Consider the following 125,524-nt stretch of genomic DNA (forward strand, 5'->3'; position numbering starts at 1 on the left):
TAAAAATGTTCAATAAATGATAATGAATGTATTACATTAGTTAAGGTGAGTATTAGATTTAATTATTTAGTGCCTATCTGCCAAGCGTACCAACCAAAGCGCATTACCAAAGAAAAATTAGACATAAAACATATCTTTAAATTGCTAACAACTTGGTTACTATAAATGAGAAGTACTGGGATTTTCCCTCAACATTATCTTTGACTTGTCATGGAACTAAGACAGACCTGATTTTTAACCTTCACTCGACTCCTTAGTGCTATGTAGCCATGTTTTTCTTGCAATGTGTTTCATCTAAATCAGAATTTACCAAGCTGTTTGTTTAAAACACAGATTTCCTGGGTCCTCTCTGGGAACTACTGGATCAAAATCTCTGCCAGTTCAGCTGAGAAATTTGCATTTTACATACCAAAGCTTGAGAAGCACGACTGTACAGCATTGTTTAGTAAGCCAGAAATGTAGCTAAGGGGCAATGCGGTTTGTTTTCATCTTCGGCGGCCCCTGTAGCACAACTAAATTGCAAATAGTCAAGTCGTTTGTTCAGCAATGTGAGCTTCTGCTTCGCACAAAGGGCTGAAGCTCCCAGCAATGGGAACGCAGGATAAGGATAGCCCCGAGCACCCAGCTACTACCCGGGGTCACAGCCACAGAAACAAGCAGCAGAGAGTTTGCTGGTTGAGATAAGGGTTGTAATCAGCAGCAGCAGGTAAGGTGACTGACAGTCTGAAAGAACACACTGCGCCTTGATGTCTAACACACCCGGCGGCAACAGAGTCTCCTCAGAATGGATGGACAAGAAGCAGGCCAACTTGACAGAAGCAAATCAGCCGAGAATATTCACAGCTATTTCAGTCGAAACAGAGTGGCCTGGTCAATAATGCAAACAACCCCTGTCTCAGGCTAACCACCTCTGTCACTGGAACCCTCAGAGAGAGAAGGAGACTGATGGTACAATTATGCATAACCCTCCTCTGACCTGAAATGTCCAAAAGGCTGGGCAAATAATGCTGGGAAGAAAGGGAGGAAAACCTCACGGGTGAAGGTATTCGGTTTAACATTTTCCCATCTCTTCTTACTTTGCTCATATCTCCTCCCACTTCTGTTTCAGAAAGCTTTCAGCGATGGGCTCTCAAGGAAAGCCTTCAGAGGAGAAGTGGGGTTTGTGCAAGAATCAAAAGAGAAACAATTGTATTGATAGAGTGCTTCAGCTATATTTATAGTGCAGTGTGGGAGGGGTAGAGATGAAGCCCAAAAGACCTTCCTACCCTAATTCTGCAGGGGTAGTCTTGGGGGGCATTAGATATCATCTGGGCTTGTCTAAAGCACCCCTATCCTAAAGGGCATGGCAATTTTGCCGTGAGAGGGAAGGGTGCTGCATTCAGAAAACCCTGTGCAGTTTCCTTCTCATGTGTATGAATGGCCATGGGCCACTTTAGAGACAGTGAAGAACGTGGAAGGAGGGAATCAGACTCAGTTTTATTAAGGACAGGAGCTTCCCTTTGGATGACGTAGGTCACAGGAATCCATAGCTCCTACGAGAAGGAGGAGCCAGCAGTACCAGTCGTCTGGTCTAAAATCTTCACTGCCATTCAATGAAAAAACGTTTAAGGGGAAAGATGGAGATATTGTCAGAAACATTATCCCAACACCCTTTCCCCACATACCCAACTACCCCTACCCCCAAGCTCTGGCTGCATTGGAGGGTGGAAGGATTCTGTCTAATCTCGGCCTCTAAATGCTGCCCAAGTCTCATCTGAGCTGTGAAGGCCCAGTCACTGTTCAGACAATGGGATACTCTGCTGTTCCCAAAGATGCCTCCATATTTCTCCAGCGTGTCTGAGGCAGTATGAATGAGCCATTACCCACCAAGCCCTCTCTGCACCATACACTTCCCACATCTCCAGGATAAATGTACCCTCTGAGATCTGGGGAGGGAACAGGAATAGGGAGTAGAGGTTGGCCTCGCTTCCTTCATCACTATGCCTGAGCAGATTTCATGGGAGCTGTTTTAACTTGAGTCACTCTGTGAAACATTTAAGCTGGGTTCCAGGAAAAGGGAGAAAAATTAATAAAGAAAAGGAAGAGAAAGAGTGAGATATAAAGAATTCCTATATACCTGAAAATTGCCAGTAGAATAGAATATCATAAAACATAGCATAAGAGTTGTTGATAAAAAGACAGAAAAAGACCAGTGTGGAAGTGGACTCCTAAAGTTCAGAGAATTGAGATAACATAATCATTAATTGAGTATGTGGCCCTCTCTTCCTACACCCAAAATGCTGTGTTTTTTAAAATTAATTTTGTTTTGTTAGTTATATTCCTTGAGATACAGACATTCTGGATTTGGTCCCAGAAATAGGGTTGGAAGCTCTGGTCTCAAGCACAAAGTATGCAAAACTCATCCTCTCTCATAGTTTGATGTGAAATCTGTTCCAGACCTTTCAGCTCCCTTGAGCTTCATGCTGGTATCTTAGTTCAGTGTGCTATCTATTGCTGTGTAGCCAATTACCCCAAACTTAGCATCTTAAAACAACAAACATTATCTCACATAGTTTCTGAGGGGAGAAATCTGGAAGTATCTTAACGCAGTGATTCTGCATCAAGATCTCTCATGAGATTGCATTCAAGCTATCATCAGATGGGGCTGCTATCATCTTAAGGCTCAATTAGGACAGAGAATCAACCTCTGAACTCATTCACGTGGTTACTAGGAAAGCTCAGTTCCTCACTGGCTATTGGGCAGAGACAGGCTGGTTACCACGTGGGCCTCTCCCTCCATAGGACTGCTGGATTCCCCCAGAGAGAGAGAAAAGGCACCCAAAACAGCCACTGCTCGCAAGAATACAGAATAACTGGAAGTCTCATACATTATTGGTTGGGATATAAATAATGTTGTTAGATGAGTAAACAGTTTGGCAATGTCTTAAAACATTAAGTATATATTTATATTATAATCCAGAAATCTCTTTCCTAGGTATTTATCCAAAAGAAATTAAAGCATATGTTCATGCAACTGTATATGAAATTGTATACTAGCTTTAAGCATAATAGCCAAACACTAAAAATAATTCAATTGTTCTTCAGCTGGTGAATGTATATACCGTTAAAGAGAAAATCATAGGCCCAATGTGGTGTCACCTGTGCTAAAACCCATGCTACCAAACCTAGATTTAATACCTGACCCAATTGCTGTTTCAACCTCTCCCAAAAACATAATTTTAATCAGTCTGGAATGTTCTGGTCAATACCAATGAGTTAATCTGTCACATGAGCCCTCCCCATCTCCTTGTCCCCAATAGATCAGATTAGTGTTTTAGGGATAAGGTGATGGGATTGACTCAAAACCACACAAAAGAAACTTCTAAATATTTCTATATTTTTGTTGATACTTAAACCATACATCTAGAAAAGGTGAATTTTACTGTATGTAGATTATACATCACTAAACCTGACTTTAAAAAATAACCAAATACAGGTGGAAGGGCATTCCCATCAGGGATAAAAACAAGAGAAAAGGCATGGAAGTATGAGTGTGGTGCATGCAAGAAAGAGACTACACTGTTCAATATTATAAGTACATAGCATTCAAAGCAAGGAGTGGCAAGCAACGGAATCCTGAGCTTTTCACCTGCATCTCCAGCTTTCACCTCAAATTCAATATATCCAACACTAAAGGCTGCATCCCTCTCTCCTGGAAAATTACCATTTTGCCTGGTAATGATGTCATTTTCCTAGTCACCGAAACTGTAAAGCTAGAGTCATTCTTAACTGCTCCCTTTATCTGCCCTACCAAATCCATGCAACTCTCTTGCAATACCACAGTTTTTGTGGTTTTGGTGGTGGCAGGTGGCGGTAAAATGATAACGAATGGTTTTCCATTTCTCGCACGTACCATTCTTTCTTACCCCAATGCTCTCATGCAGTTCAGGCTTTTATTTCTTTTCACCAGGATTGGCATGACAGCCCTCTAACTGGTCTTAGAGAATTTGGTCGCTCTCTTTTTTTGCCAGATACGTCTTCTGAAAATACCAACCTCATCCTACCACTTCCCAAACAAAAATTGATATGAGGTCCTTGTCAATGCAAAGGCCCCCTCAACCTGATCCTAATCTACTTTTTGAATGTATTTCTTAATACGCCCAGGGCAACAACCTGCTTCAGAGCCAGCCAGCTTGAGTGTTCACTGCAACCTGTGTACATTTTCCTCAAGGCAGACCTTACAGTCCTGCTGAGGCGCCCTCCCCTTTCCTGTCCCCGTATTTAAATTCTCCTCTTCCAACAAGACTTCGCACAAGTCCTACCTCCCCATTCTCACCTCTCGCTCTCAGCGAGATTCTTCAAGTCACACTTTCCTCCTCTGAACTCTGCAGCACTTATTGTTTTACCCATTTGGGGTCTGAGTGGTTATGTTAATAATGGTAGCTCATAATTCTACAGCCCTTTAAAGATTGCAAAGAACTTTCCTACTCATCATCTGGCTTGAAGTCTTCTCAACAAGCCTATGAGACTGTTCTTATTTTAAAGGTAAAAAAGCCAAGGCTCTATAATGCACAGTGATTTGTCTAAATCCACACAGCTAAGTAGGAGATTTTTGATACTCTACATTTTTTAAATAAACAAATAAAACCTGAGCCAGATTATTGGTTTGGTTTCAAGAGGAAGAGGTATGGCTATTTTTAATGGACAAGAAACTATTTAAAGTCAGAAAAAGGCTATGTAAAGTCCGAATTGAACCACAATGACATTCATACAGACCACACTGTGTGTTTGGCTTTTTTTATTCTGGTAAGATACTGGAAAGGGCAGAATTTAATCTAAACAGTTCAACAGGTGAATTTTTTAAAAGCTCAAAACTGGGAAAGTATCTTCGGCAAGCATTTATTTCTGCTTTAGTGACTGTTGGAGAGGACTGTGTGGGAGAGTTAACTGCTGCATAAAATGTGGAATTAAAATTAAAAAGCTCTGGTGTATATTTTTAGAGAACAGAAAGAATTAAAATTAAATGTAACTCAAAATCCAGTTAGTAGAGTTGGCACTTAAATTGGCTGTTTAATTAGCAAAAGTTCTATATGATGAAAGTAATCACTTGAACATGACTTTCAAAGTAAAGCATTTTAATATGCTCCAGTTCTTAGAGGATCGACCTCACTTTATCTCTGTGTTCCCCGCTGGAACTGACTCACTCTGCAGTCTGATTTAAGGAGCTCCTGGACTAATGCTTTAGAAAAGAGCTTATCAGAATGAGAGCAGAAAGTGAATCTTATTTGACAATAAAATATACCAGGCCTTGAAAGTGTTAGCTGCTTTCAGTATAGGAGTATAGGGAGAAATCTTTTTCTTCATAGAGGAGTTTTAGACCTCTACCTTACATTCCATCTGTGTCATTCGGTGGGTGACTACCTCTGAGGATGAATCAGTGAATTCCTGAGGTTGACTTCTGACCTAAAACATTGTTATAAACAAAAGACACATTTTTAAAAACTTCTTACACTTACAGGAAGGTCTTTAACGAAGGATATCTAGTTCATTCCATCTTTTTCATTTAGAACTAGACCAAAACCATGACCAACAAGTAAAAATCCAAACAGTTTTTAATACCTCATGGCAAAGATTAGCTAGATGTTCACCAAGTACGTTTCTTCTTCCTGTGTGCCCAGATATTTCCCAACTGCTTTGCACTTAGAAATGGAACCACATGATCAGTTCTTATGAATGAAATGTAAGAAGGGATGTCCCAGTGCCTAATCAAGGCACTTAAGAGGGATGTGCCTCCCCCATGTGCTCTCTCTTTTTCCCTGAGTGCTACCTTGATAATGCCAGAGTACCTTTGAGGTGACATGTTGAAGATGGCAAAACCACAGCCTGGAAGGAACTTGATCATTAAAGGACTGTGTACAGAAGACCCTCCCTCACCGATTGCATATGTCTTCAAGGAGAACAAGAAATAAAGTGTTATTATAATAAGGCACTGGGTTAATGGGATTGTTTATTAGGCCATTGTGTGTTGGCCTACCTGCTAACTCTACACTCCACCCAAAAGAATTTTTGCCACTATAACCCAACATGCAATATCTATAACAGAGTTGTCTTGTTCAAGTTGTCTTTTTGTTCTAGTTGCCTATGCTAGAAGCCAGTGGATCTTAAACTTTTTTTAATCTGTTAAAAATTCATAACCCTTATTGATAGGGAAATAAACAAATGCACATATGCTCAAAATTTTGCCAAAAATTTCAAGATGTTTTCAGAACCCCAAGAAGATCATCATGAACAGACCTCAGGCTAAGATCCCTGCTTTAGTAATTAGTGTATTAAGAATGTAGGGGAGTCCTAAGTATTAAACGTATATTATTTCCAAGCTTTCCAATTTTACTCATCATGCCCTTCATCTATAGTTGCCCAATCATATTTATGTCTTTGATCTTTGGATTTTAAAAATGCAAAAAAATCTAGGTCTTCAACTGATTTTCCTCTCCCAAAGAAAAGATGTCAGTGTAATAGTTGCAATGCCAAACATCAATTCTGTGACCATGTCTTTTGATTTCTGTATCGATTGTGAGCAGTCCCTGCATCAGAACCATCAGCCATGTGATGGTCAATATTCTATGCCAGACATCGTGTGATTGCTTTTGGAAATAGAATCTTAACTCCCTAGCATGACCCTTGAGACCTTTTCAATTTTGCCCTTGTCAAGCTCCCTAACCTCATTTCTCATCACTCTCCTACACAAACTTTTTGTTCTTATAGTATCACACACCTAATGGTGCACTGAATCTACTATGTTCTTTCATGCCTCTGTGACTTTGCCTGGAATGTCTTTTTCCCTGACTTTCTAAAAACTCCTATTATCCTCTAAGATTCAGCTCAAGCCTCATCTTTCTAGTAATCATCCCTGGCCCACACACTCCTGAGTAAAGTGTCCCCAAGAGTGCTCCCATGATATTGTCAATGCCCCTGCCATAGTGCTTTTCATACACAATGAGGATTTTACTGCTCTGCCTCCATTACACTATTAGCTCTTTGGGGGTAAAAACTGTCTTTTATTGCATATTTTTTTCATAGCATACTACCTGACATACATTGAAGAGTGCCATGTTCTCAAGGAACTCACCTTCAGGGCAGGTAGTTAGGGGTACATGAAGAAAAACAACCAAATGTAACATACCATGTTTTAAAGACACCAGCAGCAGAAAAATGCTCAAAATACCATAGGGACACACAGGATGGAAGAGTTGGTTCTGGAAGAGTGGGAGGTGGCAGAGAAGAAGAAAGGGGGTGAAATAGACACACAGGGAAGGTTTCACCTGGAGAAGAGGCTTTTGAGTTGGGTTTTGAGAAATGAGTTAGAGCTTGCCAGAGAGAAGAAAGAAGGATTTGTCCAGGGGCCCCTCAAGGGGAAGAGGTCTGCCCCTTTATTGTATACCTTGACTGGCAGAAGCTTCAGATTTTCTCTAGACTTCCCTGTCTGAGAGAGCCGCTCTTAGTCACTTCACTCCTTTGTCAGCTCCACTCTCCCCCGGGCTTGATCTTGAGTACCTTCCTGGTTTATCTGAATCACTGACCACCCTGGCCCAGGAATGTGGTTCAGGAGGTCTGTCTTGTCTGTCAACTAGTCAGACATGGGCAAGTCTGAGTTTCAGGACCTTGGCTTGGAATAACCGGAGTGAGTTATCCCACCTGTCGTTCAGAACTTAACTGAATTAGTTGGCAGTGTTAGAAAGTTATCTCAAATTAGTTTAAGCAAAAGGTGGAAAAGTAGGGAGACTGCGGTGACTCGTGAGGTAAAAGTGCACCTGGGCCCCAGCCCTTCCATTTTCCATTTTTGTCTCTCTTCCAGGGAACTCTGTTCTTTTTCTTTTATACCAGCTTTTTCCGTACCTCAAGAAATATGACTGCTGGTGGATTCTAAACCTCTTATGCCAGAGCTCCCATCACCATGGGGAATTTTTCTCATGTGCCAGGACAAAAAATTCAGGGCTCTGGCCTGACTTCAGTCAGGTTGTACCCCTGGATCAATTTCGGCAGGCTAAATAATGTCCCTTTGCCAAGGATAGCTGCATCCTAGTCCCCAGAACCCGTGACTATGTTACTTCACATGGTGAAAGGAGCTTTGCCCGTGTGACTAAATTAAGGATTTTGAGATGGAGAGATTATCCTGGATTATATGGATGGGCACAATATAATCAAAAGGGTTCTTATAATAGGGAGGCTAGAGGATCAGAGAGAGAGAAATATAAGAATAGAAACAGAGAGATCAGAGAGGAGATAATATGCCATGTGGCTGGCTTTGAAGACGGAGGAATAGGCCATAAACCAAGAAATGTAAGCAGCCTCTAGAAGCTAGAAAAGGCAGGAAATACATTTTCCCCTACAGCCTCCAGACGGAAGGCAAGCCTGCCTTCACCAATTTTATCCCAGTGAAACGGGTTTAGATTCAGACCTCCAGAACTGTAAGATAATACATTTGCATTGTTTGGAGCCAGTAAATTTGTGGGACTGTGTTACAGCAGCAATAGGAAATTAATACACCAATCAATTATGACCAGGGAACCAGCTAAGATTTATCCAGCCTGAGTCAGATTCTGCCTTAGATTGATTTCCTGTGACCAATACCACCCACAGATGGTGTCTATGTTCCAGGCTTATTAGAGGATAGACTGTTGTGGAGTTATTTTTATTTATTTAAGCTATTAAACTCCCTTGAATATCCTCAAAATTTAACATTTATTTACTGTAATATGGCCACTTGTTAAATTAAAGGTAAAGATTCTAATATCTTGATTTATGGGTGATTTTAATATGTATTCTGAAAAATAACTAAGTTTTATAGCATATTATAAAATAATATAACATTACAAGATGTAATTTTCTATTAAGCTGCTTTCATTGAACATCTCCCATGTACCAGACACTGGTGATGGGTAAACAAAAGTTTATTTGTGAACGAAATATATATGTTCCCTGTCTTCAGTGCTTATGGTTGAGTAGGACACGTAAATAATAAACAAACTTGTGTAAATATATAATTATAAATTGTAATAATGTCCTGATGGAAAATAGGAGACAAAATATGAAATAAAACTGAACAAAATTTAACTGGGGAAAAAGGATAGGGAACGTTTAGAATTTTTATCTCCAGTTTTCAAGGGGGGAAAATTTGATCAGAAATAAAGAGGAATTAGCCAAGCTCACCTCTTTTATCCTTAGATAATTTAATACTAACATTTCTCTAGTAGAGGTCCAATCTGAAATTTGGATATGTCACTTCTCTTTTATGGTCTTCTGTGTTTTATTTATTCTAAGTAGCCCATGAAGGATTGGTGGAAACTTCTCGGGGAGCCCTATCGTAAACTCTTCATTGAGCCAGACTTTAAGATAGGAACATATTTACCTAAAAGGAAACATTCTTCCTAAATGTATTTAAGCACAGAATCTGTGTGTTCTGAAAAGCAGTAAATAAGATTAATTTAGAAAAAGCTTTGGCTGTATTTCTACATTAAGTATAGTTATAGAAAATATCGTGTTTATTTCCTCCCTGCTTTCTCACAAACTGAGTACTTAGGCTTGGATAAAGTAATCCCCCCACCCCCATCTTTTTCATCCTTTCACATCGTTTACCCAGAAGCCATTTGTGCTTGGGATTGAATGGTAAAAATTAAGGCCCTGGAAAGAGTAAAGGCGTCAGGAATCTTCCAGATTTTTGTGGGTGGCTTCTTGCTATACAGTGACTTCTAAAACTCAGCACTGCCCATTCAAAGGTGAGACTGCTCTTCTCACCTATCAATGGATTGCTGATCACAAATATGCTGTTCTCTCTCAGCAAACTGATGATGCTCCCAGCAAGCTGTTTGATAAAGACTGCGAGAGTCCCAATTAGAACATGCTGTTGGCTTATTCCCTACAAATGGTTTATTCTCCTTAATTCTCTTATTTTATTTTATTTTTTTAAGATATCTTTATTGCTTTCAGAGAGAGGAAAGAAGAGGGAGAGAGAGAGATAGAAACATCAATGATGAGAGAGTCATTGATCGAGCCCGCAACCCGGGCATGTGCGCTGACGGGGAATCGAACCCCGATCGCCCGGATCCTAGGTCGACGCTCAACAGCTGAGCCACCCCCAGACGGTCAATTCTCTTTATTTAAAAAGGAGGAAAGAAATCATGCATGCACACACACACACATCTCAGGTTACCATAGGATCTGAGTTGATCTATCAGATCCGATCGTATAACGAGGGCAAGTTCTGGAGCCAAGTGATTCAGGGTATGAATTTGTGATTTAGGTTGTGAAGTCTCTGATCTTGGTTGATGAAACCATCATCATTATCGTCACAGCAATAAGGGCCAGAACCCAGACTAAGCGGATATACTTTATATTATCATAATTATTCCTCATAACAACTCTGAAAGATAGAAAATTTTACCTCCATTTTACAAATGAATGAAAAAGCCCTTAGAAAACTAAGAAGCAGTAGAGCTAACCTTCAAACCCAAACCCTAACTTTCCACACCCCAAGATGCTCTCTGACTGCGTGTTAGTATTGTTTTCATCTGTTGTATATTAACTTTAAAAGTTCAACCTAAATGAATAAAAAATAGTACAAGATTCTGACTCAAGAATTGTTAAGCCTTAAGTACTGTTTTGAATGTATGCTAATTTGTTTACCTTCATTAACTCTACACATAAATCTATCAGTTTATTTATTATTATTTTTTTTTTAATCCTTACCTGAGGATATTTTTTCCATTACTTTTCAGAGAGCGTGGAAGGGAGAGAGAGACACACACACACCCCGATCAGTTGCCTCGGACAGTCACCCTGACCAGGGCCTGGGATTGAGCCTGCAACTGAGGTACATGTTGTTGGCCAGAATCAAACCTGGGACCCTTCAGTCCCCAGGCCAATGCTCTAACCACTGAGCCAGACCGGCTAGGGCTAAACCTGTCAGTTTAATCCCAATCCTAACAATACTTTAATTTCATTTTTCAGAGGACAAGTCTTTAACCTACAAATTTACTACATCATCCCTCTAATGGGTATGCCAGTTCCATGTTTTTTAAACTAATGCTGGCTTTCTCAAACCAATGTTCATCGTGAAGAACAGGGATTCTTTAGAGAAAGCCATTTCCCTATTAACATTATTAAACTCTCCCAATAGCTTGTGGAGAAATCTATGACAAAAATGTATTAGTTGAGATATACTGGATTATACTATGGTAACATTAACCCTGAATTTCTGGTGACTTAACATAATGGAGATTTATTTCTTCTTCACATTACATGCCCATCGTAGGACAGCAAGAGTCTCTGCTCCACAGGGGAACTAAGGCTGAACAACTTGTAGATGTTCCATGTGGAACACATGGTTTCCTCAATTGGAAAAAAAAAAAAAAAAAGAGAGAGAGAGACTAGAAAGTTGTACATGGGCTTTTTACTGCCTCAGGCTAAAGATCAGTTTTGTTCCCATTTCATTGGCCAAAACTAGTCACATGGGCTCACAAACTACAAAGAGGGTAAAAAATGCAGGTGATTAAATGGAATGTTTGGTAAGCATTCCTGTCTCTGCCACAAGTAATATCATATATTTCTTACCTTTTATTTATCTTTCCTGTCTTTTGAAAACAGAATGACAGCTCCAATAAGGTAGCTTCCTTATTGGACTCCTAAACTGCCATCCCAGCCAGTTTAGTGTTAAAAGCTAAGGCCTGTGGCACTACACATTGAATAAATGCTGCTTTTCAGACACATGTCAGGGAGTATAACCTCGCATTTACCCTTGTTTTTCATTCCTATCAAAACTCCCAGAAAGAAAAACAATACTTGAATGATTGACCATAGAATGTGCAGACTATCCCTTCTCTCACCACTCAGAGTATGATCTACAGTCCAGAAACATCTGCATCACTTGAGAGCTTCTTAGATTTGCAGAAACTAATTTGCCCTGAGACCTAGAAAATCACAATTTCATTTTAACAAGATTTATACGTACAGTAAAATTTGACAAGCACTACTCTGAAGCACATTCCTAATTGTGAAATATAAGGAAGCAGAAAACAATCAGGATAGCAAAAGAAAAAAAGACTTTTTAAAAATGAGGATAATGTCTGGCCAGCGTGGCTCAGAGGTTGAGCATTGACCTAGGATCCAGGAGAAAGCAGTTCAATTCCCAGTCAGGGCACACGCGGGTTTCGGGCTGGATCCCCAGTAGGGGGCATGCAGGAGGCAGCCAATCAATGACTCATCATTGATGTTTCTGTCTCTCTCTCCCTCTGCCTCCCTCTCTCTGAAATCAATAAAGACTTTTTTTTTTTTAATGAAGATTGTTTAAGGGACCTTTGGGGAAACATCAAGCTTAACATCTGCCTCAGAAGGGTACCAGAAGAAGAGAGAGAGCAAGGGATTTGAAGAAATAATACCTGAAAACTTCCTGAACCTAGTGAAGGAAAAAGAGACACAAGTCCAGGAAGCACAGAGAATTCCAAACAAGAGGGACCCAAAGAGGCCCAGGCCAAAACACATCATAATTTAAATGCCAAAGGGATAAAGATAAAGGGAGAATCTTAAGAGGAGCAAGAGAAAGATAGTTAGTTACCTACAAGAGAGCACCCATAAGACTGTCAGCTGATTTCTCAACAGGAACTTTGCAGGCCAGAGGGATTGGCACAAAATATTCAAGGTGATGAAAAGCAAGGACCTACAACCAAGATTACTCTACTCAGGAAAGTTATCCTTTAGAACTGAAAGACAGATGAAGAGCTTCCCAGGCAAGAAAAAGCTAAAGGAGTTCACCACCACCAAACCAGTACTACATGAAATGTTGAAGGGTCTTCTTTAAGAAGGAAAGAAAAAGATCAAAAATATGAATAATAAAATGACAATAAATGTAACTCTATCAATAATTACTTTAAATACAAATGGATTCAATGCTCCCATCAAAAGACATAGGATAGCTGAGCAAATAAGAAAACAGGACCCTTACATATGCTGTCCACAGGAGACTCACTTCAGATGGAAAGATACACACAGACTGAAAGTAAAGGGATGGAAAAAGATATTTTATGAAAAGGAAAGAAAACAAAATAAAGCCGGGGTACCAATACTTATACCAGACAAAATAGATTTTAAAACAAAGGCTATAATAAGATACAAAGAAAGGCTCAGCAATTCCACTTCTGGGCATTTAAACAAAGAAACCCAAAACACCAAATTGAAAGGCATATACATTTATATGTTCATTTCAGCATTATTTACAATAGCCAAGATATGGGAGCAACTTAAGTGTTGATCAATAGGTTAATGCATAAAGAAGTAGTGCACATATACAACAGAATATGACTCACCATAAGAAAGAATGAAATCTTGCTATCTGCAACAACATGGATGGACCTAGAGGATATTATGATCAGTGAAATAAATCAAACAAAGACAAATGCCAGGTGATTTCACTTATATGTGGAATGTAAAAAAAATAAATGACAAACAAGTAAAATAGAAACAGACTCAGATACAGAGAACATTTTGACAGTTGCTAGATGGGAGGGAGGTTGGGGGATGGTTGAAGGGGATTAGGAAGTACAAATTAGCCCTGGCCAGGTGGCTCAGTTGGTTAGAGCATTGTCCCATACACCAAAAAGTTGCAGGTTCAATTCCTGGCAGGGGCACGTACGGGAGGCAACTGATCACTGCTCTCTCTCTCCCCCACACCCTCCCTTTCTCTCTAAAATCAATAAACATATCCTCAGGTGAGGATTTAAAAAAGAAATACCGATTAGTAGTTACAGAATAGTCATGGGGCTATAAAGTACAGCATAGGGAATATAGTCAATAATATTGTAATAACTATGTAGGATGTCAGGTGGGTACTAGATTCATTGGGGTGATCACTTTGTAAGTTATATAAATGTATAATCACTGGGTTGTACACCTGAAACTAACACGATATTGTACATATAATTGAAATGTAAAAGATTGTTTTAAAAAGTAAATCAGGAAAGATAAAATATTACATTCAAAAAGGCTAATCAACATTAACAGTTTTCCAATTTTCCCCAGCCCTTTCTGCATATATCAAGATGCCTCTAAGTGAACAAGAGTACCTGATGCTTGTTTGATAGCTGTTAGTAGAGCCTCTTTGGGAGATTTCCCCGAAATGAAGAACTCTAATGACTAGGTAACAAATACTACACAAGTCAGGTGGTTTCTAATTCTGTGCTTTCAACCAAATTGAAGAAGCACCTAATTGAGTTGTCAGTTGCAGTATTTTTAGGCCGTAACTTGAAAGTTTTAAAATTGAATAATATTGCCATAATAAAATTTCTCCCATTCCCATTACTCATGGGAATAATGATTTCTCAGAGCTAACACAATTAAAACAAATAAAAAGTAGAATAGAATTGAAGCTGAAAGTCTCATCTTCCAGTCATAAGTAATGATAAATAATAGTTCCCCGTAGACACATGGAAAAGGTGAAAGTTGCCGCATTATAGGATTGCCTTGAAAAGCAAACTAACACAAAAAGGACTTGGACAACGAGTGGCACAAAATGAATGGCCATACACACAACCTACTATTATTATGTAAAAATTTATGACAGAGACTTTAACCTAGACAAGAATCAGGAGGGCCTAGAGGGGAAGCTCTCTAGTGGTGCCATTGGCTTCTCTAGAGATAACGCACATCCTAAAAATTATCCCTTCTGTGGCCTGTTTCTTCACCCAAATGTTCAAGCCTTTCTGGTCTTTGCCTTAGCCTCTTCATGTGTAAAGTGTGGGCTTTTACTGTTGCCCCAGAATCCCACTGTAGGCCTGAAGGGCCCCTGATTCACCTGCCCTTCAGAGGCATCTCTGTGTCCTTCATTCTAATAGACGTAGCAGGCTGGTTCCAACATTTGGATTTTTTTTTCTCCATCTTTGTTTCTATAGCTCAAGATTTCTAAAATCCCGTTCTCCTAATCTTCCATCAATATTTTTGTCATTTCCCTCTTTTCTGTTTCCAATTCTCTCTTTCTCTAATTGTCCCCAAAATAATCATTCACCTGTTTTGGAAATAAAAGTTTCAACTTACTAAAATGCATACAAAAATAAAATTAAGTATACTAGAATTTCATATAAAGGGAACTTGCATTTAGGGGAGGATTGCTGGACTTACAAGCCTTTAAACATAATTTCTAGTCACTAGTTTCATGCAGATAGCCCAAGATTCTGTATATACAACACAGTCACAATAATTTATGGAATAATGCAACCTTCCCCAAAAGGTGAGACTGATAACTCGTGTTCCTGGCTTATGAGCAGCTTAAATAACTCAAGCAGTTTCTCTCCTGCACATGTCCTCACACTTAGTTCAAGCCTTTAACCAGTCTAGAATTAGTTTATTCATTCAGTCTGATGATCCTGAAGGCTCACAACACCACCCTTTCCATCCAAGAAGGTATTATTACAGAGTTTAGCATTTGCTGTGGTAGGTGATTCAAATCATAAGCAGTAGGGGTTTTTTTTTTAGGTTTATACTTGTTCAGCTAAATGTACCCAGTAAGAAAAAAAAAAATCTTGAGCTCTTTGTATGTGATAATAGAGGCACAGGATTATTTTTCCATAAGACTCTCAGAGAAAGTTTGTGATCTATACAAATTGTAAAAATATGGCCCTAACAGAGGAAGGCTGAGACTTCTAATCCCTAAGATAGTAACATTAAGGGCTCCTCTGTCACTTGTGCATTTGTGCATAGTTCTGTTCTCTAAGTGATACTCTCTTAAGTAATAATTGGTGTCTCTTTGCTACTGGCATTTTATGAGTAGCCAACTTCAGCACTGGCATGATGATCTGTAAGTGGTAAGAAGCAGTAGTTTGTGTTCATTATAATGCATTCCTGGAGACTAAAAGTCAATAACCACTTGAAACTGAGAAAACATTCTCATGCTGGCAAGCCCAATGCTTCTGCCTTAGTTTGCTCAGGCTACCATAACAAAATACTATAGACTCTGGGGTTTAAACAACAGAAATCTATTTTTTTACAGTTCTGGAAGCTGGAAGTTTGAGATCAGATGCCAGCACGGTCAGGTTCTGGTGAGGATCCTCTTTCTGCATTGCAGATGGCTGCCCTCTGGCTGAGTCTCCACATGGTAGAGAGAAAGGGCAAGCTTTGGCATCTTTTCTTAAATTGGCACTAAACTCATGTGAGGCCCCACCCTGATGATCTCATCTCAACCTAATTATCTCTCAAGGGCCCTGCCTTTAAATAACGAGACATTGGGAGTTATGGCTTAAGCATATTAATGGGAGGGGGCACAATTTAGTCCATAGCATCTTTATAATACCTTTTCCAAGTAAGCAATTAAATAGTTATGCAGAAACTGTGCTTTGTGGGGAAAGCACCTGGAGGGAGTGATGTAGCAATAGAGATACAGGTGTAAGGGTTTTATCATGAACCACACACACACACACACACACACACCATGTCACAACATGGCCTCTGAGAAATTCCCCCAAACTGCAGTGCTTGGACTTTAATGTAAGCAAAGCACTTTCCAGTCTGTTGATCCTATTAAGGAAATTTTCATTGCAAAATAATTTGGAGTGGGGTTTTGGGGGGGATTGTGGGGTTTTTGTTTGCTTGCTTTGTTTTTGATAATTCTACCTGAAGACCAGCAGGAGAAACAAAAATGAGCAATAGTTCTCCTCTGGTCCTTTTGCCTGCTGAAGTGAAGTCACCTCATATATCTGTATCCGCAACAGAGCCTCACAGAGGGGAAAAGGAGTTGTGATTGGGTTTTGTCTAGAGGGGATTCCAGGAATAAAAAAAATTATCCTTTTGAGGACCTATTCCTTCCTGGCCCGGTTTTGTGCTTTTGGTTTGTTTTATTTTTACTAATAACCACTATGTCTTCACCTCCCACCCAAGACCTGTCTCCTCCATGAATCTGATTTTTCCTTTCTCTGGCTCTTAAAGCATGTATTGTATGGGCTGTATAATAACTTTCTCAAGTAGTCTCATAATGATTGGAGAACTTATTAAAATAATATTTTTGAGAAACAGGATTTAGAGAACCCTAGTACACTGCTGGTGGGCATGCAGACTGGTGTAGCCACTGTGGAAAACAGTATGGAGTTTCTTCAAAAAATTAAAAATGGAACTGGCTTTTGACCCAGTGATCCCATGTCTACGTATATATCCTAAAAATCCCCAAACACCAATCAGAAAGAATATATGCACCCCTATGTTCATAGCAGCATTATTTACAATAGCTAAGATCTGGAGACAGACCAAGTGCCCATCAGTAGATGAGTGGATACAAAAGCTGAGGTTGCCCGGCTGGCATGGCTCAGCAGTTCAGCTTGGCTCTATGATCCAGGAGACGGTGGTTCGATTCCCAGTCAGGGCACATGCCCAGGTTGTGGGCTTGCTTCTCAACAGGGGGCGTGCAGGAGGCAGCCAATCAAGGACTCTCTCATCATTGATGTTTCTCTCTCGCTCGCTCTCTCCCTCCCTCCTCCTTCCTCTCTCTGAAATCAATAAAGATGTATATATTTTTTAAAAAGCTGTGGTACACTTACATAATGGAATACTATGCAGCTATAAATAAAAAAGGATTTCCTACCCTTTCCAACAGCATGAACGGACTGGAGAGTATTATGCTGAGTGAAATAAGTGAATCAGAGAAAGACAAATATCACATGATCTGACTTACATGTGGAATCTAATGAACAAAATAAACTAGTGAACAAAATAGGTCCAGAGGCATGGATACATGGAACAGACTGACAGATGACAGAGGGGAGAGGGGAGGGGTCAGGAAGAGATTAACCAAGGAACATATATGCATAACCCATGGACACAGACAATAATGCGGTGAAGGCCTGGGTTGGGTTGGGGTCTGGTGGAGGGGGTCAAAGGCTGGGAAACGGGGGACGTCTGTAATACTGTCAACAATAATTTTAAAAAAGTGATACCTGGCATGAGCTTAATAAACATTAGCTAAAAACAAAACAAAACAGCCTTGCTGACATGGCTCAGTGGTTGAGCATCAACCCATGAACCAGGAGGTCACAGCTTGTTTCCCTGTCAGGGCACATGCCCAGGTTGCAGGCTCGATCCCTGGTAGGGGGTGTGCAGGAGGCAGCTGATTGATGACTCTCTCTCATCATTGATGTTTCTCTCTCTCTCCCTTCCTCTCTCCGAAATCAATAAAAACATATTTTTTTTAAAAAAAACAGACAAACAGGATTTAGTAATAAATTTAAATAATTATTTTTCAATGAATTATAAAATTGTTTGTCTTAGATTCCTTCAGGTTTCCCCAGTTCTTAGCTCATGCAACAACATTTTTTTTCTATGAAAATTCATCAACAATTTTTATCTGTAAAATGAAATTTTGATCATTTGATTGCTGTGAAAAGCAGTGGTTTGCTTTTAGCAAAGGTGACATTTTGTCCCTAATCAAGCAAGAAAATAGCTGTGTAAAGAGCTGCTATCATGGTGTTAAAAAAAAAAAAAAATGGAGACTATATATCCCTAATAAAGAATGTATTTGCAAGTCATTGATCTCAGGGGAGCTATCAAGGAGGAAGTTAATACTTTCTTGTTAAATTTTCACTCACCATAATATTATGAATTAATTGTAAATAGGGCAAATGTTTGTATGAGTGAAAATTATTTCTATTCAAAGAGCTGTAAGAAGATATATATAGGTGTGAAGATATGTTCAAGGCCTTTTATTAAGAAGTGGTTAATATTACATTCTTCTCTCAATATTTTGCACATTCTTATTACTTCTAGGCAACTGTGTTACAGAGGAATTTATTACATTTATTGTATCCTCATTAATCTTTTAAAAAATAAATATTATATTGCTTTTCATTTTATCATTTTACAGCTATTGTTTTTCCACTAAGCAATGATTTTTACCATGAGGCTGAAATCAATAGACATTTAACAAGTCATATACATAGGTTTATCATCAATCAGAAACCCCACGGACCTAACACAGCACTTACTAAAGTTGAGTTTGAATTTGTCTTTACTGTTATTATGTTATGCGACCTCTTTTAGAGGCTCTGGTTTGTTTTACTGAGAAAACTGGCAATTCTCAATACTAATTGACAGAAAATTTAAGGAAATATAATTCAAAAGAATTATTTACTGCACATAGCTGGGACGTGAAAGTGTGGAACCCCTTTTTCCCCCACATTTCTCTGCTTCTGGCAATGTAGGACAGCAGAATGTTTTTAGGCTACTTTGATTTTGTGTAATTTTTACATAGAAAACCTTCACTTGGGAAAAAGGTTGAAGATAGAATGTTTGCTTTCCAGGAAGGCAAAACCAAACTAATACCTTTAGGAAAAGCTACTTGAAACATGAAGTTGCCTTTGGTTATCTAATTGTACTACTTGGCTCAAGTCAAGAAACTAAAATGAGACAAGCTAAAAACTTAAAGGTCAAATTATTAAAGTGATGTAGTACCTAAATTAGAATATGACACTAATTAAAATAGGGACCAGAAAGGAAAATATATAGTTAAAAATAAGGAAAGTTGAAAATATGCCCATAGAGGAGCCCACAGAGCAAAAGAATCCAGCCAGCAATTGGAGGTCTGGAAAACCAGCCAACTCCAGGTAGAGAATATACAGAGATGGTAGAAGTGAGCTGCTATGCCAGGGCCTCACATTTTTCATCTGTCAGTTTCTTTGTCTAGCCCCCCTTAATATGGGTACCTACTCCTTCATCACAGCACATCATAGTCCAACCTGCACTTCCTTGAGTTCTGGAAGCCACCTGCATGTTTCTCCAACCTGCCAGGAGGAAATTTATGGTTGTGTGTTTATCAAAAAATAATTCTCTCTTATACTAACATGGCACAGCATCAACAGTGCTAGAAACACTGCCCCTAGACTTAAAGAAACTTGCAGCAATTATTTTTGCACGTTACCCTCATTAAATTGACTCGGTGTTTGAAGTAGCAATGCTGCATGTGTATGCATGTCTGTGAGGGTACAGAGGAAACGTTGTCAGGGAAGGTTTTGATAGGAAAGGAAAAGAAGAGAAGGGAGTAAACACTTTGTACGGAATAAGGCTTAATAATTGGAAGTAAATCTCTGCAAGAAATTGGGGATTTATAATACCAACCATAACATTTCTGGGCCCATGAATCCTTCTGTAGTCTTTCTGACCTCTCCACAGAAGCTCTCAGAGAGCTGCTCTTCCCCCTTCTCCTGCCTTTTGGTTTATAAATTAGAGCCAGAGATATTTTATTGAAAAGCACCAACAAACCAAAAGGAGGTAAGGCTCATTTAAAAATTGCAGTTCATGAAAAGTTAGGGCCTCTAGCCCCGGCCAGAGACTTCTTGACTTCTCTATAGCTAATATTATTTTTCCAAATACAACACAACTTGAATATACAGCAATCTGTAAAATATTGGAAGCAAAATGAGGGTAACAGGCATCACGTCAAGTTTTAGTTACCACTCCTTTAGAAGAGGATGGTTTTTCAGAGTCTTAAATGCTTGCCACGGAAAAGAGATTTTATGAATACGAATAAGGTAGGTTCTTACCAGATCAATACCTTGTTTTAAGGGGCCAGGTTCTCATTCTATGTAGCTATGGAAATTAGATTACACAGGAAGGCAATCTTCCCAGAGGGAGCTGGTTACAGGTGAACTTTCTGATACTGCTAGTGAAATTGAAATTCTAAATCCAGCTATGTTGATTGAATTCGACACACTCTAGCGGTCACACACATCATTTTAGTAAGTTTTATTTTGGTAAAGGGAAACAAAGCACAAATAATGTGATTGAAAGTCTTTCTTGGCTTCTAAATGTATGCCACTGAACAAATGTGGAAGCATTCTCTGCATCAAGAATCTTGTCAATTTAATGTGGCAGACTTTACCTCCAGTAGTAACATTTTAGCTGTTTATTTTGATAAATTATTATATGAGCCAAATTACTGTTATTTTTTCAAATGACTACCTTAAATATTTCTATTTTAAAGTTTTAAGTTGTTGTTCCCAATTACACTAAATTTAACCAGTTTCAGACTATGTTCCTTTTTTAAAAAATAACATTAGGTTCTTGTTATAAATTAGCACAAACTTAGTGACTTAGCACAATACAAATTTGTTGACTTATAGTCCTGGAGGTCAGAAGTCCTAAGTGGGCCTTACTGTGCTAAAATCAAGGTTTGGGCAGGGCTGCGTTCCTTCCGGGGGCTCTGGGAGATAATCTGTTTTCTTGCCTTTTCCAGTTTCTAGAGGCTGCTGCATCCTTGCCTAGTAGCCCCCTTTCATCAGCCAAGCCAGCAATGACTGCTCAAGTCTTTCTCACATCAGATCCTTCTGACCTCCTCTTCTGCATCAATCTTTCACACTTAAAGGACACTTCTGATTACATTGGGCCTACTCTGCAAGTGACCACCTTATCTTAAAGTCAGATTAGCAACTATAATTCTATCTGCAACCCTAATTTTCCCTTGCCAGGTAACCTAACATATTCACAGGTTCTGGGGATTAGGACATAAATATTTATTGGGGGACAGGGGACATTATCCTGACTAACACAGCACTCTAGTATTTAATGTGATTTATCATATCCTCACAGACTCATTTTTGTATGTCATAATCTGTCATGGGTTGTCCCCAAAAGATATGTTGAAGTCCTAACCCTGGGACCTGTGAGTGTGACCTTATTTGGAAATAGGGTCTTTGCATATGCAATTGAGTTAAGATGAAGGGTGGGCCCTAATCCAATATGACTGGTGTCCTTAAAAGAAGTGGAAAACACCATATGACACATAGATAGGTAGACAAAACACCACATAGACACACAGGGAGAAGTGATAACAGAGGTAGAGATTGGAGTGATATAGCTGACAACCAAGGAATGTCAAGGACTGACAGTCACCACCACCAGAAGCTAGGAAGAGGCAAGGAAGAATTTCTCCTTGCAGGTTTCAGAGTAAATGTGGCCCTGCCAGCATCTTGATTTTGGACCTTTAGCCTCCAGATACAATGCATTTCTGTTATTTTAAGTCATATATTTTGTGCTACTTTTGTTACAGCAGCCCTAAGAAACTGATACATACTCTCTCTTTTTCTTATCACCTCTTTCACCCCGTATGAATACTGTCTAGTCTGTAAGCACTTTTTTTCTTAATTGGCTCCAAATTAGGAAAAAATTATGATGCTTTACATAAAATGGAGTTTTACCAAAGATGAGTTGAGATGACATCCTGCATTTCTTCAAAGTTCCTGTGTTTAAACATGTTCAAGTATTTCCTTCACTTTTTAGCAAAATTTTCCACTGCATTGTGAGATCTTGTAACTTCCAATCATTTTCTGCAGGCAAAGTAAATTATAAATTTAACTGCACTTTAAATACCAGTATTGTTTTTAGCAACTTCACAATAAAAAATTTCAGATATATGTGTGTGTGTATGTGTGTTCTGAAGCACAGTTGCAAAAACAATGAGAAAACAAAGATAATAAAACATTACTGCTGCTTTAATGAACTTATTTTCTGATATATTAAACTCTGAATGAGCTTTTCCTGAGAACTGGCCAGCTCACATAGGGTGGGCCCTGGCAGCCAGGTTTGTCTGAGATGATCTGCCCTGCTGGTGTGACTGACTGGATTGGAATAGACACTGACTTGATTCTCTCTCCCAGAAATTTGGGTTGGGATGCAGGGTTATTTGAGTGAATGGAAACAACAAAGTGTAAACCTGAGAGGTGTGTTGCCACTTGGTACATTCTCTGCATCAAGAATCTTGTCAGGTCATAATCTGTCAGAAGCAGAGAAAGCCAATGTGCATGGGCACAAAATGAAGCTGATTTACAAAAAGAAGTGGAGCTCATGTGGCCCTCAAAGGAGAGTGACTGAGGGAGTACCTTCCATGGTTCCTGGCAGCTTTCTAGACCCTGGCCAGCCCACACATGTGACTTAAAATTTTCCCTCCTTCCTACCTAACTTACCATGAAAGGAGTATAGGTCAGATGCAACTAACTTATTGTTGATGAAGATGGGAAAATAAATAACAATAAGTCAAACTTGAAAGTAAGCAACATTTTTGATAAACAAATTGTTTATAGAGAACAGTTCCATATGTGTGACTGCAAAAAAGTTTGTGAAGGTCAGTAAGCAAGTGGAACCTGATGCTAGAGAGGTAGGTTAGAGCTGCAGCACTTTTCGGGCATTATGGCACCACTGGCAGTTTTGAGCAGTAAACTGATTGACAATAATAACTGCTAACATTTACTGGGTGCTAATTAAGTGCCAGGGGTGAGTATTTTGTGTGCATATTTTCATTTTCATTCAGTTGCAACAGTTATAGTATAGAAATTATTATTATCCAAAATACAAATATAGAAATAGGGAATGAAAAATAAAGTGGCTCAACCAATCCCCCACACTTAGCTCACTCCAGATTTGAGTGTTCAACTCTTCTAGATTGAGTTGCCTTAAAGTCAGAGTAGTCCTTTAGAAGGATGGCTGTAGCTGGAAATCCTTAGCACAAAAGGCAGAAGGTAAGGAGACAAGTTAAGAAGCCTTTCCTTAAGAGAGCCACTGGGGGACAGCACTGTGCATGGAGAAGAGAAGCGATACAAAGACTTCTTTGGTAAGTCTGCACAGCTGATATGGCCACGTTATATCACGGGAAGTAAAAACAAAAGAAACGGAGAGCAAAGAGTCAAAGCTGAACTCAAGGTTGGGAATCTAAAACTTGGAAGGGCAGTAATGCCCTGTAGAGAATTAGGAGAACAAGAGAAAGCTTAGCCTGGGTGTGAGCAAGGGCGGGAGGGGGCTTGATGAGTTTATTTGGGATTGAGATGCCAGCAAAACATCTATCTAGTGGAGCTGTCCAGCAGGCAGGTGGCTGTGTGAAACTGAAGCTCAGGGGAAAGTTCAGATTGTAGATATTGATTTGGGAGTCACGTTCATAAAAATAAAAATTAAAGCCATAAAAATGGAGGAGATTGCCAAAGGAAAGAATATAATGAGAAGGCTGATGGGAGAAACTTAGAAAAACGTTTAGCAGCCCGAAGGGGTTTCTAGTGAAATCAAAGATCCAATGTAATAGAACCACGTTATATCACTGGAGGCAAAAACAAAGAAAATAATTAATCACTGAACATCTTGAGCAACTAAGACAGAGGTTCAGGTCTTAAGAGTCTTAGAAGATATGCCCCCAAAATAGAAACTAAACAGTGTATAGGTGTGACAAGGAAGTTCTTTTCCAAAATAATTGTACAGAAAATGGCCTTATGAGGCCAAAGGTGAAAGTGAGAAACTTGCGCTTCGATTCATAAAGGCCTTCCCTGCAGATTTTCTGGGCATCCTACACTGCACACTTCAAGGCACATGTGCTAACCTGCAACCGTCTCTATCACAACAAGGTGCTTTACTTTCACTATGCTTCAAGGGGAAAGTATTTGGAGTAACTGTGAAAATTCTTTGTGCAAAAAACTTATACAGGGAAGTAATGATGATGTTACCTTTTTAAAAATAATTTTTTGTTTCCCATATAAATAGTTCAAGTACATGAAAGATGCAAAATACTCCAAAAGATTGAATTTGTCATAAAACTAGGTTTCATAGCTACAGCCTTATGACAACAAACAAATATGTACAGAGTGGTTTCTAATAATTCTGGAGGAGCAACATGTACTGATCACTTGGAAGTTAAAAAATAATGTTTTGACTTTCATCTTGAAAGTTCATTTGAAGTCTACTTGGTTCGTTTTTAAGTCCTGGTCTTATGCATTTGACAGGAAACCCAAGCAGAAAGAAAATATACGTTTCTCGTGGTTTCTCCTTTCAGCTTTACTCCCCTGCTGTGTTGTGTCAGTGGTGAGAAATGAGTCTTGCTTTCTAAATGATGCACCAAGGCTGCAGACGGTTGAGTGTTTGTGTTTTGCTACTTTCTACACTTGAAATAGGGCAGAGCACCAAAGAAGGAAATCCTACAGTGGCATGGAAATGAGAGCAAGACATAGTATACTGAAGCAAAGGTAAAGGAAGGTGCCTCCTTGCTTAACTGAATATTTTGTGTCCTAAATAAGTCACTCCTCTTGGAATCACGTCATTTCCCTTTTGCCACTAATTCAAAAGGGGTATAACATACCAGAAAGCTATTCTATTAGCAGAAATAAAAAACAAGAAATAAACATTAGCTCCATCTTTTTCAAAGAATATATATTTATTGATTTTTTTAGGGAGAGAGAAAAGAAGAGGGAGAGAGAGAGAAACATCAGTTGGCTGCCTCTTGTGCACCCTCAGCCTGGGCATGTGCCTTGACCAGGAATCAAACTGGCATACTTTCCAACCAAATGAGACACACTGGTCAGGGCCATTAACTCCATCTTAATATTCCTCTGTTGACTTAAGAGACTAAGTTCTTGTCCCCTTAAGGGTATATTTTAATATCTAAGTTAATAACCAATCTCAAGCACAGTATATCATGAAATTTCATATTAATATTAAACAGTTAGCAATTGATCAAAATAATGTCTAATTTTAATTGATTATGTCCTTCAGAAATTAATAGCAATAAACAAGTCAAAAGATGCTCAATTTGACCCCAAATTTAAGAAATGCTCATCAAAATTAAATATTATTTTTAAACTATAAAATTGTTTTAAAAGATTGACAAAACATAGCACTACTAAAAATTTCTGGAAAACAGGCTCCTTTCTACACTGTTTACAGGAATATAACATTTTGGAAAGGCAATTTGGCAACATCTGACTGAATTAGAATCATATATTGCTTTGATTTAACAATTCCTCATTGGTGGATTTATACCATGGCTATTTACTTACTCAAATGATCTTATATATGAACAAGAAAGGTCATTGCAGCATTTTTATAGTGGGGAAAAAAGGAAATAACCTAATTGTTCATCAGTTTATTAATTAATTTGCCTCATTTATACTGTGGAATACCATGTGGCTATTAGAAATAATGCTGATAAGACAAATTTCTAAAAATTATCAAGGGAAAAAAGCAAAGTGGAAAACCACCCAGATGAGTGGTATGAGTAAATTTAAGAAAGTGGAGTGGTGACATACACACAAATACCTGTATACAAAGAAGAAAAAATTCTTAAGAATAAATAAACAGGGACTAGGGGTTAGGAATAGAGGATTTGTTTGTTTGTGTCTTGTGGCTGCTAATCCTCACCTGAGGAATTTTTCCCCATTGATTTTTAGAGAGAGTGGAAGGGAGAGAGAAACATCGATGTGAGAGAGACACATCAATTGGTTGTCTCCTGCATGCATCCCAACCAAGGCCGGCGATCAAACCTGCAACCCAGCCCTTGACCAGGAATTGAACCCAAGACCATTCGGTGCTTGGGCTGACGCTCTGAACTGCACCAGCCAGGGCCAGAAATCAAATTTTAAATTAAGCCTTTCTTTTCTCTCCACTTACCCTTACACGTATAAAAAATGCATTTTACTAAGGCAGATAAATGTGGGAAAAGTTTCAAAGTCTCTTCCTCTTGTTCCTGCACACACTTTCTGATAGGGCCCTATCTTAAGAGAGTCTGCCCTTCAGTCAATTTGTCTAAGTGACCGAAAGTTTGAGAGGGTCTCCTCTAAGATAATTCAGATCCTGAAGAATAAGTCCTATCTGGAGTCAGAGATAATCTCCTTACATTTATTTTCTCCTTAGATTTCTAGGAAGGTGGAAGGTCCCATATTAAGCCGTGCACTAGATATTAGTGGGTAAACTCATGTTGAAGAAATTGAGAAAAGGTTCAGTCATGTTAAGAAAATAATTGGCTTGGAGATTTAGAATCTCTTGAGAAGATGATTAAAAAAATCAATATTGTGACAAAACATAAGAGCAAAGACAAAATTAAATTAGACCTAAAGCACAGATTAAGTTTGTGAAAAAGGAAGGAAACTAGAGCCCACATTTTTACAGTTCACCTGTTACAGTGAAACAGCTGAGCATAACTCTTGTCTCCTTTTGATTATACTATTACAACTTCTTATTACAGAAAATTTTATTAATAAAACATAGATCTTTGAAATATTTAAAAGACAGTTGTAAATAAGCTCCTAAAGTTTGGAGAGCATCTGATCTCCCTGTGTAATCTAGGATATTTTAAAATAATGAGAATAGGTATAAATACATACCAGTGACTGCCAGACATAAGCTGAATTGAATTTAGTTCAATGGGCTTTTGCTGACGACTTATCACCATTACCTTGCAACGTGCCAAAGGGTATTAGTGAAGGGAGGCTGGATATAAGACCCAGTCTCTACCCTCAAAGGGCTTACAGGCTTGTGAGTGAGGCTTCTCTGTAGACTATGATAAAAGGCATGATGGCAGATTCCAGATCAAAATACAGTGAGTAAGAAATCAAAGATACCAGAGTTTTAAAGAGTGGCTCTTTCTGTATGGGAAGAGGGGGCTGCAGGAAAGCACACCAAATCAGTGCAATCTACTCCTCTACTGACAGACGTATCCAGACCTCACTCCACCCAAGCAAAGGAAGGCTTCACAGAGGAGCTCTGGTTAGAGAGGACTCTCGGGGGACGGGGGCGGGGCTGTGGGGAGAGGAGCAGTGAGGAAGGACATTTCTGGAAAGGTGTGGTAGAGGGTTCTTGGTGGGACTGACCCTGCTCCAGTATACGAATAGATACTAAATTCTCAAATTGATACTGTTGAATAATTATTATCACTTTTATTGCTATGTTGAAGAATATCTGTAGGAATCACTGCAATCAGCAAAACCTCTAAGGAGTTGATGTCCTAAAGTGTGGAGAGAGAGAGACCGGTGCATTTCCAAGCCCATCACACTTCGACAGCTCTGTTTCTTAAAATCCAGATGTCACAAAAGTGCTACTTTCTGATGGATTTCCAATAAGATGCAGTGGCCGAAACTTAAAACTCTCCGTAAAGAAAGACACTTTCTATATTCCTTTCTTTGCTTCTTTGGAGAGATGCTGTGAACCAGCTCGAAGATTTTCTATAGAGGCGGGATATACCACAGTTACGCCTGCAAGATTCTATTTTGCTTCATTTCTCAATTATTTTCACCTTGGTTAATTTATATGTTTCAGTGATTGAGGCTCTATTAAAAGCATTTTTTTAAAAAATGTTACTACTCTTACCCTGGCCAGCTGGCTCAGTTGGCTGGAGCCTCCTCTGGTGCACCAAAGGCTGCAGAGTCTGCTCCTGTCCCAGGACGCACCTAGGTGGCAGGTTTGATCCCTGGGGGGAGGGGGGGTTTGAGTTGAGCAGGCAGCCCATCGATGTTCCTCCCTCCCTCTCTCTCTCTCTTTCAAAATCAATGAAAACATACCCTTGGGTGAGGGATTAAAAATAATAATGTTACTTTCTCGTTCACACTGGCTTTTCCTCAGATGGAAAGAAAATAAAATACCCAAATAGGCAATACAAATATCGTTCCTCATTTAATTACCTGACCATTTACACCTATATGCTCTCATCTTTCTGAGATGAATTTAAGGACTAAAGTTAATCCTCTGAAGTGTGGGTCCAACGTTTCCGGTGCCTTCGGAGTCATTTCAGTTCTGGGCGCAGCACCTGTCCTATGTTCTCAACATTTCATGTGACTCAGCTTCGCTGTTCCCAAGGAAAAATGTGTTCCTTGGGAGAGGGTGGTGTTTTTCAGCGATCCCGCCAGAGCTTCCCACCCGGGCTCCCTCTTTGTGCCTGCGAGCCCGGCGCTGCTCCCAGACCCTGGGGAGGACTTTCTTCCGGACCAAGCCCCAGACCGACTCCAGCCCTCTCTTCTGGGATCAAGGAGCGGCCTGTCCGGGGCGGGACCTCGGCCCGCTGGGAGCGAGCAGATGGAGCCTGCGAGCCCCGGCAGCCGCGCCCGCGGGCCGGGTTCACAGGCCCTGCGCCCCGCGCGCCCTGGAGAGGCTGCAGCGTCTCTGGGCCCGGAGGCCCCGAGCGGCCGCCGCACCCGGGCCGGGAGCCGCAGCCGGCCTCCGGGCTCGACTCGCAGCTCTGGGTGGAAAAGCCGCGGCTGCAAATGCGGGGCTGAGGCTGCGAGGCGCCCGCGGCCGGAGACCGAGGACTCGAGCACCCACGCGTCTGCTGGGCGGGCGAGCGCCGGGCCGCGGCCCGAGGAGCCAGGCTGGCCTCGGGCGAGGGGGGCCCGCGGGCAGGGCCGGCGGAGCGGAGCGGGGCCCGCCTCAGACCCGCGCCAGGCCCGCGGACCTGCTCGGTGGCCGGGCCCGCCAGGGAGAGACCAGCAGCAGCCCGAGGGCGGCGCCGCTCCCGCCGCCTCCTCGCCTCTCGCTGCCGCCCCGGGCCCGGCCGCAGGGTCTCTCTGGGCCCGGGGTCCGAGGGAGCTGCAGGGTCTTAGTCTTGAACGACGCGTCATCTGCAAACGCCCCTCTGGCGGCATCCCCGGCGCTCTCCCCTGGCTCTGTTAGCAGGCGCGACCCAGCTACCTTCCTGCCCCTGGGCCCTGCTATTCAGGAATTCTGGGGGGAATGCGCACCGGCGCGTCCCGGGGTGCGCAGCCCCGGAGCTCCCGAGGCCAGGCGGCGCGAGGCCGGCGCGCGGACACGCTTGCCCCCTCGGGGTCTCCGCAGGGGTGGAGTAGAGGTCGGTTTCTCCCAGCTTCACTCTGAAATCCAGTCTTGAGAACGAAGGTCCATATGGTTATATCCCGTCTGTGCAATGTGTCCAAAATGGGCACCAGCCCTAGCCTCACCGAGTTTCCCCCAGACGAGGAGTCTCTTGGCCCTGGAGTTTATTCTTGTTTTCTCGATGGAATGGGCCTCCGAATTCCCCCAGGAACGTCTCAGTAAGTACATATATAATGATCCCCATTACCTGGCAGCTTGGGACTTAGATACAATTAGTCATGTGCACTTGTTGATACAACTTTTCTATGAATAAGAATACTTCTGAGATCTCCAAGACAAGGTCCTCCTGTCCAGGGATAGCATATCCAATCCTTCTCATTTAGTTAAAAACCTGCGCCTCTCTAGAGATCTGGTTGACATTCCAGTTAGCACCTTAGACTGCTTTGATGTTCTGCGCTGAATCTACATACATTTTCATAAAACAACACTTATATTGTATGTATTGCCATTGCATGTCACTCTTCCACAAACTGTGCATTTCCTTGAGGAAGGGATGCTTTTTACTCACCTTTGATTTTCCCGCCAAGCAATGCCTGCACTCAATAAGTACTCAATAAATAATTATTAAATAATGACACAACTCACTCTTAGTCCTTACATTTCTACAGTCTGAAACAGAGGAATGAAGGGGAAGATAGGTCCTGAAGATACCAAGTAAAAGTAAAGGACATAGTCATCCATGCTGAGTGACATTTGCAAGACAGTATAGTGCTCAGAATCAATTTGCTAATCAAATCTCCTTGGTTCTAGGACTGTCACGGGCAGGAGGTGGGAATGACCTACATTCTCAGGCAATTAAAAAAATTAATATTTCAATATATTTTCCTTTCTTCTTTCTTTCATAAACTAGATGTGGTGTAAGCCACTATACTTGAAGTGAAAATGTATTTTGCTAACCTTTGATACCTTATCTGTCCCTGGATTTACTGATACATTTGGCTAATCCCATATTCTCACTTTTTATATTTTCACTGGCATCCTTAGATAACATAAATTGGAGAAACCTGACTTGGATATCTACTTAACTTGGGAAAGTGAGCTACAAATACTAAAATCCATTAGCTGCCTTAATTGTTGCTTTTTCCATTCTCAGTGTTACTTTTATATCCTCGTGCCTTAGCCTTTGAATGTACTCCCCAACTTTTTCCATGAGTAGATATGTGAAGAACCTATCTTGTTAATATGTATCAGCACACATATACTAATATTTTAGCTGATACTATTTTTCATAAAGGGTTCAGTTGTGCCCACTCACCTTACATAATAGCACTTCAAGAACATCACCACCACTGGTGCATACAAAACATTCATTCTGGACAACATACTATCTAGAACACTTTCTAATAATATTACAAATCTCTCACAATAGAATTCTCTTTATTTTAAATGCTTGTACTAGAAAAATATAATTCATTTGGAACGTGATAGCAAAAAGAGTAGATGTCTTAAAATCATTGTTTCTGAAATTCTGTAGACCATTCAGTTGTAAGAAGTATCTTATTTTCTGCTACTAACAAAATATTTGTTTTATTCTGAACTTTAGGGTTAACTACTTGAATTTTTATAGTACCTCTTCTACTGTTCTGTTCAAGTGCCAAGTATGTATTCTTTCCAGATTGTAAGTAAAATGTGTTTCAGAATGCTCTCTATTTGCAGCACCAGGAAAAAATGCCATTGAATTTATAATTCTCAGTATTACCGTATTTTTATTTTAACATCAATTTCTCCTCCTCAGTTGTGATTTTTAATGGAGTCCTTATTGCTGTTTTGTTTTTTTGTTTTTTTTCTTGACCTACTTTCTTTTTAAATTCTTTCACATATAGCGTGTTTTCAGTGATGGTGATTTCTGTAGGGTGTAGGAGAAAGAATCTTAAATCGCAGTGAAAAGGATTAGTTGACCATCACTTAAATTCTACAATACTTTGGTGGTTTAAAAATCATCTTGCTACAGTGTCCACAATTTCATAGCCTGCAGTCTTTCAAGCTTTATTGCATTTGCTCCGCTCTCCCGAGGAGGATTTGAGTTTCATTCTGTTCTGGTTCAATGGTTATTTTTCTCCGTTGCCTCCACCTCCTAGAGATTGTGTCTCCAGGGGAGCAGCGCTCTCCCGGCTGCAGAGGACCGTGCAGCGAGAGCTGGTACCCGGGCGCTCGGTCCCGCCCCCGAGCCCGTGAGAAGTCACACTTTTGACAGTTCCTAGTCCCGCTCTGGCTCGCACGCCTGTGGTCCATGGGTAGGTGTGATCTTCTCTCTCTTTCCCTGCCTCTGGCCTGCCTACAGGCCAACCGCAAATGCAGCCCTTGCCCCAGCCCACCTAGAGCTCCCCCACACCCGTCCTCTCGGGGAAGTGGGGCGTAAATCCGCATAAGACTCCGGGGATTGGGACAGCGAAGCCGCGATCCGGACGCTCTGGAGGGCAGCCCCTCCCCAAGATTTGCCCTCAGTCCAGGCGCCCACGTGACCGAGGACAGGCCAGAACCGGCCCGCCCCTTTTGGCCGCAGCAGCCCACTTCCCGCCGGGGGAAAGTAAACCGCGGGTTTTCCACACCGCCCCAACCCCGCCCTCCCCCTTTCCCCTTCCCTTCACCGCCCCCCAGCTCCCTCGCGCCATTCTCCTGGCCCCGCCGTCCTCCCCACAGGGCCCTTTGTACGTGCTCGGCGGCGTGCGAGCGCGCTCGGCACGTGACCCCTCCGAACGTGGCATTGTGTTATCACGTGACCCAGGTGCGTACGCGACGGAGCGGGGTGTGAAGATGGCGGACGAAGAGGCCGAGCAGGAGAGGTTGAGTCGCGGCGAAGGCGGCTGCGTCGCGGAGCTGCAGCGCCTGGGCGAGCGGCTGCAGGAGCTCGAGCGCCAGCTGCGGGAGAGCCGGGTGCCGGCCGTAGAAGCGGCCACGGAATACTGTCAGCAGCTGTGCCAGGTGAGAGCGCCTGGGGGTCCCCTCCCCCTTTTCCCCAGCTAGACGGGGAAGAGGGCGAGCGAGCGCCCGGGGGCCGAGCGGTGGTCGTCCGTGCCTTGGCGTCTTTGGAGCCGCCGCCCGGAGGGAGCGGGGAGTACGAGGAAGGCGCCTTTGTGTGGCTGCCGTTGTGGCGGCTGTTGTCGGCGGCTCCTGGCTGGGGGAAGGGAGTTGTGGTCTGGGCGGAAAATCCCCCTCCCCTTTCCTTCCCCGAACTCGGGCTGCGCGGTCCCCGAGGCCGAGGAGATGTAGACGGCGAGAACTGGCGCCCTCTCCGCCCCGGGGAGAGGGTAACGGGGGAATTGGAGGCCAGGTCCCCTTCTTCCTCCTCTTCTCATTGTGCGCTGGGGATTACCGCGCCCCCCGCCTCTGCGCTTCTGTTTCCCACTCCGACGGGCCTCCGCCCCCTCTGGTTTGATTCCTTTGCCTTCCCCGCTTTCATCCGTCCCGCCCCCGGCCCCGTCCTCGCTGTCTGCGGGCCTTTGTTGTTCGAGTTTCGCCTTGGGACTGAAGGGGCCTTTGTTGATGTTCGGAGAAGCGGTCCCTGCCGACCCGGTCGAGCGGGGCGAGAGGTTGGGATGGGGGCGCGGAGGTTGTCCCTTTCCACCTCTGCGTGCCTGGTGCACCACTTCCATGGTAAAGGTTGCTCTCGTGGGTAGAGCGGAGCTGACTCCGTGTGTGTATCCTGAGCTCGAATGTCCCTCCGGGGCCGCTTTTCCAGAGTCGCTTCTCGTTTGCTTCCACCCGTCTTGGAGTGCGGTTGACTCTGCCCTAACCTCCCCATCTCCCCACGCCCCCAGCACTTGGAGCCTTCCCTGTTTGGCCTCCTGGTGAAACCCGGAGGACTGAGGTTCTGGTGGACCTGTGTGCGCTCTTGTCAGTTTCAGACCCTCCCTTCCTTTTCTCGCACAAGGGCACTGCTTTCCAGTAATTGCGTTCTAACCAGGATTTAGAAAATTAGTAACACTTGGATACAAATCGGAGGTTTTGGGTCTACGTTTGGACTTGATTACAAAACCTCCAGTTATGTCTGAAATGCCAAGGAGCTACTACTGCTGGCTGTGGTGGAGATTTTGGTTAGCTTGTCTTCTTGAGATGGAAAAAGACCCACGGTTTGTACAGGTCACATTTAGAGTTGGCTTTGTGAATGTATCATAGAGAAATTGTTCTGGAAAGATACTGAATTTAAGGTGGAACAATGGTGGCCCATGTTAGCATTTCAGAGTAGATTACATTTTCACTCGATTCTTAGTCTCCAAGTTCTGAAATCTTTCCCTTTGTAATTTATAAGATCAGAGATACTTGATACCATACAAAAAAATTCTCCATTGCTGTATGTACATTATTGTCACTAATTGGTGATTATTCATTATCTTAAAAAAAAACAACTTTGTGAGATCAAGTGGTGATTTGTGTAGGAGGATGTATAGGCAATGTGAAAGCTCCCTAAGGTAACATAGGTCTGGTGAATTTAAAGAATTCTTGGAATTTGCCAATTTCACTACCCTGGTAGTACCCACTCATTCTTAATTGGTCTTTTAGACATAAAGACTTATTTTAGATATAAAAATATACTTCAGTAAGATGCCCATAAAAGGAAGTCTTTCATTTATAAGTTAGGTCAGCTTTTTAATCAGTGAAAAGTATTAAAGTCTCTCTTTGCTGAAAGACATTTTTTTCAGATAACAGTGTCCTGATGGGTTTAAGGCTAATTATTGTAAATTCTTGGCCAGCACTATTTATAAACAGGATTAATAATTCTAGGAAAATGGAATCTCATGCAAGTTGGACTTTTTTGAGGGTGTGCAACATCATGAAATTATCACTGAAAATATTTTAAATGATTGAAACAGCATTCTTTTTTTTTTTTTATCAGTATGAAAGTAATTTCATGTATTAGTTTTAAGTGATTCGTCTTATAACACATTGTTTTTACTGACCAGTGCTACATGAAACAGAAATAAAAAAAAATGCTGGGTTTGTGGATTTCAAAAATAATGAAAGATTTCATGCACTGAAATCCCACTATAATTTAAATGCATTTGAAGGCGATCTCCATTACTTTAATAAGTATAGAGTGTATCTGACGCTTGATCCCCTCTAGAACATTTTCTGTAATTTGTTTTTTAAAGTAACCTATTTGTGTTAGTGATTTTGTCATGTGGGAGTAACTTGAAGTTTCGTTTCTTTAAAATTGTATCCTAGCCATTATTACCTAACCTCTTGATATGAGTTGAGCAAAGCAGTGGTTAACAATTATAGCATTTATTGAAGCAATCTAAAAGCAGTGCTAGAAATACTAGGAGCTAGAAATTGTCTTTGTTCCTAACCTTAAGGTTATCATTTAATATTTTTCTAATCTTTTCCTGGAAAGCTGAGATATTCACAATGCTTCAAGAAGGCAAAGGTGAATGAAGTACATGTTTGTCAGAGTTAGTGGGCTTCAGAGTTAATATTCTATGTGTTTATGCTTAGTGCTTGTGTAATCCTCATTTGTTGCATTTATTTGGAAATGAATTAGTGTATATTCTAAATTTTTACCTCAGCAAAAGGTGAGTTTCTGGAGAATACAGTGAAACCTACAGTATTGTTTTGCTCTTTATATTGGGTTGCTTCCTGAAAGCACGCCCCACTTATTTACATCAACATTTGCTTAAAGCTTAATTGGGAGGAGGGGAAGGTGGTAGAGGATGGGCATATTTGAAGTGGCAGTCAAAAATCTTAAGTTTCCTTATATCTTTACAAGCCAGCTTTAATCTGGGTGATATAGTTGACTTAGTAGTTTTCTTAAAATAATTTCTCATATTTGTTTCAGGATATTACTATATATAAAAATTGAACTTCTTGGACTATTTATTGTGTTAGACTGGGCCCATTATTCACTCACTCATTCAGCCTTGTTATTGAGTACTTACACTGTGGGCCAGGCAAGCGTGATCATGGTGTCCCTGGCTTCAAGGAGCCTATACTCCCTGGAGGAAGGTAGACAAATAATGATAGTAAACTGTGATTTATATCTTTTATTTCTGAGATGAGTGCAGTACAGTGGATGGAAGGTTATTTTGGGGGAAAATTTAAACAGAAGCAGTTCAACAGAAGAATTGTTCTAAAATGATTTTGAAATAAATATTCATTAAAAAAATTCAACCATTGTAATAGTTGAAGAAGGATTTTTTGGGACACATGATGTTTGTTGATAGTATTTTATACTGGCCTGGATGACTAATACATGAGTTATGACTTTTACTGGTCATTTATCTCTTGTAGCTGATCATTGTTTTAAAAAGTTGAATTGCAGTTGTGGAAATATGTCTCGCACACACTTTTTATACCTTAGTTCATATAAGCAGTGTTTCTCAACTGGGTATAGGACTTTCCTCCCTGCATTTCTCTCTTCGAGGGCATTTGGAAATTGTGGGGTCAGTTGTTGGTCATTTCAGGGACTGGGGATGTGATACTGACATTTAGTGCCTGTGGATCATGGATGCTCAATTTTCTGAAGTGAACAGGACAGTCCCACCCTATTGAAATTTATTCCTCTCACTAATTACCCACACTGCCCTTTTAAGAAACTCCAAAAAGAATGAAAAAGAATATATTAAGATTTTAAAAAATCATTATGCTCTTTTCATGTCAAGATAATGTAGTTAAACTAAGAAATGTAGTTAATCTGGAATAGGTCCAGGTAAATGCTCTTCAACCATATTCAAATTCACACTGAGCTTGCAAGGTCAAGAAAATTTCCACTTCCTTAGCAGGAATTACAAGCAATTAATAAAACAATTCACTTTTACTGTGTTAAAGAGGGTAGCAAATTCAACATACTTAATGGTTTTGATTAAAACAGATTTGACCTTTTGAAATAATTTAATTCTGTACTTTTAAAAAGCATTTAATGCAAGGACTAGGTTTAGATGTTAGCAGGGGATATAAGATACTGGAGAAGCTAGTAGGATATAAAATAATATAGAAAGATTTAAATATCATTTCAGGGTGACAGTTGAAAAGATGTCAAAAGGTAGTGTGTCATTAACTAATACATTTTATTTTCTGTTCTCTGTTTTTAAAATTGAAAATGTAGTACATTGAAATGGTTTTTAAAAATTCAAACACCAAGAAAGAGGGTGTACAACAAAAACTTGATCTTCCCACCCTAGACCTCCAGTCACCTTCCACAAAGATAGTCACCTAATAGTTTTGTATGCATATTTCCAGAAATAGTTTGTTCTTTTTTAAAAAACATTAAAGATGAGGACATACTATACACTGCATCTTGTTTTTTCACTCCCAAAAAGTGTCTTGGACGTCATTCCATAACTGCTTATGTAAAATCTATGGCTTTCTGTTTCAGATTGTATAATTCCAGTCTGTGCTTGTGTCTAATTAATTAGTTAATTATTGGTGACTATTTAGAGGAATAAGTTAATTTTATGTGTAGTAATTTCAGTAAAGAGTTCAAGGTAGGTAAGCACTTCAGGCTAGGGTATCAAAAGGCTTTACTGAGGAAGTAGGATTTTTGCTAGACCTTAGTACCTTATTAACTATTCTTAGTGCCTTATTGGTATAAGAAACAAAAATCAAATTCAAACTATTAGGGAGCCACTGAGTATTTAAATTATGTAGTTAAAATATTTCTTTGTATATTTGTTTTATCTATTTGGTACATGTTGATTCCTTTGTTTATCTGCATGTTTTGCTTAGCTTTATTTATAGTGGCAAAAATTTTGAAAATGCTTGAGCATTTTCCCTAAAAAACTAGACATTTTCCTTTTGATTATTAGAGGATATCTTAAGTTAATTTGTAGGACACTTCAAATCACCAGAAAAGATGGCTTGCTTGTTAATTAGTGATAATTACTTTAGGTATTAAGGGAGTAATAAGTCATTTAAATTTTAAAAGTTTAGGTAATGCTCAGGGGAAATAATTTTTTTTTCAACCCTCACCCGAGAATATTTTTTCCATTGCTTTTCAGAGAGAGTGGGAAGGAGGGAGGAAGGGAGAGAGAGTGAGGGAAAGAAAGAGAGAGAAGGAGAGAAACATCAATTGGTTGCCTCCCGCCTTGACTGTGGCCGGGATTAAGCCTACAATTTAGGTACATGCCCTTGACCAGAATCGAACCCAGGCCCTTCAGTCCAAGGGCTGACACTCTGAAGACTGAGCCAAACTGGATAGGGTGGGAAATAATTTTTAAAGTGTTCATAATTAGTATGACTACATGTTGGAGATAGTAAAATTCACATTTCTACCAATTTTAGCAAAGGAAAAATTTTTACCAAATTTTGCTTGCCCCTTTTTGGTTTTAAATTAAAATGGGAAAGAGAAGATGTTATTCTGCAATTGCCCTTCATAATATCTTATATGACTGACCTGCAAAGCCAAGGATTTTTGAAAATATATGTTCATAATACTATATGAAACAGCTTCTGTACATACTTTCCTTGAGATTCAGTCAGAGTAATTATTTTCCTCAACTCCCACACGTACATCTAGTTCTTAAAATTAACCAATCAGTATGTGAGCAGCCTCATGTATAAAATGGAAAGTTCGCTTTTCATTAATGTTTGTCACACACCCCCCATGTAACTTTTAACTATGTATTGTTTTCCAAGAGAGCCTCTTGATTCATTGTTTCTCTTTTGGTGTTGAGAGTTGCAAAGTGCGCCCCAGGGAGGGGGGTAGAAAAGATACCTTCTCCACCCTTAACTTCACATTACAAAAATTTAGTGGTCTCTATGTTCACATACTGTTTACCAAGAAGATTTGTTAAAATTCAATGACATATCTTAATTTATTTTAACCAGATATTTAAATTCCTCTATGTGAGAGCACTAAGGGAGTTATAGAGAATTATTAAGTAGATCTCTGCCTTCAAAGAGTTTACAAAATCTTGTGCACATATTAATAGTTAAGCAACAGTATAAGGTAGTAAAGTATCTAGTAATAAGAGTGTGATTTAAGAGAACTGGAACATTTTGAAATTACTTAATTTAGCTGAAAAATTGAACAGGAAAGGAAAACGCTTTACATAGAGCCTTGAATGAATTTGTATAACCAAAGGGAAGTGGGAAGGATGGGAATAAACAGAGAAATGAAACAACTGTTTAGACCGGCATCTTGCAAAAAAATATCAGGGCTCAGGATGAAAAATCATATAGAAAAAAACAAAGGGTTTAGGATCCAAACCAAGGACTTTTAATTAATCTTGTAAGTATAAATATATGGTTACATTGCCTAATAGTTTGGGATATTGAAATAAAATTAAATTCAGAATGTTAGAAGCTTTGTTTTGTTTTGAAGTATTTTATAACAGTTATTGCCATGTAACAAACTATCCCAAAACTTAGTGGCTTTAAAAGAACAGATTTTTTTTTTATTATGATTCTCAATTCTGTGGGTCTTTTGGGTGGTTTTACAGTCAGCTGGTAGGTTGTTTGGGGCTCTGTGGTCCCAGAGGGTCTAACTCGTATGTCTTATGGTTGTCGAGTGTTTTGGTAGAGGGGCCTCATTTAGGTTGGTTCATCTCTACTCCATTCTTACCCTCTTGTAAAGGTAGCCTGGGTTTTTTTACATGACATCAAAAGAGCAAGTTAGAGGGCACAACTGCTTTTCAAGGCTCTGCTTGTGTCGTGTTTGCCGTTGTCCCATTGGCTACATCAAGAGGTCAAACCCAGCCTCTTTGTGGGCACAGGGAGATGTGATTCTTTAGGGACCATTGCTATTATAGTCTTCTACATATCCCCTTTCCTTTTATTCCCCAATGTAATTCTGGCACTTTTATAGACCAACTTTAAATTTTCCCTCTCTATAGCCTCTGTTTTCTTTTTTGTTACCCACATTCTTTTATCAAAGTACATCAAACTTTCCCTTTTCCCTTAAGTGGGCAAAAGGCATTTCCATTCCTACTTTCTAATCTCAATCTAAATAGAAGGGCATCCCACTCCATTGCTGTAACTTTGGAAATTTTGTGGAACAATATCTTTATTTACTTGGCTCTTTACCTTAATGTTAAATCTGGTCGGAATTTGGAGTTTTGTGTTGTCTCTACCTTTTAAAGTCTAATAATAGCATCCTAGTTCTCCTAATCTTTGGCCTTCTTTTTTCTTAACTGATGAATTTGCTTTTAGCCTTCCTTTCAATTTGTGAAATTCCCCAGCATTTTGCTTTTATCCTTCCACCTCAGTGTGCATCCTATACTTGTAACTGTATTTCAAATTTGAGTTTGCAGAAACCCAAAAAAGTGAGTCTGTAAATCTTAGAGTTACAAATTTTTGACCTCAGCTCATAGTAAGATGTAACTTTTTTCACTTCACTACTTAGTTGTCACACTAGAACAAAATTATCACTGAACATTACTTATCCTTATTATGTGTGATACATTCCGTTTTTATTTATTATTTTTTAAAGGTGCTCTTGATCTTATGGTTATTACCAACAGTTTAAAAAATACTACTTTTAGGGGGTTGTTGGTTCAATTTAGTAGTAAGCCCAAAGGCAGGCAGTCTAAGTTAACATGTGGCCTTCTAAGATTGTAGTTGATTCAGAGCATTCTTACATTTATTTAGGAAGAGCATCAAAATTAACATACAATTTTAAATTCTTACAGTAAATGCTAGAAATCCAGCATTATGTCCAGGGAACCCAATTTGAGAAATACTGGTACGTAGGATAAAGTACAAAATGAAGCTTGAGCCCAGAGCAAACGTTTTGCCTAATAACACCTTTAAGGCAGATAATATACCTCCAGTTGATAGATGAAGACTCAGGCACAAAGCCAACCCTTAAGACCCACAGAAAGTAATATATTTGGAATCAAAACCATAGTTCAAAAATCTATACTTTTAGTTACTATGTAATACTAGCTTCTCTCATCCCCAGACTCTCAAATCCCAGGTTTAAAATTTTGGGAAAATGATGTGTTTTAGGAAAATAATTAAAGATGTGCATAAAATCTAAAGATAAGTAAATAAAATTTTGGAAAAAGAAAAGGTTTCAGTTGTAAAGCCAGTAATCTGACACACTTGTCACACCAAGTAATCTGTCCTCCACCCCCAAAATAAAAAGATCTTTTATAATAAAATCTAATCCTGCCTTCTCTAAAACGTGGACTTCAATCAAGTTGTTAAATAATCTAATGTTATTTTTCAAAGTAATGACAACGGATGACTTGAAAATTACACAATTATTAATGCTTTAAAATTATATTGGCCATTATCATCAAACATGTTTCTAAAGTAGTCTCTAAGTGTAAATGAAAATGTCCCTTTATATTACAACAGTCATTTAAAATAACTATGCCTTTGATCAATTCTTAAAACAACAAAGGTCTATGTCATCTCCATTTCAAGGATAAAGGAACAAAAGTTATAAGGAGCATGCCATGGGTCACAATAGACAATTTTGTTCAAATTAAAACCAGTGTCAGAATCCTAAGCCTTTAATTCACAGTATCTAATGGGCTGTCAGGCAAAGTACATATGAAAGAATCTGGAGTGTAGGTTTTTTTCATCAAGTAAAACAAAATCTATAAAAAGAGATTCTTGGGAAGGGGGGAGTAAAACACCACGAAGTGCTGAGCACTTTTGGAAGTACACGTTAAATGTTAGCTGTTAATGCGTTTAAGAGGACTTGATCCAAAATTTTCCTTCATAAAAGAACATTAATCTTAGTGTCAGTAAAATACTCTTTAGTTTCTTATCATCTAGGTAGAAGTTTTCAAAGTTGAAAAAAATTAGGGAAACTTCCTTCCCCCCAAAATCTTACCGGATAGCTTAATGTATACAGCGGAAGAGTTACCTCTGCAGAACAGTGTGACGAGCCCTAATCTAGAATGTAGCAGCATCATTGCTAGAGGGTGTAAAGGGAGTTCAAGCATACCCTGTACTTGTCTTCTGACATTTTCTTCTTACAGGGGTTTTTCTTTTTTTCCTCATTCTCCTGCTTTCTTCTCTGTACTTTCTTAAAGAAAATGTTTTTGTTTGTGAGATGTAATAAAGCCATCACTGAAGACTTGCATATATTTTAATTTTGACTTTTAATTGTGCTGCTTATTCTCGTCTTACTAAGGCACATTAAATAAGCTTACTTTATTGTACCTCAGATTTAGAATAAATTTGTTTCTCTGGAAGCATGGCACTGGATGTGCATATGGTATGAATAGAGAAACTGTACCTGTGAGGGGAACAGCAAGTATTCAGCCCTAATGAAACTTACCCAGACACGTTCCACAGATACGCCCAGCGCTAATGTTTATTCTTTCTGAAAATTTATTGAGAAGACCTAGGCATATGCTTTCCTTCTTTCACCATCATCTTCTATTTTCTCTACATCTTTGACTTTCTTCCTTGGGTTTCCGGAGAAGCGGCAGTTCTCTGGAAAGTGGGACTTTTTCTCTGTGCGCGTGACCCTCATCCCCTCGGAGACCTGTCCACTTCCCTGTCTTCCGTTTTCTTCCCATCACTCGTGTTCTTTAGCCTGTAGATATGTGTGTGCGCGTATGTCTCTCTCTCTTTTTTTTTTGCTTTGTTTGATCATGTCTTCAGATTTCTCCCTTTTCTCTAATCCCTTCTCTCCGAATACGAGACTTGCCCTAAAAGAGATTTTCTTTAGCTCTTGTTTTCTAATCTTTATTACCAAATTTTTTGGAAAGGTATCATATTTATTGCCTTCATTTCTTACCTTCCATTGCAGTTTGGACTCTATCTCTCACCACACTTAAGAAAATGTTCTTTTAAAGATCCCTTGCTTGGCATATCTATAATACTTTATTAACTGTAGGCCTGAGTAGCAATTCAGCAACTCTGACCACTTCATGTGCCTACATAATGTTTTTAAGAAAATTTAATTGTCAGCATTTAAAAAAAAATCATGTTTTCATGTTGAAATGAGGATGTTTGGCCTCTCTTGGAAAATCAGAAGATCTGGTAATATTGGACTCACGGCTACAGGCTGAAGTTGCTGCCAGCTCAGACGCTGTTGGCATTTTAAAATGTTTGTGACCCCATCTTAGTTTGTCTCCAATTTATTTACACTGCTCTCCTGATTTTGTTACCTTTGTGACTGCTCCATAGTTGTCTTCTGTAAAGGAAAAACTCAGTTTTTTCTTTCTTATGTAGGGGAAAACCCAGTTTTTTCCTACTGTGAATTTCTTCCCTGTGAGTCTCCTTTCCTACTCACAAAACACTTCTGGTCACCAAATGTATGAGGGATTTTTCCTGCAACAGGCAAGTCTCCAACACCAGCTGGGTGCCCTACAATTTTAATTCAGTTCTGACACTGTTGCCCAAAGTGTCAGATCTCACAGGTTAAGGGCTCAGTCCCATGTGACTGTCCCTCCCCATCCTCACTTCAGAGGCCATCACAAGCTCAAGTTATCACCAGTGCTTCTGACCATATCGGCTATAAATCTGAGGTTCTCACATGCTCAGCCTCAGTTTGATTAATTTGCTCAAGTGGCCCACAGAACTTGGGGAAAGATTTACTGTGCTTGTGTTTACCAGTTTATTAAAGGATGCAATAGAGAGCCCTGGCCAGTGTGGCTCTTTTGGTTGCAGCAGCATCCCATACACCAAAAGGTGGTGGTTTTGATTCCTGGTCAAGGCACATGCCCAGGTTGCTGCCCTGGAGCGTAGAGGCAGCCGATTAATGTTGCACTGTCACAGCAGTGGTTTTCTCTCTCTCTCCTTCCCTCCCTCTCTAAAAACCAATAAACTGAAAAAAAAGAAAGAAAGAGAAAAAGAACAACCAGATAAAGAGATACATAGAGCGAGGCAATGTTTGGGAGCGTCCCAAGGGCAGCAGCTTCTCTGTACTTGCGGAGTTAAGGTGCATACCCTCTCCCTCTGAACGTATTCACCCACCTGGAAGCTCTGAACCCCACACAGTTGGTATTTTTATGGAGGCTTCCTCATGTAATATGATTAGTTATTAACTCCTTTCTAGCCCTTCTTCCCTCCCTGGAGGATTGAGGATGGGGCTGAAACTTCCAAGCTGTTAATGACTTAGTGGTCTGGTAACTAGCACTCCCTCTCCAGAGCCTTCCTGTCCACAGGAAACAAAAATACTTTTATGTCTTATCACTTAGGAATTTACAAGGGTTTTAGGGGTCCTGTGTCAGTAATGGAGTCAAAGACAAATATTAGAACAAGAGATGCTCCTAGTGTGCTTGTCACTTAGGAAATTACAAGGATTTTAGGAACTCTGTGCCAGGAACCAGGGGCAGAGACCAATATATATGTTCTATTATCTCATGTCTTCACTAACTCTTCCTTTCACCTGCTGGAAGCACACAGTAATTATTAGGTAGCATTAATATGTTTAAGAGGACTAATTCAGAATTTCAGAGTGTGTGTGTGTGTGTGTGTGTGTGAGTGAGAGAGAGAGAGAGAGAGAGAGAGAGAGAGAGAGAGAGATTTCCTCAATATTCTTTTCTTTCTTTCATTCTTCATTGGTGAACCTCAACAGTTTTCCCCTCCTCATTATGGCATCTGACAGAGGACTGACTCCCTCAAGTTGCTCATAATATCCTGGTTGATAATCCATGCTTTACCTACTAATCTTCAGCAGTCAGCCACTCTCAGCATCCCTCATCACGCACTCTGGATAGGACTTCCAGGTGTCCATTGTTTTAGACATTACTACTTTTCTTAACTCTTGGCTTTTATTTGCAACCACTTGTGAAACTCTTCCTCTCAGATGTTCGGTAGGTATTTCTAATTAAACATGTCTGAATTGAACTCATCCACTCTCCTTTCTACGCCCCCACCCTACACCAAAAAGAAGCATGTTGGTATTGGTGACAGCCCCTCCTCCTCTAAATTGAGGTTTTTGAAATCTTGAGTCATTTTAGCTCCCCCTTCTTTCATCTCCGCAGTCACTGGGTCCTGTCAATTTCATTCATGCAGTTTACTGTATCCTTCTTCGGTTAGATCTGTTATTAATGGCCATTTAGTTTCTTTCAACAAGAAAATTCAACAAAAACTTTTTTTAAGGTACTTTTCTGTCCTCTATTCTCTTCAGTTTGTCTTCTTCTGTATTGTCACTAAGATTATCAGTTATCTTTTCAAAAATCAAATATCACGTTCTGTCCTTAAAGACTTTAAAAGGCAGTACAGTGTTGAAGAGTTCAGATTCTGGGTTGGACACCATGAGTTGAAATCCCGGAGCTACCATTTGCTAGCTATGGGCTCAGTTTCTTAAGCTATTAAATGATAATACCTACTTCATTGGGTTGTGGGGATTAAATGAGACAGCAGCATGGTGCCCATCACATAAGTAAACACCACATAAAATGCTATTCTGTGAAAAATAAAGTTTGAGCTCACTAGTAGGACTCCCAGTGCGCCAGCATGGCTGATTTCAAGGACTCCCAGTGTGCCAGCATGGCTGATTGGCAGCCATCTCTCTTATTTTCTTTGTAGCTTTTGACCTTTATAGTCTGTTTTTATAGTATAGTTTACACATCTTCCCACACCTCTGCTTTGGTGTTAGCTTTCTCCTTTAGTGTTTCCTTTTTTTAATCCCCATTTCTGCACATTTCTTTCCCTCAACCTATGATAAGATTATTAGGTATTACATTTTTCATGAGGCTTTTCTATAGTAGTCCTAAATGGATTTAATGACATATTCCACATGCTTTTTTATTGGACTCTGTGTGTTTTTCTGGCTTTTATTGTTTCTATATTATGATTGTGTCTGTCTCCTTACTCCTTACCCCCAAATTGAAGCTCTTTAAAAGAAGGGGCCATACCTTATTTTACTGAATGATAAGTAATTAAATTTTGTTGAATGATTGTCTCCTCTTTTTTCCTTGAATAAGTGGTTTTTAATTGTTTGGAGGGAGGAGTGAATTTTATGGTCATAAGAGGCCATTACTTACTGAAATTAGGTTTCTTAGGACAACTCTTGTTTCATCTCAATTCTGACATTGGGTACCTATGTTCAGAGCAGGCAAGGATTCAATTTGATCAAATATGTATAGTTTTTATAAAGCAAACGTGTGTATGAGAGAGGAGGAGGAGGGAGAGAGAAAAATCCATTTAATCTTCAACAACCCTCTTCGATAGGTAGTTACTAGCCCTGTTTATATAGAGAGACTGCTGAGACACAGAGAAGTATAATAACTTGCCCAAGTCAAGTAACTAAGATTTAATTTTCCAAAAAATAGCAAACCCCAAATTGGTAAAACACTGGTTTTTGTAAGTTGCTGATTATTAAAATTTGTTTTACAGGTTACTGAGGGGATTTACAATAGTAAATTTTAATCATTTGAAACTAAACTTCAGAAAGCAGAACAATGCATATGAGCATTGTAGTGGAGTTTGAGTAATAGCCTTACTAAAGAATGTGTTAATTAGGGTTCTTTGTTTAGCTGTAGTGGCAATTAGTTTTTGTTGTTGTTTTAGTAGTATGTGGATCTTTTAAGGGCAATCAATACATATTTGTGAGCTACAGTGATATTAACTTGAAGAAATTGGTTTCTAATCTCCAAATATAACTAAGTACAGTTCTTTATTTTATTGGACTAATTTTTTAAAATCGGCATTTGTTAAGTGTTTGGCCTCTTTGTATGGTGCAAAGATGTACCTAAAATCCGGAGGGGAAAGTAGGGTCATTGTCTACATATATATACACACATATATGCATACACATGTACTGTTTTGGTTTATATAGTTATTTCAGTCTGTTTATTAAATAATAAAGATTGTTTTAAGGGCAGAGAGTGGGGGAAGATAGAAAAGGGGGATAAATGGTGATAGAAGGAGACTTGGCTTGGGATGGTAAACACAATACAAATATACAGATGATGTAGAATTGTATACCTGAAACCTATGTAATTTTATTAACCAATGTCACCTCCAATAAATTCAATAAATAAGAGTTTGTTTTAGATAAATTTAATGGAAAAAGACATTTCCCCCCATCTGTACCTCATTCCAGCTCTCTTTGGAAACCACAGTTTATAGTGCTGTGAGTAGCTCAAGTTTCTGAGATACATTGTTAAATAACTGACCTATTTCCCCCATTTTCAGAGTGCAGTGGATAAGTGACAGCAGTGACCCAACCAGATTTTTTGAAACTGTCTTTTAGTCAAATTTAATGTTCAACTAAACATTATGTATATATTTACAGTTTATTGCTTCTGTCATGCTTTATCCTTTATGAACATCCCTGAGGAGTATGGAGTGTGGCAGTTAACAGATTCTCTTCCAGCTCTAAGTCAATTCTTTATTATTTTGCTCTGCGATATTGGCTTGACCATTTAGGTGTTTCGGTTGTATGAAGTTAAGCTTTTTCAGTAGAGGATGCCTAGAGAACTTGACATAAGTTAGGGGATTCTGTTTTTGTTTCTTACTCCTAATGCATGGCTGTAGGTGGCACGGATATGTGGCCATCCAGTGGTCCTTTGCCCCAGCTGAGTGCAGAGTGGACAGACTTTGTGAACTCAGAGCTCCAACTTAGTGACCACAGTTCTTCTCACATGGACATTGCATACCCCAACTCCTCATGCATGTCTGTGGTGTTGCAGATGATTGTTTCCCCTCACCCTTCCTATGCAAGTGCTGCTGGCAGTCAGGTTCTCAGTGTCCTAACTACCATTGTGTGCTCACTCACCAGCCTCTTTGGCCCAATCCAACCTGGAGAACAACTTTGCACTCCAGTAGGCTGCAACCACACCTTCTCCAACAAGGTCCAAACCCTAGCTTTGCGGAAGGGCACTCTTCCAAGTTTGTTCCTTGGGTACTGACACTCAGCTCTTGGGCATCATTTAGAGTTCTCTTCACATGTTTATATATGTTACTCCTCTATTGCAGTGATTTTTAACCTTTTTCATCTCATGCCACACATTAAACTAATTACTAAAATTCCGCAGCACACCAAATAATATGTTTTTTGCCAATCTGACAAAAAAATAGGTATAATTTTGATTCATTCACACCAGACTGATAGCTATTGTTGTGTTGGCTGTTGTCATTTTTTTATTTGACAATCTAAGGGAAAAGAGGTCAGTGTCCCCGACTAAATAGTCAGGTATTGTGTGTACTAAAAATTCTTGCAGCACACTACTTGAAAATCGCTGTCCCATTGTAATTACTCTTTATGTGAAACTTTCCCTGATCAAATTACTGTGTGGTCCCATTTCTTGGTTGGACCCTATGTGATACCATGGGGCTAAAACAAGATAAATTACATACTATGATTATGCATAAAAGTTTTAGATTTGTACCAATACTTTTCCCCCTATACACATGGTATATTTGGATCATCTGCTATTCCATGGAAACCAGCTTTGGTATTTTTTTTTTAAAAAATACAATGACTGTAAATTCAGTTATTTGTTCTAGTGGGATTTTAATGGTGCAGGAGTCATTGGTCCCAAAAATCGTTGAGATGAGGCAATGGAATAATTGTGTAAGCATGTTTTCATAATTAAATAACCTATGTTAATTTAAGTGATCAGGAAATATCAAGTGAGAACTTTTCAATTCTCTTATGTTACTAGCATATTTGATAGCTCAAAAAATTTTCACCTGGTCATTTTTTTTAATAAATTAGCAAACTACAGTCACGTGAATTATCTTTTTAAAATTTCCCCGGGTAGGAGGTTGGATTAAAAGAAAAGCATATCCCCACCCCCAGAGGATATGGGGCTGGTGAGGCAAGAAGACACAGAAGTGGTATTGTTACTAATTCGTTAGTAGTGCTACCTTGTTAAGTGGTTTATTTGTAGACATCTAAATTTGATTCTGTTTATAATTTTCATATTTGAATTTTTTGTAGATATTTAAAATCACTAGCTTTGTTAATTTTAAGATTCTCCTCATGTTTAATAATAACCACGTATCTACAGTTATTTCTATATAGCATATAGTTCTAATACTACCTCATTCCTAGGAATTTTTCTCAATTCAGTGATTAATGGATTTCCAACTTTTTTGGCTTTTGTATATCCTTGTTCTAGCTTTTTCTTTGAAACTGTGATACACTGTATTTAAAGTGAATAATGATAATGTTTCCGGAAATTGAAGGAAGAAAGATTAAAAGTAAATTAATAATCAGATAATTGACTATAGAGCAAACTTTGCTTAATTTGCTATATCTAGTAGGCTTTACATTGGTACAAAAGTAATGAATCTGCATATTGTACTGAATAAATTATATATTTTTAAAAAATAATAAAATTAGTAGGGCACCAGAATCTTATTTGAGGGGTTTTCTGCCTCCTGGTCCCACTGCTTTAGCTTCATTATTTGTGACAACTTTGAATAGAGATATTGTTGAAGATAATACTAATAGCCCTGGCTCTGTAGATGACAATCTTCCCAATGGAACATTTATCCAGTTAGTATTTAAAATAAATTTTTAAAAGCAAATGATATTTTCTATAGAGGAGCCAATTGTATTTTTTAAACTTAGCTTATAATTACTATGTATACAGGAAAAAAATGCTTTTCAATAATGTTAAGAATAGGATTTTTTCCCCTTGCAGTGGTAAAAATAGTACTTTATTCAAGTCCTTGACATATGAGATTCAGCAAGGGTGTGAGGTGCTATCGAGAGATTATAATTACAAGGAGATGAATCCAATCATTAGTCATCTTATTGGAAAATATAATTTTTTGCAACGGTAAATAATAGGGAGGAAAATATTTATATTTTGCTATCAAGTATACATTTTTTTCTTGCAGGCTGGACCATTCAAGAAAATATAATATGAAATTCAAGTATATTGTATATATTGTATCTTACTAAAAAGTTACTGTTTTGCTTTTAAAGCCCCTTTAATTGACACAGTGTGACAGTTTAACACAGTAATAATTTTTATTTTGTTGGTGTTCTGTCTGTATTCTTTTAGAACTTCAAGCATACTTTTTCTGTTATTAATGGAGATATAATTTCCAGACTAATAACACAAGTCTTTTTTTATTCACAATGCATGCTTTAATGTTATTTTGTATTCTGGGAACAGGATGCCAGGCAGAAAAAGAAGGGTTTTCCACCATTTCTGAGTATTAGGCAAGCTTACTGTCCAATTTAGAAATAAGAGTTGTGTTCTTTTGCAGGGAGCGTTTCTTATCACTTCATTTATATTCCCCTCTCTCTTCCCTACCTCTTTTCCCTAGGTTGCCACTGTTCTCATACTTCTGTGAGCCCCACTTTGTATCCTCACTCAAACTTCCTGTTCCATCAGTATTGGAAAATCCAGCTAGCCGTTAAGGAACATCTAGAGTAATTTATGATAATGTGTGGATGTGTCATAAGTAGATAAGATTTCAAATTGATAATAAAAATGGGAAAATACAGATAATTTGAGGAAGGATAATTTGGAATAGAAGGGTCTCTAAAAAGACAAGCCACCCTGTTGCTGCTGCCTGAGTCCAGTCTTTTTAAAGTTGTTCCTATACTCCTGAACTCATGGTTTCTCTGAAAACTTGAACTTAAAACTTTCTTTTAGCTACTCCCATTACATTAGCATCAAGGATTCATGGGGTGGATGAGTAGGGTAAGACTGCAGTCTTTGGTATGTATAGTTTTGTAAATTCAGAATTCCAGTTGTGTTAATCATCACTCTGGTCTTTCTTGGTTATTAGGTGAGCAAATAAATTGTTTTTTTTATTAAATAACATTGTGTTGAATTTCTAATCCTAATAAAAATAATCCAAAAATTTAGGGAGGAAAATATAACAAGTTGTCAGCCCTTTCTGTCTTAAATACATAAAAAGTACTGTTAATTATGGGTCCAGATCAATCATGATAAATATCCAGGAACTTTTAAAAATCATCTTGTCCAATATCTTACTTGACTAAATCTCTGGATTCCAAGGCCTGAACATTTAGTACTGAAAAATAGACATATCCACAGCCAGATATTAGCTGAAGAGCTATTGGATGAACTTGTTCTGTGGATAACATTTTGGTATTTACTGATAACTTAATGTAGTTTGGTTCTCTTGGATTAAAAACTACTTTCACCACTTAACCTTTGCCTATGCCAGCAGTGACAGTATTAAATGCCTGTAAACTCCAGGAATGTAAAGTAACAAACAAAAAACTTAGGAAAAGAGCATTGCGGAATTAGAAAGCTCCCACTGATTCACCCGAGTGCTGCCTACCTGCTTATTACTGCTGTGTGGGATAGGATTTAACTGGCCCAGTGTTGCTAGATTTTCTGATTTTTTAAGAAAAAAAAACTAGAAATCCAGATTCTTGTGTGTAATGTCCCAATTTTGAAATATTGGCAGCTAATTCAAAATGTCTGGGGGGCGGGGAACCCCAGAACAGTGTGTGAGCCAAATAAAACATGTCTGGGGAATTTATTCCTGGATATTTTGAGCAGTTTGTAGTTTGCCAGAAACAGTACATGAAAAACAACTCCTCCCCTAGAGTGAGTTTTGATTCTTTAAGATAACATCACAGTCTGTGTGCTTCCCTCCTTCATTTGCATCCCTGGAAATTGTAGTCTTCTGAATGCATCTGGAAAGAGGGGTGTGTGTACAATTGGCCAATATGGTAAGGGGAGGGAAACAACTCAGGTTGTTTTGACACCCTTAGAGAGCCCTTTAAGGTAAAGATACCCATTGGCAAATAGGTAAAAGTCTCTTACCATTTTCCTGTTCTTCTATTCCTCTATAGAACTCTGTGCTTTAATTTATCCTGAGGCCTGACAGATTTGTGTGCATGTATGCTTCAAAAAATTATTTCATAATTGAGATTTTATTGGTTGGTCTGAGGATATGTACACAGACGTTTCAGTTTGTACACAATTTTTAACGTGCACACCAAAAACCTAAAAAGTTCATGTAGTTGTGATTCTTTTCTACATAGTATTCTAGTGACATTGCAGCTTAAAATTTGGAGGCAAATTTTTCCCTTAATAGAATATCAATATCTTTAAATGTTGATATGCTGTTACATCAAAGTCCCACTAATTCACAATTTAATATCATGTACATTACATAATCAAATTTTCAATCTTTCACAGCACGTTAACAAAGTTACTAGGAAAACTAGACAGACTACCACACCAAACATGTTAGAGTGCACAAAATTCTTACAGGGGGAGCCAAAATCAGGGAGTATGATTTTCTTTAGGAAACAGTTCTACCAAAAACATGGGAATAGAAGTAATTTAAAATGTTCAAGATATATTAAATGCATAACTGACTCCAATTGCCATTTAGTATACTTTGTATTATAGGATATAAAAACTATCCCTACCTATGGAATGTTAAGCTAACATCCAAGACAATCAAAGCTGTCATATTCAGCATTCCACAATTTTCTGGTTGCACCAACAACTAACATCCAGCAAATGATTTCACCTCTTTAAAAAAGTAAAAACATTTACACTTGAAAAATGGGATGAGGTGGAATTTCCTACTAAGAAAGGTTCCTAGAGCTACTAAAAAATTTGCATTTACAAAATAGTTGATAAAAGTATTTCTCTGGATTGTACAAGAAAGAAGACAGGGACCACTGATAAGACATGGTATATGAGATTAATCAGACTTGGCTTTCTCTCCTGCTTTTTTATCAGAGGCTGGACTCACCTCGTTTTTAGTTTCTCCCTTTACTGCAGGTAATCTTCCTTAGTTTCTTAGTCACTTTGGTCCGTTTTCCCTTTGCTTCCCTTTTCCCTTTTGTTTGCAATTTTTTGTCTGCAGATTTATCCTCTCTTGCCGAATTTTTGGCTTTGTTTCCACTTTTGTGGGAGCAGGTATAGTTAAAAACCTCACAGATTTCCTCTTGAATTCCTTTGCTAACCCCTGGGCAGAGCTGACCTTGCTCTTGGGAATCCTGGCACCTGGGCAGCACAGTGCTGCAGGGTGCCTCAGGGCCATGGTGCACTGAGCACCTTCATGAAGCTGAACTGCCTGGCTGCTGCCACTTCTCCTGCCTCCGAGCTGCTGGGACCTGCCATCTGACAGATTTTAAACCAATATTCTGAGTTTTCAGAAATATTTAAACATTGTATATATCCAAGGGTTATTTAATGAGCTTTGAGTGCAATGATAGAGGAGAGCAAATCAGATAACACTAGCTTGCAACCATGTTAACTTGAAACTTAGGTGATTAAAGTTGTAAAAACAAACATGTTAAAATTAGTTTTGAGAATATTAGTATTCTTGCTTAACTTGTTTTCATTATGTAAGAAAAATTCTTAAGTTTAGATTAATACGTGGCCAGCTGTATTGTATTACCTTTTGATTATTTTAGAAAATTTAGTTCAGTTGTCTTTCAAGTAAAAATAGCCAAATATCAAGTTTGAAAATGAACATCATAATGAGGGATTTAAAAAACTACAAATCATTTTTAAAATAAATTTTTATTAGAATCGTTTTGGATTTACAGAAACATTGTGAAGGCAATACAGCGGATTCTCATCACTCCATAGCCGATTTCCCACATTAGTTGCATCTTGAATTTGTATGCTACATTTGCCACAATTAATGAACCAGTATTGAAATATTATCATTAACTGGTCTATCCTTTGTTCAGATGTCCTTAGTAATTTTTTGTATTTATTTTTATTTATTTGTTTATGTTAATTAATCCTCACCTGGGGGTATTTTTTCTGTTGCTTTTCAGAGAGAGTGGCAGGGCGGCAGGGAGAGAGAAACATGCATCAATATGAGAGAGACCCATTGACTGGTTGCCTACTGGTTGCCTCCAGCACGTGCCCTGAATGGGGGCAGGGAGTTCACCTGCAACCCAGGGACCTGCCCTTGACCAGGACTTGAACCCACTACCCTTAGGTGCTTGGGCTGATGCTCTAACCACTTAGGAAAGCCAGGGCTCCTTAGTAGTTCTCTTAATTTTTTTTCTGTTACCTGTTACAGGATCCCATCAAGGATACGATATTACATATAGTTGTCTTATATCTCCTTTAAGCCCCTCTAAACTATGATGATTTCTAAGACTTCTTGTGTTTGAGTTTTGAGGAGTACTGGTCAGGTTTTGTATAGAATGCCCCTTAATTGAAATTTGTTTAATGTTTTTCTCTTGATTAGACTGGGGCTGTTGTTTTTGGCAGGGAGACCATACAGGTAAAGTGCCATTGTCATTGTAGTCATATTAAGGGTACATGTTAACATGACCTAACACTGTTGATGTTAACTTTGATCACCTGGCTTAGTAGTAGTGTTAGTTAGGTTTCTTCAGTGTTAAGTTATTCTTTTTTCACCCTTGCATACTGTACTCTATGTACAGCCCACACTTAAGAAGTGGGAAGTTATGCTCTACCTCCTTGAGGGTGGAGTCTAGATAAATTATTTGGAATTCTTCTAAATGGGAGGTTTGTCTCTTTTCCTAAATTTACTTATTTGTTCAGTCATTTATATTATTTCAGACTTGTGGATAATTTATTTTGTACTTTAGGTTATAGTCTAATACTATTATATTTTGTTGCTCAAATTGTTCTAGCTTTGGCCATTGGGAGCTCTTTCAGTTACTTGTGTTCCTTTGACACGCAGCCCCCCAATCTGTGTGTGTGTGCGCGTGCATGCATGTTGTGTGTTTTAGCACAATATGACTTGATTTAGAAGAAAAATTTTTAAATAGAGGTTAAGGTTTATATATAGATAATCCTTCCAGTTTTACACCCTTGCTAACCTTAAAACTCCATAAATAACAAAATTCTAACTATTATGGCTGTGCCCTACTCTCAGCATTCTTATTCAAGTATATTTAGAGACATTGGTAAACATTATCTTGGAAGTGAACATTGTCAACATAGAAGACTTGAGAAGAATTTGAAGTTCTTGAAAGAGTGAAAAAGTCCCTTGCTTGTTACAGGGAAATTTACCAAGCAATAGAGTTCTTAGGCCAGTGGATATATATTTTTTAAAAGACTGCAGAAAATTTCTTTTAAAGAAATATTTAAATGGCAAGTAAACATCTTTGAGACATATGGTTGTTTTTCCTTGGATCAACTCTAGTTTTTTTAGTGATTAAAATTCCTTTCTAGAAATTGAACTCGTATATAATCTGCCTGGAGAGGTTGATTTACCAGGAGTCAGTGAAGTCATTGGGGTGGGGTGGGGTGGTAATATATCCCTAGAAATGTAACTTAGTCATTAGCATCTTTTGAAATTCAATTTTAACAGTTTTCTAGATAGAAGTATCCTTTAAATCAGATAAAATATTTGTGTGTGATTAGTTTTTCTTAACTCTCCAGTACATAGTATTAATAGTTTTTCCATTTTTTTTACTATTTCCTTTTTTTGTTATAAAAATAACATTTTTTTATTTAAAAATCCAAGCAGTACAAAGGTGTTACCCTCTCTATCTGTTCTATTCTTTGCTCCAGAGGTAACTAGTTACAAAATTAAGTATCTTTCTAGACATGCACCTATGGATTCACATAAATTTAATTCATTTATATGTTCATACAGTAGTGGGATCATATAATACATATTGTACTGTACAATTTTTTCACCTGATAATATATCCTGGTCATTATTCCATATCAATAAATTAAAATATATATGTGTGTGTATATGTATATAATAAACCTTTTATAGTATGAACATACCATAATTTATTAAACAATCTTCTATGAGTGACATTTAGGGTGTTTCCAATATTTGGGGTTACAGAAAGTGTAAAAATATTCTTTCAATATCTTTGTACGTATGTGACAGTATTTGGTTAGGATTGTTTTGTGGAACCAGAATTTTTGGTTTAGTGGTATGTGCATGTTAAAATGTTTCTATTGCCACATTGACCTCCAAAAGACTGTACTGATAAACATTCTACAACACTGGTTGTTTTTAAAGCTTTGTGTGTTTTTTTCCACTTTGGTGAAATGGTGTCTCTTTGCTGCTTTTAATTTTTGTTTTTTATATTCCTGACAGCTGAGGAGTTTTGAAATTTCTTTTTTATAGATATATGCTTTGTGATGGAGAAGCCTTTTGGAAGTTTTTGTTTTTCATCTCTGATTCTGGGTTACAAGGGTGCTACAGTTCAAGTGGTTTTCATATAATTTCTATTTTAGGAATATTTGTAAGTCCTTTATATAAGTACCTCTGATTTGTAGTTAATGTTTTCTGGGGGGGAAAGATTTTAAATGTTAATGTTTTAAGCAGTGTTTAATATATATTGATTGATATTTTCTTTTTCCTTAGTTTTGTATTGTTTCTATACATTTCATGAGTTAAACCAGTAGAAAATTCACATAGCCAGGGACCTGTGTATTAAATAACACTAATTTGCTTAAAATTTAAATCATGAAATAACCAGGTCACTACTACATACTGTGTGCTTCATGTTCAGCCATTTTTAAAATATTAAAACAAGGACAAATTTGTAGCTGGGAAATGGATTTTGGTTAATATAGGTTCTCGTAAGCTATAAAATATTTAAATGTGTTAGATGGGCTTAGTAAAGTTATTAATTCTCTGTAAATTCCACAATCCTTTTCTGAAACCATTGAGGCCAGATGTGATTCAGAATTCCTAATTTTATAGTTTTCAAAGTACTATGATACATATACTGTATGTTACACAGTATCTTCAGAGGAACTTTGGGTTGCATCCCATAAACATACAGCAAAGTATATGAATGTTCTCACTAAATGGTATAAAAGCTTTTTTATTCTTTTTATTGTTGAATAATATTCAGCGATATGGATATATTACCTTTTATTTATTCATCTATACCATTTGATTTGTTCCCAGTTAGTGTTCTGTGAACATTCACATACTTTTTTTTTTTAATCCTTACCGGAGGATTTTTTCTTCATTGATTTTTCTTTTTCTTTTTTTTTTTTTTTAGAGAGTAGAGGGGAGGGAGAGAAAGAGAAAGAGAAAGAGAAAGAGAAAGAGAAAGAGAAAGAGAAAGAGAAAGAGAAAGAGAAAGAGAAAACATCAATGGGAGAGAGACACCTCAACTGGTTGCCTCCCACTTGTGCCCTGACCTGGACAGGGATCAAGCCTGCAACCAAGTACATGCCCTGGACTGGAATTGAACCTGAGATCCTTCAGTCCATGGGCTGACACTTAGCCGAACTGGCTGGGGCAATATAATGTCTTTAAATTACAGCCTTTCTAGTGGATGTATATTGATTTTATGTGGTTTAATTTGCATTTGACTAATGATATTGAGCATCTTTTCATGTGCTTTTTAGCCATTTGTTATATTTGGAGAACTGTCCATTTAAACTTTTGCTGATTTTTAGGGGGAGGGGTTGTCTTTTTATTACACAGTTGTAGTAGTTCTTTATTCTGGATACAAGTTCTTTATTATATATATCCTTTGCAAACATTTTCTCCCAGCCAATGTCTTGTCTTTTCATTTTGTTATCTTTTTTTAGTGAGAAATACTCTTTTCCCCAGCTTTATTAAGATAAAATTGATAAATAAAACTGTATATATTTAAGGTATACAAGATGATGATTTCATAAGCATTATGAAATGATTATAATCAAGCTAATTATATCCATTACCTCACATAGTTTCCATTTTGTGTGTGCATGTGTGTGAGAACACTTGAGATTTACTCTCTCAGTAAATTTGAAATATACAATGCAGTATTATCTCTAGTCATGATATGCTGTACATTAGATCCCCAGAACCTATTCATCTAATAACTGAAAGTTTGTACCCTTAGGCCAACATATCACCAAATCTCCCAATCCCCAGTCCCTGGTAACCACCATTCTACTCTCTGTTTCTCTGAGTTCGACTTTCTTTCTTTTTAAGATTACATATATGAGTGAAATCATACAGTATTTGTATTTCTCTCTCTGTCTAGCTTATATCACTTAATCACTTAGTATAATATCCTCCACGTTCATCCATGTTGTAGCAAATGGGATTTGCTTCTTGTATTACTGAATAATTCTGTTGTATATATGTACCATATTTTCCTTATTCATTTAATCATTAGTTGACAGGTTGTTTCTATGTCTTGGCTATTGTGAATACTGCTACAGTGAACGTGGGATTACAGACACCTTTTCGAGATACTGATTTCATCTCCTTCAAATGTATATCCAGAAGTGGGATTGCTGGATCATATGGTAGTTCCATTTTTAAGTTTTTGAGGAACCTCCATACTGTTTTCCATAATGGCTGTATCAGTGTACATTCCCACTAACTGTGTACGTGGGTTCCCTTTTCTCCACACCCACACCAACACCAACACTTACATCTTGTCTTTTTTACAATAGCCATCTTAATGTGTAAGGTGATATATCTCATTAATTTTTTTAATAAGACTTTTTTTTTTTAATCCTCACTTGGGGATATGGGTTTTTGTTGTATGTTTATTATTATTGATTTGAGAGAGAGAGAGAGAAAGAAAAAGACATAGAAAAAATCTATTGGTTGCCTTCTGTATGTACCCCAGCCAGGAATCGAATCTGCAACTTAAGTATGTGCCCTGACTAGGAATTGAACCTGCAACCTTTTTGTGTATGGGATGATGCTCCCCAGCAAACTGAGCCACCTGATCAGGGCTCATTAATTTTTTCATTTGTATTTCTCTGATGGCTAGTGATATTGAGCACCTTCTCATATACTTGTTTGGGCATTTGTATGTCTTTGGAAAAATGTCTATCTAGTTCCATTGCCCATTTTTTAATTGGGTTCTTTTTGCTATTATAAATATGATTGTTATGTTAATTCCTTTCGTATAATTTGTTGTTAGTACATAGGAACGCAGCTGATTTTTGTATGTTGATTTTGCATCTTGCAACTTTACTAAATTTATGTCTGTTCATTTTCTTAATGGAATCTTTTGAGCAGCAAAAAGTTTTAATTTTGATAAATCTAGTTTATAAACTTTTTATACATGATACCTTTCATTGTTGTATCTAAGAACTGTTTCCCTAAATAGTAGGTTTAGCTCTTTATTTAAGTATTGTCCATTTTGAGTTAAATTTTGTATATGATGTTAAGTGTCTCATTTCATTTTTTTCCATGTGGATATCCAGTTGTCTTGGTACCATTTGTTATGGTGAGAATGGATCACAATCTTTCATAGTGCAGCTCGTGTTGATTAACATTTTTCCCAGGAAAAGGAAGTAATTTTTAAATTTGTTTTAAGTCAGAAAGTTCTTTGTGGGTTAGTGAATATAAGTGACTAAATAAAAACTGGTTTCTGCTGTATTTTATTACCACCCAGGATAGTTATTATAGATTATAGAAATGAAAGGAATTGAGCACCTTTTAAACTGAGCTTTCTGCCATTGTATTTCATGTTCTAAAGTTAGGTGTACCTATTAGTTGGTTTGGGCTGCTATAACAAAAACATCATAAGCTGGTTGGCTTTTAAACAACAGAAAGTCATTTCTCACAGTTCTGGAGCGTGAGGGTCTAAAATCAAGGCATAGCAGATTCAGTATCTGGTGAAATCCCGCTTCCTGGTTTACAGTGTTTTCTCACTGTGGCTCACACGATGGAAGAGGCAAGGGAGCTTTCTTGGGCATCTTGTTTGAGGACCATCATCCCATTCAAGAGGGCTCCACCCTTAAGAACGAATCACCACCCAAAGGCCCCACCTCCTAATGTCATCATCTTTGGGGTTAGTATTTAAACATATTCTGTTCATAGCAGTAGGGATGTCATATAATTGGCAGTTAATTGGCTCATGATAGATATAGCCAGTAGACTATGGTACTCTGTTTGAGCCCTAGCAAGTTGAGATTGAAACTCATGCTGTTACTGCTTATGGCAGTTTGACTCTGCTTCTTCGAATGTGATTATGTACATATTTGAGCTTGTAGGTCCCTGGAGATATTAGGGTTACATTCTGGGTAGAGGATTTCCTCTCTAGGATTTTGGATCTGCCATATGGTGTTAAGCTGTTTGATGGAATGAAATCATCACTCTAGACTTGAGCCATGTATTTACCTACACTGTTACTACTAGACTGTTGGAGTCATGATGTAACGGTACAGGTCAACTAGACACGCTGTCGTGATGTTTGGAATATATGTACAGAGTCAGACATATTGTGGAGACTAAATTGAAGTCAGAATTGTCATTTTTAGAGCATCCTATATGGAAAGAGTTATTTAGCATTGTGAGAATTAATTTAATGGATGGACTCCACAAACATTTCCTCTCTAGGTCATGTTCTAGACATTTTTTTTTTTAATCTCTACTTCCATTACATCATGTTTCTTAAGAAATTAGAGTCACTTGTGAGCATTACAAATAGATAAGTGTCAAACATGCATTGTGTTGAAAGAATGTGAAATGTCTGATATTAACTCTTATTTCTTGTAAACTGTCTCTGTGGCCTAGTTTGTAGTCAGTTTTTGTTAAGTGTTTCATTTGTGTTTGTAAAGAATGTGCATTCTCTTAATTGTTGAGGGCAGGTTTCTGTAGACTTAAATTATCTTATTTCCTTAATTGAGTATTTGTGTGTGTGTGTGTGTGTGTGTGTGTGTGTATTTATAATCACTAATTCAATCCAAATTCTCTTAGTTGTATAAATTTCCTCTCAGCTTATTCAGGCACATTAAATAGTCTTTTAAGTTCATATTGAAGAAATTTCTCCTAGATCCATACTCTATTTATACTCTGAGTTATACTCATATTCTAGTTATTCTTCAGGGTCAGTACATAGCTATCTTTGGGGGATCTTTATCGCTTCTCCCTTGTGTTAGTTTCCCTTTTTCCCCAGATACCATTCTCATTCCTTTCTTGGTTTATCCCCTTGTTTTGGTGAAATTTCCCCTTCAGTAGCATCCTAAAAAAATGTGCCTAAAAGGTGACATTTTCGAGTACTTGCATATCTGAAAATGACTTTTCTGTCTTAATATTTATGATAGGTGGAAATAACTTCCTCTCCGTTTATAATGCATTGCTTCATGTTCCTTTGATCTCCAGTGTTGCTGTTGAGAAGTCTGCTGTTCTCTGCTTCTCCCAACTTTATTTTGATCCTCTCTTTGTCCTGGAGCTCTGAAATTTTGTGAAAAGGTGCTTATTTTGTTCTTTCATCTGTTAATGTCTAGCAGTCCTTAGCTATCCACATTCAAAGGTATACTTATTGAAAACTGATTGAGAGGTATAAGGCCACAAATTATTATAGTCTTCACAATAAGGGAACTTAGTTGGTTTCTTTCCTGGGAAACACCTGGTGCCAGAATCTTTGAGTCTTTTCTCTTGAGTTCCCAGAGGGAGACTCAGCTAAGGACTCTTGAGGGTCTGGCCATGATTTGGGGGAAAGGATTTGAGAAGGGAGCTGTCTCTATGTAGTCGGTATGTGTAGGTTACTTACTGCCCTGTTAAAGGTAAGATACCGCTCCTCAATTGTGTACAGATACTTTTTAAAAAATACATGTTTTTACTGATTTCAGAGAGAGGAAAAGGGAGGGAGGGAGGGAGGGAGGGAGGGAGGGAGGGAGGGAGGGGGAGAAGGGGGGAGAGAGAGAGAGAGAGAGAGAGAAACATCAATAATGAGAAAGTCATTGATCGGCTGCATGCACCCTGCTGGGGTTGAGCCCGAAACCCAGGCCTGTGCCCTGACTGGGAATTGAACCTTGATTTCCTGGTTCATGAGTCTATGCTCAACCACTGAGCCAAGCCGGCTGGACACCATTTTTTTAAAAATTTCTGTACAAAATAAACTTCTGCTGGGGATAGAGAGAAGTAGTGCTAGTTTAGGTCACCAGGCTATGGGGAGGAATGGGGAAATCTGGGAGGCTTAACTGCTGAAATAGACTTTCAGCCAATCCTCATTCTTATCTCCACCTTTACCCTATTTTCAGAGGCACCTAATGCTCTCCATTCTTGAGCCCTTTGGTGATTTCTGCAGAGTTAGTATCTTTATGTAAAGCCTAGAGTGCCAATCTTCATATGCTTATCCAGTGTTTAAAATTATGTTTCTTTTTCCTCCATTACTATTGTCTTAGTGTAATTTATTCCACTTATAAAACAATTACTGTGTTAATGCAGTTTGGAGAGAGCAAGGTGCAAAATATGTGTCTTAATTTTTCCACAAAAACCTTAAAATAAATTTTAATAACTTTGAAGTTTTAAAGAGTATTATTACACATTCACCAAAAGTTTAGGGGGTCCAAAAGATCAAAACTATAAGATATTTTCCTTCTTTACTTCATGTACAATGGAGTGTTTCAGAGGCTACACGACGTGTGATATATTAACAGATTAAATGCAGAAATAGATGACGCCTGCTCTTTTCAACTAAGTCAAACATTGAAGAGATCTGAAAAATGTAAAACAATGCCACTGTTCTAATTTTTTTAAAATGTTTCTTTTCATTAAAAATACCTTATAGTAACATGTGATGGGTTTATTATTTTAATTCCATTCATAAATACTTTGAAAATCTTAGTTTTCATTTCTAATATGGTGAATATCAGTAGTTGTAACCTACATACACAAAAATTCTTTGTGATTCTTAGTAATTTTTAAGAGAATAAAGTGTCATGAGACCAAAACTTTTGAGAACTTCTAGAGAATCCTAGATATAAATTGGAGCCCGGCCGGGCGTGGCTCAGCGGTTGAGCATCGACCTAGGATCCAGGAGATCGAGGTTCGATTCCCGATCAGGGCACATGCCCGGGTTGCGGGCTAGGCAGCCAATCAATGACTCTCTCATCATTGATGTTTCTATCTCTCTCTCCCCCTCCTTTCCTCTCTCTGAAATCAATAAAGATAGATTTTTTTTTAAAAAAATTGGAACTGAAACATGAGTATAACCGTATAAACATACTCAGTACTCCACTATATTTATCTTTACATACAACAATAATGTAATTAATCCTCATGTTCACTAAATTTAACACTGTGGTTTTATTCCTCTTCTGTTTTTTCTCCTAATAATCCTTAGAGGAACTAAGGGAAATTTAGATGAGAAATCACCTTAAGAGCCAAATGTTGAAACATGCAGTTTCTTTCCTAAGGGGGCAAAAGTTGGCTCTTGGGGAGCAAAAAAATATGTATGTACATCTTAGATACTTTGTTGCCTATAAACAGATATACTACAGTATATCTGTAGTATTAAATGTCACTGGGGATGGGGGACAGTTAGGGAAAAAAGTCAAAAGGCTTCTTGGGAGAGGATGATAATGAAGACGAGGTTAAGAAATACTGTGTTGGAGATCTTAGAGCATGATCCTTTAACCTTTCTTTTGTTTGTATTTTTTCTCCTGTCTCAGGCTTGTCCATAATACACACTAGAGAATAGAGGGTGTCACCACAAATACCAGTAGGGGTCCAGTAGGTACCTTATAGAGGGAGGCAGCTAGGTGAAGCTTTAGCAATCAGAGAGCCCATACCTGGTCTCAGTCAGGGAGCTTGGCTCATCTATCACTCACTCCAGCCATTTGTTGCCATGCTGGAATATGGGTTGCCTGATTTTCCAAAAATCTAAGTCTTATGTTATACTTATTCTTTTTAAATATTACAAAACTAATTAAAATTATTTTTAAGCAACATATACATCAATCAAAACCTGTATGAGGCCACCCTCCCCCGCACACTCACATTACACACTGGTGTAGTTTCTTCTGGTATGATGGAATGTGTTTCCAAAATGTGACTCCTCTGCAGCTTTCTGAACTTAGAGTCATCTTGCTCCTGCTTGAATAGCTTCAGTGCTAGGACCTTCTGTCCCAGGAGGCTAACCTGTTCTATTTTTGGCTAACTCTAATTGTTTGAGGTTTCTGCCTCGTGGGAAGCAGAAATGTATATCTTTTTCAAACTTTAACCTAGAGCTCCTGGTTTGCCCTGAGACCACACAGAATAAAACTAACTCTTCTCTTATGTGACAAGTTTAATATTTGTGATGTGGGCTGTGAATTAAATTTCCATTTGTCCAGAAATGTAGAGCGTATTAGTCAAAAATTTAAAATTTGGAGTTGGACTACTGGGGTTTGAATCTTCTCTCCTCCTCTTAACTAGCTCTGTGGTCTTGGGGCTTGTTACTTTAACCTGGTTATGCCTCAGTTTGTCCATTTTTAAAAGAACCATATTACTGCCCTGGCCGAGTGGCTCAGTTGGTTGGAGTATTGTCCCATACACCACAAGGTTTGGGAGTTCGATTCCTGGTCAGGGCACATGCCTAGGTTGCAGGTTCAACCCCTGGTTGGAGATGTATGGGAGGCAACCGATTGATGTTTCTCATCAATGTTTCTGTCTCTCTTTCTCCCTTCTCTGTAAAATCAATGGAAACATATCCTCTGGTGAGAATAAAATTTTTAAAAAAGCATATTACTATAATTTACCTAATTACTAGTGGGTAATACATGCAAAGCTCTCAGAACAGTGCCTAGTATATAGGAAATATTCAGTAAATGTTATTTGTTACCCAGATTAGGCATCCTGATTCCCATCAGTCGTTCTCCATATAACTAACACAGTTTTAAATTTTCTTACCATACGTAGTTTCTAGTTTATCCATTAATGGAAGCAATGTGGTGCCTTGTAGGAATACCTGGGTTTCTTTCTCTTATCTCTTGTTCTCTGTACCATCCCTCAAACTGGATCACAAGGACTTTTATCTTTATTTGTGTATGTGTATATAAATATAAACATACATATACACACATTTACTTATTCATTCTTGAGGAGATGATAGATTAAAAACCATTGGTGAGACAATCGGTGCGAGAGTTTGCCCCTCTCCCCCACTTCCCTAATAAAACCCTGATTTTATTCACACATTTTCAAAGCAGGCCCTATCTCTAACCATGGAGAGTGGGATCTCATAGGTTTAAAAGTCAGCCTTGGGGCCCTGGCCAGGTGGTTCAGTTGGTTAAACATCGTTCCATACACCAACATGTTTTGGGTTTGATCAGCCCAGTCAGGGAATAACTAGGATTCAGCTTAAATTCCTGGTTGGAGCACGTATGGGAGGCAACTGATCGATGTTTCTCTTTCACATTGATGTCTCTCTCTCTTAAAAAAAAAAAATCAATAAAAACATATGCTCCGGTGTGGATTTTTTTTTTTTTTAAAGTCAGCCATAGGATTTTAGTATGGCTGTGTGACTTTTGACATAGGTATGTGATGCAGTTCTGGCCATTGAGACCCGATGAGAAATCTACTGATGGGAATTGGGTGGGTTGGGAGTTTCTGGGAAATGTTTCCTTGTTCCTAAAAGAGATGCACATGAAGAGATGGCCTCATCTTTTCTCCTGGTTATTGCTGAGTCTGGGTAAGAAGCTTGTTTCACTTTCTTCCTAGAGACCTGGGTGTTGGGTGGAGGCATCATCTGTTGATGGTGGACCCTTGAAGATATTGTTGAGCTACTGCACTAATCCTGGAACTGGCCTTTTTTCCTAATTTCCTGTTATGTGGTAAACCTTTCTTATTTATGCTGCTTTGAGTTGGATTTTCTTTCTTTAAGCTAAAATAATCTTAACAGATAATGAAGTCAAGTTATTTAATTCTGTTGTGGCTGGCAAATTGGATAATTTGTATTTATTTAACCTCATGGAGTTATGAGGAATAATTGAAATAATATAAGTAAAAGGCATTTTGTAATTCCACAGATTTATAGTTCTGTTCATTACCACAATCAGTATTTGTTGCGGATAGAACGTTTCACAGAGAGTGAGGCTTTGCCTGGCTTTGCTAATTACCAATTGTATTAATATTGTGCAGGTCACTGGACCCTTTAATTAGTCCTCTGTAAAACAGAATTATAATCCTGTGAAAGGAACGAGTCTGATCATTGTGGGATTACCACCTGAAAGCCCTTGTATAGATTAAGTCAGTAGGTACAAATAGATAACTCTTTTTGTTTTGAAATATCTATGTGAGAGAGAAATATTGATTGGTTGCCTCCCATATGCGTCGTGACCAGGGACCAAACTCCACCCTTTGGTATAAAGAATGAAGGTCCAACCAACTGAGCCACACTGGCCAGGGAAATAAGTAACTCTTTTCATTGAGGGAAGCATAATTTATTAACCGGTCATGTTGGGGATGCTTCCAGTTTCACAGTCGTTCTACTGATCTTTAGTGTCTTGAGAAACTAGGTAAGCTCTACCATCAGTATACTGTACTTATTGGCTATGAATATCAACTCTCATAGCTTTATACAGATAATTGCTTTTAACCCAACCTTTTAACTTCTCCTGTATATGTAATCAGTATGAGCATGTCATCAGTTTTCTTTTTGATACCATTTCTCATATCTGCTCTCATTCTTTTCTTCTACCCTCTCCTTAGTTATATTATTCCAAGACTATTCAACGGCCACCTAAATGGTCTCCTTTTCAGCAGAAACTGTTTTCTCTCCCTCTTTACTCATTATAAAATAAAGTCGAAGGAGATGCTTTCTGGACCTAGCATTCTGTAATTTGTCAATTATTCTTTTCATCAATTCGGACTCTGTTATGCCCAAAAGAACTCATCTTTGATTACATATTAGAATTAAGTTAAAAAACTCTCATCTGAGGACAGTAGAATTCAATTACATAAAGCAAAGAAGTTATGTATGAGTACCCTTGCAGAGCTAGACATGTCAAGAAATGTAGATATATATAGCTGTATATGATTTTTTTTTTTTTTTTAAGTTTTCCTGAGGTTTGGGAAATAAAAGGAAGAAGCTTATTCTTTTAAAGCTTTTGGGGAAATCTGTTTCATGTATTTTCTTTTCTCTTCCAGCAGAAGTTAAAGCGACAGGGTGGAGCATAAGTAGGTTTGCAGTTTTTCATATGGAAAAATAATACAATAATTAATAAATAATAATACAAGAATAAAGTTCACGTACTCACAACTGTAAACCTACTTTTGCCCCACCCTGTACTATGGAAATCGATTCATTACTCTTAGAGAACTAATAGGTAAAACGTAAGTTTTCAATTTAATCCATATTAGGTTGGGAGTGTTTGCCAGCCATGAAGTTCCCTAGACATCTAAACTTGTTTTTCTAGAAAAGAAAAATATTATTTAATAACTTTGTATAGAAAGATGGATGAAAGCCAAAGTAAGAATTCTATGCATAGTTGGTGTTAATTTGGAAATCTTTAAAGATATAAGTGAGGTCATCTTCTGTCACATCATCATAAAATGCCCACGGAAAATACTAAAACCAACCATGCCAAAATTTGCCCATGTAACATTTTTAGACACAAAACATCATACTCAGTTTTAGTCCTAGAAGTAGAGGAATAATCACAGAAGAATCCCAGAATGCAGGGTTGTGTTGTGTGTGTTTTTCATTAATTTGGCAATTTTAGATTTTCTGAGTCCTGATGAGAGATTGTTTTTATTGCCAACACCAAATACCACTTCTCCAACATTCCAACACCAAATAGGTGTGCTACAGTTCAGTCCAGTTCTGACACTAGCTGGAGTTAGTGTCAGACTCCACAGGTTAAAGGGCTCAGTCCCACAAGGTTGCCCTAACTTCAGATGCCAGTTTCAAGTATTGGCTCTTCCGTTACCTGCACTTCTGTCCAAGTTGGAGGGGGTCAGGGTCTATGAATATATGATTACTCAGAAAGTGAGTTTTTATTATGTTGCTCTTTAATTTGCCAGATTACCTTTTCTGTTTTTCCTTTCATCCTTATGCTCTGTGATCACTTACTACTTCTGCTAGTTAGAGGTTAGTAGACAGAGGACAAGGCAGTATGTGTTTTCTTTTGAATGTTTGGTATTAGAATATAATTCCTCTTTCCTTCCTTCTTACTGTCTTTTCTTCCTTCCTAGCTACCTACACTTTTTTTTAAAGCTGCTTCTGTATGCCAGAGGATACAAGCCCTCATGGAGTTTTCCTTCAAAATAACCTCTTTTCTAGGAAATGACATCTGAATTTTCACTTGATGAGTCTTAAACCTTGAAATGTGAAGAGGACCAATGGTGGCTGTCTTTTATATTATAAAAATAACATTTAATTAGCATAATTGTAGAACCTTTTAGATAGTTTTTAGTAACTCATGATTTTAGTAGTTATAGAGTCTTAACATGTGGGTGTTTAATTACTGTAGCCAATTTCTTCCATCTCTTTATTCTGTAGGATAAACAGCATAAAAGTGCTGTAGTTCTAATAAGGTGAATTTTTGGTAGTTCTAATAAGGTGAATTTGAAATATGTGCTTCATTAAGGAATGAGAAGTGTTTTTAATTTAATAAATAAGCACTTTATTACAAAAATCACTTGACCTTATAATCATTCTTTAATATTGATTACATGTGAAAGGTTGTTAGATGATTTTTAAATGATAAAACTTGTCATAAAAGACAGTAATAGGTTATGCACTATAATTTTTATTAACTGAAAAATTACATGTTTTTCCGATCATATGTGATTCCTTTATTGTTATGTGTTGAATTTTATGCTCCTTATACAAAAACTAGAAAACAAATATTTTTTTAAATTTTTCACTGCCTGTCTTGTCCAGTATTATTACTTGCCCAGGTGTTTGCTATTTAAAATAACTTAAATCTTAGAAATTTTGGGTGACAGGTGGCATTTTGACTAGAGTAGAGAGGAGATGATGCTTACATTATTTAAAACCAGCCATTATGAAATAATGCTATTGTTGGATGCATTATGACTCTTTTTTTTTTTTCCTGTAGAGAGCTGGAAATAAGACTGTTGTTTTATAAGTTTGAATATTTTATTTTTTAAATCTCTCAGGGAGGAAAGGAAAAGAGTTATTCAGTGTAAATTTTGATTTACATTGACTGCTTTTTATTATTCCTTCCCAAACAGACACTCCTTGAATATGCAGAGAAATGGAAAACTTCAGAAGATCCCTTACCTTTATTGGAGGTATACACAGTGGCTATCCAAAGTTATGTTAAAGCCCGACCTTATCTTACCTCTGAATGTGAAAATGTAGCATTGGTTCTGGAACGCTTGGCATTGTGAGTAGACCTTTGAGTAAATAAAAAATTAGATGTAGCTTTTTTGTTTTAACTTTATATCTTAGCCCTTATGATAGTTTAATTTTAAATAGATTAGTTGTGGGACATCTAATAATGTTAGAATTATTCATGTTAGAATTATTCATTTTATTTATTTTAAATTTTAATTATTTTACCAATTTTCTATTTTTTAGAAGCTGTGTTGAACTTCTACTGTGTCTGCCTGTTGAGTTATCAAACAAACAGTGGGAACAATTTCAGACACTGGTGCAGGTGAGAATATTTACCTATAAGTTTTAATATAGGTACATTTTAAGTTAGTTTTCTTTATTCTTAATAAATTATTGGGTTAAACTTTAAAACATCTAAGTAGCGACAAACTTTAATTGCTGTTACTAACACTAGTGTCTTGCATGTAGTAGATGCTCAATAAATATTTCCTAAGTGAATATATGCATTTAGATAGTTCGGCTGAATGATGCACTGTTACCTTAAGATCAGAGAACTAAAGGACTTTCCCAGAGCAGTAAGGGAACACAAAACAAAATGTCCTCATTTGTATTTAGAAAATTTAACTAATGTTGAAAATCTGCAGTATGCTTTGTCATAATTTAGCATATCTCACTTAATTCTTATGAAAACTTTGTGGGGGTAGGAATGTTTTTCCCGTTTTAAAGGTGAGGAAACTGAGGCTCATACTCTAAAATATTTATTTGCCCATACTTATGCAGCTAATGTCACAGATAGTTATTTGAACCCAGGTTCTTCATTCCAAAGCACATGCTTTTTTTCCTAGAGTTGAAAGCACATGCTTTATCTCTTTTATTTCATGATTTTTATTCTACTTAGACGAATATTGCACAGTTTTGCACTTTGTTATTTTGGAGCATTTTCAAGAATGTTAAATTTTGTTTCAGGCACTAGATTGTGCTGGATACATTATAACTTCAAGTAAATTTTGATTAATTAGTTAAAAAGATTGTTCCTGCTAGCTAGTTTTAAAAAGTGTAGTTATTTTTCTGTAGCCAGAGTTCTTAAAATATCCATTGGCCTTATGTTTTTCTGTAGGAGGTATATAAAAGACAATTAGCCTCAAATTTTAGAAACATGTGAAATACATTATAGAGAAATCAATTTTCCTATGTAATATTAAGCATTAAGCTCTACATCAAATGCAAAATTCTTGAAGGTAGGATTCATATCTTAATACCATAGAATTCTATTATGTCTTACACATAATAGATACTTAAAAACTGTTTGTTGAAATGAAAGTGTCTTGTCCTATTTGTCACATTGCAGCTAACTTTTTGATCATGCAATTTTTACTTCAGCATATCATTCCTTGTGTCTTAGGTTTTTTCCTAGCATGTTTATTTTTAGGTAAATAATTCAGAACTTCTCACTGTTTGGCATTCAGAGACACTCTATCACAGAATTAAATAAGTTGTTTATAGACAAATATAATACTGAATCCTTCATGCTACTTTATTTTTTTTTCTTTGTCAGCATAAGATAAATTTCTAAACTTTCCTTTTTGAAACAATAGCACTTAGTCGATACTTTTAAAAATGAGTTAATGAGAAGGAAATAACTGTTTAAATTGTTCTATGGTAGTTTTCTGCAGTTGCTCAAAGAAAATTTCTTAAAGCACTTGAAATTGTTGCAATGGGAACCTTTTTATGGTGTAGAGGAATAGATGTTTTGTATAAACATAGCATGCTGTTTTAAGAGTTTCCATGACACTTTTATTTTAGAGCTTCCTCAGGGTTATTTTATATCTGCTTAACAGCATTTGTTTTCATTTTGCTGTGTGTTAACTGTTTAACATTTCTTTACCCCACTAGAGGATAAGCCCAGTAAACGCAGGGACTAGTTGTTCTCCTCCCCAGTACTTTGTCCATAGAAATTTTCAGTAAACATTTTCTGAATTGAATAAAAATCATTGGTCTTTTGTGGCCTGAAGAATATGCCAATTGTATGAACATTTGGAGAAAACTAATAAGCAAGGTTCATGTCAGCTTTAATAAGATTTTGCCAAGGCTATATAGTGAATGAACAAATGAAATTAGTTGTTTTCAACTAATGCATTTAGTTGTTTTCTTTTCCTAAGTCTCTTATTGAGATACGTGTAAGTTGTCACTTAGGCCTTGATGCAGATCTGTCACTTATTAATGGTAGAAATTTTGGGGAAAATTTTTTTATTATCACAGAGGATGTAAAATGTGTAAGGCCTTTTATGCTATAAATATTTCGATAGCTTCCTTGAGAAATAACTTTGCTCTTGATTTAGATTTTGGGGGGAAAATAATATAGACTTACTTATAAAAATACATTGTTTTTATTTAAAATTTATAATTGATATAATGCCTATCCTTGAGATTTGACTTTAAAAATCAGAAGTAAAGGAATTTAGTATTTTGTAATATGACATGAAAATTTTAAGATAAAAGTCTTATTTTTCAAAAGTTTAGTATTATATTTAAAGCCTGATAAGCTTGCTTTTAAAAATCTGTTGTAATTCTTTGGATGTTTATTTAATATTTATAGGTAGCTCATGAAAAGCTGATGGAGAATGGCAGCTGTGAATTGCATTTTTTAGCTACTCTAGCTCAAGAGACTGGGGTGTGGAAAAACCCGGTACTGTGCACTATTCTTTCCCAGGAACCATTGGATAAGGATAAAGGTAAATTTTCTAGAGAGAGAGAAAAAAAAGAATCATTAGACCAAAAAAAAATAAGTACTTAAAATTGTTTTGATATAATTCATATCGATATTCCAAACAAGGACCGTTTAATTACATTTTATTTAAGGTGCTTGAGGCCCTTCATTTTTATTTTATTTGGGGGAAGGATGTATATCTAGGACTTTATAATCTTATCATTACAGAAAAACTAAATTTTTTTCAACATCTTTTCAATAGAGGAATTCCCTTTACAGCATCCTGACAGGTGGCAATCTGGCTTATATTTGATAACTAACTTACTTGACAGATGGAGATGCAGAAATAGGGTAGTTAAATGATTTTCTGTAAAAAAGAATACAAAATTAATGCTAGAACTCTCAAGTCTTCTGTCTCTAAGATTAGTACTGTTTCTCAAGCAGCTTATTGCTCAGTCTTATTTGTATCCAACTATGTTGTTATTATATGAGCTTGGCAGTAAAGATCCCAGTTAAACTCAAACTGGCTGGTATCCTTTTGGAAGTAGATGGCTAAATCGCTAATACGTATAACGATGTTCAGAGTTCAAAAATTGCATATACCACAAACAAGGGCACATTTGTTGTCTTTAGTACTTTTCTTGAGATTATTTTGGAAAGTGCCCAGCTTTTACCCTAACCTTTCCCAAGGTATTTAATTAGAGAATTAAATAAGCTGCTTCCATTGTTTACTGCAGCTTTTCCTGTTGGTTGATCACAAGCTCTTAACTATTTTGTAGTGTGTTAGCAAATTATGAATGCTCTGAGAAGGGAGTATAGAGCCCTTGTGAACTCTTCTGGAAGGCTTCCCTACTAATCTGCAAACTTGTCTTCAAGTTGGTTGTTCCTACATGACCTCCCTTCTTACCATTTCTCCACTGTTTTTCTGATAGTTCATAGCATTGTTATCTGTCTTCTTAATTTTCACAAGAAGTTTATTTTTAGTACCCCTTTCCTTTGTGGATATCCACAGATTAGCTACAGTGTTCTGAAGACCATAGAGAAATGGAGAGTAGACATTCATTATTTAAAATAAGAAGAAGAACATTTAAAAGCTTAGAATCTTAGATTTTTTTTGCCATTGGCATATTAGTTTTCTTTCCATTATATTAATACCACTATGTTTTTACTCCTATAATCAAATTATACTTTCTAATGTTCTCAGCTTTTAAAAATATTGGATGTAATACATTAATAATATCAAATTACATTGTATAGTTCCTGACAATTTGAAATGTGCTTTTGTATGCATGGTTTTATTTAACCCTCACAATGATCCTATGAAAAAGGTAGACTCTTTATTGTTCTATTTTACATATCAGAAAATAGAGGCTCAGAAAGGTTACTTGTGTTTTCTGCATCACATTGCCAGTGATGTGAGGCCAAGGCAGGAATTGAAATCAGATCCTTAACGTCTGTCCTCTTTATAATATAAACCTAATAAAATAAAATTGCATCTAGGTTAAATACAGAATTAACTCCTTGCCCTGGCTGGGTGGCTCAGTTGGAGCGTTGTCCCCTGCACCGAAAGGTTACGGTTTGATTCGCAGTCCGGGCACATATGGGAGGCAACCAATCAATATTCCTCCCTCCCCCCCCTTCCCTCCCCCCTCTAAAACATCAATAAAAATATACCCTCATGTGAGGATTAAAAAAAGGAATTAACTCCATTTTTCTGTTGTCAATTTCTGAAGAGTGTTTTGGCAAACTCACACATTACGCTAAAGTATGAAAATGAAACTTCTATCTTAGCAGAGATTTAAAATTTATTTTAAAAGAAAGGGTGCTCAGTTTCCTTACTTGTTTAAATGTGCCTAACATGTCTGTGTTAACAAATGTCTGCCCATCTCTGTGCTGCTTTATTTCTTGGTCTTCACCTGACATAGCCACTGGAATAATTTGGACTGTGCGACCAAGAGGAGTTTCTACAATGGCAGATGGATTGTAGGTAGCCAGACTCATACAACTCATGAAGCAACTGGAGAAATATTATATGACTAAGGAATTTTGCAACCATAATCTTTACTTTGTTCTGTTACTTAGAATGCATCTTTGATGGGAGTTATTTTATGTATAATCACAAACTATTCATTTCCTCCTTTGAAAAAGTCAAAGAAATTAACATTTTACACATACATAATAATTTATTTACATTTCAAACTTGATGATTCAAAAGGATGGGAGCTTTTTATATTATATATTCAGCCCCTTGGTTTAACTTAATCTCATCTACAGCAACTTTGAAGAGGAGCTAGAGCTCAGAGAACAATGAGTACATGTCAGTAGGCATTGCTCATTAGTTTGTTTATAGTGAAGCCTTTAAGTTTTGATGTAGTATTTCAGTGATTTTTATCTGCTGTGCCGTGAGGCATACCAGTGTGCTGCAAGAATTTTTAAAACAAAATGACAACAGCCAACACAACAGTTGCCATCCATTGTGAATGAATCAAAATTAGACCTTTTTTTTGGTCAGATGGGCAAAAAAACGTATTTTTTGGTGTTCCACAAAATTTCAGTAATTAAACTGTGTGTGCCATGACGTGAAAAAGGTTGCAAATCGCTGTAGTATTTCAACAGTAGATAATCCATGTAATCCTAAATTGTTTTCATTTTTTGTTTTGTTTTAACTAATTTCGGACCTACAAAAACCCAGAAATGCTCTTTGGTTTTAAGGGTTTGGGGGTGGGAGGACTCGAAATTTAAAATGCTGGTTTCACTTTAAGATGTTGGCCTCTTAGAATAAGGTTAACTCTAATAACTAAACCAACATAATTCAAATAGATGGCCTTGGAATATAACAGGAACTTCAGGCTTGTGTCTTTCTTTAGTCATAATCTCAAGATTGGAAAGGCATTGAATGGTCATTTATTTTTTACTCAATTTTTACTCCCTTCTAAAACATCACTGATAAATAAATCAGCCTTTGTTTGAATACTTTTAGAGAATGGTAGCTATGTAGTTCAGTCCATTCTTAGCCCTCTATTGGAAAATATTCATTGTGAAAACTATATTATTAGAATTTACATCTTTCGAATCTAGTGTTACCCCTAAAGCTGTACTGAACAAGACTATAAATCCCTCTGAGCCATATCAATTGAGATATTTAAAGATTGCCATCATGTCAACACTTAGTCATCTTCTGTAGACTAAAAGCCTTCCTCGTGTGGCATGCTTTTAAATCTGCAATCATGATACCTAATTTTTCAGTGCATTTTGTTGATAGTGGTTCTCGTTAATATGTAATTCTCAGAACTTAATGTGTACCCTAAATATGAGCTGTCCGGCTTTGAGGTCATTGGTACTCTCTCCCCTCATCCGAACAATTTATACTTAACCTAGTATGACTTAAGGTGACATTGCCTTTTAGGGTAGCCAGATCTTTCTCACAACTTGGCAAGGTCACTAAAACCACCGAAAAAATTTTTTTTTTAAGTAAATGCTATGATTAAATTCTTTATGTATTTTTACTTTGTCTTTTGGCACATAAGGTATTACTTTTTTCTCTCTCTAATTTCACTCTAATAAGATTTATTCTGTCTCTGTAACTTGTCTAAATCCTTTTAAATCTTGATTTTGTTTTTCAAGGTATTTTCCTTCCCAGTTTCCTCTAATTAGCAGACTTAGTATTAATGCACATTCTGTTAGCATCCAAGTCCTTAATAATCATGAAAAGATCCTGTCCAGAAAACCTAGCCCCTAGGATACTTATAGAAATCTTCCTGCTTGCCTTCAGCCCCTCAGTCAGTATTTTTTAATTATTATTGCTTCATCAAACACAACTTTTTTTCCTTACGTCTGGCCCATGGTTCTCATTTTTGTCTGTAAGGATTTGATGAAAAACTATAATATTTGGCTAGAGTTCTATTAAGTTAGACTGTTTAATATTGAGGTTAGTCTGACCTAATTTATTATTTTTAAATGAATTATTTTAGATTTATAGAAAAATTATGAAGAGTAACCACAAGTTTCCCTACTATTAATATTTTACATTATTATGATACATTTGTCACAATAAACCAATATTGATACTTTGTTATTAATTAAAGTCCATACTTCATTCAGAGTTCCTTAGTTTTACCTGTTGTCCCTTTTCTGTTCCAGGATCCCATCCAGGATTCCACATTACATTTAGTCATCATGTCTCCTTAGGCTCCTCTTGGCTGTGACAGTTTTTCAGACTTTCCTTGTTTTTGATGACCTTGACAGTTTTGAGGAATACTGGTCAGGTATTTTGTAGACTGGCCCTCAATTGGGATTGGTCTGATGTTGCTCTCATGATTAGAACTGGGCTTGTGGGAGGAATATCACAGAGGTAAAGTGCCATTGTCACTACATTATATCAAGAATGCATACTGTTCACATTACTTTTTACTGTTGATGTTAACCTTGATCACTTGGCTTAGGTAGTGTGTTTTTCAGGTTTCTCCACTGTAAAGTTACTCTTTTCCGCCCCTTTCCATGCTGTACTCTTTGGAAAGAGGTTACACTTAAAAGGTGGAGAATTAAGCTCCACCTCCCTGAGGAGGGCAAGATCTACACAGATTATTTGGAATTCTACACAGATTTGTCTTTTCATCCCCATTTATTTATTTAGTCATTTATATTAGTGTGGACTCATTGGATGCTTATTTTATACTTGGTCATAATCCAATACTACTTTATTTTGTCACTCAGATTGTTCCAGCTTTGGCCATTGGGAACTCTGAGTTAACTTCTGTGCTCCTTTGACATAGCCCCATCATTGTGAGTTATATTTTTTTGTTTGCATACATCCTTGCTTTCTGGCACTACAAGATGCTTCAGGTTTATCTTACATATTTCCTGCCCCAGTCCTAAAATCAGCTGTTTCTCCAAGGAACCCTGGTTTCTTTTATTGAAAATAGTATTAGAAACCAAGACCTCGTAACTGGGTGTGCTCATTGATACTAGGATGACATTGCTTCTAGGACCTCTCAGTGGACAAGGCAATATATGTTGGTATACTAATCTTTGTATATACACATATCTATAAATATTTCTATATGTAACTAGCTGAATCTATCTTAAACTAAATATGAGACTTCATACTGATGTCTCTAACTCTACTCCATACCACATTGATCATTCTAGCATACTCCTCTTGCTTACATATAACCTTCACTTCAACAAAGTGTCATATAATTGGAATCATACAATATGTATTTTCAGCTTATCTACTTCTACCATTGACCATCTGTATACTTAATGAGTCCTAGTATAATGGTTTCAGAATTAAGAGTGCTATGTATACTTTCTTTTGTCGTTATAATAGACTTCACCTATCCAAAGTTAGTTAGGTAAGCACCTTACTTCCCCATCTCTTTCAGTGAAGTTCTTTGATAACATTTGAAATACAGTTAGATTCTTTTGCCATATTTTGCATTCCATCCTGGGCTCCCCAAACCTCCTAAATATATATTTTTTTCATTTCCATACCTTAGGATTCCATCTGTACTGCAAAGTTCTATAGGTTTTGACAAACTCATGGTGTCATGTATCCACCATTATGGTATCATACAGAATAGTTTCACTGCCCTAAAAAAATCAACTGCTTCACTTAGCTCTCTCCTGAGCACCTGACAGCTCCTGACCTATTTACCATCTTTTCTTTCAAGATTGTCATAATTATAGCCTTTCCAATCTAGTTTTTTTTACTTAGCAATATGCATATGGCTTAATAGCTCATTCCTTTTTATTGCTGAATAATATTCTATTGGATGAATGTACCACAGTTTATTAGTTCACCTAGTAAAGGACATCTTGTACTTACCTATAGCAGTTGTCTTAGTCCTGGCTGTGCTTAAGTCACCTGGAGAGTTTTTACACACTAGTGCTGGAGGCCTACCTCGGGCCAATTATATTAGAGTCTCTGCATGTGAGCCCCAAGCATTAGTACTTTTTAGATGTTTGAGATAATTGTACACCTGGGGTTAAGAACCTCTGCTACAGAGTTTGAAGGGTTGTGTTTTTATTAAATTTCAAAATTTAGATTTTTTAAAAATAATCTTCACCCAAGGACATGCCCATTGATTGAGAGGGGGAGGAAGAAAAGAGAGAGAGAGACAGAGACACACAGGCATCTATTGGTTGCCTCCCTTATGTGCCCTAATCAGGGGTTGACCCCAAAACCTAATTATGTACCCTGACCAGGAATGGAACCCGTGAACTTTGGGTGTAAGGGATGACACTCCAACCAACTGAGCCATGCTGGCCAGGGCTGGACTTTTTTGACTAACGTTGCTGAATTGATTTTTTTTTTTAATGCATAAAAAAACACATTACATAAAGCATACCATTTATTCATTTTTAAGTGTACAGTTCAGTAGTGTTAAGTATGTTCATATTGGTGTTAAGTAGATCTCCAGAACTTTTTTATATTGCAAAAGTAAAACTATAACAAAACAACTCCCTTTTCCCCCACCCTCCACTTCCAACCCCTGGTTAACCAGCATTCTATTTTTTGTTTCTATGACTTTGCCTACTTTTTATACCTCACATAAGTGGAATCATCATATTTACTCTTTTGTGTGACTAGCTTATTTAACTTAGCCAAATGTCCATGTTGAAGCATGTGACAGGATTTCCTTCCTTTTTAATGGTGACTAATACTCCATTGTATGTATATACCACATTTTGTTTATTCATCCTTTGTTGATGGACATTTGAGTTGCTTCCACCTCTAGCCTATTGTGAGTAGTGCTGCTGTGATCATGGGCATGCAAATATCTCTTCAAGAGCCTCCTTTCAATTCTTTTGTGTATATACCCAGAAGTGGGATAGTTGGACCATTCTGTAGTTCTTTTTTAACTTTTTGAGGAACTTCCAGACTCTTTCATTGAGGTTGCACCATTTTACAGTCCCATCAGTAATGCAAAAATGTTCCAATTTCTCCACATCCTTACAAACACTTTGTTTTTTTTATAGTAGCCATTCCAGTGAGTGTGGGGTGATAGCTCATTATGGTTTTGATTTGCATTTCTCTGATGATTAGTGATGTTGAGTATATTTTTATATGCTTATTGGTTATTTGTATATCATTTTTGGAGAAATATCTATTCAAGTCCTTTGTTCACTTTTTAATAGGATTTGATTTTTTGTTGTTGAGTTGTAGGAATCTATATATATTTTGGATATTAACCTCTTATCAGATATATGATTTTTAAGTATTTTCTCCCATTCTGTACATTGCCTTTTCTCTCTGTTGATTCTGTCCTCTGATGCACCAAAGTTAAATTTGATGTAGTTCCATTTGTCTATTTTGTTTTTGTTGCCTGTACTTTGATGTTATATCCAAAAAATCATTGCCAAGTCCAGTGTCTTGAAATTTTTCCCCTTTGTTTTCTTCTAGGAGCTTTATATTTTTGAGTTTTACATTTAGGTCTTCAATCCATTTTGAATTAATTTTTTATATGGTGTAAGATAAGAGCGCAACTTTATTCTTTTGCATATGGATATCCAGTTTTCCCAGCACCATTTATTGAAAAGACTGTCCTTTTTCCATTGTGTGGTCTTGGTATCCTTGTTGAACATCATTTGACCATATATGTAAGGGTTTATTTCTGAGCTTTCTACTTTATTGCATTACGTATATGTCTATCTTTATGCCAGTACCACACTGTTTTGATTACTGTAGCTTTAAGTATGAGACTTCCAACTTTGCTCTTTTTCAAAACTGTTTTGGCTCTTTAAGGTCCCTTGAGATTACAGTTGAAGGATAAATTTTTCTATCTCTGCAAAAATTGCCATTGTGATTTTGATAGGATTATATTGAATCTGTAGATTGCTTTGGTTAGTTGTACATCTTAACATTATTAAGTCTTCTAATCCATGAACTTGGGATCTTTCCGTATATTGTGTCTGCTTTAATTTCTCTTTAGCAGCATTTTATAGGATCCAGTGTATGAGTCTTTCATTCTTGGTTAGGTTTATTCCTAAGATTTTATTCTCTCTTTTGCTATTGTAAATGTAATTTTTTTTTCTTAATTTTCTTTTTAGATTGATATTTTTGTGTTTTGCTTTTTGTGTTCTGCAATTTTGCTGAATTTGTTTATTCTAATAGTTTTTTTGTGTGGAATCTTTAGAATTTTCTACATAGAAGATCATGTCATCTGCAATAAGATGACTTTATTCTTTCCAATTTGGATGTATTTTATTTCTTGCCTAAATACTGTGAATTTTTTAAGAAAAAATGAAAATTATATTTTTTAAAAAAGGAATTTGTGGTGCAGATTCATGTAGGCCAAGATGAGAATTTTGAGGAATTTACCCTTTGAAGGCAAAGGGAAACCATTGGAGGGTTTTAAAGTGGGGGAAGACGATCAAGTATTAGCTTTAAAAACAAAACAAAAAAAAACATCCTATGATGGAGAGAGTAAGAGTGGATGCCCAAGACTAGTAGATTGCTACAGAGTGGTTTGATTTGGGCTAGGAGGAGGGCAAATGGTAAGAGTAGAGACAGAGAAAAGTGAAATGGGATTTGGTACTATATTTGGAGTTAGCAGTGACAGAATCAAATGGTGGTTTGCACATATGGCTGAGAACAAGGCAGGAGAGCATTTTTAAGGCCAATTCGTTTCTGGCTTGAGCACAACTAATTGGACTGAGATTACACAGTGTGGTTTAGAGATTTTTGTATGCAGAGTTTGAGGTGCTTGCGAAACAGCTGGTCAGAGATGCTGCAAAGCAAATTGTGTGTGAATCTGGGCATGGAAATAATACAGTGGATCAGTAAATAAGTTGACTCCACTTTGGGGGCAATCCAGGACCTAATCTAATATTTGCTGCATAGTACATGTTCAGTTACTGTTTGTGTAATGATTTCTTACAAAAATTCAACTCATTGTAGTACATTTAATTATCTGTAGTGTAAGAACTAATATTTTCTTTTTAGTATTATGTAAGTGGCATTTTATGGAAAGAAAGCCATTATTTCTTAATCAAACTGACTGTGTCATTTTTTTTTTTTTTTAAATATATCTTTATTGATTTCAGAGAGAGGAAAGGAGAGGGAGAGAGAGAGACAGAAACATCAATGATGAGAGAGTCATTGATCGGCTGCAGCCCGCAACCCGGACATGTGCCCTGACCGGGAATCAAACCCCGATCGCCTGGATCCTAGGTCGACGCTCAACCGCTGAGCCATGCCCAGCCGGGCTGTGTCATTTGTTTATATTGCCATTTTATGTCATCCAGCTCTCTTTAAAGGCTTGAATGTAGTAAATTCTGCTTTTTCCCCCCCAAATCCATAAATATAGAGAAAATTGATTAAAAGGTTACACACAAGTAAAATTCAAGATATTTTTATTTTTCTGGGATGGCAGTGGGAAAAGCAGGGAACGGAATAAAATTTGATGTGACTAGCTACTGAAGGATAAAAATCATAGTACTTTTTTCATAGGCCTGGCAAACTTTAAAAGAGGTGGTCTTTGATGTGATATTATAACTATAAGGAAAAACATGTTCTGGATTGGAGAGAAGTAGAGAAGAAAAGGGAGAAAGGAAAGCAGTGAAAGAAATAGACAGAGGGGATGGAGGGGAGTGAGTTTTGAATAGATCCTCAATCGAGTATTAGAATGTATCCTACTTTTGATCCATTTGAATCATGAACTTCAGAATACGTAATTTTTTCCTTTTAAAGCTAATGCTACTTCATAGCTCTTCAGTGCTATAAAATGTCATTCTAATTAGTAGACACAGTAGTCAAATGAGGTTTTTTCCCCTCCTCTCACCACTGTTAAAGCTGGAAGTCGGAAGATTCCATTATTCTGGCCCTGGTTCTGTCATTAACTGACTTTATGAACCTAGGAAGTCACTTACCTTCTGTGAGCCTCAGTTTACTCATCTGCCAAATGATGAAGCTGGACAAAATGATCCATAAAATTCCTTCTGCTCTGATATTGTATATTTCTTTGAAATCAGTTTTGCCCTAAGTATGGCAGTGGTTTCCCATGTTTAAAAAAATAAAACACAACTGTGTTTTTGAAATGTATAATATTAACATTTATTCTCCTAAATATCAAGTTAACACAGAAATTATTTTGCACAATTTGTCATTCTAACTTACTGCTATTTGAGATTTTAGGGGCTGAGATTCTCCTATTAAGATTGTCATCAGTTTTGTTAAATACTTGCCACCTATAAATAATTTTTTTGCATGATCTTCAGAGTTTGTTGATTATGAATTTTTGTGGGAGTATTTTAAATAATTCCCAGACTTTGTATCATTAGAGTTTCCTTTTGAGAGAATTATTGTATTAGGAAACTAAAGCTGTTAAGTCTATGACTTATTTATAGCCAGAATAACTTTATTTTAACTTTACTTTTCTTAAAGTTTTTATTTAAAATCTTTACACATTTTGCTTTGACATTGAATTGACTGTAAAAGGATATTTGCAGTATAATTGACCTAATGGGATCATGTGATACTAAAGAAAGAAAAGTAATGCCCTGTATATGTGAGACATAGAGTCAGAGGTACCAGAAAGTTACTACATTTATAAACTTTATCTGTCTTCAGTCTTTATACTTTTTGGTTTAGTTTAATGTAAAGATTAGAGAGTAGCAGGTACAAAGGTCTCTCAAGAAAAGAGTAAAATTTGGGATCCTGTGTTTAATTGCTTATATGGTCATGGTTTAATATTGAGGAGCATTGATCATACTATCTTATAGACACTAGAAGGTAGCAAGGATACTTAAAGAAGGGAAGAACATCTCTCGTTCTTCATCTTCTAGTGTGCAAATTATGTACTAGACATATCTTCCAGTCTGTTCATAAGTAATGAAATTGTGTATTTTATTTAAAGGGCATTTAAATTTTATTACTAAAAGTCTTTCAAAGGTTTCAAGCTGGCCATCACCAAGTAAATTTTTCAACATGGTTTTCATCCTGCTAAGGAAAACTTTAGGGAAAAATTTAAATTTGCACTTGTTAAAATTTAAATTCTTCTTCACAAATAGAAAAAAAAAGGAATTCTTACTTTTAGTGGATCAGACGAGCACTAGGAAATTAAAATATTTGAAAAGAATAAAAATGTATTATGCCTAAGTGGTACTTAGGCAAATGTTGAGGTTTATTGATTTAAAAATAACAGCACAAATCTATAGGAGTTTTAGCAGACTCTCCCCACCTTTTTATTTATTTTTTGTATATTTTAATTTGTTCTGAAACGCCTATTAAAGCAAGATAAGACTTTTATCATTAGTGTTGCAACACAAATTTAGTTGAGTCTCATTTTCTAGAATATCCAAACGTTCTTTTGTGATTGTCTATATAAGTATGTAATTCCCTAGCACTGCAAATTTCTAAGGATGCTAATCCCTGGTATTCAGGAATAAATGCTGTGGGGGGTAAATTAGTATAATTTTAATAACATTGACTGTTAGAATTTAATGTGAAATTATTTTTATCATCAGAAAGTTAATTCACCTCATTCTAAATGATATGCTCAGGAGCAAAAATATTTAATGCAATTTTAAAAAGTTAGCTATATAATTTTATTTTACTTATAAGGTCAAGTATTTTGTGATAGCTGACTAACAGTAATAAATCATTGCTAAGAAGGGGTGGGGTAGTTTCTGTGCTTTTAAAAAATATATTCTTTATAAATATTTATTGCAAATGAATTATCACCAAATGTTAATAATCTGTTATGTCTTGTTTTTTAAAGTGAATGAATTTTTAGCTTTTGAGGGTCCCATCTTGTTGGATATGAGAATTAAACATCTAATCAAAACAAATCAGTTAAGTCAAGCAACTGCTCTAGCAAAGCTGTGTTCTGACCATCCAGAGATTGGTACAAAAGGTAGTTTTAAGCAAACTTACCTTGTCTGTCTTTGTACATCGTCACCAAATGAAAAGTTAATCGAAGAGGTGAGTATGATTTCTTTTGTTAGTAATTATTTTTTAAAGTGAAGAAACTTTTAGAGTTTTTTGACTTCCCTTTCTCTTAGATAGTAAGGGAGGGACCATTGTTGTCAATCTTATATTTGGTATGCTCTTGGACAGTGATTCTAAACAACTTTCAGAATTACATGTAAAGTGATTCCACCTAGCTTCTGTTTTAAATAATTTGGATCTTTTAACTGCTTTGGCTAAATTATGGGAAAGATGGTGGTGACCTAACAATTTAGTAGGATGTTTGTATTTGTCAGCATTTGGGGCTTACTTTGTTTTACCTTACTTCAAGGTACTTGCAGATCTTTTTAACTGGCTAATTTAAGTAACTATAGAATTGATATGATTTCCTCCTAGGAGTACTTTCTCTGTTTTTAATGTGTATAAAAAACATTTAATATTTTTAATGTTTAAAAAGTATCTCATTCTCATGAAAACTGGATATTTATATCTCTTTCTAATTATATGTAAAGATAAGTTTTATATTTTCATATTTAATGTAAAACTTTATTTTCTTTGTGAGACATGATTGTTTTTTGTTTTTTGGTTTTTACTTCTAGTTTGACATAAAACATGGCATTCATGTATTTTTTATGTTTTATATTACAGAATTCTGAGAGTAGAATCATGGTCCAAATGGGAATTTTGCATTTTGGATGACTCATAATTCCAAAATGAAGTTGGAGACAGTTGTAGGAGAATTAAATGTTGACCAAGAAACAGGGAATAGGTATTGAAAGAATATGTATTTAGATAAAGAAAACTATATGTTAGGCAGTATTGTGTGAGAATATAACGTGTACAAGTGTCTTATATCTTTAATATAAGTATCCTTCAACTTCAGAACAAGAGAGAGGAGCACAAAGGGATTATGGGACAAACTTGAAGATATATAACTGGAAAAGTTGAGATGCAAGACAGAGAGGACATTTAACAGTGTGCATGATCACCCAAGTATACAGAGATTATAATCAGAGTCCAGAAAGAGGATAGCCTCAGACAGAAAGCTGAATACCCATATGAGGTTAGAGGCTGTAATTATAATGGTGAGTAGAAAGTGAAGAGGGAGATGGTAGGCTTGACCAAGATTAGAAATAAACCTGTTGTGTATGGGAAGGATAATGAGGATACTGGGAAGAGTGAATCTGGTGATTTCTAGGCTGGATGGAGTAGCACAAAGGGTTCTAGCTTAGGAAATTATATTAGTTTGAACATTGGCTCCTCTGTAGATTTTTTTTGCTATTTCTCTTTTATCTCAGGTAATTGGTTTTTTAATCAGTATATAGCAGAGCAAAATAGAAAGTTGAAGTTTCCATATTCAAAGTAACTGTGGAGACAGGTTAATGGGTAGATGTATAAAGTTTCTGAGATAGTCTTTGATATGTGTGTAAGACTTCTTTTTAAAATTCGTAGTTATTGTGCTGCTACGTCTTAGATGTTTTTCAGTTCCACTAAAGCTTTTATTATCAATTCAGCCCCTGCCCTTAAGTCAGTCTGTCCATCTGTCCATTCTTCCTGTAGCAATTTTTATTTAGTGAATGATGTGTGTTAAGCACGGGAGGGTGGGGTTGGGGGTGAGGGGAGATTTAAAGGTGAGTGAGGCGTAGGCCTTGCCCTAAAGAGGCACCCTGTCTAGTAGGAAGCTATCTAAACATAGAGTTGTTGGGTTAGCTTTGAAGTCCTACTTGAAGTTGAAGACTATGAATTTGTAATCTCCAGGAAAAACATCTGTATTTTTAGCTGTTTTGAATAATCGAAAGATTATGTAATACGGCACCTAAATTAAATTCCCTTTTGGTTTAATTATCCAGAGTTGAGGAGCAGCAGCTCAGCCTGCTCTGGGAGAGCCTAAGGAAAATTCTCTATTTGGACCCTGGGTAGTTCTGATGTCATATGAAATTATTTTATTATATTTCCTTCTTGTGTTAAGCAGGAAGAATTAAGACATTCCATGTTCTTAAACAGAATTCACTAAAGTCTCTGTACCCTACCTCAAAAACAAAACTAGATCACATAGTACAGGACAGAATATGTGAAGTCTACACATTTTCTTGTTAAAAGTCCCTTTTTGCTTAGAGATTGTTTGATGATTATTTTATATTCTGTTACAAAAAGAAAAATTTTCTTTGTTTTATGTGTAGTAAATTGTCTTATTTTTTCTGCCCCAAGTAAAGGTAGTCACTTTGGAACAGTTGCCCAAAGACATTGCCCCGTCAGAATAGGTGTGCTTGGTGTCTCACATGACCCACTTCATTCACTTACTTTATCTGTCTGGTTCTTGTAAGCGTCTGAGTTTTCACCCATTCCTTAAAGTGTGGTGGGAATAGATACTGGAAAGAATCAACCATACCTTGGATCTGTGGTGCTTCTGCAGAAATCCTTATCCAAGTGAGCCAGTAGGATTGGCTGTTTTCTAGAACCCTTTCAACATGATAGAATTATCAGCTAGCCCTGGCAGAGGAGTTGCTACTCAGGGAAATTAGTGTCTGTCTGGCTTCTCTGGAAGGAATGAGCTTTGGCCTGCATTCTTGGTGTAGGTATAAAAACAAAGTTAGCAGTGTTTATTTTAGATTCAGTATTTCTATTGGTTTTGTCGTTAAAACAAACATAGAAATCTGAATAGTAAAATCCTCTATCTTGTCTTTTTCTAGCCATCATTTCCTTACTTAATACTCCCCCAAGTAGTCATTAAGTTTGAAATTTGATATATAAACTTTCTGACATTTTTCTGTGTGTATATGTATATATATTATATACTTTATGCACTTAAAACATACATACACACATCCTGGGTGCTAATCACTCTTCACCTCTTATTATGGACATCTTTCCATATCATTTCTTATAGATCAACCTCATTTTTCTCATGGCTGCATAATTTCATATTGTGGATTTGTAATATCTTTAAGCCACTGGGGGACATTTAAACTGTTGGCTTGTACATACATCCTTTTGTTCTTGTTGGGGTTGTACTGGTAGGATAAATTTCTAGAAGTGATACATTGCTGGATCAAAGAATCTACACATGTTAAATTAATACACAGAGCCATACTGTCATCCAAGAAAGATTATGCCAATTTATGCTCCCATGAATAGTATGTGAAATTTCTTCTTTTCTAATACTAGAGGTTATCCATCTTTTAAATCTGTGCTAGCCTGAGAGTTAAAAAACAATAGGAGCTCATTATTTGATTTTACATTTTCTTAGTATGACAGGTTTTACCATTTAACTTCTTTTCTGGATGGAAAGCAATTTTATTTTGATAAGCAAACACTGTCCTTGAAATGTAATTAGAGCCAGTACATTTTAAAAATATACTTGATGAAACTATATAATCAAGTGTTCTGTATTTTTTGAATAGCTGGCATAAATAGCAACTTTTATAAAACACAAAAGTTGTTCACATTTTTGAGTTTTTTGCTGTACAAAGGGATTTAGCATAGTATATCTTTAACAAACAGATCAACCTAATTGACTTTAAGTATTTTATTCAGAGTTCTCAATTTTCTGGTTTAAATTTTTGCTCACTTTTCAAAGCAATAGAGAATACTTATCTGTAATATATACATAGTCCCTGTATAAGTAATATATTGATAATCCCTACCTTATGCTGCCTTGGATTTCAAAAATAATTCTTAGTTATTGATGGCTATATTTGACATGTATTTCACTTTTACAGTGTCTGTTCAACCATTCATTTAAGTATGGTTTCATTTTCCCTGCCATTCTCTTTAGTGTCATATTTTTCAAGAGGGCCATGTAGTGGCAAATGAGGGATTTAATAAAGCCTATCAAGTGTACAGTATAAATTTTCATAGTATACGTATAACAAGTGAGGTTTTTCTTTATTATTGAGTATAGCAAATATTTCAGTTGGTATATTGAATATATAAGAATAAATATATAGAGGCTATCTTACATATATATAAATATATTTTAAATTATTAAATGTAAGCTAATGTAGGTAATATTATTGGGAAAATAAATTTCTGTATACATAATGTACACATTTTGTATCATTTGAGCATTTAACAAGAATTACTTAGGTTTTAGAAGAACAAAAAAGAAATAATCAGAATCAAAATTAATCAGACTTTCCAAGATATGCAAATTTTTGTTAAACTTGAACATGTAAAAATCAGTGTTTAGCAATAAAGGGCTTCAGTGTGCTTGTGCCTGTGGAATTCTGGCAAGTGCACAGACTTTGAAACTAGGCCTGGGTTAAAATCTTGACTCTTCCACTAATTAAGCATGTGCCTTCGAGTAAGTAATTTTACCTCTCTGAACCTTATCTCTAAAAGAAGTAGTTGTATCTACCAGGCAAGCTATTGTGCTGGCTAGCAATGCTATTTCTGAAGAAGCTGACACTAATAAATGAATAGTAGCTGCTATTGTTTTTATTAACATCTTATGAAAAAGTAAAAAACAAAAACAAAATTCATGGATTGAATTCCTAACATTTGTCTCCATGGGTATGCCAGGGTAATTGTTTAAAGTTAATACAGCTTTTAATAAAAGATGCTGTGATAAGATGGAAAGAGAGTTGGTCTTTGATGTCAGTCAGATATAAGTTGATTTGTGGTTCTAACACTTAACTAACCGTGGTAACTTGGGCAAGTTAGGTAATTTCTTTGAACCTCACATTCATTATATATGAAATGTTAATGATAATACCAACCTAGTGGGAAAATTGTGATCAAATGTAATATATATATAATGTCTGATAATGCATTTAATATTACAGTATTTGAAAGTATTTACTGTATAAATATATATTGTTTGGCCCTGTTTTTTATTTGTTTAAATGGGGTAACTTTTTAAGAAAGAGGCAGACAGAGCAGCAGTGAAAAGAACACTGCACCAAGGAGTTTCAAGACTTAGGTGTTAGTCTTAACTCTGCCATCAACTTCATACTTACTTTAAGAAATTACTGTCTTTAAACACAGACTCTGAGTTGTTCTCTAGCCCAATTTAATGTATAAAGTAGAACCTCTGAATCTATCCCCATGCAACCTTTATCCTTATTATCAAAGATCAATCTCAGGATACCCTCATCTCCAGACACTTGTTCAGTCCTAAACACATTACATATACACGCACACTTAAAAGTTGATGGGGGAGAGGTAGAAGATCAACAAGGAGGGGCATGGTTACCTCTGTGGTACATGGGTGCTAATGGTCTGTATTGGTCTTCAATTCTTTTTGCCATTTGTCAGTTGCGCCATGTTGGAATTAGTCTTTCTATTCTGTGGAACACCAGTGATTTGCAATTGTATACTATTTGTTACATCCTTGTCTTAGAGCAAATGCTTGTGGAAATTATAGGTAAATTTTGTTTGTTTTATGTAGTAAATCATTGTAATGAGGTAGTAAATTTTAATTTTTTAAGAAGCAATAGATGTAAGTGCATAATTAAATGAAGCAAGTTGCCATCATCTAGGTTATACCTTTGCATGCATGACTGTTGACAAGCTTTGAGATGGAACGATTGTATATGAAAAGAAAAATACTGGAGATTTATAGAAAACTGAGGTGAGCTTAATTTAAACGTGTTATAGCTATATAAAATGTTTCATATTATACTTTAATATTCCCCTCAAATGAATAGACACTTTATTTGTTAGTCTATATCCAGTAGACCTTTCTGTGTCTTTCTGTTAATTCTAACGCTTTTTAAATTATTGGATAAAGGGGGGGAAATACAAGTACCACAGTTTTTTCAGTATCATAGATGTGATTTAATGGATAGAGGGTGCTTATAATTAGCATTAGTTATTTACAGAGAAATGCATGCTTGTAAAGTTGTTGAAAATAGTTGGTTCTCTGGCTTGAAGAAAGATTATTTCTTTAAAGTCTAGCTTAGTAATGACAAATTATGAATTGATAGTGCTTGAGTTAATGAGGTTTTACTGGTGGAAATGATCTATAAATATCTCATGAAAATTTGCAAGTATATTACTATAGTCTTAATATAAAACCATTTTATAGCATGTTTCTATATCCTTTTTCTGTAGATTTCAGAAGTTGATTGCAAAGATGCTCTGGAAATGATCTGTAACTTAGAATCTGAGGGTGATGAAAAAAGTGCTCTTGTTTTATGTACTGCATTTTTGTCTCGTCAGCTCCAGCAAGGAGAAATGTACTGTGCTTGGTGAGTTGATTTTCTTTTGTAAAGAAAAGTTTGTCAAATAAGAATGCAAGATAGATTGTAAGAATTCAGATAGCTTAAGAATGTTTTCAAATATCTTTTTAAGTCTTGTCAAGGTAAACTTATTTTCAGATATTATATGCTGTTTAAACTGATTATCAAGTAGTTCATATTATAACTTCAAAAACGTTTTGTATTAAGGACCACACAACTCCTTAATATACTGATAATGATCGCATAATTATCAGTATTGGTCAGGAAATTTTTAATGTTGGAAAATGAAAGAAAAGCTTATTTTGTCTTACGCTACAATAAAAAATTTATCAGAATTTTTTACAGTCTATGATTGAATGTGTCTTATTTTTTTCCTCTTCATATTGCACACTTTTAGCTCTATGAAACTAGCTGTTAGTCATTTATGTATGGAAATATAGTGGGGGGGTTTTCTGTAAGAGATCATTCTACTTCACTGACTTCTTCAATGCATATTTCTTTATTTATGGTACATTTCCAAGTGGGCGTAGCCTGTTATATTTAGTCCTTTGGGGGAGGATACAGCTAAAAGAGATGTTGACTTCAGTTAACTCAAAACACTTTAAGACCAGCTGTCTTAAATTGGTGCTAAAACTGACCATTTATCTGATTAGTCAACAGCATTATTAATCTTAATTGTTGTTGGGTGTTACGGAAACAAAAAAGAAAATTGAGTTTTCAGTAGTCTGACATTTAAGAATGTTTACCAAGTGACACTTGGCATACAAATGAGTATAGAACAGGCAAGCTAAATAAATGGTTGTGTAATCAAAGAATAGTAAAGTGCATAATTAAAAAGGTTTTCTGAGCAGTTGAGCTTTGTTATGAAGGGAAAATTGTACATGCAATATACAGAAAATTAATATAAAAGGCAGGTATAAAGATTATGAAGACAGGATAAATAACATGTATTTATTGAGAACAAGTGGATTTCCTATATAAAAGTATCGTTGATGACTAAGAAGTTACTGTATTATATTGGTTTTAAAAATCATCTAAGAGTATATATATGAGAATTGAAAGCAGTCTTATAAGACCTAAAGGAGAAGGAGAAGTTTATGTTTGGAGACACTGTTTAAGACAAGCAGTTGAGAATGGATTGGGAGCTGAATGGTGAGGGCAGAGTTGGGGGGGAATGAAGTGGCAGTATAGGAAGTTGAGTTGAGACAGGCAAATCAACTAGAAAGCCAGTAAATAGTCCAGCTGGGAGGCTGTGTAGGCTTCGTTATAGATGTAGGATGTAGTGAAAGAAACATAAGGTAACAGTCTTGAGGATAGTAAGCAGCAGAGGCTAATAAGGGTCAGTGATAATGATACATTAAGTTAGAAAGATCGCTAACTGTAAAGAATGTTAATCATCTTTTTCATATATTAAGTTTCAGGTTTCAGAAGAGATCAAAGTGGAGAAGTCTTATAAAGAACTAGAGAGGTGAAAGTGGTAAAGACTGGAGAGACAGATTTTGAAGTCCTCAATATATAGTTTAAAATCCAGAAATGAGCAAGTTATTCCAGTGGGTGGTGAAAAGATCAGAGTTCCTAGGAGTGGAAACTGAGGAAATGCTAATAGGAAAGCCTGTATTGAGGACAATACTTGGTGAAAGAAGATTTTTATGGAAGTTAACCATGGAGGACAGAAGAGAATTAGGATGATAGGTAAAAGGGAGAAAAATTCACCCCTTCAGTAAGATGATTTTCTACGAAAAATACATTGTAATTGCATTTGAATACATTTCAAAGTTCATTTTTAAAAATTTCTATTACTGTTTCACTGCTGTGACACAGGTTGTTACTTTTGGGTTCTGTGTCGTCATTGATTCTTAACATTTAGCTGATAATAAGCTATTTGAAAATTTTAATTTAATTGACCAATTAAATGGATCAATTTTAAATTTAAGTTAAAAAAAATTAAATGCTTTTTAAAAACCGTTTTACCATCAGTGCATTTTATATATACACACACATTTTGTGTTTTCTTATTACTTAAAGTTCAGATGTGGCTCAAAGTTGCAATTTGTGTAAATTGTTTAAATGTCAGATACTTTTCTAGTAAAAGCAGTGCTTTTCTCTCTGAGATTGAAAGATATTAATAAAATGGTGAATTATACTCTGATTTTATTTAGTCTCTAGAAATCGAGATTTAAAAAAAATTTTTTTTTTTTTGCTTTTAAACTTAATTATACATGTAGAATTCAAATCTAAAACCAGTTTTAATTTTCAAATGTCATGACTGCACTGACATAATCCATGTTTATTACATTCCTGCTCCAACTTATTTTTTTATATATTTTTAGGGAACTCACTCTCTTTTGGAGTAAATTACAGCAGAGAGTAGAACCATCCGTACATGTGTACCTGGAAAGATGTCGTCAACTTTCTTTATTAACCAAGACGGTATATCACATTTTCTTCCTGATTAAAGTTATTAATTCAGAGGTAAGAAAAATCAAGGTATTATTTCTTAATTTAAAATACATAAATTATCTTTAATAAAAGACTTTATTATTTTGGCACCTTTTCCACTGACTTTTATTTAGTGCTTTGGACGTCAATTTTTTCATTATTCCTTTAAGGCATTTGATGCTGAGAAACTTAAAAATGCAGATGAGAGCCAGAGGCTAGCTCTTAGCCTGTGGAAAAGTAATACAATTTAATATTTAATACACTTAATAATTTACCATTGTATAATTTTTACTCATAGGCGTCATACTATTTTGATAATTTGCCTCTATAGAAATGTAGAGAGTGTAAAGAGAAATATAGAGTTAGCTTCCTTTGCCAGCCATCTGGCAGATCACACTATCTAAAAATCCTTCTTGTACACAACACCCAGAAATACTTGATGAAATAAGACAATTTTTTTAAATGTATAGTAGCTGAGATTGCAAGAATTAGGGAGACCCCCAGGCTCAAAAGGAAGAGGAACCTAAAAACTGGAGCAGAGAGCTTGAGCTGATGCTGGACCCCTCCTTCCTGGTGGAGATTGGGATATGTTACTACTTGCAATAAGGGGTTTGAGTTTTAATACTTACATAGGGACAGGAGATAGCTAGATCTTGGCTCTCTCAAGTTGGAGAGTTAGAGCTGAGCTCTATGTCTCCCTCCCCTCCTCCACCAACCTGTGAAGTATAATTTCATTGAAAATAGATTAGAAAAATATTACTCTCTAACACAGATGGATGATAGGGAACCTTCTGCATGTCCAACTGCTCTGTGAGTGAGAACAAAATGTTTCCTCTAAGAAGTTATAACCATTGGTCTGCCCCCACACAGATTTGGGGTCTAAACTTACCTTACCTGTATAGTCCAGGATAACAGGGTAAGGATGAAGTGAGTCTGGGTTGGTAATACCTGGCATTCCTGGCAGAAGCAATTGCAAACCTAGAGAGATAAACCCTTAGCACAGGATTCTCAGATAAAGCCCTGCTTATGATGAGGTCACAATCAAGATTTTTCAAAACATGAAACAGTCTGCCAAGGGAATTTTAGCAGAGAGAAAAAAACAATAGGATTAAACATGCAAGAATAAAAACTATAAACTACATAAATTTAAAGACAAATTATCACAGTTTATAAAACAGGCCCAGCCGGGCGTGGCTCAGCATTGACCTAGGATCCAGGCGATCGGGGTTCTATTCCCAGCCAGGGCACATGCCCAGGTTGCAGGCTGCAGCCGATCAATGACTCTCATCATTGATGTCTCTCTCTCTCTCTCTCTCTCTTTCTCTCCCTCTCCATTCCTCTCTCTGAAATCAATAAAGACATTTAAAATAAATAAATAAATAAATAAATAAATAAAGTGGATAACCAACCACTTAGAGGACTTTAAAAAAAAAAGACAATTTATAAAAACAGGCTGGCCAACATGGCTCAATGATTGAGCATCAACCTATGAACCAGGAGGTCACAGTTCAATTCCCAGTCAGGGCATTTTCGGGTTGTGGGCTCCATCTTGGGGGGGAGCAGGGCGGGGGTGGTGCAGGAGGCAGCTAGTCAATGACTCATCACTGATATTTCTATCTCTCTCTCCCTCTCTCTGAAATCAATAAAAACATTTTTTTAAAGATTTATAAAACATGAAGCAATCTGGCATGAATGAATTTCAGTAGGTAGAATAGTAGAATTATTTCCCTAATACTTGATAATAAATACAATTATAGATAAATCTATAATATACATGTTTAAAGACATAAAATAAGGAATGAAAGCATGAGAAAGATACTATCAAAATGACCAAGCAGATTTTGAGTCAAAGAACTTTTAGAAATAAAAAAACATAGTCATTGAAATGAAAACACTTAACAGATGAATTAAACAGAGTAGATACAACTGAAGAGGGAAGTGATAAGCAGAGGTTGCATATGTGTTTCCATTTATTTATTAACTGTATCAGAATCCAAAAACTAATTTATTTTCTTTATAAAACTAATTTATTTTCTTGTGATAACCCTTGTAGGAATGCAGTTGGTTTCCATTTTAAATATTCACAGAAGACACTTTCCAAACATGTTACCATGCATAGCATGGAATGCCAAACAGTTTTTAGGAACCCTTAAAAACTGGGATGCAGCGTGACAAGAAGTATTTTTAAATTAATGTATACTTTTGTTTTTTGAAAGGAGGAACCAAAAGACACTCTCCTCTCCTTTTTAAAGTACCTTTTAAAATCTGTAGTCAGTATATCTTACATGTATCTTCATTTTTTTTCCCTCCTGAAATAATTTCATTTTGAGGAGTAAAGAGCAGGAATGAGTTCTGCTTTCCTGTTTTTCTGTATCATCCTTGTTAACTCATCCTGATTTTTCATTTTATATATCATAGTTCTACCGTTAAAAAAATAAACTTAGAACAATAGGTTTCTTAGGAAATTACTGTGCAGTTTAAAAATAGAGGTTGTGCTGCTGCTCTTATCTAACTTAAAGAGCATCATGGTTAAATAGAAGGAACTTAGAACTAGAAGTCAGACAAATTGGGTATAAATCTTGACTTGCTATTGACCACCTGGTGACTTTAACCACTTTGGATTTCACTTCTTAATCAGGATAATCTAGAAGGTTAGGTAGAAAATACTTTCCTCCCTCAGCTTTACACCACTCTCACAAGGACACTGTGTTGAAGAAACAAAAGGAACTTGAGCAAAAGCTACACATTATGGTAGCTGTGAGGCAGTCATGGCTATTAAAATTAAGTAAAATGTAAAATTCTTTCTTCAATCACAGTAGCCTCATTTTAGATGCGCAATAGCTCCTGTGGCTAGTTAGTACCATGTTGAACAGCACAGATAAAAAACATTTCCATCATCTCAGTTCTGTTGAGTAGTGCTTTTCTAGAGACTTTGTCAAACGTAAAGCACATGAGGAAGAAGTTAAAAGCATGAGTAGCCCAGCAGGGTTGGTCAGTTGATTGGAGCATCGACCTGTACATCAAAAGGTTGTGGGTTCGATTCCCAGTCAGGGCACATTACCTGGGTTTTGGGTTTGATCTCTGGTCAGGGCATGTGTGAAAGGCAACCAATTCATTTTTTTCTCTCTCCTTCCCTCCCTCCCCCCCCCCAAAAAATCAATAGTGCATATCCTCTGATGAGGATTTTTTTAAAAAGTATGAATAGCTTTGTTTTCAGAACTATGGATGAAGAACAAAATACATATTTCTTATTATGTTACAATAACACAAATTAGTATCAAGACAAATGAGAGAATGGCATATTTGGGGACCTGCAGTTACTTCAGTTTGCCTAGAATTGTAGGCTGTTTGGATAGAGGAAAAGGTAAAAGATGAAGCTAGATGATATGACACATGGGTTAGATTGTGAAGGCCCTTTTGTATTCCATGCTTAGTTATATTTAATTCTGAAATTAACCATTTAAGAATTTTGAAGCAGGATAAAACAAAATACTGTGGAGGGTTAGGGGAGGCTAATGGGAGATATTTGGGGAACTGCTATTAGCATGTAAGCCCTGAGTAGCTTTAGGTCAAGGATACTAGCTAGCCAGAGGAAAGGGGAAAAACAAAGGGATATCAAAGATAAAACCTTGCATTTTTTTTAGAAGTTTTCCTGGTACTATACTAGTGCCAGGAAGGGGCATTTATCTCTATTCCTCCTTTGAATTGGTATCACTTAGCTTTCTGTTTCTGTGGTTCATAAATTTAAGCTCCTGCTATCAGTACTTTTATTAAATGAGGTTATTAAGTAAATTTTTATGGACTAATTGTTTAATTACATGTACTTATGGGAAATTGTGATTTCAAACTCAACTTTAAAAACACTTCTTATATAACCAGTTTATTATATGAATATTACTTATAAACTTAATTTTTAATTACACAAACTCGAAAACTCAGAAGAATAAAAATTTTGTAGTTTATTGTTTTGTTGGTGTTATTTGTTAAGGTTTCAATTTATTTATAACATAAAGATTTTTGTTGTTTTTTTGTTAATCCTCACCCGAGGATACTTTTTCCATTGATTTTTAGAGAGAGTGGAAGGGAGGGAGAGAGGGGGGCCGAGAGAAAAACATCCAATATAAGAGAGACACATCGATTGGTTGCCTCCTGCACACACCCCAAACAGGGCTGGGGATCGAACCTGCAACCCAGGTATGTGCCCTTGACCAGGAATCAAACCTGCGACCCTTTGGTGTTCGGGCAGCGCTCCAACCACTGGGCAACACCAGGCAGGGAACATAAAGAGTTTTTTTTTTAAATATATCTTTATTGATTTCAGAGAGAGGAAGGGAGAGGGGAAAGGGAGAGATAGAAACATCAATGATGAGAGATTTGTCATTGATCAACTGCCTCCTGCACGCCCCCAGTGGGAATCGAGCCTGAAACCCAGGCCCTGACAGGGAATGGAACCGCAATCTCCTGAATCCTAGGTCAATGCTCAGCTGCTGATCCACGCCCAGCCAGGCCATAAAGATGTTTTTAAAGCAAATTTACTCAAAGCTATTTGCCCTTAATGAGTTGAAATGAACCCTTGAATCCAGTAGCAAACTGAATTAGAAATGTCAGTTGAGTTTCTCTCCGAAGTAATTTGAGTTGCATTTTTTAAGCAGTAAGTAGATTTTTTTGAATCAGTTTTTTCCAGCTCAGGAGAAGGAGCTTGATATTCATATGACAGAAAATAGTTACCTTACTCAAAGTAGGTATCCTTCATCCACAAATCCTCTGTTCCCTGAATACTTTCTTAAAGTACTTTCTCCAACATTTCCTGACTTTTCTAAATAAGTTCAGCCTTTTCTAGAATTCTCTCTCTCTACATATTTACCAATTTTTCTGACATATGCTGTCATTATTACTTCAGATCATCTTTATGGTTGACTTGGCCTTTAATTCCTCCAAGACTTCTTTCTTCAAACCCTCTTCTTTCCAATATACAGCTTCATTGACCTCATCTCCCCTCCCCCTTCCATATTCTAACAGAGAAGTTGTCTAATTGTCTACCATTATTAGTAGCCCCTAAGGCATGTAACAATGATGCAAAAGTTTTTACTGTAAAAGTTTTCTGGCTCAGACCTATCTCAGATAAGTATAAAATAATGACTCAAGTTTATGCGAAGGCCAGAGACAACCATATGGTTCCACCTCTTTCCCAATTGTCCTTTCTTCACTGTCACTTTTAAAAATGAGTTTCATATTCTTGTTTTGTCCATCTTTTTTTCTTTGTTTTCTTGGTCTTTGTACTCTACCTGAAATCAAGTCCATTTCAGTATACCAGCCTCCTTTCCTCACTCTCTTTTTGGCCCGCAAGTCTAATATTCTGTTTAGTAAAACATTTTATTTATTTCTTAATTGGTGAAAGTACAGATCCTATCAGCTTTTGTCTTCTTTTCTTTCTTGCCTTTTGGTCTTATACCACACATATTTCATTCTCATAAATGTGACCACATCTTTTGGTTGGCTTATTTTTCATATATATATTCCCTTTTATCCTTTTAAAACCCGTTTTATCTTCATGTATCTTTCAAATGACATTCATTACTGCTATCTTATAATAACAGTTCAAGATACTAATTCAAAATGAAAAAAGTTTATTATGTCTTCTAATTCTTAAGCTGGTCTGGCCATGTGATAGGTGATTTGGCATTCAATTTTGTGATAGAACTGGAACCTCCACTATTAAGGTCGAATAATTTTATTCTGTTAAAAGTGAAAGCCTTGTTTCATTATCCAGGAAATACGGGTACATTCTCAGTTTTGTAGTTGGGTTAAGAGGGTTTTGTTTCAGAAGGATTGCAAATGCAAACGTAGGAAATGAGATTTGTGATAAAGGTAATGGCATCGATTCATCATTTACTGTGTGCCAGACATACCAGACTATACCAACTACTTTAGATACATAACATCCACTTAATGCTCACAGCAATTTTACAGAGTTTGTTCTCTTTTGGTCTCTGTTTTATATGTGGGATATGAAAGGTCAGAGAGGTTAAATAACTTTGGCTGCTAGTTAGATAATTTTGGCTGCCAGTACTTGTGCTTTTTCTCCTACTCTATGCAGTACATTTTACACATACTCACCACTACCACCACCACCCCAGGCTAAGCTGCAATGCTTTGTAAGGAGGAACATCTTATATATTAGCTATCGTAAAATTTGAGAAAAACACCTCAATTTTAAAGTACTAAATTCACAAATCTGTGTTGATGAGCCTAGATTAAGTTAACATTTCCTATTTCCTTTTTCATAGACTGAAGGGGCTGGACTTGCTACCTGCATAGAACTATGTGTAAAAGCTCTTCGCTTGGATTCTACAGAAAATACCGAAGTGAAAATATCTATTTGCAAGACCATTTCGTGCTTGTTGCCTGATGATCTGGAAGTTAAACGTGCTTGTCAGCTGAGCGAATTTCTTATTGAGCCTACAGTAGATGCATATTATGCTGTGGAAATGTTGTATAACCAGCCGGACCAGAAATATGATGAAGAGAATCTCCCAATACCAAATTCTCTACGCTGTGAGCTCTTACTTGTATTAAAAACTCAGTGGCCCTTTGATCCAGAATTCTGGGACTGGAAAACCTTAAAGCGACAGTGTCTTGCATTAATGGGGGAAGAAGCATCCATTGTGTCTTCAATCGATGAACTAAATGACAGTGAAGTTTATGAGAAAGTAGCAGACTACCAGGAAGAGATTAAAGAAACATCTGTGAATGGACTTTCTGGTGGAGTTGGTGCTAATTCTGGCCTTCTTTGTGATGAAAAGCAGAAGAAGAGAGAGATAAAACAATTAAGAGAGAGGGGATTTATATCTGCTAGGTTTCGGAATTGGCAAGCCTACATGCAGTATTGTGTGCTATGTGACAAAGAATTCCTTGGTCATAGAATAGTACGACATGCTCAAAAACATTACAAAGATGGGATTTATAGTTGTCCTATATGTGCAAAGAACTTTAATTCTAAAGAAACTTTCGTCCCTCATGTCACGTTGCATGTTAAACAATCTAGTAAAGAGAGACTAGCAGCTATGAAACCATTAAGAAGATTGGGAAGGCCTCCTAAAATCACAACTACCAATGAGAATCAGAAGACTAATGCTGTGGCCAAGCAGGAACAGCGGCCTATAAAAAAGAATAGTCTCTATTCAACAGACTTTATAGTATTTAATGACAATGATGGTTCAGATGATGAAAATGATGACAAAGATAAATCTTATGAGCCAGAAGTGATCCCAGTCCAGAAACCAGTACCTGTCAATGAATTTAATTGCCCTGTAACTTTTTGTAAAAAGGGCTTTAAGTACTTTAAAAATCTAATTGCTCATGTAAAGGGGCATAAGGATAGTGAAGATGCCAAGCGCTTTCTTGAAATGCAAAGCAAAAAAGTTATTTGCCAGTACTGTAGGCGGCATTTCGTAAGTGTTACTCATCTCAATGATCACTTACAAATGCACTGTGGCAGTAAACCATATATCTGTATACAGATGAAATGTAAGGCTGGTTTTAATAGTTATGCAGAGCTCTTAACCCACCGAAAGGAACATCAAGTTTTTAGAGCAAAGTGTATGTTTCCTAAATGTGGCAGGATTTTTTCAGAAGCTTATTTACTATATGATCATGAAGCACAGCATTATAATACCTATACTTGTAAGTTCACAGGTTGTGGTAAAGTGTATCGTTCTCAGAGTGAGCTAGAAAAGCATCTGGATGATCACAGTACTCCTGAAAAATCACTTCCTCCAGAAGAACAACTTAATTCGTCTGGAGCTTCTGTTCAGCCTTCAAAAGTAAATCAAAACTCAGAAGGGAATACCGAGAAAGAGAAGTCTATGCTTCTTTCACAAAATAACGTTGAAAATACCTTATCAGCAGGTAGAAGTGATGCTTGCGATAAAAGCAAGGCAGAATCAGCTGTGGCCAAACAAGACCAGATTTCTGCTTCTGAGCTCAGGCAAGCTGATGAACCATTGTCAAATGGTTTGGAAAACCCTGCTGCTGCTACTCTGCTACAGGCCAGTGAAGTAGCTGTGTCCATTAAGGTGTCCCTCAATCAGGGGATTGAGGATAACTTTAGAAAGCAAGAAAATTCAACTGTGGAAGACACTGGTGAATCACTGGTTGCAAACTTACATACAGTAGTTGAAGATACTTGTAATGATTTGTGTCATCCAGGTTTCCAGGGGAGAAAAGAACAGGATTGCTTTAATGAAGCCCAGATTACTCAGAATTCTTTAGTAAATTCAGAAACCCTCAAAATAGGGGACCTTACCCCACAAAACTTAGAAAGACAAGTGAACAACTTGATGACCTTTTCTGTGCAAAATCAGACAGGATTTCAAAACAGTTTGCCAACATCCAAGTTTGAATGTGGAGGTAATGTTAAAACATCATCCAGTCTTTATAATTTACCCCTTAAGACATTAGAAAGTATCACATTTGTTCAACCACAGCCTAACCTAAGTAGTTCTTTAGGAACTCCATCAGTGCCTCCAAAAGCACCAGTTCAGAAGTTCAGTTGCCAGGTTGAGGGATGCACTCGAACCTATAATTCCTCACAGAGTATTGGGAAGCACATGAAGACAGCACACCCTGACCAGTATGCTGCATTTAAAATGCAATGCAAAAGTAAAAAAGGCCAGAAATCTAACAACTTAAATGCACCAAATAATGGAAAGTTTGTTTATTTTTTGCCATCACAGATGAGCGGCTCTAACAATGCATTTTTTACACCACAGACCAAAGCCAGTGGGAATTCTACTTGTTCAAATCAGTTGCAGCACGTCTCATCTACCATTTTTCCAGCTCATTTATCCAGTGTGTCAACTCCACTATTGCCCTCAGTGGAAAGTGTCATAAGTCCAAATATACCTCCTCAGGATAAAAGTGAACAAGGTGGTAGTATGTTATGTTCCCAGATGGAAAATTTGTCTAATACTACCTTGCCAGCACAAATGGAAGATCTAACCAAAACAGTTTTGCCTTTGAATATTGACAGTGGCTCAGATCCTTTCCTTCCTTTACCTGCAGAAAGTAGTTCAATGTCTCTCTTCCCTTCACCAGCAGATAGTGCAACAAATTCTGTTTTTTCCCAACTGGAAAACAATACAAATCATTTTTCCTCACAAATTGAAGGAAACACTAATTCCTCCTTTCTAAAAGGAGGTAATGTTGAAAATGCAGTTTTTCCCTCACAAGTAAATGTTGCAAATGACTTCAGTAGCAACAGTGCGCAACAATCTGCTCCTGAAAAAGTTAAAAAAGAGCGTGGGCGGGGCCCAAATGGGAAGGAAAGAAAACCCAAGCACAACAAAAGGGCTAAGTGGCCTGCAATTATCAGAGATGGGAAATTCATCTGTAGCAGGTGCTATAGGGCTTTTACCAATCCCAGATCTCTGGGTGGACACTTGTCTAAGCGATCTTACTGTAAACCACTGGATGGAGCAGAAATTGCTCAAGAACTTCTACAGAGTAATGGACAGCCTTCTCTTCTTGCCAGCATGATTCTCTCCACAAATGCAGTAAATTTGCAGCAGCCACAACAGTCTACCTTCAGTCCAGAAACATGTTTTAAAGATCCATCATTCCTGCAACTTCTTGCTGCTGAAAATCGCTCTTCAACATTTTTACCAAATACATTTCCTAGGACTGGCGTGACTAACTTTAATACAAACGTTAGTCAAGAAGGAAGTGAAATTATTAAACAGGCTTTGGAAACTGCTGGCATTCCCAGTACATTTGAGGGTGCTGAAATGCTTTCTCATGCTCCAACAGGTTGTGTCTCAGATGCAGCACAAGTAAATGCGACAGTGATATCAAACCCAGCAGTGCCACCACCCCTGTTGCAGACCGTATGCCACCCAAACTCCCTGCTGACAAACCAGAATAGGGCACCAAACTCCAAAACTCCCTCCATTGAGGAGTGCAGCAGTTTGCCTGTTTTTCCAACAAATGACTTACTACTGAAGGCTGTTGAAAATGGTTTGTGCTCTAGTACATTCCCTAATTCTAATGGGCCATCACAGAATTTTACCAGCAACAGTTCTCGTGTTTCAGTTATAAGTGGTCCTCAGAACACAAGGTCCAGTCATTTAAATAAAAAGGGAAACAGTGCTTCTAAGAGAAGAAAGAAAGTTACTCCTCCACTAATTGCCCCTAATGCTTCCCAAAACCTGGTAACTAGTGATTTAACGTCAATGGGACTTATAGCAAAAAGTATTGAGATACCAACTACTAACCTTCATTCAAATGTAATTCCAAATTGTGAACCTCAGGCTTTGGTGGAAAACCTAACACAGAAATTAAGTAATGTTGACAATCAGTTATTTATGACTGATGTGAAAGAAAACTTTAAAACCAATCTTGAGTCTCATACAGTGTTAGCTCCTTTACCTTTAAAAACTGAAAATGGTGATTCCCAAATGATGGCTTTGAATTCATGCACAACTTCAATAAATTCTGATTTGCAGATTTCTGAAGACAATGTTATACAAAACTTTGAAAAGACTCTTGAAATTATTAAAAGTGCTATGAATTCTCAAATACTTGAAGTGAAAAGTGGATCTCAGGGTGTTGGTGAAACATCACAGAATGCTCAAATAAATTATAACATTCAGCTTCCTTCAGTAAACACTGTACAAAATAATAAATTACCTGATTCTTCTCAGTTTTCCTCCTTCATAAGTGTCGTGCCAACAAAAAGTAACATTCCTCAGTCTGAAGTATTACATAAGGAGGATCAAATTCAGGAAATTTTAGAAGGCTTACAGAAATTAAAATTAGAAAATGACCTGTCCACTCCAGTGTCCCGGTGTCTGCTAATAAATACGTCAGTGACACTGACTCCTGCTCCTGTTAAATCAGCTCCAAATGCTACAGTTGTTCAGCCAGTTTCTGAAATGCTAAATAATATTCAATTTTCTGACAAAGTTAATAAACCCTTTGTGTGTCAAAACCAAGGCTGTAATTACAGTGCTATGACAAAGGACGCACTATTTAAGCACTATGGTAAAATTCATCAATACACTCCAGAGATGATTCTTGAAATTAAGAAGAATCAGTTGAAGTTTGCTCCATTTAAATGTGTAGTACCTACCTGTACAAAAACATTTACAAGAAATTCTAACCTCCGGGCACACTGTCAGTTGGTACATCATTTTACAACAGAAGAAATGGTAAAGTTAAAAATAAAAAGACCTTATGGGAGAAAATCTCAGAGTGAAAATTTGTCAGCCCCACGAATAACACAAGTAAAAAGACAGTTAGCTGTGACAGAGGAAAATAAAAGGGAATTCCAGTCTGCTATGGAATTGGGAGCAATAAAGGAAAATGCCTTTAATAATATAGCAGTGATTCCAGAAAAACAACTTACAGAAAAAAAAAGCCCTGAAAAAACAGAAAATTCTTCACAGTTGATTACAGTAATTTCAGAACAATGTAATACAAATTCTCTCACAAACATACAAACCAAAGGACGGAAAATTAGGAGACATAAAAAAGAAAAGGAGGAGAGAAAACGCAAGACGCCAGTTTCCCAATCCCTTGAGTTTCCAACAAGATATAGTCCCTACAGACCTTATCGATGTGTTCATCAGGGCTGCTTTGCTGCCTTTACTATACAGCAAAACTTAATTCTGCATTACCAGGCTGTACACAAATCAGATCTACCTGCATTTTCTGCAGAGGTTGAAGAAGAAAGCGAAGCTGGTAAAGAAAGTGAAGAAATTGAAACTAAACAAACTGTGAAAGAATTTCGATGTCAAGTGAGTGACTGTTCTCGAATTTTCCAAGCAATTACTGGCCTAATACAGCACTATATGAAACTTCATGAAATGACTCCTGAGGAGATTGAAAGTATGACTGCTTCTGTGGATGTTGGGAAATTTCCATGTGACCAGTTAGAGTGTAAATCTTCATTTACCACATATTTGAACTATGTTGTTCACCTCGAGGCAGACCATGGTATCAGGATAAGGGGAAGTAAAACTGAAGAAGATGGTATATACAAGTGTGACTGTGAAGGCTGTGACCGTATATATGCAACTCGGTCTAATCTTCTTCGACACATTTTTAATAAGCATAATGACAAACATAAAGCTCATTTGATTCGGCCAAGAAGATTAACATCTGGTCAGGAAAATATATCAAGCAAAGCAAACCAAGAAAAGACAAAGTCTAAATATCGAGGGACAAAACACAGATCTGGAAAGGAAGGAACCAAAATGCCTAAGACCAAACGAAGGAAAAAAAATAATTTAGAAAACAAGAATGCGAAAATTGTACAGATTGAAGAAAATAAGCCTTATTCACTGAAACGTGGAAAACATGTATATTCTATAAAGGCTAGAAATGATGCTTTATCTGAATGTACAAGCAGATTTGTAACCCAGTATCCATGTATGATAAAGGGGTGTACATCAGTTGTTACAAGTGAAAGCAATATAATTAGACATTATAAATGCCATAAGTTATCTAAGGCATTTACTTCACAACACCGCAATCTTCTTATTGTCTTCAAACAGTGTTGCAACTCACAATTAAAGGAAACTTCTCAGCAAGAAGTTGATAAGAATGATGTGAAAGAATCTGATACCTGTGTATCAGAGAGTAATGATAACTCAAGAACAACTACAGTTCTACAAAAGGAAGTTGAAAAAAATGAAAAAGATGAAATGGATGAACTAACAGAATTATTTATTACAAAATTAATAAATGAAGACAACACAAGTGTGGAGACCCAAGCTCATACCTCTTCAAATGTAAGTAATGATTTTCAGGAAAATAACTCCTGCCAACCAGAAAAACAAAAAGCAGGTAATTTGAAGAGAGTTAATAAAGAGAAAAATGTCTCCCAAAATAAAAAGAGGAAAGTCGAAAAGGCTGAACCAGCACCAGCAGTTGAGTTAAGTAATATGCGTAAAGAAGAAGAAACTGCTGTTGCAATTCAAACCACTGAGGAGCATCCTGCATCTTTTGACTGGAGCTCATTTAAACCAATGGGATTTGAAGTGTCATTTCTGAAGTTTCTTGAGGAGTCTGCAGTGAAGCAGAAGAAAAATACTGACAAAGACCATTCAAATAGTGGAAATAAAAAAGGATCCCATTCAAATTCAAGAAAAAATATCGACAAGACTGCTGTGAATAGTGGAAATCATATATGTTCTTATAAAGAAAGTGAAACTTTTGTACAGTTTGCCAATCCATCACAGCTTCAGTGCAGTGGTAATGTAAAAATTGTTTTAGACAAGACTCTGAAAGATTGCACTGAACTTGTCTTGAAGCAACTTCAGGAAATGAAACCTACCGTCAGTCTGAAAAAACTTGAAGTACATTCAAATGATCCAGATGTGTCTGTTATGAAAGAAATCAGTATGGGTAAAGCCACAGGGAGAGGGCAGTACTGATAACTAATGTGCTATAAAGACATCATTTGCAGTTTTATTTTAAATAGAAAGCCATCAAGCATGCTAGAATTGTGAAACTTTCATTATTTTTTGTTGTTGACATGAATTAATCTGGCCAAAAAAAAAAGAAAAGGAAAAAAAAAAAAACATGACATTTGTCATGTAAAACTTTTTTTTATCCCTATGGGACTGGAAGAACAGAATCAAAACTTAAGTTATTGTAAATATTGAGCTAAACCTCAAATTTATATCAACCAATTGCCCTTTCATGAACTAAAATGAATTATCTGTGTGATTGATTTGTTTCACCAGGTCACTGCTCATGTATAACAGTACTCTCTGTTTGTAGATATCTTTTTTGTATATATTTATTACTGTAAATCATTTGCTGCCACCAGCAGTATGTAAGTCTAAACTATTAAATGACACATTTATATTTGGAATTTTAATTTTTAACTAAGTAATCAAGTTTTTAAAACTTCTTTTATTGTTTTAAATTAAGAATTTTTTAACTAAAACTAGAAACCCTGCCATAATTCATTGATTTTTACGTAAAGCATTTATTTACAAGATCTCAAAATTATTTTTCACAAAGTAGGCACATTATATCAACACCTTGCTCTGCTTTGTAAATTACCACCCAGGATTTTGGGATGGTATTTATGTGACATTAAAGCAGATTGTTTAGCAGTTTCCTATAGCTACAGCTTTCCCCACCCCCCTAATGCTCTTATTGGATATAGATAATATGATTCCATGAAATATGATGGAAATGTGAATAAAGAATTTACATCAAAGATTTTAAACATTTGGTTTAAAAAAAAAAATCCTTTGTGAATGTGCTAGAAACTAGTAGTGTGGAGCAGTGTAAATATTTGAGGTGGTGATTTGTGAAGTAGCCCAGTATTGCCTTAAATAAAATCACATTTCATTTTTTGTTTTTTACATGTGATCTTATAAAGGTTTTTTTCCATTTTCTGAGATTTATAGATTGGTGTATAGCTTTAAACTGTAAAAACTTTTGTGGAAAAATTTTTTTAAACATTTTTATAAATCTTAATATTGGTATCATCAAAGTGAGCCCATCTTGTGTTTATAAAATGCAAGAGTCCTTTGAAACACTTTCTATAAGGAAGTTGGATGTTTTGATTTTCCTGTTTATAGATGTTAGATTGTACAGATTTGTCTGTATTTGCCCACCATTTCTAATGATACTTTTTTCATTAGATTGGTCTTCCAGAGCAGTATTAGTTGTTGTTATTATTTTGGTTATTCAGTATATAGTTAGCTCTTATAGTTTAGCTTTGTTTACCATATTTATACTGTGGATTCACAGCTAGAGATAGAAGCTAATTTCAGGAGAGTTTAGTTGAAGTCCCAACTAAATCAGCACTGGAAACAAAAGAAAACATCCTTTCAAATTGACTTTTGTTTCTGTTTGCCATAAATAGTGGCATTGATTTTTGACTTTGTGTTTGTTATAAACCAGTTGCATTCACAATATTATTAGCCTGAGATATTGATGAGTTTGTGATGATATGAAAATGTGTATATTCCCTGTGCAACATCAGATTTGCAGGAAAAATGAAGCACTTAATATTAACTGAAATTGCTGGTACTCTGAATAAATGAGCAAGTATTACAGTTTTTATTTTTAGGGCCTAATGGGTTATATTGAATAGTTGGTTTCACCTCCTTAAGGTTTATTACCAATATGCATAAAACTTGACACATTAAAATCCCTACCCCTTGGTAAGTTCACTGTTATTTATTAAAATAAAAGTTCTTATGGGTGATTACATGTTTTTTTCTAAATTAACAATAACTTAACTTTGAGCAATTTTAATATTAAATTTTTGTTAACAACTTATGTTTTCGTACACTTTTCTTCGAAGTTGATCTAGCTCTTAAAGATAGACATTTGGCAAAACTGCCCTATATTGTATAGAGACAAGTAGGTTTATTTCTGATCAATTTAGTGATAAGCCACTGTTAAGTGAAAATGACAATGTATTGGGGCTTTTCTTTTGCTCCTTAACATTGACCACTAGACATTTCTGTAATGGTTCTCCCATATGTTAGGGGAAAGAGTTTGCCAACATTAAGTTACATTTTTTTATATTCCAGATTCTGTATGCTAAAAGTTATATGGAAGAGTGGGCTTTTTAGCATGGAACAGAAATAAATTATGGTATAAAATAAATACGAATTTATAGAATAGCATGTTGGTAAAATTTGATATGGAATGTAATGCCTAAGTATTAAAAAAAGAATCATAAAGTATATATATTTTTCATGGTATACTTTTCCTCAGTCATTTGTCTTGAGATACGTTTTTCCTACAGCCTAAATTTGCCTGAAATTTCATCGCTATAAATTGGGTTTTTTCCTCTTTTAAACCCAAAGAATTTGAATCTTACAGATCAGAACATGTTATTTATTCAAAATACATTGTTGTTTTAAGTGAAATATAACAGTTTGGGAAATTTTCAGCATTGTTAAATTGGCATAGTTAAATTATTTTAAAGGGCTAGACAGAGTTTTAACAAGGCCAGTTTTGATTATTAGGCTAGCAAATACAGTTGCTATAGCTATTAAGGTAAAAGTACATAAATATTACAGCTAGGGACATCAAAGAAGGAATGCTCTTGCTTTGGGGGGAGAGGGTTGGCAGTTATGAAAGTCTTATAGAAAAGGTGAGTCTTGAAAGATGACTGAGTAGACATCTGATGGTCAGAGGGGAAAAAGGAATTCTAGGCGTGGAGATAGGAAGGGGCACAGTGCATTTGCAGTATTGCAAGTGTTCCATGTGGAAAGGAACTTGGAGAAGCTGAAGAGGCAGATGGGCCACATGAAGGTTCATGTATGCCATATTAGTCTTTATCTTGTGTGTTTTTTTAAGTGGTTACTTAATGCATTTAAATTGAACAATTTGATTAGGTACCAATTTAGAAAGATAGTTGGCACTATAGAGAGAATATATTGGGTAAGTTGGAGATTAAAAGCAGGGAAGTATGCCCTGGCCAGTGTGGCACAGTGGTTAGAGCATCGGCCCATGTACCAAAGGATCGAGGGTTTGGCTGCCAGTCAAGGGCGCATACCTGGGTTGCAGGTTCATTCCCTGTCCCCAATCGAAGTGCATGCAGGAGGCAACCAATTGATGTGTCTGTCTGACATCAATTCCTTTCTCTTCCCACTCTCTGAAAATCAGTGGGGGGGAAACAAATCCTCTGGTGAGGATTAACAACAACAAAGCAAAAAAGCAGGGAGGCTTGAAATAATCCAGGCAAAAGATGGGGACCTGATGAAGGAATTTTAATGGAGTTGAGAAAGAAAGAAATGGATATGAGTGGTATTAAAACGTAGAGCAGTATGGAAGCCTTTTTCAAAATTATTGTAGTGAGACACTAAGAGGATTGGAAAGTGAGGTTTATGTCAAAGATTTTTAATATTTAGGTATATACCACTAAATTAGTGTTCTAAGGCACACACTGGGGAAATAATCTAAAATGGCATTTATTCAGCCAGGACTCATAATCAGCAGGTGTGTGCCAGTGTGGCTGCATTAGCTGTTTACAAATGACTGGTCAACTTATCCATTCCAATTGATTGAATGTGTTGGGTAATGTTTTGAGTATCATCCTGCATTAAATAATTACTGAATGCCAACTAAGTGCACTTTGATTAAAATCTAAATCTCCTTACTCAAAGTCCCTGCCAATCTCTCTAAACACCTACTTTCCATTTCCCTTATGTTCTGTCTCTCTGAATACACACTAAGCTTCTTCCCCCTTGTATTGTCTTATCTGTCTGGAATGCTTATTTCTGTATTCATATGGCTCATTCCTTATCCATCAATTCTCAGCTTAAATGTCACCTCATTAAAGAGACATCCAGATCACTCTTTAATCAAGTTTCACACTCCCATTCTCTATAAATGCTTTTAAGTTTTTACATTGTTTATTATCTGTGCCTCATGACACTACCATTCAAGGAACAAAATGATTTATTTTCCAATTTCCTTGCTCAATCAAGGTGCCTCTCATTTTGATATGCTTCCCATAAATGGGAACTCTATACCATGTTATATTCAAAACCTCTTCCAAATCTTGGATTCAAGATTCCCTTTCTTCAACCACAAATTTTTTCCAGCTCACCTGGGGTTACTTCCACTAAAAAATATCACAACTAATCAATCCTACCACTAGCACTTGCTTACTATTGGTCAGCTCGCTCATGTCCTCAGCTTTTTCAGCTTAGAGACTAGATCCCACTGTTAAACATACTCCTTTGCAAATATCCTAAGACCATGCTGCTCTCTGTCATGATCTAGAAAAAATCTCAAAACCTGTCTACTCTTAAGCAGTTGAGTGAGAATGATTACACCAGGCAGGTTTATCTAAAAACTGCCTGACAATTTTTCTGCAGTTTTGTTGTAACTAACTTTAACAAACAAGTGATTTATATATTCTTTCACTCAATATTCCTACTCCATCTGAATATCTTTTTTTTTTAAGTTACCTTTATTGTTGAACGTATTGCAGATGTTCCTCCTTATCCCCCCGTTGACCTTTTCTGCCCCACACATGCCCCCCCACCCTAGGCCTTCACCACTCTTGTCTATGTCTGTGGGCTATACATATATGCATATAAGTTCTTTGGTTAATCTCTTCCCACCCACCCACTTTGCTGAGAAAATATAAAAATTTTACAGTAACTTTCTCAACTTTTCCACCACCAAGTTTATATACTCATCTATATCTGCACCCTCTTACTTACTAAAAACCAACCCCTACCCAAGTAGTATGGATTCCATCCCCCCTCACCTTCTCAAAAGCTTTTCATTAACTACTCATGTTTTATCAACCTTCCTTTACTAGATCCATTCTAACATAAATATACCCTAGTAGCTACTATTCTTGAAAGAAGGGGCTGCCATTTATTTGTTCCCCATCATAACTAAGTTGCCTACTCAAACACCCCATGTCTTCACTTCTGATTTACTACCACTATATATGCGCCCACAACTCCTGAAATTGCTCTCATCAGGATCACTAGTCTCGTCCATGGTGCTGTATCTGTTGGTTCTTTTTCTGCCCTCATTCTCTGCCTGGGGAGCATTCCTAGGGTTGATTACTTCCTCTTTGAAGTACTCTCTTAGTATTCTTGACATTTTCTCTCGGTTTTCTCCTTACTCTTTCTGGCTGCTTCATCACTGACTCTAACCCTAGTTCCTCTACCAGTACCTTACCTTTGGCTCATTGTGTAGGCCTGTGTACTCCTTGGATGATTTAGTCTGTTCTGTGGAGTTTCGTATTACCAATATGGCTGCCACCCAAATTTATACTTCTAATACCAAACTACTTAGTTCAGGCTTGTACTTAGATATCTCATAGTTAAGCAAACCACATCCAAGTCCTTATTTTGTTCCCACCCCACCTTCATTCTGTTTCTCAGTATTCTTTATCTGGATAAGTAAAATCACTACCTAAGTTTCTCAAGCTACGTTCTTTAATGTGTTGTCATGCACTTTCCCCATGTTGGTCACAATTACAGTTATTTCTGCCTCCTAAGTAAAAGGAGCCCTCTCACTTCTTATCTCATCTGAATCACTGTTATTTCTTGCCTAGACCACTGTAACATTCTTCTTATGGGCTTTATTCCAGAATAGTCCTCACCAGACAGCTAGTTTGTTTCTTTTTAAGTAATATTTTTGGGTAAGGGGCAGGTTTGGGGAACTTGCTGTCTTCACACTGCCCTTTATGAATAAAATATGGTTTGATTGTTTTTACTATGACTCCTGCCTCTCTCTCTAAGCACATTGTGTTCTAGCCACATTGGTTTCTTTTGACTTTCTCAGACCAGACCAGCTCTTGTGCTTCTCGAGGCCCCTGCACTAGGCGTTCTGCTTGGAAGGCTCTTTCCTTACTCATTCGTCAGGTCTTGGACCTCTGGCCCCACAACCAGTTCCTCCATTCCAACACTCACTTGACTTACAATGTTTATCACAAGTTATAACTGCTTTTTTTTTTTACCCTTCCCCCCCAAAATCCATTGAACTATGTAGGCTGCACAAGGGCAGAATCCTTTTGGGTTAGGTCACCTACCATTCTATGCTAAGTACCTAGTCCGGTACCTTGAATATAGTAATTTTTTTGCAGTAGTAAAAATTTATTGAATGTGTAAATGGGAGGTGAAGTGAACATGATTCTGACTTATGGAGCTCAGAGTCTACACAATCACTATAAGGGTGTTATAAGAGTTTATAATAGGGTGAGCATGTGGTGCTATGTAGTCTGTGGTAAGGGAGAGCAATTAATTACTTCCCTAGAGAGGGAGAGGTTGGGGAAGGAAGGCAGAGAAAACTCTAGGCAAGGTAAGCTCTGATAGGAATAGCTTTTGAGGAAATGGCTAAAAACTGGTTAAGAACCTTTAGAGTGAACAAGGAAAGGTAAGCAAGGGCCTGATCACACAGTATCTTAGACCTAATGGTGTCGGACTTCATCCTAAGCGCAGTGAGTTTACATTTGGGTTGTAAGCAAAAGTGAGATTCTTAACATTTGCAGTTTAAAAGTTCACTGTGGTGAGGGGGCATTCCCGTGGGAAATGGAAAAACAGTTAAGGCTGTCCAAGTCCACCAGGGAAGAGTGGATACTGTCTTGGTGTAGAGTGATGGCTGAGGGAGAAAAGTGGACAGACTGAAGAGATCTAGAATATTTGGCAAGACTTGGTCATTACGGATTTATGGGGAATGAAGGAGAGGGGGAAAGTCCAGAAATTTTCCAGATTTTTGGTTTAAATGTTGAAGAAATACCATTTATTCAGGTAGGTGAGGCCAAGAGAGGAGCAGTATTGTGAATGAATGGTTACCTGGTAAAGAGTATATAGAAAAGGGCCCAGGGCTTAACTCTGAGTAACTCAGTATTTAAAAGTAGATAAAAAGAAGTAGAAAAGCATCATGAGACTAGCTTGATGGAAGTATTTTAAGGAGGTGTGTTCAATTCTGTCACATTCTGCTGAGGTTAGATAATATTGTAAAGTATCCTTTAGATTTAGTGCTAAGAAAGTGATCAGTGACCTTTGCAATTAGTTTGAATGGAAACCAGTTTTGGGAGTGTGGAGAGCAAATGTAAACACCTATTTGGGGAATATTTGATTGTGAAGTAGAGAAGATAGATTATGGAGGGTATCATAACCAGTTTTTAAAATTATAGACAAATAGAGCATATTCTAGTGCCAATGAGAAGGATTTGGTAAAGTGATTAAGATGAGAAATAGGATGTATTATAGAATAAGTTTCTGGCTTAGGTAATTGTGAATGGTGATGCTGTTTACCAAGATAGTATAGAAGGATAGGATTGAAGGAAAGGTTAATGTTGAGGCTGAGGTACTTGTAGGTTATCAAGGCAGAGAGGTATAGTGATCAGTTATTAATAGGGGTCTGAAACTACAGGTACGGAATTTAAACCCCTTGAGGACAAGAATTCTATCTTTTTCTTACATCTCCTGAGCATTTAGCCCAGAATCTGAGATAATAAGCACAATGCATTTTGCTGGACTTGAAAGAAGCAGCAAACATGTATTGCAAAGAGAGAACCCTGAGGAACACCAATACTTGGTGGGCAGTGGGGGGAAAAAAGAGCAAAGACGACTTGGGAAGGAAGGGGATAGGTGAGAACCAGGAAATGAGGTAAGGGCATGAAGCATTATGGAAGCCAGAGAGAGAATGTTGAAGGGTAGATAATCATACCAAATACCACTGGGAGAGCAAGGAAGGGTAAGAATAGAGAGGCTACTAGAATTAACCATAGGTGGCACTGACCTTTAGAGAAGTTTTAGTGGATGCTAAATAATGTTTGTTTTCCAGTTCTGTTCAGTTGTGTGGTGAATGAGCTAACTAAGGAAGTGAAGGCAATAAATTATCTTCTCTAAAGAAAAAATTGGTTAATAGCTGGCCTTATTTGAAGGCTTCTAAGATTAGTCATGAATATTTGTGGATTCTAGAGAGGTATCCATTAAAAGTTCAAAGTTGAAGTAGAGTAGTAGTTAGAACCTGGTCCCAAGAACATAGATAAGTGGAAGTATTAGCATTACAAAGTAGAAAGGACATTTCTTAGACTTAAGTCTGTTAAGTAGAAATGTTGAGCTTCTTGTGATGAAAAAAACATTCCTGCCCGTCAGCAAACCTTGAAAGAGTAGGAAACCAAAGTATAAATGGTGAAGGCATGAGATGAGAATGGCAGAAGGAGCTAAGCAGGGGGTACAGAGGAATTACTGAACAGCAGTCAAGGCTCAGCTGAGCTGTGAGAGCATAATTTTGTGGCACTACATGATTATGTAGTATATCCAGTAGTGTTCTTGGCTTGAATGCAGAAGGAGGAGGGGAGAGGTTGCATAGTCCTGGTATGGGCGATGCATCAATGAATTGACTCTGGTTAGGTTTAGGAAACAAAGCCAAGGAGAAAAGGGAGTGGTCAAGGGAGTGGAGGTCTTATGCTGTCAAAGGCAGGGTATAGTGGGAATAAGACCAAGAAATAGGCATAAAAGACTAGGACATTGAAGTTTAAGATTTTAGGGGTAAAGCAGCTTGCAGTGTCTGGAAACAGCCATAGAAGTAGATTGCTGAATTAGAATGTAAATGGAGGTGGTTGAAGTTGAGAAATTTAGAGAATTTTTGGTCTAATTTATTGGACTGGACGCAAAAGATGCATTCAGTAGAAGCTGGTTTAATAAGACCGAGTAAAGAGAGTGCCTCCAGGCTATGTGGCACATGTAAGGAGTTTGGGAAATTTTCAGAGTATCCGCTTGTCCCCAAAGTCTTGGGAGATACAGGTTAAGATAAAGTTGCAGGCCCAGCCAGGCATGGCTCAGTGGTTGAGCATCGACCTAGGATCCAGGAGACCGTGGTTCGATTCCCGGTCAGGGCACATGCCTGGGTTGTGGGCTCAATCCCCAGTTGGGGGCGTGCAGGAGGCAGCCAATCAATCAATAACTCATCATTGATGTTTCTATCTTCCTCTCCTTTCCTCTCTCTGAAATCAATAAAGATATTAAGAAAGAGGGGGGGAAAAGATGCAGAATATAAATTTGTGAAGCAGCAAAGAACAGTTCTAGAGGGGACCCTTTTAAAGAGCATAATGAATAGGATTGAAAGGCTTACACAGAGAAAGTCGGGGAAAGGAGTGAGAATAGTAAAAATGTAAGTATAGGTAGAAGGTGGTCATCTTTAGTGGCCAAGAGGAAAGGTAAGCCTTGAATACTTTCTTTAAAACCAAAGCTACAGTCTTAACAAATCTGCTGTCTCTAGCTTTCCCTGGCCTAGGTCCCATGTATCAAATCTGGTAATGATAGTAACAGTTAATACTTACTGGTTGCTACTATGTCCTGGGTACTGTGGTAAGAACTGCCTGTGTATTTCCATTTATTCTTAACCCTAAGAGTTAAGTGCTCTTATTCTCATTTTAAAGTGAGGAAATTGAGCAAGATGAGGAAAGGCTAAGTGTTTTGCCTAAGGGGTTACACAGCTATTATGTGTCAGCTGAGAGTTGAAACCAGGTAAGCCAATCAGAGCTTGTGCATGCCTTGATTTGGAGAACACAGGCACCCAAATGAGGTCACGGATGGCTCAGCATCTTTAGCTGGAATGATGCTATAAAAATCGTTCTGGTAGATGAAGAAAATTCTCCCCAGGTGATTACAAAACAGTATTAGGAGATAATTTGTGGATGACTTTTAAGACCCACATTTATTTTTATATTTTTTATTTACTTGGTTTACAAAGAAAAGAAAACAGAACTTCTAGAGCCATAAAGGAGGTGATTATTGATGAAGGTAGGGAACACAGAAGAACAAAGGGCTCACTACTAGGTATCTTCACTAGAGTGGTGTATTCCTAAACCACAGAAACCAGCAGAAAAGGAACTGAGTGAGACACAGTTGTGGGAAGATTGAATGGCTTCTGACCAGCTGTCTCTGCACCCTAGTCAGTTGGGTATTGGGAGCACTGTAATTGAAACTTGTAGTCAGAGGTTGGTTTGCCGCCGTCTTAAGCTACCAGGTTCTTGTGTTCCCCCAAATAGCTACAGGCATGGAAAAGAATTTGCTATGAAGCTGCACTTACACAGGCTTCAGCGTTACACCTCGATCCCTTAAATACCCTTATCCCCCCAGGTTAGCTGGAGAACAGGGCATTGGTGATAACAATAGCCCTCATGTGCCAAGTCCCTCTATAGAGTGACTTACAAGTATTCAAAATATTTGAGGAGTTCAAGAAGTCATTGGGCTTCTGAGGACACAGGTGGGTTTAAACTGTTCAGGAGCAGATCACACCAGGAAATTTTTCATTGGAAACAGGCATGTAGGAGCCATAAGGAGAGTGCCCCTCATCCCCCGTGGTCAAGCCAGAGTAGCCCCTTTTACGCGGAGGCTTCAAGATGTTAACCAACACCTAGACGCTTAGGGATGGTAAGGGGGATGGAGTATACCAAGAATGAACCTCATTATTTCCAATACACCTGATAGCAATACATTCCAAATGTTCAGACAACTCAGTCGTTCTGGCCCTCGTTCACTGCCTCTAACCTGAAAAACCTGCTGCTTTAGGTGTAAACTCATCACATTTACTTACTGTGAAAATTTCAAAATCACCATTACTGTATTCACTAAATCTACTTACGGCTTCTTAAAACTGGAGCATTACAAGTTTTCACTCAAGTATGTATGCCCTCAAAGGAAATTCTGAATCCCATGATAGAGGTCGGGTGTTCTTGATGCACTGTGAAATGTAATTCTCAACCCCTGCCCCATGAGAGCAGGAAAATTAGGAACCCCGTTTCATAGATGAATACAGACCTGGGGAAACATAAAGCAGGCCGGGCCCCTGGTTCAGGATGCTTTCTCTGCTGTCCTGCTGGCTGAAGGGGCAGGCCAGGGGTGTGTGGGGAAACGCAGTGCAAGGATGAGAGCAGTGCAGTGTGTTTGGTAAATAAGGTAAACTTTTAAGTTCTATCACACAGCATACATGGATGTCTTACCCTTTAAAACTAGGGTGGTGGTTTATTTTAATGTAATCGTTATCAGTAAAAATGAGAAACTGAAGGACGCTATTATAGTTTATTCCAATAAAATCTTGATCCCACACCAGCTCCCAGCCAAAGTAGCTGAGTCAAAAAGAAGTATGAAAGGCAGCAAACAGCTGCTTTGCCAGGACTGAAATATTGAAAATATTCTTGATAATGGTGTGGGTCTTTCCAACACAGTCACAGTTATGTGTACATTGACCTTTTAACTGAACATTATTGCACCCCCCCCAACACATACACACCCCTCCCTCTTCGTGTGTGTGTGTGTGTGTGTGTGTGTAACTGAGAAAATCTGAATTTTTATTTTAAAACTATAGGCTGGAACCCAGCATTCCTAATGGCCCAGCTATTTTTTTTCCTTTTCTCACTTACTAAGCTATAGCATCTGTTTAGACAGCTTTTCTCAGAAATACACTTTGAAGTGAAGGCAGATTGATCCCGCAGAGCCTTCAAGTCTGATATGTACATTGAATTGTGCTCTCAGTGGAGGAGCAGTTACAAAGTGCTGAGCTCCAAAATCCTGGAAGGGAGTCTTAGGAAGCCCAAGACTGAATTCTGGCTCTCTAGTAAGGACACCATATAGTATTTAATAAATAGGCGTGTGTCAGACACTGCTTTGAGCTGCTTATGTGTTGACTCATTCAATCACAACCACAGGAGGAGAGTAGCTGGCATTGGAGTTTATCACGAGTTTTTATTCATGTGCCTGGCTCATCTAAGAAATCCATGTGTTCTTAGGCTAACAATCCTTAGCATACTGCTCGAAGGAAAATTTATAGTCACCTGTGTGAGTGTGTACACCTTCGGGGGAGAGCAGACGTTCTAGATTTCATAGTCTTGTCAGACTGGGAAGGAAGACCATGTCAACATTGGGACTCGGTAAAATCTACATTTAAATCCTGTTATTACCTTGCTTTCCCATCTTTATAAGAGGCCATGTTCACGTTGGCTTCACCAAAAAAGTTAACTACACTCCTTTTCAGGAAACATATGAATGTTTTATTCAGTAAATACTCAAATGTTTTCTGAGCACTTGTCTCACAGAGCATATATTTAAGATTAGGTGATTCACATGTAGCTAGCCAGCATCTGTGTCTCTGACTTAAGGTTTGTCAGCCTTTGTTGGAAGAAAGTTGGTCCGGGAGTGACATTGGAGGTACAATGAACTTAGATACTACATACAAGTAGTATGTGTGCATGGGTGTAAAGCTCATCCATTTCACTGAGCTGCACTGGAGTGAGAGGCCACAAGGTGGCAAGCTAACCCTGGAAATCTGTATGGCTAAATTCTAGAACGGAAAGAGAAATTACCTTTCCATTTTTTATTTATACTCTAGGGGATGTGGGCTAATGTGTGGTGGTCATCTATATTTTTGAATACATTTACTGAAGTATAGTTTTAAAAATTGTGAGGTGTCTATGATACATTGTTAGGATGACTAGGCAACTTTATAATGGAAATGGGCTAAAGCCATTTTGTATGGATTATAGATATTTTTAACTTTTTCCAAAGCACCAGTCAAGAATCTTGTTTTGACAAGAAGGTAGTCACACTGCTACGTCTACATGCAAAGGAGACTTGGAAATGTGTGTGCTTTTTCAGCTGGGCACACTGCCACCCCCAGCAAAATCAGTTAATGCTTAGTTTTCTAATAAGGTTTTAAAAATGGGTGTGACACAGTTCGTCATTACATGGGATACCAGTATTTCAGATATCTTTGCAACAATTTTGTACAGGAAATCTCCAAGATTAGATTTGGAGTTTTAAAAAACCTGAATTGTTGCTCCATTGCTTTAACATTAGGCAAGTAACTTTATCATTCTGAGTTGTAGTCTTCTGATTTGTAAGTATTGAAAAGATTTCTTCCAATTTCAGAATGCTGTGACTTTTTAGTTTGTACAACATAGTTTTGCTGTAAGATTTAGGAATACGTTCATTGTTACTGAGCAACTACTGTGGGTAAAGCCCTGAAGGTATGATGAAGGATATGGCTGTTGCCTGCATTCAAGATGTTTATAATTTAGAGGGGGATACAAGTGTATAAGCCAATAATATAGGGGTAAGTGATATAATGAAGCCATCTATTGTGAATTACATTATCTAACATTTAAAATCTTATACGCCAGTGCTTTTGCTTGGGTCATCTCATTTAATCTCTAACAACCCTATGAGATAGGTATTATTTATCTCCATTGTACATCAAAAGTTTGCTCTCTGGTAGTAATAGTTGACCCAAGTCTTAAAATGAAATTAGAATTTCTCAAGATGGAGAAGAAAAGAATGAAACCATACAAAATAAGTTTCTTACATATCACTATTACGTCATGATTTTAAAGAAGAGAAATCTTTATAACCAGTTCTATGTAAGATGGTCAAGTACATGGATATAAGCTCATGAGTCCAGCAGTCGCCTGGGCTATAAACTGAAGGAAGGGGAAAATCACAAAGTTCACTTTCCTCCCTGTTGTCAAGGACACAGTCTTTAGAACAGATTATGACCACTTTTGGTGGCATGGACTGTAGGCTACGTAGTACAACCTTCATTATACCTGAATTGTAGTGAGATGTTTTATGCCGAAGAGGGCAGGCCATAGAAGACATGACATTGGTTTTAGTTAAACTTACATTTTTATGCACTGAGTTTTTGTTTAAAAATTAATTCCCAGTGAAGAAAAATTATTTGAGCTATCTTTATCAAGCAGGGTGGCAAATCGTGTTCTAATTGTCAGAACAAGTTTATTTCACAGAATAATCATACTCAGTGCAGCCGAGTAAAGACATCAATGGCGGTCAACCGCAAAGCCACTTTTATTCTGGAGAAGTGTACATGTGTTCGAATATTAAGCGAAGAGAATATTTCTGTGATTTTTTTTAAAAAGGAAAGTAACAGCATAGTACATAACTTTCTAGAGGGAGGGGATGTGTACTAGAAATTGTAGGCAAACTGTGACATATTGTATGGTACATTGTGAATTCCTGATTATAAAAAGGGCACTATGGAAATTTACAAAGTATTTTCAAGTTCTGTGGTTGAGAAGTGTTAAATCAAATGGGCATATTCTTTTTCTGGTCCTCCCCCGCTCCCTATCAATGTGCTCTTTTCTGTGTGACCTGCCTTCCATCATGAGTAGAGTGACCCTTTCAGAAGTCCAGGGACACCTCAGTTGCAGAGGGGGCCTCTGGCCTTTCCCTAGGCTGGGCCTTCTCGCTGCGTAAGCCGCTGTGTGCCCCTGGTTGGCTCCGGCCCCTCCCTGCCCAGCCTTTCTCTGCAGGGTTGGGCAGCGCTGCCTGAGTGGAGCCTTGGCCGCGGCTTTGGTAAGATTGCCGGTGGGGTGCCTCAGTTGCACCTTGGAGGCCATCACGTTTGTCAGAAGTATCACGTCTTATATTTTCCAGTTGACAGATCTAAGCTCTTAAGGATGCTGTTGGTTGGATTTCTTCAGACTAATTTGCAATTAAGTGTTCAAACACAATTCATGAACCCTGCGACAGAACAGTGAGACCTGTCTAGTGCACATGATTGAGCACCTGTTGAAAAAAGTTTTAATGCCAAATTGCATCAAGGCTGACACCCTTTGTTTTCCAACCCAGCCTCGGTCTGACTTAGGAGGGATGCAGGTTTTCTTTAACCCTCTTGTGTGTCACAGCGTAGCCTGGTTTCACTTCGCTGGGGTGTGCTTATGGCGGAGGCTGAATGGTGACCCTGGAGTAGCCGAGGGGCCCCGGCCTCACCACGTTCAGCATATCTGAGAGGGGGGCACTCACACACTGAGGGCTTGAGTCTTTTACAGTATTTTTGGAGACAGCACTTAAGCAGGCACTTGAGAAACAGAAAGCTCAGTTCGATGAAATTCAACACAGTGCACAGGCATGAGGTAGTCACCATGAAGAGGGTGAAGATGGTTTTCTCGGTGGGCTTGGACGTGAAGCAGTCCACAGTGTTGGGACAAGGCTCCACAGCACACTTCATCAGGTCCGGGACCCTGAAGCCGTCATACAGCTTGTAAAATAAGACCAGGAAGCCAATTTCAAAACCGATTTTAACAATGAGGCTGGTGAGGTAAGTGTACCACAGGCCCCCGTCCATCGTTCCCAGGCTCACGTAGAGTTTCTTCCTGTGTCTCTTCTCTCTGCCCTCACGGTAGGCGACGTGCAGAACCACCAGCAGTGACGGTGTGGAGACCATGATCAGCTGTAAGGCCCAAAGCCTGACCTGGGAGATGGGGAAGAAGTAGTCAAAACACACATTTTCACAACCAGGCTGTCTAACGTTGCACTCAAACTCTTTCTGCTCGTCTTTCCACACGTGCTCTGCTGCCACCATGTAGACCAGCAGGCGGAAGGTGAACACCACAGCCAGCCAGATCCGCCCGATCCCGGTCGAGTATTTATTTGCTCCACTTAGGAGGTCTCTGAGCAGCATCCAGCTCATGGCTTAGGCTCAAAAGAAGGCAAGATTCTGCAAAAGAAAACAATTTCATCATGATTCATTTATTTCTATTCCGTAGATCATTCATTTCTTGTCTTACTTGATTATGGGATTATGGGGGAGAAACTCAAGTCTCTGCATTATTACGATTCCAGATGTTTAGGGCTCTCTAAGAATCCCGTAGGATACTCTCACTTTCATACAGGAGATGACACAACTAGTCCACAGATGCAATTGATCCCATGCCCAGTTTAATTGGGAATTTGGTTGGTATCCCACACATACTACACTGGAAAATAAATCCTTTTAGTTTAGTCTCTCTAAGGATGAATGGGTTCTGTTGCTGATCTAGAAAGAATTGGATATAACTCTCTAGGTTACCTTGATGCCTTGAAATACCCTCCCATGCCAGCTTCTTGAAGTTGTCCCTATTCACTTTCCCTGATTTGTCAGAGTGCTTCCCCAACCCTTAACGGCTATTCCCTGCCCCTACCTTCCCGCATGTACTGTGTCCCATACGAGCCCCTGAGCTTGCCTATGATTCGATAGTGAAGAGTGAGGTTCGACAATATCAGCTTTCTCGGACTCATGCTCCCTCATCCCTCCAGACCTACTTATGTGCCCAAGTTACCTCCTTTGCCGAGTTTGGAGGGAGAGGTCAGTCTCCTCCTGCCTCAGGATGATCATTCCAGCTCTACATCCCGTTCTTCATCTGTCCATGTTCCCTGCGCTTTCATTTCCTTATCTCGTTCACTGTCATCACCAACACCCAAGCCCCCAAGTCAGAATCCCATATTCATTCCGGACTCCTCTCATGACCCTTTGTAATTACCAAGTTCTTCTGATTCCTCCTAATTGCCTCCCAGCTTTATCTCCAAATCGTTGCTGAGCTCTTCCTCACCTGTGCAGCCCTCGGTCTCCTCACGCCTTCCCTTACCCTCCTGGCACCTACTCCATGCAGCTTCTCTTGTGATTCCATCTCCTTTGCTTTTTTCCCTAAAAAGGCTCATAAAAAGCTGGGGAGCCTTCTTTTTCATGCAGTGACATCTTTCTGGTGCACTCTGCTTCCATCTTGTTTATAGTTGAACTTCATGGGCTGGGCTTTGGGTTTTGTTTGTTGAGCCCATCATATGCTCAGAGCTTTGTTCAGTGCTTTTGAGTTGGGCGCTCACAACCACCCTAGAAAGGGGTTGTTTGTTTTGGTTGGTTTTGGTTGTGGGGGTGGGGTTTTTTTGTTTTTGTTTTCAGATGAGACAGCAGACTGAAAAATGCCACTTTCCCAAGGTTACAAACTAAGGTGCAGAGCAGGGTTCAAATCCAATTTCATTTTTATTTTCAGTTAAAGGTGCAAGAAATTTATTGGGGAAAATGCCTGTGAGAGAAAACAGGAAGGAAGCTGGGAGACGCCTGGAAAACTATCAGACAGTGATGCAAGTCTCACCCCAGGGAAGGAAGAAAGGAAGGCTGAGTAGAAGTGACAGATTGCAATGCAATCTTTTTTTAAAATTATTTTTCAACCACAGTCTGCCTTCGACATTATTCTGCATTGGTTTCAAGTGCACAGCACAGTAGCCAATTGCATACCTCACAGAGTACTTTTCATTATTTTAAAACAGTTTTTCAACAGTCTGCCACTAACATACTTTCACCTGATGTCTCAGGTGAAAACCTTGCCATTTCAGGTCCTGTTTCCTATTACAAAAATAATTATGTCGTACTTTCTTCATAGACTCAGACAAAAGAGTATTATGGAAATGATGCTGTAGGGGGAACCAGGGCGTTAGGAAAATGGGGGTATTGTCCTAACAGCACACCTGTTGGAGCACATCACATCATCGAATCATCTCCTGTGCAGGGAACAATGTAACATGTAGCAAGCCCCACGCCGAGCCATGAGCAGATGTATGAAGGGTAAGAGCTGTTTTCAGAGGAAACAAAGGTACATGTACACAATGCCCTATTCAGTAGGGAATAAATACTCCGATGTCCTTGGTTTAAGAACACAAACAAAATTGCATTAAATAAAAAGGATTCTCAAATCCACCTGAAAGGTTAATGTCTCCATGAATTATTAAAACAAAGCCCCAAAGATTATAAAGGAATAAAAAGGTATTAGGTTTCCCTATGACCTGTCATTGGGCATTTGTCCACATTACTCAAGCGGATGTTTATATAATGTTCCAAACCATTCAAAAGTGCTCTGTTGGGCATTTTAGAAAAAGGAGGAAGGTGAGAGTGACTACGAACTGTTCTGCTAAAAGAAAATCAGTACAAAAGTGACTGGTATTTGAACAGAACCTGAAGACTGATGTCATTGAATGTGTGAGGATTATGAGTTTCTTTTGACTATCAAACGTCCAACCTATTTTGAAATTCTCTGCTGATGGAGAGTCAATGGTTTTTCTCAGGAGGGAGGGGTAGTCTAATGTTAGTTCACTTTTAACAGCTGGTTTTGCATTGTGGATGTGCCTGGGCACAGTGTTGGGCTCCTTGGGTTCAAGTCCAAGTTCACCTGTGGTAATAGTACCTACCTCATGGGGCTCAAAACAGAATCTGACACATGGCAGGTGCTCAGTAAGCATTATTATTATTTTATTGTCATTAAAACCTTTCTTGCCTCTACATACATGTCAATGGCTCCCCAAATTATATATTTCCCATCCAGAACTCTCATTTCTGAGCTCCAGCTGCCTCCTTGTCACCTGTACGAGGCTGTCATCTCATAAACTTATAATATCCAGAAGTGCTACCGTTCACTTTCCACCTCCCCCAGAGCACCGCTCCGCCTCCAGAGTCCTCCCTCAGTAAGTCGCACCACTATCCACCCAAGTGTTGAAACCAGAAACGTGGAAATCGTCCTTCACCTTCTCTCCGCCCAGTCCCCACACCCAATCTATGTTCAAGTCCGAGGTTTCTACCTTCAAAATGTATCCCGAAGCTTCTCCCTCCTTTCACGGGCCCTGCCATCGCCCTGACCCAGGCCGCCCTCCTCTCCTGCCTGGGACGCCACACTAGCTTCTTGCCTGTCTCCCCTGTTCTCATTCTTGGCCTCTTCCAGCTCATTCTCCATTTCACAGCCAGATAAACATTCTAAATGGAGGTTGCATTGTCTCATTTCTCTGCTTAAAACGAGCATGGCTTCCCATCGCATTTAAGGTAGGAAAAAAGGCCTGCTACTTCCCTGGATGACAAAGCCCGTGTAGGGGTGCCCTTGCCTGTCTGTGCCGCCGCCTCTTGCACAGCTCTGAGGTACACCGGGTTCCAGGCGTGCTCCCCTTCTTTCGCTTCCTCCTCTAGACCCTGCACCCGCTTTGTCCCTCCGGCCTGCCATGCTCTTGTCCACCTGAATCAGAGAGGCCTTCCCTGACCCCACCCACAGAACGTCGGTCTTCCTTGGTATTCTTGTTTATATTATTGGCTTTTCGCCCTTGATTCCACTTATCACATATTTATATGATCAATATCAGTTTAGACTCTGCTCTATGAGAGAAGGGACTGGGGTTGCCAGATTGAGCAAATTAAAATGTAGGATATCCAGTTAAATTTGAATTTCAGATAAACAATAATTTTCTAGTATAACTGTGCCATCCATTATTTGGGATTACTTATACTAAACAAGTATTCATTGTCTATCAAAAAATAAAATCTAACTGCTACATATATTTTACCTGTCAACCTAAGCAAGTACCTTGATTGTCACACCTATTGTATACCCAGTGCCTAAGTAACAGTGCAAAATTTGGTAATAAATGGGAACACGGCCTCTCTAGATCTTAGAAACTTCCCCAGCAACACTTGGGAATCTCAACCATTCTTCTCCTCGTACCCAGCCTCTCAATCTCTACCTGAAGTAAGCGTCACTCCGTTCTCCATTAAACTGGGCATTCCTGTTCTGAGGTCCCCTCTTCCTCTAACTCCTGGCTGGACTTGAGATCCAGACCATCCTGCTTCACCTCTGCAAGAAAAGCAAGTGGGAGCCGTCCCCAACATCTTGTCTACCAACATTCACCAACACCCACTTTGGTCAGATGGTTCAGCCTACCCAATGCACCTACTCAAGCCCACAGGTCATTCTCCTCTCTCACTGCTCCTTCCTCCTCACTCCCCTACCTCCCCATAGCCCTCCAAGTGGTGACTTTCCTCTCTTCAGATTTGGTCGCCCCTAAGCCTTAGCACATATTTTATCATTTGATGATATAACATCTTAGCCAGTCTTTGTTTCTCCCTAAAGAACGTTGTGTTGCTTGGAGTTGAAGACCATGTTTCCTTCTTGTTTTGTATCCTCCAAAGCACTTAGCATAAAGTAGCTGTTTAGGAAATATTTATTAGCTACATTTAGCTTTAAAAAAATAGCAAGTTTGAATCTCAGGTGAAGTATTTAGTCTCAAACTTCTTTGCTTTTTGCTATAGAATAAATTGCTCATACAGTCTTCAAGGGCCTTAACTCTTCCCATTGACCACACTAAGAGATTCAGCTAAAAGACGAAAAATTAAAGCAATTTTCATATCCTTTGGCTGTCATATCTAATATTAATATTGGTAGTTAGGAAATACCCATTCATTCTCATTTACTCAGATAATTCAAATGTTGAACTTACAGCAACAATAGTCTTCATTATTGGCATCAATGTTGATTCAACTGTAATAATTTTATTAAAAATCCCAAATGAATTTGGCAAACCACACAGCCTTCAGGCAAAATTCAGCTTACCACCTGCTTTGTAAATACAGGGTTATGTTTTGGGAAACAGCCATGCCTGTTCATTTCTTATTGTCTACATCTGCTTTCATGTTAAAATAGCAGAGTTGAGTCATTGCAACAGAGATAGTACGTATGGCCCTCAGAGCATAAAATATTTACTATCACCCTTTGCTGAAAACGTTGGCTGACCTCTGATACTTACATCATATTTAAAATCATACTGGAAATAAGTTACAGAACTTTAATTATCTGGGCTGATGAGGAATAACACATGATGTGCTGTGCTCAAGAGAAAGCCAAAGGA

The 125,524-nt window shown here is 37.6% G+C and overlaps 2 protein-coding genes, 1 long non-coding RNA gene and 1 pseudogene across 6 annotated transcripts; 2 read left to right on the forward strand and 2 right to left on the reverse strand.

Moving 5' to 3' along the window:
- Window positions 1-29,376: 29,376 nt before the first annotated feature.
- On the forward strand, window positions 29,377-32,368 carry LOC148093086 (uncharacterized). Its single transcript, XR_015714573.1, has 3 exons — window positions 29,377-29,786; window positions 31,707-31,862; window positions 32,354-32,368. It is a non-coding gene; the product is annotated as an uncharacterized LOC148093086 (long non-coding RNA).
- ZNF292 (zinc finger protein 292) lies at window positions 32,368-106,873 on the forward strand. 4 transcript variants are annotated; one of them, XM_016207310.2, is made up of 8 exons: window positions 32,368-32,550; window positions 68,227-68,381; window positions 68,576-68,654; window positions 70,929-71,064; window positions 82,763-82,965; window positions 89,005-89,141; window positions 91,463-91,604; window positions 97,859-106,873. In XM_016207310.2, the coding sequence occupies exons 1-8, from the start codon at window positions 32,383-32,385 to the stop codon at window positions 105,005-105,007; spliced, it is 8,169 nt and encodes a 2,722-aa protein (XP_016062796.2). In that variant the 5' UTR covers window positions 32,368-32,382; the 3' UTR covers window positions 105,008-106,873. The 4 variants fall into 4 exon arrangements, with proteins under 4 accessions (XP_016062796.2, XP_087673618.1, XP_016062797.2 ...); XM_087817492.1 differs by lacking the exons at window positions 32,368-32,550; window positions 68,227-68,381; window positions 70,929-71,064; XM_016207311.2 differs by lacking the exons at window positions 32,368-32,550; window positions 68,227-68,381; window positions 68,576-68,654; window positions 70,929-71,064 and adding an exon at window positions 72,697-75,821.
- LOC148093087 (non-histone chromosomal protein HMG-14 pseudogene) lies at window positions 52,084-52,425 on the reverse strand (annotated as a pseudogene).
- A 12,894-nt stretch (window positions 106,874-119,767) lies between the features above and the next one.
- GJB7 (gap junction protein beta 7) lies at window positions 119,768-120,521 on the reverse strand. The gene is given in 2 exon segments (XM_016207305.2): window positions 119,768-119,869; window positions 119,871-120,521. Coding segments are annotated over 2 exon segments (753 nt in total).
- Between the last annotated feature and the right edge of the window lie 5,003 nt (window positions 120,522-125,524).

The sequence above is a fragment of the Miniopterus natalensis genome, chromosome 5, assembly GCF_054644295.1.
Source record: "Miniopterus natalensis isolate mMinNat1 chromosome 5, mMinNat1.hap1, whole genome shotgun sequence".
Taxonomy (NCBI): domain Eukaryota; kingdom Metazoa; phylum Chordata; class Mammalia; order Chiroptera; family Miniopteridae; genus Miniopterus; species Miniopterus natalensis.

Excerpts from the sequence above, each read along its gene's own strand:
- ZNF292 (XM_016207310.2), top strand. The coding sequence starts at position 32,383 with ATGGCGGACGAAGAGGCCGAGCAGGAGAGGTTGAGTCGCGGCGAAGGC. Across the intron at positions 68,382-68,575 it reads GTTCTGGAACGCTTGGCATT|AAGCTGTGTTGAACTTCTAC; the intron begins GTGAGTAGACCT and ends TCTATTTTTTAG. Across the intron at positions 68,655-70,928 it reads AATTTCAGACACTGGTGCAG|GTAGCTCATGAAAAGCTGAT; the intron begins GTGAGAATATTT and ends TAATATTTATAG.